Source organism: Lactuca virosa, chromosome 7 (genome assembly GCF_052849685.1).
Source record: "Lactuca virosa cultivar CGN04683 chromosome 7, Lactuca_virosa_CGN04683_v6, whole genome shotgun sequence".
Classification (NCBI taxonomy): Eukaryota; Viridiplantae; Streptophyta; class Magnoliopsida; order Asterales; family Asteraceae; genus Lactuca; species Lactuca virosa.
This window is the reverse complement of record NC_136432.1, coordinates 121,185,047-121,329,225: the sequence shown is the minus strand read 5'-3', so window position 1 is coordinate 121,329,225 and position 144,179 is coordinate 121,185,047. Positions and strand designations below refer to the sequence as shown.

At 35.4% G+C, this 144,179-nt stretch overlaps 2 protein-coding genes and 1 non-coding gene across 3 annotated transcripts; 1 reads left to right on the top strand and 2 right to left on the bottom strand.

Moving 5' to 3' along the window:
* Positions 1–34,203: 34,203 nt before the first annotated feature.
* Positions 34,204–39,935, bottom strand: LOC145125776 (coniferyl alcohol acyltransferase-like). Its single transcript, XM_079061192.1, has 2 exons — positions 39,164–39,935; positions 34,204–35,356 (listed from the first exon to the last, which is right to left on the bottom strand). Exons 1-2 carry the CDS (start codon positions 39,911–39,913, stop codon positions 34,403–34,405), a joined length of 1,704 nt encoding a protein of 567 aa, XP_078917318.1. The 5' UTR covers positions 39,914–39,935; the 3' UTR covers positions 34,204–34,402.
* Positions 39,936–50,422: 10,487 nt separating this feature from the next.
* LOC145128107 (small nucleolar RNA R71) lies at positions 50,423–50,530 on the top strand. The gene has a single exon (XR_013716708.1). It is a non-coding gene; the product is annotated as a small nucleolar RNA R71 (small nucleolar RNA).
* Positions 50,531–59,044: 8,514 nt separating this feature from the next.
* LOC145127094 (uncharacterized) lies at positions 59,045–121,311 on the bottom strand. Its single transcript, XM_079062340.1, has 3 exons — positions 121,004–121,311; positions 120,811–120,883; positions 59,045–59,263 (listed from the first exon to the last, which is right to left on the bottom strand). Exons 1-3 carry the CDS (start codon positions 121,309–121,311, stop codon positions 59,045–59,047), a joined length of 600 nt encoding a protein of 199 aa, XP_078918466.1.
* Positions 121,312–144,179: the final 22,868 nt, after the last annotated feature.

The window sequence follows — 144,179 nt, the reverse complement described above, 5'->3', positions numbered from 1 at the left end:
AATTGCACAACTTGTTGCAGACAGATGAAGCAGGGATGAAGGGTAAAAGTATAGCCTCCACTCCTGCAAGTGCCCCTGTCTTGGCTATTGGACAGGGAAAGGGGAAAAAGAGGAAAGGTCCTCCTAAGCAAAATTGGAAAAGCAAGGCTCAAGCTGGGTCATCTACAAATGGCCCAAAGGCTAAGCCCAATGCTACCATTCCCCATGTTTCTGATCCAAAGGATGTTGATTGCTTTTATTGCAATGACAAAGGGCACTGGAAGAGAAGCTTCCCAAAATATCTGCAGGATATCAAATATGGCAAAGTGAAGCCATCTTCAGCAGGTATTTACACTATTTCTTCTAATCACTCTTTATCTTCTCGTTCATGGGTCCTTGATACAGGATGTGGTTTTCACATCTTTTCTGATTTGCAGGGGCTAAAAGAAAGTGAGGAGATAGAGCGAGGAAGGATAAACTTGATCATGGGAAACAAGAAGTCTTCACCAGTGACCAATATCGGAGTTTATCAACTTTTGCTTAGTAATGATGTTAGATTAGATTTATTGAATTGTTGCTATTCGTCTGACATGACGAGAAACATTATTTCATTTCATGCATTGTTCAGACAAGGTTTTAAATATTCTTTTAATGATTTGAATGGTTCAATTTCTGTTTATAATAATGGTGTTTTCGTGTTGGAAGCTTTACCTTATGATGGTGTGTATAAAACAATGACTTGTGTTAATAGCTTAGGAAATAGTGTGCTTAATATTGACTTGTGTAATAGTGTAGACAAGGCATGCTTGTGGCATTGTCGTCTTGGACACATTAACAAGAAACGCATAGCCCAACTCTAAAAGGATGGAGTGTTGGAATCATTTGACCTAAAATTAGATGATATGTGTGAATCTTGTCTTTTGGGAAAGATGACGAAATCACCATTCACAGGGTCTTGTGAAAGAGGTGAAGGTCTGTTGGACCTCATACATACAGATGTGTGTGGGCCCTTCAGATCAACTACAAGGGATGCTAATCGATGCTATGTGACTTTCACTGATGATTATAGCAAATATGGCTATATCTACTGTCACACCCCCAAACCAGACGGCGGAAACATCTTGGGGTGGAGGACTTGAATTGTAGTGTCACAACACATGCATCATAGTAATCAAAGTACAAACAACCATTGTATTTAAAAAGTATAAGTATTTACATGTGTTCAATCATTGTATATTGAACCAAAATACAGTTATACAAAAGAAGATATGACTCAACAAAGCTCCATCTTCTCAAAAGCTCGGGGAGTACCTGTGTATTATTTCCCTGAGAATACAAGTAATTTGAAAAGAGAATATCAACATAAAATTGAGTGAGTGCATAAGTGTTTATGTTTGAAAGAGTATCTCTGTATCTTGTATATGTAAACTGTTCCAGAAAATCCTATATTTTCTGTTGTATATGAAAAGTAGTTTTATTCCCATAAAACCGTTCTCTTTGTATCAATGTTTTGTATTTGTATTCCTTTATGAAAAATTGTAAGTGAGAGTGTGCCTGGCTCTGCCAGCTGTTGTTGAAAATTGTATTGAACCATTGTAGTTTGTATTCTGAAAACTGGTACTTTGAAGGTGTACTTTCGTTTACTTGTTTATACACTAACGTATTGTTAATATCTTTTTAATGAGTTCTTATAACCATACTATGATGGATGGCCTGAAACAAACGCTTTGTGGGCTTTTAAACTGTTGATAACAATTGCCACTCATCGGCGTGTATGCCTGACTGTAGCTAGCAGCCTGAGTGCAGGGTTGTCAATCCCGATATAGATCTACACACAACTTGTTTCGATCCCCGAGGCTGGAGATTCTGGTTATAATGTTAGGACTTTACCTTGGTTGTCTAAAATGAATTAAACAACCTGAATTGAATGTCTCATAAAAAGCATATAAACGTTACATGTATATTAGTTATGAAAACCCAATCATTCTGAAATGAATGATTGACAGTATGTTCTTGATTTAGTATTTCAAACATGTATTTGATAAATGTAAACCTTGATTTGTTTTGTATCAAAATCCTAGTTTCTTGTAAGACTGTGTATTCTTGTATCATGAATTATTGTTCTATGTATAAATTATACCTATTATAATTTATATGTACTTTCTGAATGTGTATATAACTGTATTTAGCATGTAACCCCTTGCTCAACGTGTTACAAAGGTGTTTGAATGGATGAAATAACTTTTATATTTATATACATACACAATTTCATATACAAGTAAAATTTAAACGACACTCGGACAAATAACCGGAACTATAAGCCCACATCCAAACAAGGAAAAGGACCCAGAACGAGTTATCAGTCCTAAGCCTTTTAAATCTTATTTATATACACATATATATACAAATATGAATTTTGGGGAAAAATATAAGATTATAAAAGAGTTTGATGTTTTGAGTATTTTTGGATAATTTAATGTTATTTTATCATGATTTGAATCATGATTTTATAACACAAAGTTCTTGTGTTATGCTTGTATTCCCCCCCTTAAAACAGTAGAAATTATGAAAATACGGGGGGTATGAACTCACTTGATAGATGGTGAATCGGACAGAGTTTCGCTTCACGAAAAGGAGTTTATTTGTCGAGAAACCGGCTTAAATTGGGCAGAGTTTTGACAGGAGAGAGGTTACTTCTCGGGAATCTTGGGGCTTCGAGGCTTGCTTAGGGTTCGAGACTTGATACCGGGGCTTTAGGGGTTGTATAAGAGTTTATGGGAGTAGAAAATGTGAAAGAGAATGAATTTAGGGGTGAAAAGTGTAAAAAATCCGGAACCCTCGCATGCCTTATATAGGTCGAAGCCTCGGGTCCGAGGCTATGCGAGGCTGCCACGCATCGGACAGATGGCGAAGGAAGGGGGCTTCTTTGGACCGCAGGCTCGCTGCTGGCTGGCTCGGATTGGACCGGACTTCGGTCCAATAGAAGACTGACACGTGCGAAGGCAGCATCCGAGGTGTGTCTCCGGGGTGTCTCATGCGAGGCTGTCCGAGGATGATTGGACCGCGGAGTTGGTCGAATCAGGAGGTTCCACGCATGGCTTCGGTCCACTCAGCAGCTGCCACGTGCGAGGTGACGTGTCACATGCGAAATTGCCCGTTTTCCTATTTTTCTTTATTTTTGTGCCAAAACTTGCGAAAATCATAACTTTCGTATACGAGCTCCGTTTTTGGCGTTCTTTATATGCACGCGTAGGTAAAATCATACTCTATGACTTTCGTTTAGACTTCGTCGGCTAATTTTGAATTTATTTTTAATATTATTATTTTAAACAGACCGGGACGGGAATCCGTTAAAAATTCATAACTTCTTCATCCGACGTCCGTTTTCGTCTGTCTTTTTACCGTTGTACTACTACCGACGAGACCTTCAATTCTCGTTTAGGTTGTGTCGGCTAAAAATCGCTCGATCTTTATTTTGAGTTTTTAGCTGTACACTGCTATACTGGAATTTAGAAAAATCATAACTTCCTCATACGAAGTCAGATTTTTCCGTTCTTTTTATGAAAGTTCTCGGTTTAACATAAACTACAACTTTCATTTAGATTTTTAAGGCTAAAAAGCGTTTTATTGAGAATTCAGTTTTTACACTGAACAGTGTTTTGTCGGTTTTGTCGTGGATTTTCGATTGGTCATAACTTCTTCGTTATAACTCGGATTTTAGTGTTCTTTATGTTTTTGGAAACCTTGTTACAATCTCTATCACTTGGTTCATCCTAATCGAGATTGTTAAATAATTTATTTTTGAGGGTCAATTATGTAAATATGCACATTATGCTAAAATTTCTTTTTATTATTATAAAAAGAAATACACATTGACCTATACTATTACATAGGTTTGAAATAACGATTTGTTACATTATCCCCCGTTAGAGAGAATTTCGTCCCGAAATTAGTATTTCAGGTAGACTAGGGAAAAAGATGTGGATACTTCTGTTTCATTTGATCCTCCCGCTCTCAAGTGAATCCAGGTCCCCGTTTTGCATTCCAGCGAACCTTCACTATCGGGATACGGCTTTGTTTGGTTTTCTTAACTTCCCTGTCTAGAATCTCTACGGGTTCTTCCACAAAGCTGAGGCTCTCGTTTAACTCGATATCCTCGAGTGGGATCACAAGAGTCTCATCAGATAAACACTTTTTCAAGTTTGAAACGTGGAAGGTAGGATGAATGTTATTTAGTTCTTGGGGTAGTCGAAGTTTGTAAGCTACAGGACCAATTCTAGCAAGAATTTCGAAGGGTCCTATGTACCTTGGACTCAATTTGTCACGCTTTCCAAAGCGTATCATGCCCTTCCAGGGTGAGACCTTTAACAAGACGCGGTCACCAACCTGGAATTCCAAGGGTTTTCTTCGTTTGTCAGCGTAGCTTTTCTGTCTATCTCTGGAAGATTTAAGTCGCTCCCGAATTTGTATGATTTTCTCGGTGGTTTCTCGAATGATTTCCGGACCAGTGAGAGCACTGTCAGGAGTTTGACCTCTAGCTAGCTGCGTGTCACCCACTTCAGCCCATCACAGAGGGGATCTGCACTTGCGGCCATAGAGGGCTTCGAATAGGGCAGCCTTTATGCTAGTGTGATAACTGTTGTTATAAGAGAATTCAACAAGGGGTAAGTGAATATCCCATGCTTTTCCAAAGTCTATCACGCAAGCTCGTAACATGTCTTCTAGTGTTTGAATCGTCCTCTCACTTTGTCCGTCGGTTTGTGGATGGTAGGTTGTACTCATGTCCAGCCTGGTTCCCAAAGAGTTTTGTAAAGACTACCAGAAACGAGAGGTGAATCTACTATCTCGGTCCGAAATAATAGATATTGGTACACCATGCAGTCTAACAATATCCTTGAGGTAAGTTCGGGTTAGTTTTTCCATCTTGTCGGTTTCTTTTATTGGCAAGAAGTGTGCGGATTTGGTTAATCTGTCAACGATTACCCAAATAGTATCATAACCACCCGACGTCTTGGGTAATTTGGTTATGAAATCCCTTGTAATCCGCTCCCACTTCCATTCAGGGATTTCAGGTTGTTGTAATAAACCTGAAGGTTTCTGGTACTCTACCTTGACTTTGGCACAAGTAAGGCACTTGCCCACAAAGGTAGCGATTTTGGCCTTCATGTTAGGCCACCAATATAGTTTCTTAAGGTCCAAATTCATCTTGTCTGAACCTGGATGAATGGAGTATCGGGTTTTGTGTGCTTCATTCATAACCACGTCTCTGTAACCACCGAACTTTGGTGTCCAGATCCGGTTCATGAAATAATAGACTCCATCATCCCTGACTTCAAAGTTCTTATCCATTCCTCTCAGAGTTTCACCTGCCACGTTTTCGGGTTTCAAGGCTTCGAGTTGAGCTTCTTTGATCTGTGTGGACATATGTGAATGGATTGTCATGGTCAACGACTTTACTCGGCGACCCGAGTATTCTTTTCTGCTAAGGGCGTCAGCTACTACGTTTGCTTTACCATGGTGATAAAGAATTTCACATTCGTAGTCGTTCAGTAGCTCCACCCATCGTCGTTGTCTCATGTTCAGCTCTTTCTGATTGAAGATATGCTGGAGACTTTTATGGTCCGTGAATATTGTGCATTTCGTGCCATATAGGTAATGTCTCCAGATCTTCAGAGCAAACACCACCGCTCCTAGCTCAAGGTCGTGTGTTGTGTAGTTGACTTCATGCGTCTTAAGTTGTCTGGAGGTGTAGGAGATAACCTTTCCTCTTTGCATAAGTACACACCCAAGCCCTTGATTTGAAGCATCGTAGTACACTACAAAGTCTTCTGTCCCTTCGGGTAGGGACAAGATCGGTGCACTGCACAAGGCTAGTTTGATCGTTTGAAATGCTGCTTCTTGCTTCTCTTCCCAACTAAAAGTTACACCTTTTTGCGTCAGGGTGGTAAGTGGTTTAGCGATTCGGGAGAAATTTTGGATGAATCTGCGATAGTAGCCAGCAAGACCTAAGAATTGACGGATTTCTGTAGGTGTTTTGGGTGCTGGCCAGTTTTCAATTGCTTTGATTTTGGAAGGGTCCACGTGTATTCCTTCTGAACTGACCACGTAACCTAGGAATTCAACCTTCCTAATCCAAAATTCGCACTTTGAAAACTTCGCATAGAGTTTTTCTGTCCTAAGGGTTTGTAATACTAGACGAAGATGTTGGCCATGTTCCTCCTTGCTCCTTGAGTAGATAAGGATGTCGTCGATGAAGACTATGACGAATTTGTCCAGGAATAGACGACATACTCTGTTCATTAGATCCATGAACACAGCAGGTGCATTCGTCAATGCGAATGGCATTACTATAAACTCGTAATGACCGTAACGAGTTCTAAACGCAGTCTTGGGAATGTCTTCCTCCAAAATCCGTAACTGGTGATACCCGGATCTTAAGTCTATTTTCGAGAAGTAGTTCGCACCTTGAAGTTGGTCGAACAGATCGTCAATGCGAGGTAAAGGATATCGATTTTTAATGGTAAGTTTATTTAGCTCGCGGTAGTCTATGCACATGCGGAATGATCCATACTTCTTCTTTACGAACAAAACCGGTGCTCCCCATGGTGAGAAGCTTGGTCTTATGAAACCTTTACTAAGGAGTTCGTTAAGTTGGCTGGATAATTCTTGCATTTCAGAAGGTGCAAGACGATAGGGGTATTTGGCTACAGGGGTAGCTCCAGGGATTAAGTCGATTCGGAATTCAACTTGTCGTTCAGGAGGTACTCCTGGAAGATCATCGGGAAAGATATCGGGAAAGTTGCAAACCTCTGGAATGCTCGCGATATCTTTTACTTCTTGCTTTTTGTCTACGACGTGAGCTAAGAAAGCACAGTACTCTTTGCGAAGGTACTTCTGTGCCTTGATGCAAGAAATGATCCGAAGGTTCGTTTCGGTTTTGTCGCCATAGATAATAATAGTTTCGTTAGTTGGCAAGTTCAAACGAACAGCTCTTTCATAACATAGGATGTCGGCATGGTTGGGGTACAACCAATCCATACCTATTATGATGTCAAAACTTTTGATAGAGACCGGCATAAGGTCTATTGGGAAAGACAAGTCATTCAAGGTAAGGATACATCCTATGTATATATCGTTGTTGGATTCAGATTTCCCGTTAGCCATTTCTACTGTAAATGTTTCATTTAGTGGTTGGGAGTTTTGATTTAGTAGATGTTTAAAATTATGGCTCACGAAGCTCCTCTCAGCACCACAATCAAATAGAATGCATGCATAAGTATTGTTGAGAAGGAACGTACCTGTGACCACAGCAGGGTCTGCCACCGCTTCTTCATGGCCCAGTGCTAAAATTCTCCCAACTCCACCAGCATTACCAGCTTTTAGGCAATATTTCGCGAAGTGCCCCACATCACTGTATTGGTAGCATGCTCGGCTTACTCCAGCGGCATGTGCTTGGTTAAGTGGTTGGGGTGGCATTCTACAGAATCGGGCAGTATGCCCTTTCCTGTTGCAGTTACGACACTGTATGTCTCGGCAATTTCCTTTGTGATGAAAATTACACTTGTTGCATTTAGGGAGGATACCAACATAGGGCTTAACTGGTGCAAGGTTATTAGGGACAACAGCAGGTATAGCAGCGGGTATGGTAGCAGGTACATTAGTAGCATTGACTACCACTACTTGTTGCTTCTTTGCAGGTTCCAGAGGAGATTTGCCCTTCCTCTTGTTCCAAACCCTCTTCTTGCTGTTGTTGTTGTTCTCCTTGGGTTGTTCTGGAGCAGAAACCACAGAGTTTTGACGGGCTCCGTGGTTGATAAGAGATTGTGCCAGCTCTTTGGCACTGTCAAAAGTAATAGGCTTTGAAGCTAAAACACTTGACTGAATTTGGGGCGACATACCCCAAATATATCTCTCAATCTTCTTGCTCTCTATAGGAACCATATCCGGACAAAGAATTCCCAGATCACAGAACCTACTAGCATAGGTTGATATATCAGAACCAACCATTGTGAGAGCCCATAGTTCTTGCTCCAGTTTTTGTATCTCCCCTCGCGGACAGTATTCCCGCATTAACATGGCTTTTAGGCTCTCCCAGCTGATGGAGTTAGCCACTATCAGAGTAAGTGACTTAATGTGGCCATTCCACCACGTTAGAGCCCTATCAGAAAAAGTACAGGCAGCAAATTTAACTTTGCTACCCTCAGGACAGGAGCAAATTTCAAAGATTGCTTCCGTCTTCTCTATCCACTGCCTTAGTGCCATAACTCCCCCAATCCCATTAAAGGTCCTGGGTTTGGCATTAGAAAAATCCTTATAAGTGCATTCTCGCGAATGCCCATGACTTTCGCCATGGTTAGAAGGATGTGCACCGACTCCCGACCCACTAACCTCAGGAGTATGGATGTGAGACAAGGAAGCCGCTACAGCCGCCGTGACCGCCGCTTGAAACATATCAGGGTCGAATTGAGGAGGTGGTGGTGGGGGTGGCGTCGGTGCTTCATTGGTGTTGATAGGTCTTGGATTTCTACGAGGTGGCATCTCTTGCTATATAAGTCAATAGATTAAAAGATAGTGAGATATCAAGAATGAATACGAATTTGATATCTCTGAACTAAACACTTAATTCAACATGAATCTCACAAAGAATTGGAAATAGAAATCCACTGCAAGTACAACTTGCAACAGGTTAATATGAAATTGAATGGTTATTTCTCAAAGGGTATGAATGTACATGTCGACTGTATTGGTATATTAAGTGTATAAGGTACAGAAACTTGACCTTAAAGCAGGATTATAATATACCCCAATACTGACAAAAGTGTCGATACCAAACTGACCTATCGAAAATAACATTTCCGTGGTCATATTGAAAGCATGAAAAATAACACTGGAACATTTCTGTGATCCAAAACTTTGGAATAAGATGTTTATGAGAATTGTACTAACTCTTGTTGAAATATAGTGCTTATTGTTTTATTGATACTTGGTTTTGTACATATCGTGAAAAGTAGTATATATACATTCGATATAGAAAGTAGAAAGTATAAGTAGTGCGAGCACTACTTGCGACGATTTCTACGATGATTGCTAGGTTCCACTTCGTCTTGCGCTTTCCAGCGCCTTTCTTGGGCAGCTTGATGCTCCCTCAGTTCTCTGATCTCTGATTCAGCAGCACTAAGTTGCCTTTGAAGGGCTTCAGTATGGTGTTGGGTGTCATCTTGCATCTCGTCAAGACGAAGGATATCTGCAGTGTTTGCCTGCGCAACTGCATTCACCTCTAGGATCCGATTGATCGACATCCTTGATTGATCGAATTTCCGGGCTATTCGGTTTACTATAACTGGAAGAGCTCTATCAGCGGTTCCTCCTCTAGAGACGTTATAGAAACATCGTGCCATTCCGTAAGGAGGGCGTTGGCCGTCTTGTCGACTCCAATGGTTTATATATTGGCCCCACTCGGGTATGGGTTCTGCTTCCTCTTGCCTCAGGGGACGCTCCCCAGGGTTGCAGACTTGTGGCTCTGTATCCGTACCACTTGACTCACTGTCCTCAAAGGGTTCTTCGTCTGAGTCTGTGATCCAGCCTGCATTCTGTGGATTGTAGGGGTCTCCCGGTAAATTGGGTGCAGCCATAGGTTCTGTATTAGAAGTAAGGTTAGTAAAATACTCTCCGTAGTATTTTAGTTTGTGTTTTCTGTTCTATAGTTCTTCTGTATATGCATGGTAAGTTTTAGACATGTCGCAACACCACTATCACTCCCAAACACATGTTGGTCATATCTCAAATCAATATAGTTGATCAGGCTATATTAATTCCAGATATGATTACATAACTGCTCAGGTTTGACTATAGTGTTCAACATCCAAATACTTTTAAGTTCTTATGATTGTGATATTGTACTTGTAAGTATGAGTGTGTTCTTATGACTGTGATACTGTACTTGTAGGTATGAATGTTAGTATACTTCTTGTAAAAATACTTAAATCTTTAAAAGTATACTTGTAGTCAGAGCTCCTTGCCCCGATGTATTTATAGTTTGTATATCTTTTATGGGTTGATATAGTGAGTTCACTATAAACAATGCTCTGATACCAATCTGTCACACCCCCAAACCAGACGGCGGAAACATCTGGGGGTGGAGGACTTGAATTGTAGTATCACAACACATGCATCATAGTAATCAAAGTACAAACAACCATTGTATTTAAAAAGTATTAAGTATTTACATGTGTTCAATCATTGTATATTGAACCAAAATATAGTTATACAAAAGAAGATATGACTCAACAAAGCTCCATCTTCTCAAAAGCTCGGGGAGTACCTGTGTATTATTTCCCTGAAAATACAAGTAATTTGAAAAGAGAATATCAACATAAAGTTGAGTGAGTGCATAAGTGTTTATGTTTGAAAGAGTATCTCTGTATCTTGTATATGTAAACTGTTCTAGAAAATCCTATATTTTCTGTTGTATATGAAAATTAGTTTTATTCCCATAAAACCGTTCTCTTTGTATCAATGTTTTGTATTTGTATTCCTTTATGAAAACTTGTAACTGAGAGTGTGCCTGGCTCCGCCAGCTGTTATTGAAAACTGTATTGAACCATTGTAGTTTGTATTCTGAAAACTGGTACTTTGAAGGTGTACTTTCGTTTACTTGTTTATACACTAACGTATTGTTAATATATTTTTAATGAGTTCTTATAACCATACTATGACAGATGGCCTGAAACAAACGCTTTGTGGGCGTTTAAACTGTTGATAACAATTGCCACTCATCGGCGTGTATGCCTGACTGTAGCTAGCAGCCTGAGTGCAGGGTTGTCAATCCCGATATAGATCTACACACAACTTGTCTCGATCCCCGAGGCTGGAGATTCTGGTTATAATGTTAGGACTTTACCTTGGTTGTCTAAAATGAATTAAACAACCTGAATTGAATGTCTCATAAAAAGCATATAAACGTTACATGTATTTAGTTATGAAAACCCAATCATTCTGAAATAAATGATTGACAGTATGTTCTCGATTTAGTATTTCAAACATGTATTTGATAAGTGTAAACCTTGATTTGTTCTGTATCAAAACCCTAGTTTCTTGTAAGACTGTGTATTCTTGTATCATGAATTATTGTTCTATGTATAAATTATACCTATTATAATTTATATGTACTTTCTGAATGTGTATATAACTGTATTTAGCATGTAACCCCTTACTCAACGTGTTACAAAAGTGTTTAAATTGATGAAATAACTTTTATATTTATATACATACACAATTTCATATACAAGTAAAATTTAAACGACACTCGGACAAATAACCGGAACTATAAGCCCACATCCAAAGAAGGAAAAGGACCCATAATGAGTTATCAGTCCTAAGCCTTTTAAATCTTATTTATATAGACATATATATACAAATATGAATTTTGGGGAAAAATATAAGATTATAAAAGAGTTTGATGTTTTGAGTATTTTTGGATAATTTAATGTTATTTTATCATGATTTGAATCATGATTTTATAACACAAAGTTCTTGTGTTATGCTTGTATTCCCCCCCTTAAAACAGTAGAAATTATGAAAATACGGGGGGTATGAACTCACTTGATAGATGGTGAATCAGACAGAGTTTCGTTTCACGAAAAGGAGTTTATTTGTCGAGAAACCGGCTTAAATTGGGCAGAGTTTTGACAGGAGAGAGGTTACTTCTCGGGAATCTTGGGGCTTCGAGGCTTGCTTAGGGTTCGAGACTTGATACCGGGGCTTTAGGGGTTGTATAAGAGTTTATGGGAGTAGAAAATGTGAAAGAGAATGAAATTAGGGGTGAAAAGTGTAAAAAATCGGGAACCCTCGCATGCCTTATATAGGCCGAAGCCTCGGGTCCGAGGCTATGCGAGGCTGCCACGCATCGGACAGATGGCGAAGGAAGGGGGCTTCTTTGGACCGCAGGCTCGCTGCTGGCTGGCTCGGATTGGACCGGACTTCGGTCCAATAGAAGACTGACACGTGGGAAGGCAGCATCCGAGGTGTGTCTCCGGGGTGTCTCATGCGAGGCTGTCCGAGGATGATTGGACCGCGGAGTTGGTCGAATCAGGAGGTTCCACGCATGGCTTCGGTCCACTCAGCAGCTGCCACGTGCGAGGTGACGTGTCACATGCGAAATTGCCCGTTTTCCTATTTTTCTTTATTTTTGTGCCAAAACTTGCGAAAATCATAACTTTCGCATACGAGCTCCGTTTTTGGCGTTCTTTATATGCACGCGTAGGTAAAATCATACTCTACAACCTTCGTTTAGACATCGTCGGCTAATTGTGACTTTATTTTTAATATTATTATTTTAAACAGACCGGGACGGGAATCCGTTAAAAATTCATAACTTCTTCATCCGACGTCCGTTTTCGTCTGTCTTTTTACCGTTGTACTACTACCGACGAGACCTTCAATTCTCGTTTAGGTTGTGTCGGCTAAAAATCGCTCGATCTTTATTTCGAGTTTTTAGCTATACACTGCTATACTGGAACTTAGAAAAATCATAACTTCCTCATACGAAGTCATATTTTTCCGTTCTTTTTATGAAAGTTCTCTGTTTAACATAAACTACAATTTTCATTTAGATTGGTAAGGCTAAAAAGCCTTTTATTGAGAATTCAGTTTTTACACTGAACAGTGTTTTGTCGGTTTTGTCGCGGATTTTCGATTGGTCATAACTTCTTCGTTATAACTCGGATTTTGGTGTTCTTTATGTTTTTGGAAACCTTGTTACAATCTCTATCACTTGGTTCATCCTAATCGAGATTGTTAAATACTTTATTTTTGAGGGTCAATTATGTAAATATGCACATTATGCTAAAATTTCTTTTTATTATTATAAAAAGAAATACACATTGACCTATACTATTACATAGGTTTGAAATAACGATTTGTTACATCTACTTAATCAAACATAAGTCAGAAACCTTTGAAAAGTTCAAAGAGTTTAAGCATGAGGTCGAGAATCAATTGGGCAGGAAGATAAAGGTACTTAGATCCGATAGAGGCGGGGAGTATCTTACTATCGAGTTCAACGACTATCTAAAAGAATGTGGGATAGTATCACAATTAACTCCTCCTAGGATACCACAGTTAAATGGTGTAGCTGAGAGGCGTAATCGAACCTTGTTAGACATGGTTCGTTCTATGATGAGTTTTGCTTCGCTTCCTATTCACTTCTGGGGGTATGCCTTAGAGACAGCCGCCCACATCCTCAATCTTGTCCCTACAAAGAAGGTTGCCAAAACACCTCACGAAATGTGGACGAGAAAGTTCCCTCGTTAGCACATATTAAAGTCTGGGGTTGTGAAGCTTTCGTAAGACGAGAGACTCACGACAAGCTAGCAACTAGAAGTGAGAAATGTGTTTTCATTGGTTACCCAAAGCAGTCTTTTGGATATTTATTCTACAGACCTAGTGAAAACGTGGTCTTTGTAGCACGAAGAGGAGTCTTTTTAGAAAGAGAGCTCATATTCAAAGAGGACAGTGGGAGCACCATAGACCTTGAAGAAATTCAAGAGTTGGCCAATGAAGGAGCCTTAGATGACACTAGCACTCAACCAGAGGAAACAGTTCCTGTTGGACCAGTTGATAACTCATTACCTCTTCGAAGATCCACTAGGGTGAGTGTGCCACCTGAGTTGTATGGTTTTCATATTACTTCAGATGGTGACACATTCATAAGTGATTGGACACTGGTAAATTTAGATGAACCAGTTACTTACAAGGAAGCAATGGCAGGCCCAGAGGCTTCCAAGTGGAAAGAGGCAATGGACAGCGAGATCAAGTCCATGTACGACAACCAAGTTTGGAATTTGGTTGATGGTGCACCAGGTCGTAAGACGGTTGGGTGCAAATAGATCTTCAAGAAGAAGACAGACATGGATGGAAATGTGCACACGTTCAAGGCTCGACTGGTTACAAAAGGTTTCACTCAAAACCCAGGGGTTGACTATGATGAGACCTTTTCGCCAGTAGCTAAGATTAAATCTATTAGGATATTGCTCGCCATAGCTGCCTTTCATGAATATGAAATCTGGCAGATGGATGTCAAGACTGCTTTCCTTAACGGGAAGTTGGCTGAGGATGTTTACATGAATTAGCCAGAGGGTTTTGTTGATGCAAAGTTTCCCAATAGAGTGTGCAAGCTTGAGAAATCCATTTATGGATTGAAACAAGCATCTCGCAGCTGGAATCTTTGCTTCCATGAGAAAGTTAAAGAGTTTGGTTTCTCTAGAAGTGAAGATGAGTTTTGTGTGTAGATCAAGGCTAGTGGGAGTATAGTAAATTTTCTGGTGTTATATGTCGATGACATATTACTCATTGGTAATGACGTTCCAACCTTGAAAGATGTTAAGTCTTGGTTTGGAAAGTGTTTTGCCATGAAAGACCTTGGAGAAGCTGCCTATATTCTTGGGATTAGAATATTAAGAGATAGAAAGAAGATACTAATTGGACTTAGTCAGAGCACATACTTGGATAAGGTACTAAAGAGGTTTAGAATGGAAAATTCCAAGATGGGAGAGCTACCTATCCAAAGCAATACCAAATTGAGTAAGACTCAATGCCCGAGTACAGATGAGGAAATAGCTGACATGAGTCGCGTACCTTATGCTTCCGCTGTCGGATCGATCGTGTACGCTATGACATGTACTCGCCCTGATGTGGCATTTGCTTTGAGCATGGTCAGTCGCTATCAGGGAAACCCGGGTAGAGTTCATTGGATAGCGGTTAAGAATATACTCAAGTATTTGCGAAGGACAAAGGACTGGGTCCTTGTGCTTGGTGGCAATGATACTTTGAGAGTAGATGGTTACAGTGATGCCAACTTTCAAACGGATAGAGATTACTTCCGTTCTCAATCAGGCTGGGTATTTTTACTGAATGGAGGAGCAGTTACTTGGAAAAGTTCCAAGCAAGATATGGTGGCTGATTCTACTTGTGAATCAGAGTACATAGCAGTGAGTGAAGCGTCGAAAGAAGCAGCTTGGTTGAGGAACTTCATCGGAGATCTCGGAGTTGTTCCAACCATCCAGGAGCCTATGGAACTGTTCTGCGATAATGAGGGAGCGGTTGCCTTAACTAAGGAACCCAGAGATCATGGTAAAACCAGACATATCGACAGAAAGTACCATTTCATCAGGCATAGAGTAGAAGAAGGCCATCTTGTAGTAAAGAGGGTGTCATCTGAAGATAACCCAGCAGACCCCCTCACAAAGGGTCTGAGTAGGGCTAAGCATATTCAGCATGCTCGGAGCATAGGACTGAAAGATGATATTAGTTTTAATAGTTAGATTAGTCTAGTTCAGAAACTTGTTACAAAGTAAATGTAATTGACTTTTAGTGATTAAATAATAAAGTATTATTTATGAGTTTGTTTACTGCTTTTTGTCAATTGTTTATTATTGTGTTTCATTTTTGCATGTTTTTACTTCCCGAATAATATGATTATTCAAACTCCACAATCGCTCGTACTTTTGGAAGTAAGTAGTGAATTAAGATTGTCGTGAATTGGATTGCAGATTGTCTAAGGATAGACATGGCAATAGAATTGCTGCAATGTTCATGAGTACTCAGAAATTGAGATTTGAGTATTAGATAAACCCTCGCTCAGAGTATCACTTCATGGAATTCATCACGAGTAATACTGAGACAATAATATCTTATAATCTTGAAACGAAGATATATGAGTTGTAATTTATAATGTCGGTTATACATTGGTGATACGAAAGCGCATCAGTAACTTGGTGTTATAAAACGTATTGTCATGTATAATTTGATGAGTAAAAGATACAAGCATATGAGTCAACGTTTATTCGTTCCTTTTGCCCTAATCAGAAAAGCGATATCTGTGGGCCCCTCGATGATTTTGTGTTGACTTATGTGCTGGGCCCAGCCAGGACTAAATTGATGTGTTCAATTAGAAGTCCTACATCATCACAAATCAGAAATCGGGAAACATAGATTCTGGACAAAGAGATTGATTACATTCCATGTCTTATGTCTGGGGATATCTTGCAGAACGAAGGATTATATGATCACTTATCTAAGGACACGTAACTGACTGGGTCAGAGTTCAACAGCATCTTTTGGAAGCTACAATTTGCTGGTCAAATTTAGAAGGCATACTAGCAATTATAGTTACAGACTTATCCAAGTGGGAGACTGTTGGATTAGGTGTCTAAGCCCATAACTATAATTGGTATGTACTTGAATTGATAGCAGCACGGTCCTTTTGGGTTGCCCTCAAACCTAGCAACAGGACAAGGAAATTATGAAATGAAAGATATTGATTTATTACAAGATTAATAAATTAATATAAATGATTTATTAATATGTTAAAAGATTAATATATTAATTAGAAATCATAAGGTTTAATTAATAGTTAGCCAGAAATTAATTAGAATTAATTTTGGGGTTAATTGTATTAATTATAAAGTGCAGGGACTAGTTTGCAATTATCAAATAGTTGAGTTGAAGGCTCCAGAACCTCCTTGGAAGGAGGTGGACGAAATCTATAGGGGAAACCCTAATGATTTCGTCCAAGGGGCTTGGATAAGGCCTTTGGGTTAGCTTAGGCCCCAAGCAAAGGAGTATTAGGGTTTTCCCTAAACCCTAGATCCCTCAGCTATATAAGGAGCCTCCCAGCTCCTAAATTCGGCCACTCCTTCTCTTGTGAAACCCTAGGGCCGAATTTTGCATACCCTACTCTCTCTCCTTCAATTTTCCTTCTTGCTAGCTTTTGGGTGTGACTCCATTAGAGGCATTACATTTGTGGTGCTAGGCTTCCAAGAAGATCAAGTTCAAGAGGATTAACAACTGTTTGCTATAACAATTGAAAGGTATGTAACTCTTAAACCCTAGTTATTTATTTTCGAAAATAGCCTCTCTCCTATAGGGTTCCTGTTTTGCAATTCAAAGTTATATGTTCAATAGTTAAAACATAGGTCCAAAGTAGGTTGCATGTGAACTTAGGAATGGTTTTCTAGTTTATTTGTTTCACCTAAAACCCATCATGTCCTACCTCCTCCCAGCAGCCTCGGGCTTTGTCTTTCAGAAGACAGGAACCAAGTCTGAAATTTACCTCATTGGGACAACTGCTGGTGCGGAATGCGTAAGCAAAATCTGCTAACCATCGCCTACTCGCTATCGGGTCCTTCTCCCCGTAGTAGTCCGGAGCCCCACATGCCCGGAACTCCCTGAAGGTCAATGAACGTACCCTTATAAAGGCCACCATCTCAGAACGGAAAGATCCCAGATGCTCCTCCAACTGCTCCACAAAACCCTCCTTGATCATACCGAAGATCACATGAGTCTGCTCGAGAATGCAACGCGTAATATCAAAAGAAATGAACTCCCTCGTCTGATCAACCAACTTCCCGACTCCAGAACCTGAGCCCGAGCCCTCACCAGCACCAGAACTACCAACCGGTCTGCCTCGAAGAGTCACCATACTGAAAATATACCATATAAACCATCAGAATACACATCATAATATGTATATATATATATATATATATATATATATATATATATATATATATATATATATATATATCGAGGGATATCATAGTCTACAAGCTTCTTGGTTTTATTGCAGCTCTTCTTGACTCGAGTACGGATCCTCTGCTTCCAGTAGTACGGGCCCATACTACCTTTCACATATATTCGTACTTTCCTCAAGAATTGCCTTGAATGTGCCAAGTCGCTATTATCCATTCATTTAACCTCATCAAGATAAGGCTCCCAACACTAAATCTCTTCCTAGGGCAACCATCACACCACTCTCCGCCATCAGTTGCAGAAGGAACTCCTACCGACACCCTCTAACTAGCTCACAAATACAATTACATATCACTAACACCAGATAATTCTTCAAATAAAAGGTCTCACTATACAACGGTTGGACTTAGAAAAGAGTTGCGCAATAGAGTTAAAACCTAACCTTCTAAAATTATTTAGTTTCCACAATATGTAACTTAACATATTCTCTTACTAGTTAGCTGATGTTAGTGAGAACTCCTAAAAAAGCACATAACAAGCAACATTCGAGCATCGAGTAATCAGAACCAAACATAACCTAATCATGCCATCCTATCACTGACTGATCACTACTAGCATTCAAGTCTACAAGCGCATACAACAGGTATACAAAGGCATCTCTCCTAGCATTCTATCATGAAAATACTGAGCAGATCCTTAGCCCTATCTAGCATGCGATTCACAAATTCACAAATAAAATCATATTAAATAACATGTATGGGTATTTTGGGAAAACTTACTTTAGCTCGGTCGATTGCATACACCACACCCATTCTTGTATTAGAACCCTTATCTTTAAAAACATTTCCTTTTTTGAAAATTTTAACCAAACCCTCAGTTTGAGTTCAGACACACCCGAGAGTATGTCCGAATCCCTCAAACTAAGGCTCTGATACCAACTTGTAATGTCCCAAAAATAAGACCCAAAAATTTCATTTTTAATTTAATAAATCGGTAATCCAAAACATTTTCATACAACCAAGATAGACCAAAGTATATTACTACATCAGAAAATATCAGAGTAAGTCACAAAATGCAGAATAAGATGGTGTGTGCTCTGCAATCATCCCAGACTCTTCTCTTTCGAACCAGAAGTAAGTGAAACATAAACTAAAAACCGTAAGCACAAAGCTTAGTGAGTTCCCCAAAATTCCCTATACCATACATAATAAACATATACTAGGCCCCCGCCCGACATCGTGTCCCACCCAGCCTCGGGCCCTGGTCGGCATCGAGCCCCGCTCGATTTATAGATCTGTCAATCACCAGGCCCCACCTGACATCGGGCCCGACCCGATACACATATAAGAATATAAACATATAATCATACTAACACATGTAATAATCACAAAGATAATAGAATACAATACAGTCATCGGGCCTCGCCCGACATCGAGCCCCGCTCGGTATACATACCAATGCATACACATGCAAGAGTCACACATACATCTAGCATCCTAACATAATAAAGCATGGGATAACATTGGTACCTTCGACCCGCTAAGCACAGTGAGAAAACTCACCTCAGACTACTGAATCTCACATACAAATCTCTGGCTGCTGGTCCGGAAATCTCCGCACTATTATCATAAAATAACATCCAATTAATAATTGGATCTCAACTCACACTAAAAGTCTAAACTAGGGTTAAAGACCATTTTACCCTTTACCTAACTTGGCCCAAGGCCAAAGACCAAACCAAATACTTAAAAAGGCCTAATTCTAAAAATGGTCACCTAAAGCACAAATATGGCCCCATCTTCCAAATTGGGCCCAAACCGCATCTTCAACGAAATCAATCCAGCATAATGACATCAGCCTAAAATAGAAATCTGATGGCCCAACAAGGCCCTAATCTCCTAATGTCCAAATATGGGCCCAAAACCGAGAAGCCCAAAATCTGAAGCCCACCTGTTGGGTACGCGGGGCGTACTTAGCTCGTACGCTTAGCGTACTCCCTCTGGGCCTAGTATGCGTAGCGTACCAGCTTGGTATGCACATCGTACTCCCCAGTTAAACACCCCACTTCATTAAACACTTAATCCATTGAGACTTCAAGCCAAACTCTCAGATCTGATTCCTTGGGATGGCTTTTCATGTAAAGTTGCAAACGTTACATACATGCATGTCTTAATGGGGCTCAAGAGCTCAAAAAGGACTTAACCAATGTCTTAACACATGCATGGTCCAAGATTCATCATAAAACTTGCATTTTTATGAATAAGGGGACCAAAAGAAGCCTAGATCTAACACCATAACTTCTGGAGTGAGTCAAGAAGCTCATTAACCACTCCAATGACTCAAAAAGCATAAAATAGCAACATAACTAGATCTAGAATCATGGATCATCAATATGTGAGCTTTTTACCTCAAAAAGCTTGTAAATGATGAGCTAACCCCGAATAATCAAGCTCTAGACACTTCTCCAAATGGCCCTCTTCTTCTTCTCCTTCTCCTTCATAAGTCACCAACAAACACTCTTTAAGGCTCAAAACTCACAAACACACATTAGGGTTTTGATTTCTGGAAAAGGAGGGTGGAGGTTGGCTAAACATGACCAAATGAGGCTATCATAAGGTTTATATAGGGTGTAAACCCTAAAAATTAGGGTTTCGTTAATCTTCGCGTACGCCATGCATACTCCTGTACGCCGAGCGTACGTGGCTTGAATCTGCGATCAACTACGAGCTAGTACGCTAAACGTACCACCATGTACCCCCCGCGTACTAGCTTAAGGACCAAAATGAAAAGTTTGATAAAAAGGGGCTAAATGCGAACTTACCAAATTCAAGTGTTACAAATCATGCATTGACCAAGTGTAGAAGTATGGCCTTCTAAACATAAAGCTACTAGGGATGAACATTGATATAGAGGACCAAATATTTTCAAACATGTATGGATTATGTTAAAAGAAAATGATTTACTTTTCTTACAATTTAAGCGTTATGTGAACAAAAAATCATCTAATTTGTGTAGTCTGTCATTTACAATCATATATTGTATGACAATAAGATTTATAAGCTAATATAAGCTTCAGACCATATGCAACATCCTGTTTCTAATCATTTCTTAATTTGGAGTCATGGACCAGGTTTTAGTTCGAGAAGTTTTCAGTCCAACATATCTTGATAACATTGTGGGGCTCTTCAATACCTTTGTGTGCATATAAAGAACGCTAAAATCAGAGTTGAAACGAAGAAGTTGCAAAAAGTTAAATTTTGTGTGGATGTTGAAGCATAGTAGTACACTAGGCATACTCTAGGTACGCTGGGCGTAATAGTTGACCAAAAATTCGCCTTTGGAAGCGTACACTGGGCGTACCGTATTAGAACCCACACCCTAATTTATGGGCTTTGAGCCCTATTTAAGCTCATTAACTTCCCCAAACCCTTTCCATTCTCACTCCCGTCTCTTTAACATCCTCCCTTGAAACCCTAACCCTAGTTTGAGCCTTGTGAGCTAAAGAAGGTGTTTTTGAGTGCCTTTGAAGGAAGAAGAAGGTGGTGATTGTTCTTAGAAGCTTGAAGGAACCTTGGATCTGGAAGTTCTCCTCCCTCATTCTTCTCCAGAAGGTATAAAGTTTATACCTTTATGCGTCCATTGATAGATCTAGTTTAGAGGTCAAGTTATGTCCTTTTTGCCCCTCAAATCGGTCCATTGGAGTGTGAGTTGTTCTAGAGATTGTGAGGTGCATTTTTAGGTGTATTGAAGAATGTTAAGTCATAAAAATGCATCCTTATGTATAGTATGTTGTTGTGTTGTAGTGATCTGCTAGATCTATGTATATATCCTTATATGATACGATGTCATCATGGTGGTATGTCGGTTAGAGTGCCAGTAAACTGGTTATCATCTAATGGAGTGCCCTAGGGGCTGTATGTAGTCAAATAGGATGGCCTGAGAAATCTAGATCTAGGATTTCTTTCATATTCCTTGTTTGGTGGTGGCTCTAGAGTTGGCACATCTGTTCAGGTGGCTATCTCACCTCTGGTTACTTATGGTTACACATTCCATGGAGGTTAGCTGGTAGTGGAGCAGTGTGCTATGAGAGATCCAGTAGGCAGTAGCGAACTATATGAATGATATTGCATGTATTATGTATGTCGACATACATCGTTGGTCGAGGTTGAGGCGGTCCTGCTGTGTGCTTGTAACTGTTGGGTTATGAGCATTCTAACACTCCTAAGTGTACATGCAACCATAAATACCTTGGATCTATGTTTTCTCTATTATACATACAATTATGAACATCCAAGGTATTATCCTAATCTAGCATACAAAATAATAAATATAACAAGATAGAATACATACCTCTTTGATGTAGAATGTCTTCATGAAGCTTGAGATCCTAGTGCCCCAAGTGTGACACCCCAAATGGTTCACACAACACCAAATACACTTGGAATAACTTGAGAGAAACTTGAACACTCCTTGAAATCGTCTAGCCCTCACACTCACACATTAGTGCACGATTTCTTGAGCCATGGGATTCTTTTATATGGTGGCTATTAGGGTTACACCATGTAACTCATAACTTTACCCATTCCTTATGCTCCATGGATTTTAACCTCCATGGAGTATCCATGGGTCACCCCATGGACTTAGTCCAACATAAGGAATCTTGGATCACAAGCCCACATATATAAGAATGAATGATTTACACAATCAACCCATATATTTAATTAGTCTCCTTTTGATCACTTAATTAATTCCAAATTAATTCTTGATCAATACTAATTAAATAACCTTATTAATATATTAGAACTTATAATATATTAACCAACCTTAAGTGTTATTTCTCTCATTATAGTCTATCCAAATGCATGATGCCATGCAACCCAAATGGACCATGCCGGGTCGGGTCAAGTCTTACCAATTATAGTTATGGACTTAGACATTAATCCAACAGTCTCCCACTTGGATAAGTCTAAAACTATTATTGCGTATGACTTCAGGAACCGATCAGCAATCGTAGCTCTCAAAAGCTTCTGTCGAACTCTGACCTTGTCGATGAACTCTGACCTTTGTCAATGACTTGTCCATTAGATAAGGGATCATATATTCCTCCATTCTAGATATCATATGGACTGAGACATGGATTATCAATCATTCTCTCTGTCCATTTGTTGTTTCCCAATTTCCGATTCATGATGACTGACTGATTGAACAAATCAAATCAGTCCTGGCTTGGCCAAGCACTCGCATGTATCATCTTTAAATCATCGAGGGGCCCACAGATATCGCTTTTATCCCGAAGGTAAAAGGAATGGATAAACTTCGACTCATATGGCTTGTTCTACTACTTGTTGAATCATACACAAAGGCACGTTTTATAAAATCGAGTTACCAATGCGTTTTCGTGCAATCAATGTATAACCAACTCATAGTAACAACTCATATCTCTAGGTTTGAAGAATATAAGATATTATCGTCTCATGATCACTCGTGATAAAATCCATGAAGTGATTCAAATGAGCGCGGGTTGAATCCAATACTCAGAACTTATGAGCACTCATGAGTGTTGTAGCACCACTTTGTCCACCAACTTGGACCTCTACAAACCAACCCATGACAGTCTTGATTCATATCTACTTCCAACATATGACCGACTGTGGATGGTTTGAATAATTTAATCATTCAGGAAGAGCGACTTAGTTATTCTGGAAGTCAAAACATGCAAAGTGAAACACAAGAATAAATGAATCAAATATGGTATCAAACCCTATGAATATAAATAAACACTTTTATTTATCACCATACTGATTACTCATTATTCATTGTTTCGGTTTTATCAACTTTATACTTGAATTTAAAACAATAGTTGTCCCATGCTCCAAGCATGTACACTATGTTTTCTAAACACTAGTCATGCCATACACCAAGTATGCATACTATGTTTTTCTATGATCTTTACTTTGTAAAATAGATCAATTGAACATCACTCCAATGATCCTCTTTTCACAGTCCCAAATCCTTACTGCAAATGCAAGAATTCCAAATTCATGCCATTTACTGAAATCTGTTAGATTCTAAACTTATATGCATTGATCCTCTTAATGATTATGCACAAAGTCAGAAAGACTTGACAGCAATCATTACAGAGCATTCCAAAGGAGATCAGCTCCTTGGAAACATCCTTCTTTCATTAAGTTTCCTAATCTTACACAGATTGAATAATTTCTAACTCTGAAACATTTCCATATTCCATTTTGACTATCACTTCTGAACAAGAGTTGCCTCCTTACAGATTATGTCAATATGGTCCTTCCAGAATTAACATTATACTTCCAACTGTCCTTGAGCAACCAATGCTACAGACTTATACTTAAACTTTCTGCCATACTTTGATTCTTCTTATTCGTTGTGTCTCACATTGAAACTTCTCCAATGCTACAGACTTATACTTAAACTTATAAGTATAACCATATTTACTGAACTTAAGTAAATCATGACGAATAGTCTTCTTGATCTTTTGTGGTGGACTTGACCAGTGCACAAGAATGTGTACTCGATCCCTTAGTCCTGTCCTTATCACATAAGGAATTAGTCTTAATTTTCCAAGCTGAAAGTTCTCATTCATCATACTATACAACTTGCATGATTCCAAGTTTCGGTCCAATTGAACCTTGGGTGATGAGAATCTTTCCTTATTTGGTAATATTAGACACTACCACAACCGAAAGAATCAAATCCATTTTTCCAATATTGCTATCAATGGAATCTTATAAGCAACAACTTTTCACAAATGTCATTGTAAGGATACTTAAAATAAATAAAATCAAAACCTTTTTCTTTAATTTTAAAACTTTGCGGAAAAACTTATCCTTACAATCCATATGAAAACCTTGTTGTTATCTATTCCTAAGCAATATAAATATCATAACTCTTAAGTAATAGCCCAAAATTCTGATCACCGAACCATGCGATTGAAATCCATCTTCGCTATCAGAATCAGCATGTACTTAATAGAGTTAGACAATGGACTTTACCTGAAGTAGAGCCAAACTTATTGACTTTAACATCCTTAGGTAAATTTGGCAGCTTTGTAACCAATGCCCCTTCCTTTGGCAATAGTTACCTATGGACCCTTGATAATGGGACTATCTCAGACTTCGCCTCTCTCTTTACCATTGGGTCAACCGAGTTGACTATGGCCGATCCCTTTCCATTGGGAAGAGAGAGCTTTACTGGATATCCAATGTCATCATTGTCAATGTCCATAGAGTTTTAGGAAGTTGATCTTAGCAAATAGATAAGATCATTAAGGGTCTTGTCTTAGTCTGTTTCATAGGATTCCCAAAAGAACTTACTATGTGACTTAGAGAGTAGTTGAGCCACCAACTTTCTCAAGACTTTGACACCCAACTCTCCCGGCTTGTCAATATGTGACTACATCTCCAAGATGTGATCACACCAAGACCTTGCCTTGCCAATAGGGCTTGAGTGACCTTAAACTTTTTAGGAACTTGTGGGTTAGGGAGAATAATTGGAGGAGGTGAAAGAAGTATGATATCCATGGGACATCATCTTCATTTAGGAAATCTTGTTTCAAGAGATTTGGGAAGATCATAAATGTCTAGACCAGACATCTTTTTGGGAGATATTCAAGATAGTTGATTTAAAGTCCTTAATATGACACCCAATATGAAATATTAAGGCTAGGACCCAACAAACTATTTTATAACTTAGAAGAGGGATGCCGTAATCCAAGCTATAAAATATTTGAAGGTAGGTGAATGACGATTCACCAATTTCCACCATGAAAAACGAAATAATTTATTAGGTTTTAATTGGATTTGAAAGTCCTAGATCTTTGAGATTCATTGAACTGTTCAAAGGCATGTTTCAATCTCGAGTGTGCCCTTCAGGTTTTGTGACTGGGATGCCGAGGATCACAAAACAAGGTGTGAATAACCATGCAAATATACTTGGTACCCTTAATATTTACCCCTTAATCAGTGTGCCGGTTAACCACACACGCTCCACCGATACTATGATAAATATTAAGTTACCCTTTGCCTACCTTGTTAAGTCCAGGTTAGTGTGCCGGTTAACCACACACGCTCCAGTAACGACTTAAGCAAAGTGCAAAGTGTAATTTCATGGGTTAGCACCAAATTCACATTTTCCTAAGTAACTAAGATTGGGTATTAATAAGAGTTTAGTTATTTAGTATTTATCATTAATACTTTTAATGAAAGGAGAATTATAGTCCTTGTCCTACCTGTTCGGCTAACAACCCTCCACCAGTCAAGGAAGCGGTGGGTGAGAGTGGACACCCATTAAACTGCCATTTTATAGGCAGTAACCTTATACCCCCCTTATAGACCGGCTTCGTGAATGAGGCCTACTAACGGTAAGACTGACTTTACTCTTATACATATATATAAATATTATTAACTTATAATATTATAAAGTATAAGGGTTGAATTTTAACTTTTAAAATTATAAGGGCTAACTTGGAATTAAAGTATTCATAAGTGAAAACTTTTCAAATTCCAAAACTTGAGGGAAAGTTTTGAAACTATTCAAAACTAATTAATTTCATAACTTATGAGTTTAAAGTAGTTTTAATTAAAAAAAAAAAAAACTCTTCAAGTTCCATAACTTGAGGACAAGTTATGGAAGACTTTAAACTAATTAATAAAAAAAATAACTTTTTTTTTATTGTAACTTATGGAAGTAATTAAGGTTAGACTTTTTTTTTTAATTTAATGAAGAGACTCTTGAACCTCCATAACTTGAGGACAAGTTATGGAGTCATAAAACCATTTAATTAGAACTAGACTCTTCATTTTGTAACCTTTGCCAACTTTTATGAGTTTTATGATTCTTAAATGTGACTTTTCATATAACTTGAGGACAAGTTACAAAAACACACTTTGGAATCAACTCTTAGATTAAAATGGATTGAAAACAACTATTTCACACAACTTTTCTATTAATCTAAGAACCTCATAAGAACAAGATAATTCAAATCATCAATCTTCAAGAAATTAGCATGATCATACAAACTAATACAAATCTTGAAATTATGACAATTATCTTAGAAATTGGATTAGCATGAACATTACCACATCAAAAACATCTTAGGGTAATGTTCCTAGTCCAATTCCAACCAAAACAATCGAATATATGCATCCAACTCGATTTTTCAGCTACTTTTGCAAGTATAACAAGAAAACAAACCTGGCTCTGATACTACTGTCGGGTTATGAGCATTCTAACACTCCTAAGTGTACATGCAACCATAAATACCTTGGATCTATGTTTTCTCTATTATACATACAATTATGAACATCCAAGGTATTATCCTAATCTAGCATACAAAATAATAAATATAACAAGATAGAATACATACCTCTTTGATGTAGAATGTCTTCATGAAGCTTGAGTGCCTAGTGCCCCAAGTGTGACACCTCAAATGGTTCACACAACACCAAATACACTTGGAATAACTTGAGAGAAACTTGAACACTCCTTGAAATCGTCTAGCCCTCACACTCACACATTAGTGCACGATTTCTTGAGCCATGGGATTCTTTTATATGGTGGCTATTAGGGTTACACCATGTAACTCATAACTTTACCCATTCCTTATGCTCCATGGATTTTAACCTCCATGGAGTATCCATGGGTCACCCCATGGACTTAGTCCAACATAAGGAATCTTGGATCACAAGCCCACATATATAAGAATGAATGATTTACACAATCAACCCATATATTTAATTAGTCTCCTTTTGATCACTTAATTAATTCCAAATTAATTCTTGATCAATACTAATTAAATAACCTTATTAATATATTAGAACTTATAATATATTAACCAACCTTAAGTGTTATTTCTCTCATTATAGTCTATCCAAATGCATGATGCCATGCAACCCAAATGGACCATGCCGGGTCGGGTCAAGTCTTACCAATTATAGTTATGGACTTAGACATTAATCCAACAGTAACATCCCAAAAAATCATGACCAAAAATTTCATTTTTATTTATTAAATAAACCAAAGTTATCAAAACCATTCCATCCAAAAACATAAGTTATAGTATCAAATCAGAGTATCATATATAAACATCAGAGTAAACATCCCAAGATAAACATCGTGGTGTGTGCAATGCAGTCATCCCGAGCCCTTCTCTTTGCAACTGGAAGTACCTGAAACCAAAACTGAAAACTGTAAGCACGAAGCTTAGTGAGTCTCCCCAAACTACCACATACCATACACATAAGCACATATACTGGGCCCCCACCCCTTCATCGGTCCCCGCCCGGCATCAGGCCCCACCTGGCATCGAGCCCGCTCGGTATACAGATCTGTTTCTTCCAGGCCCCGCCTGTCTTTGGGCCTCGCCCGCTATATACAACAATATCATATAATCATACTAGCACATAAAGACTCATACACAATATTATATGCTCTAATCCTAAGGCATCGCCTATCATGGGCCCCGCCCCTACTCTGCTAATGATGAGAGATGGAACCCCATCCACACTCAGCTAGTGATGAGATACGGGACCCCGCCCACACTCACCTCCCTACTAGGCACATACAAGTATCACACAGACAACAAGTATAATCTAACATGCACACACTCATCATGTATCACCCGACTTCAAATCGTCCGGAAACCTACATATAAACATTCATCGGGCCCCGACCGACATCGGGCCTTAGCCCATAAAACATACAATCATACATATACGGGCCGGAATTGGTGCCTTCGACCCGTTCCTATAGGAGAAAACTCACCTTGAAGCTGAATCTCATGGTAAGAAATCTCTAGCGGCTTCTCTGACGAATCCCCGAGCTATCCATGCCAAATATTACCCAATTAACAATTAGGTTCCACACCATAATCCATAATCCTTACTTGGGGTGAAATGACCATTTCACCCCGGGTCCAACAAGACTCATAATCGAGGCCCAAGTCCAAAACCATAAAATCCATAAAAGCCCATCAATGGCCCAATTTTCCAAATTGGGCCCAACCCATACATGGAACAACCCTTTTGAATCCATTCCATACTTCATAGCCCTCCCATGGTCAACCTCGGTCAAGGTCAAGTCAACGTCCAGGTCAAGTCAAAGTCAATGCTCCAAGTTGACTCAACTCGTCGAGTTCCCGAATATCACAAAATCGCGATATTTCGCCTCAACTCGTCGAGTTTCCCCCAAACTCGTCGAGTTCTTCTATCTCAACAGAATCAGGACATTTCGAGTCAACTCGTCGAGTTCCTATATGAACTCGCCGAGTTCTTTCCTTTTTAGTAGAATCGGGTCATACTCACATCAACTCACAAGTTCCTTTCTGAACTCGTCGAGTTCTTCAGTCTGTTCACTCCTTCTTAATGCATTAAGCCTTTATTCTTCAGATCTAATCCCTATATTTCAGATCTCAACTGAAAATGCCTCTGTAAGGGTAAAGTTTCCAACTTTACCCATTAATACCCCTCCTAAGGAGATTAAGCTCAACCCCAAGCCCCCCAAAAGGCTTAAATCTAAATCCAAAGGCCATCAACTTCAAGGTAGGACATAAGAACATAAATATGGACCTTAGAGACTAGATAATCACGTAAAGTCTCCAACTTTCTCTATATGCATGGCCATTACAAGTTCAAAAGGCCAAAATGATGGCTTAATGGTTGCATGGGACTTCCATGGCCATAAAGTTGGCACATTTATGTCATGAAAGTCCTTCAAGACTCTAGATCTGAAGTGATTTCCATTTTGGACGTCCAACTCTCAAGGACCATATCATTTGGACCAAAAACAAGCAAAAGGTGTTAACAAGGAGATCTAATCAACCATTAAGCAAGTTTGAGACTTGATTACCAGAAAGTGACGAAAATGGAGTGAGGTTTCTGGATCTAGCAACTCTTCCTTGTTCCTTCAAACTTTCCTTCCTTCCAAGAGCTTCAAACAGCCACAAGAACACTCAAAAAGGCTCACAATCACTCACAATAGAATTAGGGTTTCGAGAACTAGGGTTAGGACAGTGGAGGCTGGAAATGAGGCCAAACCCTAAAGCATAAGGTGTTTAAATGGGGTGCAAAATCCCGAATCTAGGGTTTCCCAAACCCTGTCCAACTCGTCAAGTTGATCCTCCCCAACTCGTCGAGTTGGTCTTTTAAAATGCGCGTCCTAACTTTCCAACAAGTTGATCTTTTTCCTTAAACTCGACGAGTTGGCCTTTAGAAATAAGGTTTTATTTCCATAATTAACCTTTTAAATTTCTGGGTGTTACAGTGCTGTAGGCCAAGATTCCTGGTGCGGGCCGGCTGCAAGCCGTAGGCACGGAGGCTCGGGAAGAGCGGTTGGGTTGAGGCCGCGGGCTAATAAACCATGGGTATTCCAGTCCGATGACTGATTGGACCCGTTGCATGTTGGCATTCCAGTTTGACGACTGATTGGGCCAAGGTAATTCAATTCGATGATTGTGGACCTAATTTGCATGCTAGTATATTTGTTTTATGGGGTATTTTGGAGGATGACTTAATAATCTTTGTTCTTACCCAGTTGTTTGTGTTTCAAGTTCTATTGGTGATCGTGGGAAGGCGAATGCGGGACTGTACACATGCATTAACAACATTGAAGATTCCGCGCTATTTATATTACTCTGATTTTCGATAATTGTAATTCGGAATAAATGCTTTTTCTTAAAATGGTTTTATAATTGGAAAGTTTTACCTTAACAAAAAAAAAATTTGATTCTGAAAGTGGGACGTTTCACCATATAATACATAAGGTATGTACTTTGGAAATGGAATTTAAAATTAAGAATGCAATACATCTTAATACTTTAGGAAAATATTCCATTCAACTACAATATAAGAGACAAAATTGCAAAAGCCAATCATGAGATATGTTAGAAAATGGCCAAGTTTAAGAAAGCAGAAAAACTTATAGATGAACATTGTACAATCCCAAAGTTATGATCACATGCAACATTAGAGCATACCGGTCTAGGTTATGATACATCTACATATCAAATATAAATATAAATGTCATGATGGGAATATGTTTCTTTATCATAATTCATCAAACTTGAAAATTCTGAAAGCACATATGTTATAAATTACTTGTTTACATATTTGAATTATGATACAAATGAATAAATTCACTTTATGTATAATCAATGTATTTCTCAAAAAGTCACCACCATTAATTTTTTTTCTAAAGATACTAACATTTAAGATTGATTTCACTGACTATGATGATCAATATACGATGTATTCCAATCAAGATCAAGGTCTAATAATTGTTAGTATGAAGCAACTAACCAACTATGTTAGTCATCAAAATCTAGTGTTAATATATGGAGGAAATTCAATAAATACTAGTTTTTTCGAAGCGAAAATGTCTGAAGTCTGCAAACCACCTCTGCAACCCTCTGTAGATGAGAATCAAACGGCTGCATCATGTAATAAAAGACCTATTTGTTTTTTAACCTCTACAGACTGCTGCAATAAGTTAATGTAAGGTGTGAAGATGTTTGAAGAAGAGGGTCTAGTGCTGCGCTACGCAGCACACACACAATAGTTTTTAAGTCAGAAGTCTTTTGAAAAATAAACAGCTGCGAAGGGCCAAGTGCTGTGCGGCACAACAATAAGTGGTCAGAATGGTTTTTTAGAAAAAACAAACAACACCTAAATGACTTACCAATATAATTAGAAGTCGGGGACAATAGTTGCAATGATTAACTTGATAAGATGTATTAAACTATAAGTATAGAAACTTTTTAAAAGAATTTGAAGTGATAATGAAACTATGTTTAAAAACATCACTTTGTATGATTTCTTAGTTACCACAAGAATATAAAATTTTCTAATCTCGTTATACACAACATCAAATGGTGTGGTTGAAAGAAGAAACATAACCCTAACAAAATGATTATTTTAATGTTGACATTTACCAATTAACCTCAATATTTTTTGGTTGAAGCCATAACTACTATTTTTTTTACTAAAATAGATATCTACTAAACATGAAATTAGATGTTACTCCGTATGAAGCAATGAAAAAAAGAAATCCAAATGTTAAAATATTCCACTTCTTTGATTTCCGTTCTTTTAAAAAGAATAACAAGGACCAATTAAGCAAATTTGAACCAAGATTAGATAAAGGAGATCTTCATGGTAATTCTTTTAAATCAATTGCTAATATAGTTTTAACTTTTAAATTAACGAATTGGAGTCATTGAAAAGAGTAATGATGTGCATTTTGATGAGTTCTATTTAAGGAAATTAGATCCTGAACATTTATTTTCATTCATGTATAACTACCAATACAATATATTCTTTTATTCACACACATTAGATCATATGTTTATTACAAAACGTGTATTAATGTATTTTTTAAAAATTAAATTCAATCTATGTAAATATTCCATATACTTAAATATTAATGTTTTTTGAGTGATCATTGTATCAACAAATCTCTTCTCTATCACTTGTGACTTACTCATAAGTTTGGTTTAAGATTAATGAATTGGTGCTCACTCTAATAAGTGTTTGGTCTCTAGCGTCTAACTTGAATGGAATTGGAACATCAAAAGATCATTAGGCCCGTGTTGAGTGATTTCAGCACTACATTTCCGACTAGTATACACAACTGCAAATGACAACCACATTTCATGTATATTTTGGTTAAATCTTTTAGACCGATGATTTAGAATGAAGTTATAATAATTGACCTGGTGTGTTGGTGATTTGCATCATCAACGTGTATTTAAGTGTAATGGATTGGCTTGTTGATCAAAATCAATCTTGATGAATATTAAACAAGTAAGGAAGGTGCGTGCGGAGTGTACACTTGTTTAAGTTTATTCAAGATTTAAAGTAGATTGTCATTTAGGGGCGAAACCCCTGAAGGAATGGGGGTCATGGGGCAGTGCCCCTGGGAGCGGGGTCTAAGGGCGGTAGCCCCTGGCAGGGTCCAAGAGGAAGAACCCCTGGGTGGGGTCGACTTTGACCCTGGCTGTGGTCGACTTTGGGTTATATTGCTATATTAAGAATGCATCAAAAATCTGAATTCTTGGAAATAAACCCGATTTTGATTTTGTTTTGACCCTTATAGAAAAAACCTGAATAAGTGACAATTTTTTAAACTGCTTTAGTGACAATTTTTCAGACATAAAAATGTCTTGTGACAGTTTTCTTATGGAAAAGGTATGTAAGCAATTTTGTTCTTCATTTTACGGGACTTATGAAAATCATATCAATTCATTCTCTATTCTGTTCTCTCATTTATGAGTCTTATCCGTTTGAAGACCGGAAGTATCACCTAAATACTTCAATCTGAAAGTGATATTCACGATTCTTAGATTCCCAAGTGTTATTATACCCCAAATTTCTAACATTGGATGGGTCGGTTAAAAATTAAATAATTATGTTTCTAGAAAAGCCAATATTTTGCGTTAGCAAATTCTAAGTGGGAACTTTCCCACCATGACAAAAAATATCGATAAATGCATCCATATTGCTCCATCATGGTCCACATTGTGTAACATTGCAAAAGAAAATGAGGCTCATATATTTTTCTTGTGTATTTTCTCTTTAGAAAGTTTGGATTTGGATTTTTTAAATGGTGATATTTTAATCTCATCACTCATGGAGACCTATGTAGTTATCGCAGTCAAAATTTTAACAGCGGTCACATGCCGCTATTTGAAATCGCGGTTATCGCGGTGGTATAATGGTTTTTTAATATTACGTATAATTTTTAATTTTATATTATATTTATATAGAATTTATATATTTGAGTATTAATACTATAAGTCTATAGAATTAATATGATTAAACCTAAAAAGTTATATAAAAACAAAACATAATATTATATTATAGTAATATGAAAACTAGGTCGTGTAACGTGTCAAATAGAGTTTAATCGCATTGCACGGGTTCAATATCCTATTAGTAGGTCGTGGTTGATTTAAGGAGTTAAGTCTCAAGTCGTAGCCTCATAGGTGTAGGTCGATTTACAAAAAATATTAATGGAGTACCGACCATAGCAGCTCAAGTCATCGTGAGTATAGAAAGAGATAAGAAAGAGAGTTGTTAGTAGACGTAGTTGTTTTGAATGCATTTAATTATGTTTGTTGTTCGGGGGTTTTAAAATGAAAGTGTAGTGAGATCATTAAAACCAGTTTTTCATTGACAAAGTAACCAATTAGCCCAAAATGTGAACGAAAATGGAATAGTGCTCGTAGCGCCGCTTTAGCGGTTATTGAAATAGCGGTGAATAGCGCCACAAATAGCAGTAACGCAAAACGAAAACGCTAAACTGAAAATAGCGGTTCTTGACCACCGCAAAACGCTATAGCACCGCTATAGCGCGCGATTGATAGCTTAGATGGAGACTCAATGGTAAAGGGACAAAAACTTATTTCGAACTAAAAAAAAACATTAAGGGCGTTAATATTTATTATTATTTATTTATTTATTTATTTATTTATTTATTGTTGTTTTCCATTGGATGTATGGGTGGTTTTGTGGTAGTCTTTTTGGTTTTTTTTTTTTTGTCTATTCTTTTTGATAAAAGTATAATTGTTCAAAAAATAATTTGAATGTTTGTGAATAGAAGAATCATATTCTTTGCTTTAACATTTAGTCCTTTATGGTTTTTGATGTTGAGTCTAGATGTACTAGATTTAAAAATATAAAAAGAAAATTTTATTTAAACCAAGTATAATACATTAAACGCACAGTTTGCAATCTTATCATCTTGTCTTAAGATTATCCTTTATACACGTAAATTTCAGGTAAAAAAGCACACATAAAAGAAGTAAGAAAAATTGAAAGGGGACATATATACAAAACATATACAAAAACATTAAATTTCAGGTGCATTAACGAATATCTAAATAAGAATTAGTCAAGGGCTTGAAGATGTGAGATGCCTTACTGTTGATCAAATCCAAATGTTCTTGTTTGAGATGCACGTAAAGAACCCAATCTCCATTATTCTTCGCACTAGGCATTGTAGTTATATATCCAGTTACACCACCCCAAGGGAAATGATACGATCCAAACTTTGGCTCTCCCCATCCAAACTGCATATTCTTAATTGGTAAACCTTGTCCAGATGAAACAACTATTGCGTCCCCATCATTCTCTTGTAGCTTGAAATATACCCTTGCAACTCCTGGCTCTGGACGATGCAACTCTACCCAATCAACTAATCCTCTAAAATGTTCTTCGTTTGCTGTCTTGTTTACAAACTCATGAACCTTGTTTGCGACTTCATGAAGTGTCATTTCGTGGAGATGATGATTTTTTTCCTTGCCATATGGGATAGAGAGTATGTTTCCATAATGATTTTTTAACAAAGACGCTTCTTCCTTGCTATTTCCAGTTAGGAGATTTCGTCCGCTAACAATGACACCCACCCTAGATGTTTTGTTCACATCATCATCACCTTCTTCAGCTAATAATTTCCATATATATGCTGTAAATGACTGGAGTTTGCTTCTTCTAGTTTCTTTTGTACTTGCTTGCAACTGAAGGCGGTTAATTGATTCAACACTAATATAGTAGATACGACTAAAAAGTATGTCCTCATAGGACGATGGTGGGGGAGGGATTGATGATATTGGAATGTACATATCGCCAAAGGTTGTGTCATGACACGGTGGGCGTCTTGGGCTAAGAATTGAAGAGCGAAAAGATGGAATAGTTGAAATTTTATTGAATTGGGCAATGTCAGCCCATGCAGCCAAGAACACATTGCAAGATTGAGCATCTGTTAAACGGTGGTCAAAAGCAACTGATAGTATTATTGCTCCACAATTTAACTCTGTCACCTGTTTAATTTAAAAAGCACATTTTTAGCCTTAATATTTAAAAGTTACTTTTTTGATGTGCAAATAGATCATGATATTTGATCGATCTTTCTAGCTGTCTACATCTACGAAAATTTGTTATCCAATATCTTTTTTTTGCTTGTGGGTGACACTTAACTAACAATACACGATTTATATTTTCATTACAATAGAATCACTCCACTTAACCCTTCGTTGACTAATCTAATATATCAAAAATAATTCTATATATCGCCACCTGTTCTCAAAATTTTCCAATATATTTTTATTTTGTATTCAATGAGATCCTCACGTAATATATATATATATATATATATATATATATATATATATATATATATATATATATATATATATATATATATATATATATATATTAGTTTATAACCCGTGAGAACCACGGTTACAAAATTAATTAAACTTTTATAGTAAAAACTCAAACTTATTAATCAATTAATTTAAATAAATTATTAATTAAGAGATATTTTTAGTTATATAAATTTGTAATCATTGATTTAAATAAATATGTGAAATTATATCACTTTATAATTTGTATTAATTTTATTAAAAATTTTATTCTAATATTATTAATTTAATGTAATTAAAGTGGGAAATTTAAAATTTGAAATGGAGAAACAATAGGTTGACAAATGACATTCATTAATTATGAAGCATAATAGGGTGATACATGACAAAAAAATAATAAAATATGCATTAATTAGGAGGTCTAATAGGATAAAATATGTCAAAAGGAGAATAAAACTATTATTTTATTAGAATATATATATATATATATATATATATATATATATATATATATATATATATATATATATATATATATATCAACATCTTAGACAATTAACTCTAAGACGTTTAAAAAAAATAATATGAAGAAAAAGTTTTAAAAAAATGTGATAAGTAGAAACTCAAAGATGCATTATTTTTTAATTTTTGTTTTAGAGCTTATCTCATATAAAAAAAAACTAAAAGTATCTAAATTCATTATTTATTAACCTCCTTTTATATTGATATTCGAGAAAAAAAGATTTTTTTTTTCTTTTTACGTAAAATGTGTAACATATGCACATATACACTAATGAAAATATGCATATGTGTACATCTGCATATGTACATATTAACACACAGATGGAAAATAACTCAAAACAAATGGTTTTTACTAATATGCATATGGTGTACATTTTAAGTTATATGCAATTTTTTTTCTTCGAATATTAATATAGGTAGAAGTTAAAAAAATTTACATATATTTATTTTTTCAATATAAGATAAGTTATAAAACAATTGTTGAAAAAATGATCATAATGATCCTAAAACATTTAATTATATATATATATATATATATATATATATATATATATATATATATATATATATATATATATATATATATATATATATATATAAAAGATTATTAACAGTAAAAACTGATCATTTACAACTGAATGATCATGTATTTTTTTTCTTATATTTATTTTATTTATTGTATAAAATTTATCATAATTTACAATATTTTTATATATTTTTTAACAAGATTTCTAGTTTAATGATAATCTTTGTTAATTAAACTGTGGATATGTGATAGTACATGGTTTATGTTTTAGCCAAATTAATTATTTAATTATTGTGTTAATATATACCATTTTATTCGAATATATATATATATATATATATATATATATATATATATATATATATATTCATAAGAATCTTGAGGTTTAGTTGTCTTGCGCGCCGTTTTCTTTGCCTAAACACTCGTGTTCTTGTCTTGTTGCTGTTATTTCTCCAAAGATAAGTTTTTATTCAAAGTTACATTTTAATGCTGCTTCATACTTTACAATCTACCCTTCTTTTCATTTCTTAGTTTCTTTTATTAAATCAACTTTCATATATACCTTACGTATTTATCCCAACTATTATAGATATGTATCTGTACATTTTAATTCACTTTTTAGTTTTTTTCCACCAAAACTCACCTCTTTAAATTATTTTTACGAAGCATTTTTTTTATTATTAATTCACAAAAGGCCTTCAAAATCTACATATTGGCCTTGATGTTTAATATGTTTAAAACAAGTAATCAAGACGAGGACAACGAGAAAACCTGAAAGGTTTTGTAATGTTTCACGACATAAGATAACGACATAAGATATGATTAATTATACTGATTATTAGTCTATATTTGATGAGTAACTAAAAAGCTAGTTTAGCAAAAAAGCTAATTGTAATCTAATAAATAATAAGATAACTGATAAAAAATATATATAAATATTTGATAAAACTAGTTGATAAATTAATTAAAATATGTAAAACAAAATAAAAAGTCATGTAGAAGTTTAAGTTTTTTCTATAAATAATAAAATATTAATAAACTCATTAAAATGTTAGTTGTATAGTTTTTAAAATTTAACAAAACTAGCTTATAAATTATTATTTGGTTTTGCCAAAATGACAAATCAAAAAAGCTTAAAAAAGCTAATTATTACGTGTCAAGATGAATTTCATTTTCATGAAATTTTATAATCGCGAATGCCAAAAATAAAGCTTAGATTAATTTTTAGATAAGTGATAGATAAAAAGTAATGAAGTTTATCTTTTCGTCACAATAAAAAAATGGATACAAGCATATATTCTTTCTTCATATCTAAGCATGAAGAAACACATATACATCTAGTTTTATGGGAACTATAAATAGATACGACTTCAACTCTCGTGTTAATGGTTGTTGACATGTTATATATGATATGATCAACTAAAGATATTAAAATATATTCAAATAATTAAGTAGACTAGTCAACTAATAACATAGCAATATTTTTAAAATTTTGAAGGTTAGAAATCAACGGCAAGCTATAAAATAAGGAGAAACATTAGCCTTGAAGGAAATCAATAAGCTTTACCTCTTTCAGTACGTTAGATGCGTACATTTTGACCAAATTATACTATTTAATTTAACTACCAGCTGTATTATTAATTTAAATCTTAAAGGATATTATTAAAAATTAAGTTATTGGCCTAAAGTCGTCAACTACTAATCAATAACGGTTCGATAATAGTTTTGTTCCAGTCACCTTTTAAGCAAGTCCAGGTAAATGAGTTAATTACTATAAGGTTTCAAGTTTCGTACAGATTTTACAACATATGAAATAGCGTAGTCTTAGTGTCTTACGAGTTTATTTATGTATTTATTTTTTTCGAAATCACTATTCGCAAAGCAAATAAGTGTCTATACGTTTCCAAATGATTCAAGGTGTTTTGTAGTTGACTTATTTGAGATGCTTTGTCTATATTTCTTTTACTGTTTACAATGGTTTTATGTCAAATTTCCTGATCCGGTAGGCCGAACCTAGTACTCATTTAATTCATTAATTTTGTAAAATTTTTACATAAATAAATAAAAACTTTATCTCCATTTGCATAAACTTTTATAAAATTAGATTGTCATAATAACCCAAGTATATATGAACGTAATTTTAATTAAATTAACTATGATAATTTCCAATGGTTTGGAAACACTTTTTTTTTTTGCATGGGCAATAACAAATATTGTTTTAGTTTATTTTACATACTTTTTTTTTCACTTTATGGTATACATTAAATTTCCGAATGAAATTAAGGTATGTTAACTAAACTGAACAAAATAAATATATTACCGAAAATAACGATTATATGAGATAACTAGATAAGTTCGTATTAATTCTATATATATTTCTATTCACTTATTAAACTTATGATTAAATAACAATATTTAATGGGGCTTGCTTTTACCTGAACAGAAATCACACCACGATTTAACTTAGGGACCAACTTCCCCTTGACGGTTTCATCAGGGTGGTGTAAATCTAGGTTTTGCAGGTCCACGTCAGCGTGAGCATGTATAAACTCAACACCATTGTTGTTGCAGAGTACCTCCGGCTCCCCAAGCCTGTTTGGCACTATCTCTCCGGCGAGGGGATAAAATGTGGAAAGCACACTCGCCAAAGATTTCTTTAAGGTTTTCACAACCGTTTCCGTTGACATGGCACTACTGTCATCATTTTTCTTGTAGCAAAAGAAAACTCCGGCGGTAAGTGGCGGTAGGAGTAAGTCTAAGTTGGATAGCGGGATCCAGAATTCGTGAGTTGGTGCATGAGCTGCGGAAATGAATTCGCTATCCTTCACTGTCACTTTGTAATCGAGTGGGTTGTCAGCCATATGGTTGGCGAGCTCTAACGTGTGGAGGGTGGAGAGTTGAGCATGGTGATGATTAAGGTTAAGATTAGAAAAGGTTGCTCGAGAGTAATTGTGAGAAGTAGTACTACCCACATAGTATCGGTTTCTTGAGACGTTAAAAGAGGAAAAGAGTAGGGGTCCATCTTGTGATGCTGGTGGCGGTGGTGATTGAGGATGGTGGCGGAGATGGTGTGATCTGATGAAACCAATTCCTTGAGCCCATCTATTAGTTGAGATAGATTGACCTCTGGATCTTCCAAGGAAAAGAAGATGATAACATTTTCTCATGTTCGTAAACGAGAGCATAGAGTTGGCTTAGAAGGTTGATGAGTTGACACGATCGAATCCTTGCTTGATTTATAGTGATTATAATGCATTATTTTAAGGACCAGAAGATCAAAATAATAATAATAATAATAATAATAATAATAATAATAATAATAAATAAATAAATAAATAAAAATCTTGCATAGGCATAACGATATTTTCAAGATTTTGAACCGCTTATATATTTATGTAGAGCACTTCTACGCTGAAGTTTGATAAAAAAAAAAATAGAATTTTCGTATATATTAACTTTTAATTTACATGAAAATATGATTGTACATCATGATTTTGTTTTCTTGATTTTATTTTTTAATTTTTGGAACGTTTTACATAAGATTTTAAAAAACCATTTTTGTTTTGTTTTGGTCTTTACACACACCGAGCTCAAAAAATACATGTTTAATACCAATGTAAATTGTAACTTAGTATTACCGTTCATCTTCAATTCATAGCGTAGATGAGGACATTATTGTCCACATAGATACACACTTGGCAGCTGACTCACTAGTTTCATAAATAAGCTACATATTCATTCCCTAAATGAAGACCGCAACTACAATGTCATTTCCCTTTTATAACCTTTCTTTGTCGCTCTTGAACCCTTAAAAAATTATTTATCTTCGATTGCTTTTTCATATGGATCACAAAGCTTGGAGAACCAAACGGTTGTTGTTCGTACGCATCGAGGCTCGTAGTGTGATTGTCGTCATCCAATGCGAAGCATTGAAAGCATGTCGTGGTTTGACAAGAATTCATCTCGCATATTTCACACATGTGTCGAGTCGATGGTAATCATCATCTTCTTCAAATGTGTAGTCGATAATGCGGATTTACGGTTATGAAATACTGGCAATAATGTCAAATTTAAGGTTTACTAATGTCGATAATGTCGTTTTTTTCACCCAAAATCAAGAATCTTCATTGATGTGAAAATGAGGTTTATGTGCTCCGTGTAACCTGATATCCTGTTTGGTATGTTTCTTTGTAGATGAAGATGGCAACTGAAAAGTGTAAGTTCTTCAGGTGGATCGGTGTTGAGTTGACACCACATTACAAGAATGTCTTTAACGCTCTTAAATATTAGTTGCAACTAATGAAAGATAACAGTTACCCTGGAAGACCGGAGACTAGGATTTTTATGCTTGAGATGTTGCATGATGTAACTACTGCTGCTAAAGCCAGTCGTGATGTTGAGTTCGCCATGGAAGTTGAAGAAAACAAACGTTTGGTAGACGAACTGAAGTAGGTAAGGAAGAAGTTAAGGTTTATTGTGGTTTTGTTTATGTTTGTTGTTGTTGTATTGATGATGCAAATACAAAAGTATATGGATAATGATAGTAAGGTAATGGGTGGTATCCATTTGCCACAACATAATTACATAACATATTTTTCAGTTGCTTTGGACTTTCAAATTTCATCTGAAGAACAAGTACTTTCCTCTTCCATTGCAAGTCCGGATTGAAAATGGAACGAGTTTCTACATCTTCATTTTCAACTTCATGGTTACCATTTTCTCCTTCAGGAGGACATATCTTACTTAGAAACTCATCAACAGTGGTCTTGTTCAAGAGTCTTTTGTCATGGTCAATGACTTCATCTTTAAGACCTTCAGTGGAAGGGGCTCCATTAGCGGTAGAGGCTCCTTTATTTGTAGTTGCACCTACATATTCAAGACTACTTTCATCTTCACTAACAACAAGATTCATTTCATCATCTCACCATTCATCCAAACCGTTCCCATTTTGATCAACTACTATAAGAATTTTGACTTGGCCACATTTTTTAATGGCTAGAAAAATGTAACCATATCCTACCATCACAATTTTTTGTTTTCGTAAAAAATGTGATCATATGTCATGAGAACGTAGGTATCTTACGACCATATTGAAATTCAACATTTAAGTATGACTGTAGCCTACCTTTTAGTCACATATAAAGTGAGTCGAGTTTAGTTTTAATCATGGTTAGTTTATATTTGATACGACTATTGCTTACCCTTTAGTCACATTAATTTATGTTAAAGTGTGACATATGATAACATTTGGTCACATTAATTTAGGTTAAAACGTCACATATGAAATCATTTAGTCACGTAAAGAAAACTCATAAAGAAAAAATATGACCGTTGGTTGGGTATTAATGATACATAATTGTTAAAACCATCACAAAATATTACTTATAGAAACATATGTTTTCTAAATGATGTTGTCATTTGTTACTTTTAAGTGATATTCATTTACGATAAAGCGTGATATATGAAATCATTTAGTCACTTAAACAAGAACAAAATGTGGCAATTGTTTGTTTTTTGTAATACATACCTATTAAAACCATCGTTGAATAGTATGTATAGCAACACATTTTTTTTTAAATTATATGGCTATTTGTTACCCTTTAGTGAAGTTTATTTATGTTAAATTATGACATACGATATCATTTAGTCACATAAAGATAACTCAAAAGAAAAGAATGTGACCATTCTATGTTTTTGGTGATACATAATTGTTAAAACCATCACTGAATATTACATATAGCAACACATTTTTTGTAATTGATGTGGCATTTTTTTACCTTTTAGTGACATTTTTATATGTGAAACTGTGACATATGATATCATTTAGTCACATAAAGATAACTCATACAGAAAAGAATGTGACAATTGTGTGCTTTTTGTGATAAATAATTGTTAAAACTATCGTTGTATATTACTTATAGCAACACATTGTTTCTAAATGATGTGGCTATTTGTTACCGTTTTATTACATTCCTTCACGTAAAAGTGTGACATATGATATCATTTAGTCACATAAAGAAGACTCATAAAGAAAAAATGTGGCCATTTTTTGCCTTTGGTTATACATAATTGTTAAAACCATCGCATTTTATCTAACTGGTGTGGTTATTTTTTACCCTTTAGCCACATTTAATTTTGTGATCATGGTCCTAATTAACATTCGGTCACATTTAGGAATAGGCGACGACAATATTAAAATGTTGCAAATATATATGATATCAGTAAACAAGAATAAAAGACAAAAAATATTAATCATAAATCCAACTAAAATAATATACAAAAATGTAATAATCAAAATATACCTATCATGTATACAAACATAATATGAAATATAAGTCATAAATTGAAGTCTACATTAATTCTTCAACTTATTAACCCAACTCCTTGTCATCAGTGCCACAGATGACATGTAACCTATTTTGTGCTTTTTAGAGTTGTCAATATTATCGTCATTAGTTGAAGTTGCAGTAGGTACATGTGAAAACACAGTTTTTATGTATCGTCAAACATTAAAAAAAAGATTAAAATAAAAAAAATACTCAAAAGATATAACAGAATAAACAAACATGTCCCTGTAGTACGACAACCTCTTTTGTACAAGCAACAAAATTGTAAGTTATTCTCTACATAGTTTGTCTTAGGTAGTTCGATTTGGTAAATATTCATTCTCCTTTAAGACTTCTTCAATAGACACCTTAGAGCAGTCATCTTTGAGTGGAATTCCATGAACATATTGCATTTCTGTTGACAAGTAATCTTCACCAAAGGCAACAAGGATTCTTGTTGTTGGTTCTATTATGCATAGATCACACTTTATTTCCCCAACCTCACCTAACACCCAACTATACAACAACCATATGCCCACATACATTACATATATACGAAGTGTATATATGCACGATGGATCCCATACCCTTACAACAAGATCAACCCACCCATCCCTAACCCTAGCCCCTACCTTACCCAATACCCATCCACAAACCAACCATATGCCCACATACATTACATCTACATGGAATGTATATATGCATGATAAATCCTAAACCCTGAAAACAAGATCAACCCACCCAACACTAAACATATCCCTATCCCCAACCTTAACCAACACCCAACCACACAACAACCATATGCCTACATACATTACATCTATATGCAGTATATATATGCATGATGGATCTTATACCTTGACAACAAGATCAACCCAACCAGCCTAAACCTAGCCCCAACCTTACACAACATCCAACCACACAACAACCATATGCCCACATAAATTACATCTATATGGAGTGCATATATGCATAATAGATCCTATACCATGACAATAAGATCAAACCACCCAACCCTAAACCTAGCCACACCCTTACGTAACACCCACCACACAATAACCATATGCCCATATAGATTACATCTATATGGAGTGTATATATGCATAATGGATCCTATACCTTGACAATAAGATCAAACCACCCATCCCTAACCCTAGACCTAACCATACCCAACACCCTACTACACAATAACCATATGCCCACAAATATTATATCTATATGGAGTGTATATATATGCACGATGGACCCTATACTCTGATAACAAGATCAACCCAACTGATGTGCACAATAATACCTACTTGTTTTAAATTTATAACCTATCTAACGTAACTAATTATACACCTATAGGTAGTGTACATAGTCAGATTATAAAATAGCTTGGGGAAGTCGGGTGTCGAACACGGGGAACAGAATTCAATTAATTAATCTAACGACTTCTAATTAAACTAAAAAAGCATATTTTGATTGGGGGGTTTTTACTGATTTTGTAAGATCAGAAGAACTTAATTCAATTAATAGGAAAAGAAAATAAATAAACTTCAAGAATTAAATATTACTTCTGCTTAGATCCAATTTCACCTTCTCCTATGATTGATTTCTAATGGATAAAATATATTGATCACCAATTTGTTAACTAGCTATTATGATAAAATATCTGGACTTATGAATTTATGAATTACCATGCAACGATCAAGCACAAGTTAAACACTAAATCGATAATGAACACAAATTGGACTATGAATGATAGTAGTTACTTTCCTATAACCAATTTAAGCAACCAAGCACAACTTAATATCAGTTATGATCTATAACAAAGTTAAAGTTACTGGCTTTAAATACTTTATCTAAGATGTGATTAATCCTAGCTATAATTATTTAACGATCATAAACAATTAGGTAACAAATTCATGCAATTAGAATGATCAACAATCAGACAGAATCTTATTAATAAGCAATATAAGCTAGAACTAAAACATGCTAGGGTTTAAGTATCAAACACAAGTAAAATCAGCATCTATCATCCAATAAATGAAATCAAAACATAAGGATTAGTTTCATCTTCACAAAATAGAAGTAAAATGTTTCTAGCCTCTCATAGTAGCAGATAAACACACAAAAGTTATGTAATTAAGACTAGACAGGATTAAATCTATGTATAATTCTTCTAATCTTCTTCAATTCTTAAGCTCCACTTGCTTCTTGATCTTCTACTGAGTTTCCAGAGGTTTTTAATCTCAATTCTCCTCAGAAAACTGGTTGAAAGTCTCCCCATTCGACCTAATAATCGGATACTTATGGTTACCATAAAACGGGTCACCGCGACATGGTCAACCGCCACCTCGTCGTGATCTTCGTCAAAATCTGTTTTCTCCAAGTCAACGTTAATGATCGAGATTCTTCCATTCGCCACGTCGTGGTGGACGATCACCATGTTGTGGTCCTCTATCTTCAAGTCTTCTTTTTCTTTATTCCTGTTTTAGCTCATCCATTCATGCTTCTAGCTCCTCATTTACTTCCTTTTTGTCCAAAACGGAATTCAAAGATAGTAAGCACCTTTATCCCAAATTAAGCATAATTATAGCTAAAAGTATTAAGAAATATGCATGAATTATATGACTAAATATGCACATATCAAAATAACCCTACTTGGCTTTTGCTTTCCCTCAAGCAAAACTGATTTTATTATTATTATATCAAAACCCTAGCCATTAACATCGCACAAGTCAATCCATTTTGAGCCTCTCGATTACATCAAGACAGCAATGCATGTATTTGTGTATAATTTTTCAAAAGAACTTCCCCCATCCTAAATACTCACAATCTTCATAAACACTTCCCCATTTGTTTTGAACAACACTCATTTTATGCATCCCTCCAAATATATCCTCATATATCTTTCTTAGCATCATGGTAATTTTTGGTTAAGCCCCCAAGCATACATATAGTAAAATAACCTAGAAATAAAAATTACAATAAAAATAACTTGGCAAATTGTCTTATTCTCAAGTCTTCGATTTAGAATTTTTCTTCATGATATTTTTTGATCTTTATAGCTTTGTAGACTCTTAGGGTGCGTTTAGTTGCGGAAAAATGGACCGTTTTCCGGAAAAATTTTCCAAGAAAAATGAGAATTTTGAAAACGCGTTTAGTTCGTCCATTTTTCTAAAATTTTCACGAAAAATGAAAATTTTCCGTTATCTAAAATTACAAAGAAGTTGGAAATTTTTGGAAAACCAGTAATCATTGTTTTCCACATTTTTCTAATTCCAAAATTTTTTCTAAAATATAAACACCCACTCACTCCCACCTCTACCTACCCCCACCTTTACACCTCAAACCCACCACACCCCTACCTACCCACACTCACCCACTCCCAAGCCCACCCCCACAAACACACACACACACACAAATACACACCTACCCAACCCCCCTCCACACACACACACACACACCCACAAACACAAAGCACCCCCACCCTCATCCCCACAAACACACACACATAAACAGACACCCACCTACACCCCACAAACAAACATGCACACACACATACCCACCCCAACCCTCACTCACACCTACACCCACACACACACAAACACACCCCACCCCACCCCTATAAACACACACACACACCCCTACCCCCACCCCTATAAACACACACACCTAACACCACTACCACAATCACACACATACACTCACCCCCACCTCACCCCTATAAACACAGACACACATACACACACACACACAAACACCCCCACCCTACCACCACAACTGTTTTCTAAAAATGAAAACCAATAGAAAAATACACATCTAAACACGTTTTCTAATTTTCTAAAACTGAAAATGAAAAATGAATAAGTTTTAACTAAACGCGTTTTCTAAAATTTTCAATGAAAAATGAAAACTGAAAATGAAAACTGAAAAGGGAAAACGAAAAATAGAAAATGAAAATTGTTTTTCAATAACTAAACGCAACCTTATTCTCTCAAACTTTTGCAACTTTTTTTTTTCTTTTCAATTTTTTCTTCTTTTTTTCTTTTTTTCACTTTTTTTCTTTTCTCATTTTTTTCACTCAAAGCCAAAAATCTCTTAAAAAAAGCATATGCTTAAGCAAAGAATCTTAACTTCAACTCTGATTGGTTAAAGGTATTAGTTTAAGGTGAAATGACTACATAAGCTCTCGTGGATACATTTTTTGTAGACAATGCTAACGATATTATGACCGTCAAACTAAGCAAGGTCATGTTTTTGTTCCATGATTCCACTAGGATAGGGAAGCCACAATTACACTAGAGCATATGCTGGGTCAAATAAACATCAAAACTCTCATCGGATCGTCCCACACAACACTAGCAATCTAGGTCTCAACATAATTTTTTTAACTAGATTTAATTTTTAGATTATTATTTCAAATCTTTCTAATAACAACATTTTTAAATCCTAGTCAATTTTCATTTTTTTTTCTTTTCAGTATGCTTGTTGTCCTTTTTCGATCCCATACCCGACACTTAAATAATGAATGTCCACATTGCATGCTAAAACAATAAAATAACATAAAGTTAAAGAGGAGAAAGTGGAACAGACTCCCCTATGGTAGTAGTGGCGATATCAAATTCTGAAACTTGTGTGGTGGAAAAGCTTGGACTTCTTGGATAATGACTGGAAACAGTACTTTTGAGCTCTGTTCTTGTGAATATAAATGAGCCGGATAGAAATGAACTAAAGAACCATTCTTCAAAAAGTGTGTTGAACATCACCCACGACGTGGTAAAGAAACGTCACGTCGTGGTGTCGAGTTTGAAGTCGTAATGGTCGTGAAATATAAGATTGCAATGGCGTGGTCTAGTGATGTCATGTCGTGGTGACAGGTCATATGCAGTCGTGATAATATCAAATGCCACAATGTGGATATGATGGCCACGTCGTGGTCTCTTTTCGAAATGCCTTAAAAATCCAAAATAATGCATTGTTCTATCTTAATGACTTAGGATCATTCCCGACCTTTTCTTTCTGTATAATTTTTTAAAATTGTTCTCTTCATCAAGTGGGAACCCCACACTTATTTAAAAACATGGTCTTCAATTATAATCTTCTAAGAATCTGCCGGATTCTTCATCAAATAAGCGCCTTCACTGCTTCACTTCCTTTCAACACTACAAAATAAAATCAAAAGACTAGAGAAACACATGATTACCCGGTTAAAATAAAAATAAAACTAAAAATAAAAACTAAAAAGAAGTAAAAAAGGAAAAGAAAATGCAAACTCTTAAACATCGGATTGCCTTCCAAAAAGCGCTTCTTTTTGAGGAGTCGTAAGCCAGACTCCTTCCTACTGTACATTGTTGTGGTTGGGAGTGAGATCTCCCTTTTCACCTTTTGCTCTTTCCACTTCCGCTTGTATTCTTGAACCCATCTTATATACGCCTTCTTTGAGTTTTATTTCTTCTTTGGATTAGCACTTTCTTCATGTTTATGCTTCATCCATTTGCCTTGCTTTTTAACCCTTGTATTATTCTTCTCATCTAGTTCCATCTTGACCATTGTTGGCTTCTCTAATTCCCTACCCATATCTTCTTATCTTGAATCAACTTCTCTTTCATCACTTGCCTCTTCCACTTGAGCCTTGGGTGTAATGAACAAGATCACCTCAAATGTCATAGGAATTGAGGCTCTTGGTTTAGAACATTTGACATTTGCAACATGAGGTTTATCCCAAACTTCGAACTATTCTTCCATCATCTTTTCCATCTCTTCTAGCTCACTAATATGTTCTTCTTCCAAAATATTCATCCTTAGTAATTCATCTCTTGGAAATTCATAACTCACTTTTTGACTCATTTCGAAAGTAATTTCTTCATCTTCTACAAGAAGTGTGAGCTTAGAGTCATGGATGTCAACAAGTGCTCTTGCGGTACTCAAGAATGGTCTTCCTAAAATTATAGGAAGTTCTTCGTATTCCATCATTTCCAATACCAAAAAGTCAACTGGAAAAATAAATTTCCCCAGTTTTAGCAACAAATCTCCAATGATTCCATGTGGGTTAGTGATCGAGTGATCCACCATTTTAAGTGTCATCTTCTTGTCTTGGAGCCTTGGTAGACCAAGCTTCTTGTAGAAAAAATATGGCATAAGATTCATGCTTGCCCCGAATCAGCTAAAGCATTTACAAAAGTAAAATTGTCAAATTTACAAGGCAAAGTTAATTGTCCCAGATCTCCCATTTTGATTGGCAAACCATTGATGATTGCAGCTGAACATAACTCATTAAGCACTATGGTTGATGATTTTTCCAAATCCTTGCAATTAGTTATCACATCCTTGGCAAACTTAGGAAGCTTGGCCATGGATTGTAGCAATGGAGCATTTATCGAAAGTGATAGCACTTGTTCTATGAACCTCTTCTACTTTGGCTCCAGATTATGCTTAAGGGCTTGAGACGGGAATGGTAAAGGAGGCTGATATGAATTTAGAATAGAAATTTTTCATTCGCCAATGACCACGATGTGGTAAGATCACCACGTCGTGATGAATCATTAGAAGACGATCCATATTTTGCTTTTTTAGCTTCGGGATTCTCTTCTTAAAAAATACTAATCAGACTTTTTAGTGGTTGTTTCATGGATCATAAACGGCTCAGAATGAACTTCTTCTTCAATGGAAATCGCCATTACATGAGGTTGTGATTTCGGGTCAGGATTTATAGGTGGTAACCTCTCATTAACAAGTATTTTTAGTTTCCCAACTTGAGTCTCTATGTTCTTGATGGAAGCGTGATGATTCCTCACATTAGCATCAGTAGCATCATGACTGTTTTATGAGGCTTCCATAAACATATGAGGTACTGACTAAAAATCCATCTTCTTCTTGGGTGGTGGTTGTTCTTTTTTGGTAATAGCCTCAACCTGTTTGTCTAAATATCTCTTCATTTTGCTTCTTGTACTCTTCATAAGGCAACCACTCCTTTTTGGCCATTCTCCAATCTTCATCAAATCGATCACCACTCGAGTAAAAATCTTGTGCTTTCCAGTTACCATTCTCATCTAGATCACAATCCTTGGTCAAATGTGGTCCGATACAATTATCACACCGACACGAATTGCATGGATGGATTGATCCATCTTTGTCGTCGTCCAATCCATATTCTCTAATTTTTCCAAAAACAAAGCTAAATTCTTGTTCCCTCCATCTCCTTTACCTCTAGTAACATATTCTCTTGGGTTATGATACTCACATGAGTGCTTCGCGAATTCTTCAATCAATTCCTTAATCATGGTCGGGTCTTTCTTCGTCATTGGTCCTTGAGAGTCAAGAAGTTGCCTTGTTGTGACATTCACCCCATCATAGAAAATGGACACTTCTTTTTGAAAATTGAGATCATGTTGAGGACAACTTCTAAGAAAGCCTTTGTATCTTTCCCACACTTCATACAACGATTGTCTGACTTCTTGTTGAAAATTAGCAAATTTCTTCTTTAACTTTGAGATTTTCGAAGGTGGACTAAATAGATCAATAAAAGTGTCACAAAGATTAGCCCAAGTAATAATGGATACGAGCGCAAGCGATTTCAACCAAACCTTAGCTTAACCGAAAGCATCCTAAGTAAAAATGATTCTCGTGGCACATTTGGAACAGTGAAGTAGTTTGCAATGTCCTTTACTTCATCTATGTGCTTTAATGTGTCTTCATATTCTTTTTCAGAAAAAGGTATGTCCTTTAGAATTGATGGAATATACCCCTTGAGCTCAACACTTCTTTCAGCTGGAATCTCGGGTGTTACAAGACCTGGTCCATTATCCTCACGTATCCTCTTCTTGTATTCCCCATGCTCATTCTCGTGATATCTGCCATCTCTTCAACCTCGCTATTTATCTCTTCGTCTGAAGTTCCATCGATAGATGTTTCTAGCTCGTATCCTATTTCCCTCTTGCTTGGAGTCTTCTCAAAAAGCTCGAATTTGTCGGATTAGAAAGTGCTACTTGATTCATTTACCCACTTGTCTTTCTTCTTGTGGAAAGCTGATTCTAGATTTTGAAGTGGTGGAATTATTGGAGTTTTTAATCCTCGGGTCATAATTCACTACAACAAAAGCAAAATAAAAATGCATAAAAGAAATAAAAATTACTAAACTAAAATTTGACTGAGAAGTAACCGCGACGTGGCAAAGATAACCACGACGTGGTTGATTCTCGGAAAGAAAAATAAAATAAAATTAATGTAGAAAATTAACTTGTTTACGGTTTTTACCCCACAAAAAAGGATCGAGTAACTAAAAGCAATTAAACTATAAATCAAATAATTCTTTCCTCGACAACGGCACAAAAAACTTGATCTGTACAATAGTACCTACTGTTCTTAAATTTATAACTTAACTGACTTAACTAAATATGAACCTATAGGTTGTGTACCTGGTCAGATTATAAATAGATTGGGTAAATCGGGTGTTGAACATAGGGAACAAAATTCAATTAATTAATCTAACTACTTCTAATTAAACTAAAAAAACAAACTTTGATTGGGTGATTTTACTGATTTTCTAAGATCAGAAGAATTTAAATCAGCTAATATCAACTAACAAGCAAAGGAAACAAATAAACTTCAAGAATTAAAGAGTACTTCTGCTTAGATCCGATTTCACCTTCTCCTATGATTGATTTCTAATGGATAAAATATATTGATTACCAATTTGTTAACTAACTATTATGATCAAATATCTAGACTTCTCAATTTGTGAATTACCATGCAATGATCAAGCACAAATTAAACAACAAAATCGATAATCAACACAAATTGGACAATGAATGATTGTAGTTACTTTCCTATGATCAAGGTAAGTAACCAAGCACAAGTTAATATTAATTATGCTCTCTAACACAGTTAAAGTAACTGGCTTTAATTAGTTTATCTAATATGTTAGTAATCCTAGCTCTAATTATTTAATGATCATAAACAATTATATAACAAATTCATGCAATTAGAATGATCAACTATTACACAAAATCTGATTAAAAAGCAAAATAAGCTAGAACTAGAACATGCTAGGGTTTAAATATCCAAAAAAACTAAAATCAACATATATCATCCAATAAACGAAATAAACACATAAGGATTAGGTTCATCTTCACCAAACAGAAGTAAAAGGTTTCTAGCCTCTCATAGTAGCATAAAAACAGATAAAAGTTATGTAATTAAGACTAGTCATGAGCAAATCGATTAAATCTATGTATAATTCTTCTAATCTTCTTCAATTCATAATCTCCACTTGCTTCTCGATCTTCTCCTGAGCTACAGAGGTTTTTAATCGTAATTCTCCTCAGAAAACCGGTTGGAAGTCTCCCTATTCGATCTAATAATTGGATACTTATAGTTTTCATAAAAATGGTCACCGCGACGTGGTCAACTGCCACGAAGTCATGGTCTTCATTAAAATCTCCTATTCTCCAAGTCAACGTTAATGATTGGGAATCTTCCATTCTCCACGTCGTGGTTGACAATCACCATGCCGTGGTCCTTTATCTTCAGGTCTTCTTTTTCTTCATTCATGCTTTAACACATCCATTCGTGCTTCTAGCTCCTCGTTTGCTTCCTTTTTGTCCAAAACAAATTTCAAACATAAGAAGCACCTTTTTTCCCAAATTAAGCATAATTATAGCTAAATATGCACATATCACCACCCAACCCTAACCCTAACCCCAACCTTACCCAACACCCAAGCACACAACATGCATATACCCATGTACATTAGATCTATATGGAGTGTATATATGCACGAGAGATCATGGGACATATCATATACGTTGACAAAAATATCAACACTCCCTGCCCTAACCCTATCCCCAACCTTACCCAACACCGAAACACACAAAAACCATATGCCCACATACATTACATCTGTATGTAGTATATATATATATATATATATATATATATATATATATATATATATGCACGATGCATTATGGGTCATATCATATACCCTGACAACAGCCGTGCATTTTTCATAATTATAATTGGATGTAACAAAAATTGTACTACTATTTAACATTTTGATCCTAAGTATTTAACATAAACTAATTTCTTTAACATATATCAATTTTACTCAAACATCATTCCCTATTTCCTTGATCCTAAATCTAAATAAGGTAACCCTAAATTTGTGGGATGTCAAGTTCATCAAGAAAATTACACTCTTTTACTTGCAAATAAAACATAATATAATAGTAAAAAGAGGATCTATCCACTTGGAAATGGTTGTATTCAATCATTAATGCAATCCAATTGATCAAGCAGAATAAACTAACTAACTAGAATTAAACTAAAGGGGGGGGGGGGGTGAATTGTTTGAAAACTAAAAGGATAAAATAACGAAAGAGTTTGCAATTAAGCAAGATGGTGAGATACTCAAACACTAGAGATAATTGGTCAACCAAGACAATTCAACACCATGAATATTTATTTGTCTATGTACTTTTGTTGAAGGACTGCTGAACTTTCTCAAAGTAATTTTGTTGAAAAATACATAATTGCCCTGATCTTCTGTCTCTTTGAATATTCATCCCCAGTATCTTCTTTGCTGCTCCCAAATCCTTCCTCTCAACATATAGCAACATGTATATGCAGGAATCTGGTAACAATTCATTTGAGTAAACACATTTGTCAAACTAGTTCCAAGTGTAGCCATTCGAGATCATGAATGAATCAAAACTCTTGTACCATTGTCTTGGAGACTGCTTTAACCCATACAAGGATTTCTTCAGCAAACATACATGTTCCTTCTTAAATTCAAGGAATCCATATGGATGGGACATATACATCTTCTCTTCTAAGTTCCCATGAAGAAATGAAGCTTTCACATCAAGCTGCTCAAGCTCCAGATCCAATGCACTCACCATGGCCAAAACAACCTGAATTGTTTTGTGCTTCTTGACCGGTGAGAACAGCTTGTGATAAGCATGTCCTTCTTTCTAAGAAAACCCTTTCACCGCCAACCTTGCCTTGAACCTAGCTTGTTCAACTCATGGTATCCCTACCTTATTCTTAAACATCCATTTGCATCCCACTGGCTTTGCTCCTTTTGGTAATGGATCAAGATATCATGTTTCATTATTCTCCAATGATTGCATTTCTTCATTCATGGCCATCAACCAGTCATTTGCTTCTTTACTCACCACAACCTCTTTATACGATTTAGGATCCTCAATGTCAAAATCTTCTATAGTTGCTAAAGCAAAAGCAATGGAGTCAAGTTCACTTGAATTCACACATCCCACATATCTATCAGGTTGTCGAATGACCTTATTTGATCTTCTCTTTGCTATAGATTCAAACATATCATCCTTCCCGACATCAGCAACACTGGACGAAGATCCCATAGGTTTCTCTTGGGTTTCATCTTATCCAGGCTGTTTACTACCGCCTTGCTCTATGTCACTTATCACAAATCTGTCTGTAGTTTGAGTTGTAAACTCCACCTTTTGGCTAGCACCCTGATTTTTGTTCCCTGCTTGACTTGTATCACCTCCTCCCTGGTTACCCATGGAAGATTCATCAAAGGTCACATCTATGCTCATGATAACTTTAGGAGTTCTTCCTTCTTCTATACACCACAGTTGATAACCTTTTACTCCTGTTGCATATCCTAGAAATATGCACTTCATTGCCCTTGGCTCAAGTTTACCATCATTCACATGAGCATATGTGGGGCATGAAAATATATGTAAACCATAATAGTCAGAGGGTTTCCCCGACCATACCTCTTGAGGGTCTTCAAGTCTATTGCAGTTGATGGTGATCTATTCACCAGATAGCAAGCAGTGTTAACTACTTTTGCCCAGAATTGCTTGGATAAGGTAGAAAATATTCGCATGCACCTTGCACGTTGCATGAGAGTTTGGTTCATCCGTTCTGCCACTCCATTTTGCTATGGTGTGTGTCGTGTAGTGTGGTGCCTCGCTATACCTTCTTCATTGCAGAAATTGTCAAATGGAGTATTGTAGAATTCCAACCCATTGTCAGCCCACATAGTTTTGACCTGTTTTCCAGTCCTTTTCCCAACCATGGTCTTCCACTCCTTAAACTTCCCAAACACCTCATCTTTGGTCTTTAAAAAGTAAAACCAAACCTTCCATGAATAATCATCAATGAACGTCACAAAGTATAAGCATCCTCATTGAGAATTGACTGGTGCAGGGCCCCACAGATCTGAGTGAACATACTCCAAGATTTCTTTGCTTTTGTTTTGACCGATACCGAACTTCACTTTGCGATGCTTTCCCTTCACACAAGCTTCACAAAGCTTTATCTTTCCAGTAGCCTCTCCACCAATCAGTCCTTGTTTACTTAGAACTGACATGCCATTCTCACTTATGTGCCCCATCCTACGATGCCATAACTTTGTCTGATCATCACCTTCATTCAAGGATTGGGAGATAGCCACCGTTCCCATAACCATACCGCCTTCTAGTTTATAAATCCCTCCACGATTCATCTTCCCTTGCATTATAACAAGAGAACCTTTGGTCACTTTGACCCAGTCACCTTCACCAGCATACCTCATCCCATTCTTAGCCAATGTGCCAAGAGAAATTAAATTCTTTCGAAGTTCTGGAACATACCAACAATCTAACTTCCTGACCATGCCATCGTGCATCTTGATCTGCACCGTGCCACTACCTTTGATATTGCTCACCCAATCATCACCCATTTTGACTGTCCCATCACACTCTTTGAAGGAGCCGAACCAGTCACGATTATACGTCATGTGATAGGATGCTCCAGAATCCAAGACCCAAGCATCAGCAGAACTTGATGTACATACAATGGGTACATCACCATCGTCCCCTTCATCAAAACATTCCTGAACCACAACAACAGTGTTATTGCTACTTCATTCACTCTAGAAATTCTCATTCTTCAGTTGTGGACAATTTCGCTTGAAGTGCCTCTTCTCCTTACAGTTATAACACTTGGAATTCGATGAACCTTTAGACTTTGATTTAGAACATGATCTCGTTCTTTTTCCCCTTTCCTCTCTTCTGTCCTCCCTCTCCTTGTGAACAAACTAGAACTGGACACCTCCTCTCCAACTGAAACTTTTCTTTTCAGATCCTTGGACATCAGAGAGTCCTTCAGATCATTCACAGTGATTGCTGTCCTACCATAGAGCATGGTTTCAATGAAATTCTCATATGAGTTAGGAAGACAACATAAGAGAATGAGCACATGGTCTTCATCTTCAATCTTCACATCAACCCCTTATAGATCCAAGATGATGCGATTAAAGTTATCCAGATGATCTTTCACTTGGGTACTTTCAGACATTTTGAGAGTGTACAACATTTGCTTCTGATACAACCTGTTCGTCAGTGAGTTGTTTTGGTACTTGTAACAAGGTTTATCCCATAACCCATAAGCAGTTGTTTGATCCACGACCTCCCTTAATACTTCATTTGTTAAGCTCAACAGAATGGCACTATGTGTCTTCGTCATAATGTCCACCTTCTTATTAGCCGCCATGTCCTTTGGCAGTTTTGTCTCTCCTTTTAGTCTCGACCGCACATCCTTGTTGAACTAGAAGAGCTCTCATCTTCACCTTCCACAAAGTTAAGTCATTTGAGCCATTAAACTTCTCTAAATCAAACTTGTGAGTAAACATCTTCAATCATAGGAATGCAAACCCCAACTATGATACCACTTGTTAGGAAGTAAAGCGGATAACTAGCAAAATTATAAGCACAAAAGACACAGTATTTACGTGGTTCGGTCAAGGTCACCTACGTCCACGGGCAGGAGGCGAGTATTCTTTTATTTCAGAGCTCTCAAATAGATGTTAGAAGTACAATTACACAGAGATTTTCCTATCACTCTAGAATTCAAGATACAAAATGGCCTAGCATGCATCCCTATTTATACTTGAGTGATCAGACCTAAAACCCTAATGGGCCAAGCCCATTGCCAATAGGCCCATGAATGGAGGCAACCAATCATATTCTGCCATGCAGCATCTTCTACAACATTCTTGAGCATCATAGAGGACTCCATATCATACTTGGCTCATCAAGTACCAAGATGGTCCAACTTACACCATGATGGCGCAACAAGTGTATGGATGGCGCAACAGGCTTCAAGTATGGCAAAAGTACATCAAGATTGGAGCAACAACACCACCTTTGCGCAACAGGAACATACATGGCATAACAAGTCCATGCATGGCGCAAGAGCATACTCTATGGCTCAACAGGAGTATCCCATTACGCAAGAGGGATCCTCATGGATCAAGAGGAACCCCTCATGGAGCAAGAGGGAGCATAATGGCGCAACAAGGAATAACCTTGGCGCAATAACATCCTTCTTGAATCATCCCTTCAACATATAGTGCAACAAGGTTCCCTTGTTTCTCCATATCACTCACAAGTGCTCCAAACATCTTCCAGGTGCTCCAAACCCCCTTCTATATGATCCATTCCTTTGGCACTTGATCCGTTCCTTTTTAGACTATCCATTTCTTTCTTAGATGATCCGTTCCTTTGTCACATGCTCTAAGAACCCTAAGTGCTCCATTAAGTTCCAAGTGCTCCAAATGCTCCATGAACATGATCCAAATGCTCCATTGAACATAAGTCAAATGCTCGAGTCACATTTAACATTGGCATTAAGACGTTTGTTACCAAAAACTAAGACATTTGTTTCAGAAAATGTGATTTCACATTTGTCTTTTAAAATGATACATTCATCTTGAGACATTACAAGCTATCTTTCTAGTGATTAGATATTAAGCTTTCTATCTGCAAAGCATAATCTAAGGCAAGTCATTTCACTTTCCATCTTCTCACTTACTTCTATGGCAGACTCATAGGCTTTATGGATGATGGTCATATCTGATTAGATATGGGTTAGATATGGTTCAAAAAGTGATAAATCAAAATTATTTTCAATGATCATACATCTTACCTGCTAAACGATGCTTCTGCCTGGTGGATCATTGGTTGCCATATAGAAAAAGTTCGGCTCATCATCTTCATCTTGTTCTTCTTAACCTGATGACCAGTAGCCTTCATCACATTTGATTGACTGTCTTGACATAAGACACATATTCCTTTAAGTACTCACTTCATCCTCATCTCCAGAAGACTAGTACCCTTCAACATCTCTTCACACAGTAGTAACAAAAGATTTCTCACTTGCTGCCAGCTCTTGGGCTCTGCGGGCATAGTATGCAGAATCTTTAACTTTTAGGCTCTGAGAGGTTTCACCCAAACTGTCTTTGGCAAAATGGTTACCATGTCCACACTTATCTGACTTCGGAATTCCATAGGATTCCAAGGGGTGACTTGATGAGGAGATGTTGAGTTTGTAAGCAGGTAGGTTCTCTGAAGGTTTAGGAATTGGTAGATGATTATTTTGATGAGGTGTTTGGAATCGATTTTGATAAGTTTTATGATTAGGATTCCATGGGCGCTTGTATTTCATGGACAATATTTCAAACTCCTGTTGGAAGTGAAATTCGAACTCAGCTGGATTGAGATCATGATTTTCTGAATCGTTTGGAACAGGTGGGATAGTTTCGATGGGATCTGACGCAGGTGGTTTCGGAATAAGCGGGTTAACACAACTAACCAAGGCAAGAGGACCTCCAAAAAGTTCTCTTAACGTTTGTGCAACATTAGATTTGTGGCCTTCTAATTCGTGAAAGAGTTGATAAAGCTTCAACTTCTTCAAAGATCCATTACTCTGAAGACATGACTTGAAATTTACCCAGCCTTTTCTGAGGCTATTGATAAACCTCAGATTATACTCAAGAGGAGTTATGATTATTCCGTGTGCATTCATGTTGTTTACAACAATTTGATGCCTATTTGAAGCCAAGGCTACAGATTCACCTGGAGTAGTGGTGAAGGTATCAAAATCGTTAACAGCCGAAGTCAGACGTTTGTCTTTTATATTCTTGGAACCTTCGAACAGGTCTTGAAGAGTGTCCCAAATCTCTTTTGCGGACTTTCACAACTTAATGTGCTCAAATAGAGACGAAGGAACACCAAACACCATCTCGGAAAATGCAATCTGATCAGCATGCAACTTTTTGATGTCTGCAGCAGTAAAAGGTGTCGGGCGTTGATCTTCTTGGCCCATGAGAGTTGCAACATCATCTTTCACCGTTTGTCTCACCAAAACATGAGGAACATCTTTCACAGACCTCCATATTTCTTCACCTTTTTCCTTACCAAGTAAAAATATTTTCATCCTGACTTTCCAATGATCATATTCTTCAAAAACTAGCAATGGGGCACGAGAATGGAAACCCACACTATTTGCTATTTGCATCGAATACATTTGTTGAGTTTGATTAGGAGAAACTAGTGAAGTGAAAGTATTAGAGCAGAAGAGGTATATAGAAGAACTTTTATCCTAAACATAGAAATGATTGAGATATCAAGGTAATCTCATATCAACTATAATATGTTCTTATGGATTCAAATGACAACCACTTAAGCTCTGATACCAATTGTGAGAACAAGATTCAATACGCGGACATGGTTTGAAAACTCAAACCTTGAATTAACCTTTAAGATCAATGTCTGCTTCTAATAAGTTGGTCCAGTCAAGTCTGGTAAAGTAGTCGAGACTTGAAGATAATATTCAACAAAGTATTCAAGTTAAAGTGAAGTAAGATTGAGTATAATCAAAGTAAAGACGATTTTAGTACAAGTAGAATGTAAGAAATTTGACTTGCAAAATAGTTTGAAATGATGTGAAGAGAATATTGATTGATTGCTATTCTTGGTGTATAATTTATGAAAGCGTCTACTCCTTAAATAGTAAAGGAGAGACATGGTACAAACCGAGAAACATTCTAAGGACTAGTTAATGCTAAGTATTTGACAAATCTGACACTTAAAAGATTTGTTGAAATTGTCCTAAGAATTGTTACATCAACTAAAGAGAAAAAGCATTAAATGCTTGTACAGACTCAAACTTCGGAATATCTTCATCTCGGATTCAAAAGGACTTTGGAGCTTCTTCACATCTCGGACTTGAGTGACTTCAGATTTGCTTTGGTTTGGATTGCTTGAGGTTCACTTATCAACCTTGCCCCCATCACCTTCTACCACCTCAAATCCTTTTCATTAATATTCTTCTTATTTGATTATGCAGTTCTCTCTCTGCACCCAAAAAAAGTCCCTGTTCCTTCACTTACTGTTTGCTCCATTGGAGGTTGAAGATGAATTTTTGTGCTATATTACCCATAGTCATAACCACAGCCACGAAGAACGATAGACCTGAACTACAGGGTTGATTCGTCGTCGTGTTTCACCTTCTGTTTGTCTTTTTTAGGAGGTTGCCTTCTGTTCGTATTACACCGACTCAAATACTTTCAATCATTTGCCAGGTTGGCACATGTTTGTGGTTTTGCTTATTCATATCTTTCTGTCAAGCATAAAATCGATAAACACATAGAGAAGATTCTTTGTGTTTATAACATACTACATAAAAGCTCTTTTCTACAACCTATACCCTCTTCAAATCAGAAAAACTACTATAAAAATAGAAAGTGATTCAGAGGGCAGTCGATTCTTCTCAGGTCTGTCCAAGTGTAAAAAGTTTGGGGTTTTGGTTCTCTTAACGATTATACTGGAATGTTTGTGTGATTGGTATGATCTAATTTGTTATTGTACAGAAAGATGGTGCCACAAATACCGACATAGTTGGTATATGGGATGATAAAGGTTTATCTCTTACTTATTGCTGCTTTTGCTCAGGTTTGGAATGCATGTACAAGGTCATATCTAATTGAAAGGCTTCCACGTTAGTAATATTTGGTTCAAGTCATAGGGTTATTTCTGGAACTGTACAATTAAGTGATGGTTATAATGTGTAATTAATTTAATGTTGACTGATTAGGACAATAGATTGATGTTGGTGCAAAATTGAAAGGGGGTGACATACCTAACTATTCTGGATCCAACCAGAAACACAAGTAAGCATGCTAACATGATGCAGTATGATAAGGAACCCCTTTTTTCTCCCTCCCCCAATCACCGACAAACACATAATGAATAAGTTATTTTTTTCAAAAAAGATTGTTCTGGCAACTTTGGCAACGAAACTTAAGGTTTTACCATCAACGAGCTTAATATGGTGCCAAACTTAAACTATACCTTGGAAGAAAGAGTTTTGTGTAGACAACTTACTTTCCTTTGGTGATATGATTACAAGTTACAATGAAAATGTATGTTGCTATTGTTTTCTTTTTATATCATCATTTAAGAAATTATTATTATTAAGGCCATAAATGTTAAATTTTGGGTGGATAATAAGACTAATAGAACTAGAGGTGAGTTATTCCTAAATAACTAATTTCATAAAATCATGGTATGTTACTGTTTTTCATCTTTTTTTAGTTTCTTCTATTTTCCAAGTCTTTTCTAGGGAAGAAAAAATAAAAAAATAAAGATTTTTTTTGTTTTGGTTTTTATAGTGTCAAGGTGAAGAGTGGTTTTATTACTCTTATGGTTTTTATATATTTATTGATTCCTATCTCTTTTTCCAATTGCATATTGTTAAATGATTTGCAGTTTGACTGCCGAATTCAGGTGGATTAATCATAATGCATATTTTTGATATTGTTGCAATTTTTAGATATTTAAATTTTATGCTTACTTTATACATCTTGCCTATATATTGAAATTCATATTTCTCGATTCTAATTGTTCCGATTCTTAATTTTCAGTGAGTTTGAGGACATTTTCGACATTGATAGTTTCATACTTTCATTACATCGTCGAGAGATGAAGCCTGTTTGCTGAAAAAGAGGGTCGATCCAAAGCTAAGGTTAATATAGTCATTTACTTGGCACACTTAGATGAATGGTAATATAGTCATTTTCGTGATGGTCAACGTAAAATAATTAATTTACCTTTTTTTTCTTTTTTGTATTTATGTGTTATCAAAATACAAATCAAGCGTATTATCGTAAAGTTTTTCAAAACTGGAAAGTCTTTCTTAACAGCAACTTACTTTGATAATTTGTGAAAAACATTTGATAGTTTTCCAAATTTGGTTGCTATTTTCCACTTCAAATCATGAAAATTGTTTTTCGATGACATTGTAATAATTAAGTAAGATTCGCCAAAGTATAATGTTGTAAAAGAAGAAATTGGAAAAATGTCTGCATTTTTGTTTATTGTAATTCGACGCCATGGGAAGTCACAAGTGAATTAGATCCATGTAAAACTGTTTGGATTGGCATATGAAAGCCTTGCTCCTCAAGAAGCCAACTTCTATAAAATGTGTTTGCTGATTCAAGATGCTTTGGAATTGGAAGACACTGTTGTAATTCATTTCTAATTGCTGTTATTTTCAGTTATTTGTCTATTATAGAACCATACTTTCAACTTTTTTTATTAGAGTATTGTATTTCAAAGTATCTGTCCAGTTATAGCAATAAAATAAAAAAAATGAAAAAAAATGCTTTCCAACCCATACCCACTAGTTGTTAAATTAATTTTCTTTGTTTTACATTGAAGATTTAAGAGAGAAGCCTCTCCTTGACAATTAATGTTGTACGAACATCATGTAATATAGGATGTTTTTTAAGTAGAAAAAAGGAAGTTTTTATTCATTTATTTATTTATTTATCAAATGAGATTATAAAAGATCAAACCTTTATAGGGCAGAAAGCATATGAAACACATATATTTTCTAATTTTTTTTGTTAATATTCTATTATTTGAAAATATCAATTTATATTTCGTTATTCATTTATTTATTTATTTATCAAATGAGATTATAAAAGATCAAACCTTTATAGGGCAGAAAGCATATGAAACACATATATTTTCCAATTTTTTTTGTTAATATTCTATTATTTGAAAATATCAATTTATATTTCGTTATATATTCATGATGTTTGTAAAGTTGATAGAATTGATCATTCGTCATCATCCAATGTATGTTGCGTTATCTAGAGTTTAAAGTATGAAAAGTGTTTAGAAATTTATAAAAAATAGTACAATTTTTTAACATCTTTTATTTTTATTGATAATATATATTTATTCATCATTTTGATTTGTCATTTATTTTATCATTTTGTGTCTATATATGTTTCACATGTTTCACATGTTTTCCATTTTTTTTTCTAATATTAATATTCTCTTATCTGAAAATATCAATTTATATTTCGTTATATATCCATGACGTTATGAAGTTGATGAAATTGATCATTCATCATCAACCAATATATCTTGCGTTATCTACAGTTCAAAGTATTAGAAGTATTTAGAAATTTATAAAAAAAGTAAAAAATTTTTATAACATCTTTTAGTTTTATTGATAATATATTTTTATTATCATTTTGATTTTTCATTTAATTTATCATTTTGTGTTCAGTTTCATATATTACCTTAGTTTTTAATTTTAAATAAACAATGTAATCTTACTGATTACTTGTTTATGTTTTTTTTTCACTTTTTTTTAATTTTATATTTCACCCTACTACATGATCATTTTATCATTAATTAAAATATAAATAACGTTGCTCATATCTTCAAACCTTTTCCATATTAATTTAAAGTAATGATTATAAAGTTACAGACAAAATACTTAAATATCTTTAAATATTATTGCTTGCAAATCTATGATTATGTTAAGTTTTTTAAAAACTTCAATGTTTTTTGTTTTATAAACCGTAAAGTACACGAGTTATAAGTTAGTATTTCATTAATGCTCGCTAAAGTTTATGGGTTCTATCATTCTTCTTGTAAAGGTTAAAAATACATTTTTACATTGGACTTAATAAAAAAAATTCTAATCATATCCGACAAAAATACCAACCATGATGTATGTTGAAATCAAGAAGACCATCCATATCAATTTTTCAATATAAATAAAAAATACTGTATGTAATAAGCACAAGGACCAAAACTGATAGTTATTCTTGTTTATTTTTATTTTTAAATATAAAAACATGCAAAATTTAAACTAATACAAAATTACCAAATTTGTAAAACACATATGAACAAATACTAATATTTATATTCACTTATTGAAAACTTATTTTTATGTATACTGTTTCAATATATAAATTAAACTAAGAAGTAGTTAAATATGTGTTGGTCAATTCTAGAAAAATTAGTAGTTGATATGTGAAAAAACAGAGATCAAAGAAACTCACCTACGGGGAAAAAATAAGATTGTATTTTTTTCAAATCTTTTTTAATGGTTATGTATGGCAAGTCAATAAGTAGTTTATAATCTAGATTTTTTTTTTTTTAAAAAAAAAGCAGTTATACTAGCTTAAAATTAGTTTTTTTTTTTAATATTCCAAATATACCTTTAAATAGTTATAGAAAATTCATTATCCTAAATATCATTTTATGTTGTTTTTTTTGTAACGTTTATCAGCTAGTTTTACCAAACTTTATAATTCACCAGCTGCTTTATAATCTAACTAGGTGAATGCCCCCGCGTTGCGCAAAACACCTATATAGTTGAAATCTTTACAAATACTGAATATATGTTTTCTTAAATATAGCAATAATGTTGTTGTTAAATTTCATATAATAATTCGTATACTAAGTTCATATCATATGTTGATTATTTGGAATTATATCATAATATAACATCTATTAAAACTGCATAATCTCAATCGTTTGAATGACTTCTACCCGCGGGTTATTCATAAATGAAAATAAAAAATAATATATGGTTTATTGTTATTTATAGTTGTTGTTATTATTAATTAATTTTTTTAAATTTATTTTCTTAACGTTTTAATTTCTATTATTGTAATTATTTAAAAATCAAACATTGTTTTTTATTTTTAATGGTAACAATATAATCGTTTATATAGAGTTATTTTTAACTATTTTTATTGCAAGTTATTTTAAGTTATTTATTTGAGAACTTTTAATGAGTATAAAAATATATTTACGAAGTATTTTAGTTAAATTGAGATTACAATTTAGTTTTTACATTTAGCACTACAATTTATCTCTTTTAATTATTCACAAAATATTCTTTGAGTTTTTTAAATGAGATTTGAATTTATATTTAAGTTGACCATGTAATGTTATATTTAAATTAACAATTTAAGTATTTTATCCAAACTGTTCAAAAGTTATAGCTTTAAATTGATAATGGTTTACATACAACAACATATTAAATCTAATAAATCAAGTATAATATGTTAAAAGCTAAAGACATAACTTTATAAGTAGAAGTAAATGTATTATTTTAATATTAAAATTTAGTTTATTTATGATTACACTTTAGGTTTGATATTTATTTAACCTTCTAACCAACTTATAATCATTATTAGAAAAACACTATAATTTATTACTTTTAACCATTTAAAAAATATTCTTTGGGTTGTTTAAGTAGAACTAAAATTTATATTTAAGTTGACACTATAATTTTATATTTAAATTAACAATTTATGTATTTTATCCAAACTGTTAAAAAGTTGTAGCTTTAAAATGATAATGATTTACATACAACAACATTTTAAAATTAATAAATTAAGTATAATATATTAAAAGTTAAAGACATAACTTTATAAATAAATGTAAAGATATTATTCTATTATTGAATATTAGTTTATATATGATTACACTTTAGGTTTGATATTTATTTAATCTTAAAAACCAACTTATAATCATTATTAGAAAGAAATTGAAAAGTCATGGGATTTTCAAATGAATGTGGCAAAAGGAAAAATGTTTCATTTATAAGTATACTAGGCGAATACTCGCGTGTTGCGCAAAATACAACAATATATTTGAAATCTTTACATATATATATATATTTTAAATATATCAATGACGTTGTTGTTAACTCTTATATAATAAATCTTAAAATAAGAGATTGTTTGTATTAAATTACATATGATAATGTAGACGTCTTTTAAAATTCTATTATCTCAATTGTCTCAATGACCTCTACCTGCAGGTTACTCATAAATAAATTTAAATATAACATATGGTTTAATGATATTTATAGTTATTTTTATGATTAATTAGTTTTAAAAAGTTTATTTGCTTAAAATTTTAATTTATATCATTGTAATTATTTAAAAAAATCAAATATTGTTTTTATTTTTAAAGATAACAGTATAATTTTTGTATATAATGTTACTTTTAACTATTGTTGTTGTAAGTTATTTAAAATAATGTATGTGAAAACTCTTAATTATTTTAAGTTGGTTTTAGAAATTTAACTTTCTTAAAATTTATTGGATGAATATTATTAGTTTTTTTATTGTAATTATTTAAAATAAGAAACATTGTTTTTGTTTTAAAGATAACATTATAACTTTTTATATAATATTAATTTTAATTATTCTTATTGTAAGTTACTTTTAAGCTACTTATTTGAAAATTCTTAATAATTAAAAAAATAGTTTTATGGCTTTTTTTATTATTAATTTAGGATTACAATTTAGGTTTAACACAATAATTTATAACTTTTAACTATTTATAAAATAGTCTCTCGGTATTTTAACTGAAATTTTGATTTAAGTTAACCATTTAACATTATATTGACATTAATAATTTAACTATTTGCATAAAATCATAAAGGGAAATCTCCGGAAAAGTCCCAATATTTTACCCTAATTTACGAAAAAGTCCCAAACTAAAATTTGTTTATGAAAAAGTCCCAATTACCGGTAAAAACGACGATTTAGCCCTATTTTCCTGATTTACCGGTTTCATTAATTATCGAGTTTTAATAAAGTCTCATTATTTTACCATATTTTACGAATAAGTCCCAAATTATGGTAAAATAATGGGACTTTAATGAAAATTTTGGTAAAATAATGGAATTTTAATGAAACCGGGTAAGTATTGAAACCGATAAACCGGAAAAAAAAGGGTCAAATTGTCATTTTTTTCGGTAATCGGGACTTTTTCGTAAATTTGCTTGATATATCAATCAGATCCCAAATTTGCTTGATATATCAATCAGATCCAATTGATGGTGCGGAATCCCAATCAATTGGATGATGCAAGAAAAAAATGAAGAAGAAGGAGAAGAAGAATAAGACGAATCTTCAATGTATTGATGATAAGAGTTATGATCCAACACAAGATTCTCACACACACTCTTCTTCTCTCTAACTTTCTCTCTCTACAATATGCTCCTCTCTTATGACTCCTTGTTGCTCTAGACTCATCACCCTTATATATATATATATATATATATATATATATATATATATATGGACCGCAAACCCAAGGCCCAAACAAGCAACCGCAGATGGGTTCATGACAGCAAACGAGTTCACGGCCGTGAACACCACCTGAGCGCAAACACACCAGTCGTAAATCCAAGGTTGTTTTTGGTCCAAGGCTGAAAATTACAATTGCCTAGAAAAGTAAAGTATAAACCAATATTTTAGACCCAACAATCTCCCCTTGGTTTATATGTAACATCCCGAGTTCAGGTATACCTCGTAACCCTTGGTCTTTGAGTGGTTGTCCCTTTTAGTCCCTTTATGAGATAAGATGGTGAATGAGTACGCGGGGCGTACGTGAGTGTACGCTCGGCGTACTCATATGTGTGCTATTGACGCGGAAGCCACCTAGTACGTTGGGCGTACTACGCCTAGAGTGAAAACCCTAATTTAGGGTGAGTCCCATATATAAAGGATATGATGGCCTCATTTCTGGCCACCATTCTCAGACCAAAAACCCTAAGTGTGCCCGAACCCTCGTTTTAGAGCTTGTAAGTGCATTTGTGAGCCTTTGAGAGTTCTTGTGTGTTCTTGAAGAGAAGAGAAAGCTTTAGAGAAGAAGGAATGAGAGTCCAAGCTCTTGGATCGGAGCATATCTAAGTTGGGAGCTTCATGTAGAGGTATAAAGATTCAAACTTTACCACTCTTTTGTTATGTGCATCATAGTAGAGACTTTTAGGGTTTTGTCCCAAAAAGGTGGAGAATTTATGAGATCTTGAGTTCCATAGACTAGGACCAACCCCTTTTGAGTATAATAGTGGTGTAATGTCATAAAAATCCAATCTTGGTCGTTGGAATCAATCCATGCATGAGTTATGAGCTTCTTGAGTCAAAAGAATGAATATTTTGTTTGTTGGTGACCATTTCAACCATGCAAAGGCTTAAAGTCACTGACTTTATGGGTTAAGAGCTATTAGGGAGTCTAGATATGTAATATGAGCCAAGGTCTTAACTGATTAAGACCAAACGAGTGAGAAGGGTGAAACTGGAGCGTACGCCGGGCGTAACTCCAGTACGCACATCGTAGGGGTCGCGCATCCCCGATGCCTGCATGGTAGCCGAGTACTCCCAACGTAGAGAGCTGGTACGCGCAGCGTACTCTCTGCCGTTGACTTTTGATTGACTTTCAGGGTTTGGTCAATTTATGGACATTTATGGCCATTGAGGGGTAAAATGGTCTTTTTCCCTTCTGTGAATTAGTGTAGCCTCTTGAGAGTCGTGGTTAATTAGGGATAATTATGGTGTATGTTAGGCGGAGGCTAGACCGATGATTTGAGTTTGAGATTTGTTGACTTCTTGCAAGGTGAGTCTTCTCACTATACTTACCTTGAGTGGTACCTTTGTGTGATTGAGTTGTTTATTGTGCTTATATGTGTATTTGATATTCTGCATTATGTCTTTGTGATTTATGCTGAGTATTTTTATTATGGGCTTACTGAGTTGGGACCGGAGGGTCCCACTGAGACACATTGACCGGAGGGTCTTATTGAGTTATAGCCTAGAGTGGCTAATGAGTTGTGTGTGGTATCTTGGGGAACTCACTAAACTTCGTGCTTACCGTGTTATGTGTTATGTGTTTCAGGTACTTCCGATGATCGCGAGAAGGCCCCGACTTGATTGTACACACACTCGCATTGGAGATATGTTTTGGAGGATCTTGGTTTTTGTGATAAACAACTTTTGATAAATAAAATGTATTAATGTTGATACTTGAGATTTTCGGGAAATATGACATGTGTTTATTGTGTTTGAAAATGAAATTTTTGGTTTGAAATTTTTTGGTGTTACAAGTTGGTATCAGAGCCTTGGTTTGAGGGATTCGGATGCAACTTCGGGTATTTCTGAACTCAAACTGAGGATTTGAGGAAAAGGTTTCAAAAGAAATGATTTTTCTAGAACCGAACAAGAGTTTTTAAGAGAAAACGAGTTGAAGCGGTGTGTACGATCAGCCAGAGCCCGAACGGTGATTTCCCAAATACCCTTATTTAATTGTGTTATGAGATATTTATGACATATTAGTAATTCATGCTAGAGGATAGGCTATGTATTTCATATTTTAGGGCTAGAGTTGCCTGATTTGTGATACCTTAGATAGGAGTCGTTGCTATCTGTTATATGCTTTGAGTATGCACTGAGTGAGAGTATCTAACAGGATCGCTTAGAGAGAGAAAGTCTTGAGTCAAAAAATAATCTAGGGGAGATATCTAGATGAGTATATGAGGGATCCTCTGAGAGGGTAGTCTGTTATTCATGAGAGATAGAGAAATAGTGAGCTGGGGTCCTAGGAGGAGGACTTGGGATGACTACTGGTTGGTGTGGAAGGTAGTATTGGGCCCGTACTACTGAAAGCACCAGATCTGTATGCAACCCAAGTAAGAATCCTTAATATGTTAAGGAACGAGTAGGGATGAGTGATCGAGTGTGTGTATACTCGAGCGAGTCTCTGATGATTTTGTGTTGTGTTTTAGATACATCATGGTGGGTACACACCACAACCCCGAGAGCAGTGGGACTAGTGATGATGAGATTCGCAGGATGATTCACGAGGAGGTGGCCGCAGCTATTCAAGCGGAGATTCCTGAGATGTTTGGGTCTATTAAGACCACTTTGATTGAGACTTTTGATGAGCGGTATGCCGTTGTTACTGAGGCCGCTGTTGCTGCAGCCACCGCAACTCTCGTTGCTGCCAGACCACAAGAAGGTGACTCGTTGCTGTACCGAGAATTCAGCAACACGAAGCCACCAGAGTTTGATGGGGCTCAGGATCTGATTGCTGTGATGAGGTGGATCTCTGATATCGAGGGATGTTTATATACTTGTTCATGCCCAGAGCATTTGAGGGTGCGGTTCACGCTGAACCAGCTTCGCTTGGGAGCGAAGGACTGGTGGAAGTTTGCGACGACCAGCTTTACTCCTGCAGAGCATACTACCGTGACTTGGGAGAGATTTGTGGTGATGTTCCGAGATAAGTATGTTCCCCCGGTGGAGAGGGAACGGTTGACCCAAGAGTTTCTGTCTCTCAGGTAGAAGACATAGTCGGTGACTGTGATTACACGGATGTTTCACGAGAGGACGTTGTTCTGCCCTGAGCATGTGTCGACTGAGCAGGCATGCATGAGATGTTATTTGAGCATTCTGAGGAGGGATATTCGAGAGTTCATGGCAAACTCATCTTATCGGACATTTACTGAGCTTCAGGAAAATGACAGGAGGAGGGAGATTGATTTGGAGACCCAGACCAGGGAGGATGCGGAGTCTCAGGGGAGAGACCGGCGGCCGGTGTAGTCGCAGCCGACAGCCAAGCAGGCTAAGCCTGCTGATTCGAGATTAGGAGGCCAGAAGGGCCGCACTTGTGTCAAGTGTGGAAAGAGTCATGAGGGATCTTGTCGGGCGGGGATTTGCTACAAATGTGGCAAGGAGGGGCATATGGCGAAGGATTGCCCCAAGGGATTTGCAGACTGTTTTCACTGCAATCAGACCGGCGATCGGAAGGCTAAGTGCCCTCAGCTTGTTCAGGGATCATCACAGGGTTCCGCTCCTGCTGCTTTGCGTGCTGCTGATGTTCGGCCGGTGAAGGCCGAGGTTCTGAAGGCTCGTGGGAGAGCTTTTCAGCTAAGAGCGGAAGAGGTCTGCGCAGCACCTGATGTCGTGGCTGGTACGTATTTCTTTATTGTTCATTATGAGATTTATTGTGCTTATTCAGTGCTATATTTAGGTACATTTCTTGTGAATTTTGTTCCTACTTTAGTTTTATTTGATTCAGGTGCGAGTTGAACCTTCGTGTCTTTAGCTTTTAGTCGTCACATCAGTATCCGACGTGAAGAGTTGAGTCGACCTCTGAGGGTTTCTATAGCCGATGAGCATGCAGTTTTTGCTACTGATGTATTCCGAGGATGTGTGCTGGAGATTTTTGGTGTCGAGTTTCCGATTGACCTGGTACCGATCGCGATGGGGGATGTCTGTGTCATTGTGGGCATGGATTGGTTGAGCCGTTTTGGAAGAGCGACAATTGGTGACTATACGAGACCCTAGTGAGGGAGTGCTTACAGTGTATGTCGAGGGTACCAGATATGGGTCAGCTTTTTGCTCCGCTGCCAAGGCGAGGCAAAGTTTGCAGCAGGGTTGTATGGGTTTCTTGGCGTACGTGATGGATATACGAATTGTTTCAGAGAGGCGGATTTCTATCTCTGATATTCCGATAGTGTGCAAGTTTCCTGATGTTTTCCCCGAGGAGTTGTCGGGTGTGCCTCCCGAGAGGCAAGTGGAGTTTCAGATTGATTTGGTTCTGGGAGCGGCGCCTATTGCCAAGGCACCTTATCGCCTTGCGCCGCCAGAGATGCATGAGTTATCCTAATAGCTTCAGGAGCTGCTGAGGAAGGGATTTATTCGACCAAGTAGCTCGCCGTGGGGAGCGCCGATCCTCTTTGTCAAGAAAAATGATGGTTCACACCGGATGTGCATTGATTACTGGGAGTTGAACAAGCTAACGGTCAAGAACCGTTATCCACTTCTGTGGATCGACGATTTGTTCGATCAGTTGCAGGGGGCATCTTGGTTTTCCAAGATTGATTTAAGATCTAGGTATCACCAGATGAGAGTACGCGAGGATGATATTCATAAGATGGCCTTTAGGACTCATTATGGGCATTACGAGTTTGTGGTGATGCCTTTCAGGCTCACCAACGCACCAACGGCGTTCATGGATCTCATGAACCGGGTGTGCAGGCCTATGTTGGACCGGTCAGTGATCATGTTCATCGATGATATCTTGGTGTATTCAAGGTCCAGAGAGCAGCATGAGGAGCATCTGCGTGAGGTTCTTGGGGTATTAAGGACAGAGAGGCTTTATGCCAAATTCTCCAAGTGTGATTTCTGGTTACGAGAGGTCCAGTTGCTAGGACACCTCGTTAATCAGAATGGGATTTTGGTCGATCCGACCAAGATTGAGGTAGTTATGCAATGGGAGGTGCCGAGATCCCCATCCGAGATCAGGAGTTTTCTGGGATTGGCAGGCTACTATCGGAGATTTATATGGGATTTCTCCAAGATTGCGGTTCGTCTCACCAGATTGACCCGGAAGGGTGTTACTTTTGTTTGGAGGCCTGAGTAGCAGTCATCATTTGAGACCCTTCGCCAGAGATTGTGCGAAGCTCCAGTGTTGGCTCTTCCGGAGGGAGTGGAGGACTTCGTAGTTTATTGTGATGCGTCCATTTTAGGGATGGGTGCAGTGTTGATGCAGAGGGGTCATGTGATAGCATATGCGTCGATGCAGCTGAAGCCTCATGAGTCGAGGTATCCCACCCATGATTTGGAGTTAGGGCCAGTGGTGTTCGCCCTCAAGATTTGGCGCCACTATCTTTATGGTGTTTGGTGTATCATATACACGGACCATAAGAGCCTGAAGTATCTGATGGATCAACCCAATCTAAATATGACTAGGGGTGTAAACGAGCCGAGCCGAGCCTGAGCCTGACCAAGCTCGAGCTCGGCTCGTTTAATTTTGAATAAGCTCGAGCTCGAGCTCGAGCTCGATTCGAGCCTTAAAATGAAGCTCGGGCTCAGCTCGTGAACAATTTGGTGAGCTCGCGAGCCTAAACGAGCTTAAACGAGCCTATATATATATATATATATATATATATATATATAGAGAGAGAGAGAGAGAGAGAGAGACATACATACACACACACACACACACACACACACATATATATATATATATATATATATATATATATATATATATATATAGGCTCGTTTAAGCTCATTTAGGCTCGTGAGCCCACTAATTGAAGCTCGGCTCGAGCTCGTTTAATAAACGAGCCTCATATTTTGGCTCGAGCTCACCTCGGGCTCGTTTAATTCGATCTCGAGTCGAGCTTTTAACGAGTCGATCCCGAGTAGCTCACAAGTAGCTCGGCTCACTTACACCCCTAAATATGAAACAGAGGAGATAGTTAGATGTAGTGAACGACTATGACTGTGAGATCTTATATCACCCAGGCAAGGCTAATGTGGTAGCCGATGCCTTGAGCCGCAGAGCAGAGAGTGCCCCGATCTGAGATGTGTGTATGCGGATGATAGTGATGACTCCAATCTTAAATACCATCCGAGAGGCCCAGGTGGAGGCTATGAAGTCGGAAAACCGTAAGAGAGAGCGTGTGATTGGGCAGGTGTCCGAGTTTGTGACGGATAGTCATGGGCTTGTGACCTTCCACGGGCGGATTTGGGTGTCCTATACAGGTGGAGCTCGCCGTATTCTGATGGAGGAGTCGCATAGATCAAGATTCTCGATCCATCCAGGAGCCACTAAGATGTACTTGGACCTGAAGAGAGATTATTGGTGGCCCTGTATGAAGAGGGATGTGGCTTGGGTAGTCGAGAGGTGCTTGACCTATCGTCGGGTTAAGGCCGAGCACCAGCGTCCTCATGCCAAGTTGCAGCCACTAGAGGTTCCCCAGTGTAAGTGGGAACAGATTTCCATGGATTTTATCACCAAATAGTCGAGGACCGCGCGAGGTGTCGACGCGATTTGGGTGATTGTGGACTGGGTGACGAAGAGTGCTCACTTCCTTGGTATTAGTGAGAGTTCTTCTGCAGAGACACTGGTTGAGATTTATGTGAGAGAGGTGGTAGCTCGTCATGGAGTTCCAACCTCGATAGTGTCAGATCGAGACGTGCGCTTTACTTCCAGATTCTGGAAGAAATTTCATGAGGAATTGGGTACACGGTTGCACTTCAACACCGCATACCATCTGCAGACAGACGGGCTGAGCGAGCGGACGATTCAGATGCTTGAGGATATGTTGCGAGCATGTGTGATGGACTTCGGAGGAAGTTGGGACACTTATTTTCCCTTGGCTGAGTTTTCTTACAACAACAGCCACCATTCTAGCATCGGTATGCCCCCCTTTGAGCTTCTATATGGGAGGATGTGTCAGACCCTCATTTTTTGGGGAGAAGTGGGGCAAAGAGTGATGGGTGGCACTGAGATAGTGTTGAAGACGACTGAGCAGATTCAGCAGGTCAGACAGAGGTTACTGACAGCCCAGAGTCGCCAAAAGAGTTATGCAGACAGGTGACGATCCGAGCTTGAGTTTCAGGTTGGAGATTTTGTCCTCCTAAAGGTATCCCCATGGAAAAGGGTGATTCGATTCAGGAAACAGGGCAAGTTGGGGCCCCGATACATTGGTCCTTTCAGAGTGACCTCCAGAGTGGGTAAGGTCGCATACCGGTTGGAGCTACCTGCAGAGTTGAGTCAGATTCATAACACCTTCCACATGTCCCAGTTGAGGAAGTGTGTAGCCGATAAGACGGCAGTGGTACCCCTAGAGGACATTCAGGTGGATGCGAAGTGTGTAGCCGATAAGACGGCAGTGGTACCCCTAGAGGACATTCAGGTGGATGCGAGCCTGAATTACATCGAGAGGCCGATCACGATTTTGGATCGAAAGGTGAAGGTTTTGAGGAACAAATAGGTGCCCCTGGTTCAGGTTCAGTGGCAACATTGGAGAGGGTCCGAGTTAACTTGGGAACCGGAGTCTGAGATGCGAGAGCAGTATCCAGAGTTATTTGTTGAGCATGACGTCGAGGGCGAAGTCTGATTCTAGTGGGGGAGAATTGTAACATACTGAGTTCAGGTATACCTCGTAACCCATGGTCTTTCAGTGGTTGTCCCTTTTAGTCCCTTTATGAGATACGGTGGTGAATGAGTACGCGGGGCGTACGTGAGTGTACGCTCGGCGTACTCATATGCGTGCTATTGACGCGGAAGCCACCTAGTACGATGGGCGTACCAGAGGGTACGCTGGGCGTATTAGGCCTAGAGTGAAAACCCTAATTTAGGGTGAGTACCCTATATAAAGGATATGATGGCCTTATTTCTGGCCACCATTCTCAGACAACAAACCCTAACTGTGCCCTAGCCCTCATTTTAAAGCTTGTGAGTGCATTTGTGAGCCTTTGAGAGTGCTTGTGTGTTCTTGAAGAGAAGAGAAAGCTTTAAAGAAGAAGGAGTGGGAGTCCAAGCTCTTGGATCTAAGCATATCTGAGTTGGGAGGTTCATATAGAGGTATAAAGCTTCAAACTTCACCACTCTTTTGTTATGTGCATCATAGTAGATACTTTTAGGGTTTTTTCCTAAAAAGGTGGAGACTTTATGAGATCTTGAGTTCCAGAGACTAGGACCTATTGGGTTATGAGCATTCTAACACTCCTAAGTGTACATGCAACCCTAAATACCTTGGATCTATGTTTTCTCTATTATACATACAATTATGAACATCCAAGGTATTATCCTAATCTAGCATACAAAATAATAAATATAACAAGATAGAATACATACCTCTTTGATGTAGAATGTCTTCATGAAGCTTGAGTGCCTAGTGCCCCAAGTGTGACACCTCAAATGGTTCACACAACACCAAATACACTTGGAATAACTTGAGAGAAACTTGAACACTCCTTAATTATCGTCTAGCCCTCACACTCACACATTAGTGCACGATTTCTTGAGCCATGGGATTCTTTTATATGGTGGCTATTAGGGTTTCACCATGTAACTCATAACTTTACCCATTCCTTATGCTCCATGGATTTTAACCTCCATGGAGTATCCATGGGTCACCCCATGGACTTAGTCCAACATAAGGAATCTTGGATCACAAGCCCACATATATAAGAATGAATGATTTACACAATCAATCCATATATTTAATTAGTCTCCTTTTGATCACTTAATTAATTCCAAATTAATTCTTGATCAATACTAATTAAATAACCTTATTAATATATTAGAACTTATAATATATTAACCAACCTTAAGTGTTATTTCTCTCATTATAGTCTATCCAAATGCATGATGCCATGCAACCCAAATGGACCATGTCGGGTCGGGTCAAGTCTTACCAATTATAGTTATGGACTTAGACATTAATCCAACAGTCTCCCACTTGGATAAGTCTAAAACTATTATTGCGTATGACTTCAGGAACCGATCAGCAATCGTAGCTCTCAAAAGCTTCTGTCGAACTCTGACCTTGTCGATGAACTCTGACCTTTGTCAATGACTTGTCCATTAGATAAGGGATCATATATTCCTCCATTCTAGATATCATATGGACTGAGACATGGATTATCAATCATTCTCTCTGTCCATTTGTTGTTTCCCGATTTCCGATTCATGATGACTGACTGATTGAACAAATCAAATCAGTCCTGGCTTGGCCAAGCACTCACATGTATCATCTTTAAATCATCGAGGGGCCCACAGATATCGCTTTTATCCCGAAGGTAAAAGGAATGGATAAACTTCGACTCATATGGCTTGTTCTACTACTTGTTGAATCATACACAAAGGCACGTTTTATAACATCGAGTTACCAATGCGTTTTCGTGCAATCAATGTATAACCAACTCATAGTAACAACTCATATCTCTAGGTTTGAAGAATATAAGATATTATCGTCTCATGATCACTCGTGATAAAATCCATGAAGTGATTCAAATGAGCGCGGGTTGAATCCAATACTCAGAACTTATGAGCACTCATGAGTGTTGTAGCACCACTTTGTCCACCAACTTGGACCTCTACAAACCAACCCATGACAGTCTTTATTCATATCTACTTCCAACATATGACCGACTGTGGATGGTTTGAATAACTTAATCATTCAGGAAGAGCGACTTAGTTATTCTGGAAGTCAAAACATGCAAAGTGAAACACAAGAATAAATGAATCAAATATGGTATCAAACCCTATGAATATAAATAAACACTTTTATTTATCACCATACTGATTACTCATTATTCATTGTTTCGGTTTTATCAACTTTATACTTGAATTTAAAACAATAGTTGTCCCATGCTCCAAGCATGTACACTATGTTTTCTAAACACTAGTCATGTCATACACCAAGTATGCATACTATGTTTATCTATGATCTTTACTTTGTAAAATAGATCAATTGAACATCACTCCAATGATCCTCTTTTCACAGTCCCAAATCCTTACTGCAAATGCAAGAATTCCAAATTCATGCCATTTACTGAAATCTGTTAGATTCTAAACTTATATGCATTGATCCTCTTAATGATTATGCACGAAGTCAGAAAGACTTGACAACAATCATTACAGAGCATTCCAAAGGAGATCAGCTCCTTGGAAACATCCTTCTTTCATTAAGTTTCCTAATCTTACACAGATTGAATAATTTCTAACTTTGAAACATTTCCATATTCCATTTTGACTATCACTTCTGAACAAGAGTTGCCTCCTTACAGATTATGTCAATATGGTCCTTCCAGAATTAACATTATACTTCCAACTGTCCTTGAGCAACCAATCTTTGGTAAACCTTAGATTGTCCTCGACAATTGCTTAATCATTTTAGTCATATCCAATTCTAGACCTTTTCCCTTCATAATGCCCCAGGCATTTGGAAAATTTTAGAAAGGATGAATATAGCACATGTAATCGATCCTATATCCGAAGCATATGGGACACGATTCATGATGTCTCACATAAAGACTAAACCAGTCTTTTGCTATAATATTTCCATTTCAATTTGCCAAGTTCTCAAAATTCAGATTATGAAAAGGGATGCCGTAATCATAATTGTATTTTAGAACGCAAATAATGGACCCATATATAGAATTTCCTTATGTTGAGCCATTCCAACATGAAATTCATATATATATCCTTGATTAAATACGATTAAAATCTCAATATAAGCTTTTAGAATTGAAATGAAGTATAATTTCCTCTCCCTTATTTATAGCAAAACAACTTTTTCATAGTCTCAATTGTTTAGACCTTTGCCACTTCTCACAAGTCCATGTTAGTGTGCCGGTAAACCACACACGCTCCACTAACGACTTTGAGAATGCAAATATCACAATTGCTATCTAGCTAAAATCTACTTAGTGAAAGTGTTTCCTCACCATCATTTTCATGAATCGGAGAGAAACCTTATGACACTTAGATTTAATAGTGTATGTGTTCTTATCCATGTGAATTTGTCAAAACCATAATCACAAGACAAGGTTAGTGACAAATCCAAACTCATATTGATTAAACTTGTGCAATCTTAAATTCTTGCCATTTGGCAGCTCAGGTGCCTGTCATTGCTTCCAAGTAGTTGTGCAACCAATTGAGAACTCTCAGAACTCCTATGAAAAGCCAACTTGAATAGGCACAAAAATTTCAACACGATAGGTTATAAACCTCAAGTCGTGTGCTAGTGAAGGACTTTAGGTTTTATTCTTGATTAAGTCTTGAAACTTTCAAGAGCTTTAAGACTCCCACTGTCCTCTTGACATATAAGACTCCCTTGTCAAATATTCAAGAGATAGTGTAGATTCTTTATCAAGACTAACACTTTACACAATTGGCCTAAGTTGGTCTCTGTTTTATCCAAAACATCACAACTTACCAATTTCAAATGTACAAGAGTAGATAACCTTTTACTCTTACATTTGACTAGTGTTAACAAACCCTCTTTAAGATATGTCACTCAAGTTACAATCTTGGAGTATGACTCTAAGAATTGTTTTGGAACAAAGTATGACTCATCTTTTTGATTTAACCATTTCAACAATTCATGACTCCTCTTCTTAGTCATAAGAATGCACTAAGATGACTTTAGAGGACCAATTGTGATATGGTATCTTAATCATTAAGATGATCATAAACATGATACTAAAGTACTCTCCCATCTTTTCAGATTTGAGAAACTTTTATCTTTCTGCCATACTTTGATTCTTCTTATTCGTTCTGTCTCACATTAAAACTTCTCCAATGCTACAGACTTATACTTAAACTTATAAGTATAACCATATTTACTGAACTTAAGTAAATCATGACGAATAGTCTTCTTGATCTTTTGTGGTGGACTTGACCAGTGCACAAGAATGTGTACTCGATCCCTTAGTCCTTTCCTTATTCACATAAGGAATTAGTCTTAATTTTCCAAGCTGAAAGTTCTCATTCATCATACTATACAACTTGCATGATTCCAAGTTTCGGTCTAATTGAACCTTGGGTGATGAGAATCTTTCCTTATTTGGTAACATTAGACACTACCACAACCGAAAGAATCAAATCCATTTTTCCAATATTGCTATCAATGGAATCTTATAAGCAACAACTTTTCACAAATGCCATTGTAAGGATACTTAAAATAAATAAAATCAAAACCTTTTTCTTTTATTTTAAAACTTTGCGGAAAAACTTATCCTTACAATCCATATGAAAACCTTGTTGTTATCTATTCCTAAGCAATATATCATAACTCTTAAGTAACAGCCCAAAATTCTGATCACCGAACCATGCGATTGAAATCCATCTTCGCGATCAGAATCAACATGTACTTAATAGAGTTAGACAATGGACTTTACCTGAAGTAGAGCCAAACTTATTGACTTTAACATCCTTAGGTAAATTTGGCAGCTTCGTAACCAATGCCCCTTTCATTGGCAATAGTTACCTATGGACCCTTGATAATGGGACTATCTCAGACTTCGCCTCTCTCTTTACCATTGGGTCAACCGAGTTGACTATGGCCGATCCCTTTCCATTGGGAAGAGAGAGCTTTACTGGATATCCAATGTCATCATTGTCAATGTCCATAGCGTTTTAGGAAGTTGATCTTAGCAAATAGATAAGATCATTAAGGGTCTTGTCTTAGTCTGTTTCATAGGATTCCCAAAAGAACTCACTATGTGACTTAGAAAGTAGTTGAGCCACCAACTTTCTCAAGACTTTGACACCCAACTCTCCCGGCTTGTCAATATGTGACTACATCTCCAAGATGTGATCACACCTAGACCTTGCCTTGCCAATAGGGCTTGAGTGACCTTAAACTTTTTAGGAACTTGTAGGTTAGGGAGAATAATTGGAGGAGGTGAAAGAAGTATGATATCCATGGGACATCATCTTCATTTAGGAAAGCTTGTTTCAAGAGATTTGGGAAGATCATAAATGTCTAGACCATACATCTTTTTGGGAGATATTCAAGATAATTGATTTAAAGTCCTTAATATGACACCCAATATGAAATATTAAGACTAGGACCCAACAAACTATTTTATAACTTAGAAGAGGGATGCCGTAATCCAAGCTATAAAATATTTGAAGGTAGGTGAATGACGATTCACCAATTTCCACCATGAAAAACGAAATAATTTATTAGGTTTTAATTGGATTTGAAAGTCCTAGATCTTTGAGATTCATTGAACTGTTCAAAGGCATGTTTCAATCTCGAGTGTGTCCTTCAGGTTTTGTGACTGGGATGCCGAGGATCACAAGACAAGGTGTGAATAACCATGCAAATATATTTGGTACCCTTAATATTTACCCCTTAATCAGTGTGCCGGTTAACCACACACGCTCCACCGATACTATGATAAATATTAAGTTACCCTTTGCCTACCTTGTTAAGTCCAGGTTAGTGTGCCGGTTAACCACACACGCTCCACTAACGACTTAAGCAAAGTGCAAAGTGTAATTTCATGGGTTAGCACCAAATTCACATTTTCCTAAGGAACTAAGATTGGGTATTAATAAGAGTTTAGTTACTTAGTATTTATCATTAATACTTTTAATGAAAGGAGAATTATAGTCCTTCTCCTACCCGTTCGGCTAACGACCCTCCACCAGTCAAGGAAGCGGTGGGTGAGAGTGGACACCCATTAAACTGCCATTTTATAGGCAGTAACCTTATACCCCCCTTATAGACCGGCTTCGTGAATGAGGCCTACTAACGGTAAGACTGACTTTACTCTTATACATATATATAAATATTATTAACTTATAATATTATAAAGTATAAGGGTTGAATTTTAACTTTTAAAATTCTATGGGCTAACTTGGAATTAAAGTATTCATAAGTGAAAACTTTTCAAATTCCAAAACTTGAGGGCAAGTTTTGAAACTATTCAAAACTAATTAATTCCATAACTTATGAGTTTAAAGTAGTTTTAATTAAAAAAAAACTCTTCAAGTTCCATATCTTGAGGACAAGTTATGGAAGACTTTAAACTAATTAATAAAAAAAATAACTTTTTTTTATTGTAACTTATGGAACTAATTAAGGTTACACTTTTTTTTTAATTTAATGAAGAGACTCTTGAACCTCCATAACTTGAGGACAAGTTATGGAGTCATAAAACCATTTAATTAGAACTAGACTCTTCATTTTGTAACCTTTGCCAACTTTTATGAGTTTTATGATTCTTAAATGTGACTTTTCATATAACTTGAGGACAAGTTACAAAAACACACTTTGGAATCAACTCTTAGATTAAAATGGATTGAAAACAACTATTTCACACAACTTTTCTATTAATCTAAGAACCTCATAAGAACAAGATAATTCAAATCATCAATCTTCAAGAAATTAGCATGAACATACAAACTAATACAAATCTTGAAATTATGACAATTATCTTAGAAATTGGATTAGCATGAACATTACCTCATCAAAAACAAGTTTATAAGTCCAAAAACATCTTAGGGTAATGTTCCTAGTCCAATTCCAGCCAAAACAATCGAATATATGCATCCAACTCGATTTTTCAGCTACTTTTGCAAGTATAACAAGAAAACAAGCCTAGGCTCTGATACCACTATTGGGTTATGAGCATTCTAACACTCCTAAGTGTACATGCAACCCTAAATACCTTGGATCTATGTTTTCTCTATTATACATACAATTATGAACATCCAAGGTATTATCCTAATCTAGCATACAAAATAATAAATATAACAAGATAGAATACATACCTCTTTGATGTAGAATGTCTTCATGAAGCTTGAGTGCCTAGTGCCCCAAGTGTGACACCTCAAATGGTTCACACAACACCAAATACACTTGGAATAACTTGAGAGAAACTTGAACACTCCTTAATTATCGTCTAGCCCTCACACTCACACATTAGTGCACGATTTCTTGAGCCATGGGATTCTTTTATATGGTGGCTATTAGGGTTACACCATGTAACTCATAACTTTACCCATTCCTTATGCTCCATGGATTTTAACCTCTATGGAGTATCCATGGGTCACCCCATGGACTTAGTCCAACATAAGGAATCTTGGATCACAAGCCCAGATATATAAGAATGAATGATTTACACAATCAACCCATATATTTAATTAGTCTCCTTTTGATCTCTTAATTAATTCCAAATTAATTCTTGATCAATACTAATTAAATAACCTTATTAATATATTAGAACTTATAATATATTAACCAACCTTAAGTGTTATTTCTCTCATTATAGTCTATCCAAATGCATGATTCCATGCAACCCAAATGGACCATGCCGGGTCGGGTCAAGTCTTACCAATTATAGTTATGGACTTAGACATTAATCCAACAGGACCAACCCCTTTTGAGTATAATAGTGGTGTAATGTCTTAAAAATCTAATCTTGGTCGTTGGAATCAATCCATGCATGAGTTATGAGCTTCTTGAGTCAAAAGAGTGAATATTTTGTATGTTGGTGACCATTTCAGCCATGCAAAGGCTTAAAGTCACTGACTTTATGGGTTAAGAGCTATTAGGGAGTCTAGATTTGTAATATGAGCCAAGATCTTAACTGATTAAGACCAAACGAGTGAGAAGGGTGAAACTAGAGCGTACGCCAGGCGTAATTCCAGTACGCGCAGCATAGGGGTCGCGCATCCCCGATGCCTGCATGGCAGCCGAGTACGCCCAGCGTAGAGAGCTGGTACGCGCAGCGTACTCCCTGCCGTTGACGTTTGGTTGACTTTTAGGGTTTGGTGAATTTATGGACATTTATGGCCATTGAGGGGTAAAATGGTCTTTTGCCCTTCTGTGAGTTAGTGTAGCCCCTTAAGAGCCGTGATTAATTAGGGATAATTGTGGTGTATGTTAGGCGGAGGCTAGACCGGTGATTTGAGTTCGAGATTTGCTGACTTCTTGCAAGGTGAGTCTTCTCACTATACTTACCTTGAGTGGTACCTTTGTGTGATTGAGATGTTTATTATGCGTATATGTGTATTTGATATTCTGCATTATGTATTTGTGATTTATGATGAGTATTGTTATTATGAGCTTACTGTGTTGGGACCGGAGGGTCCCACTGAGACACATTGACCGGAAGGTCTTATTGAGTTATAGCCTAGAGTGGCTAATGAGCCGTGTGTGGTATCTTGGGGAACTCACTAAGCTTTGTGCTTACCGTGTTATGTGTTATGTGTTTCAGGTACTTCCGATGATCGCGGGAAGGCCCCGGCTTGATTATACACAAACTCACATTGGAGATATGTTTTGGAGGATCCTGGTTTTTGTGATAAACAACTTTTGATAAATAAAATGTATCAATGTTGATACTTGAGATTTTCGAGAAATATGACATGTGTTTATTGTGTTTGAAAATGAAAAATTTGGTTTGAAAATTTTCGGTGTTATATTATCGCTTTCTTTTCTTTTGACCCAACAAACTCCCCCTAAAAATGTCGCTGGCTTTTCTTGTCAATCTTCATTTGGAGTTTGGCTCCAGCGTTTGTCTTCGATTTCTTCACAGCTTCAAGATGAACATATGAATCTTCTATGTGAGTGACTTCATCTTGAACAGTTGGGTTTCTCTTCAAAATTTAACTTTGAAGGCACGTTGGGTGAGGAGGATTCATGTAGAGATTCTTGAAAATTGGCGCTTTCAGCTTGAGAATCTTCAGAGAGAATAGAGAACGAAACTTCTGGATCACTACAGCAGGTACATAGATTGCAGCAAATTGATTGAGGAGGCTTCAATGCAATCTGTCACATAATCTTCAAGTACAACTTCACCTTGCTTCTGGGGTTAAAAGATTGAATGTTGAAAGAATAATCATCATTTCTTGTTCCTTCGAATGATAATTCTTCAATGATCACGGATGAAGCTTTGGCTCAGAAAATCTTGATACAGTCGCCATGAGTCTCATCTACATCTGAATTCACTTTTCATGACATAACTAAAAACAAACACAACACACAATATTTTTGTATTTTTTATATGTTCTGAAAAAACAGAAACAAAAATATTTTTAGATTTTTGAATTTTTAGATTTTTGTTTGATTTTTTAAATTTTTTAATTTTTGTTTGATTTTTTTAAAATTTTAATTCTTCCCATAAATTTGTGCATAGAGGAAAACTATGAACAAATTTAACCAAAACAAAAATAATAACTAAATTCCAAAACTAATTTGGGATCAAAGTAGTCAAACATTTCAATATCGTTTATCTGCACACACCTGCATGGTTAGATCTGGTCAAGCACCAGTATTGTGGTCCACTTAAACACGAAGGATGTTGACAAAATGGACAGGTTATAAGTGACAAGACAGTTGTAAGTATATAATTAAATAGACATTTAGCTGACGACGACCAAGGATATTGTTGTCTACTTAAATTCAACAGCGAGAACTACAGACAACCTATCAAATGGTTCAGTTTTAGATGCACTAGAACGTGTTCCCCACTTCCCGATATACCCCGGTAATCAAGAACTTCCAAAGAACTCTTTACTTTAGGTGAGTAAACAATCATTAAGAAAGAAGTCAAATATAGAGATGCATATGTTGTATCCCAGGTCGGATGTCTTCCAATCACACGGAGGGAACAACATATGACTAACATAGATAGAGGGATAGAGGAGTAGAAGGGTGCATATGATGTGTCCCAGGTCATATTTTTCGATCACGCAGAGGGGACAGCATATGACTAACAGATAGAAAAAATTTCATAGATACGGAGGTGCATAGAAATAGAGTTGTATATGTTGCATTCCAGGTCGTATATGTTCCAATCACGCAGAGGAGGAAAAATATGACTAACAGATAGAAAGCAAGAAAATGAATTCCTACAGACCTACTTTATCAGAACCCCCCCCCCCTGGTCGCTCTATCAACACCAGAATTAAGGACATAAGTCCGTACATCGAGGAAATGTTGAGCCACAGTTCTAGATAATTAAATTTTAGTGTATCTCGCAGGTTCCCATGTTTATCTCACTGCTCAATCTACCCAAGCGTCGTATTGTCAAACCAAACAGAACTATCTAAGTCAAAATTTGTCAAGTCTTTTCACAGTCCATCTATGCCTAGTCTAGTCCATTTAAATCCTTTGTGCCTACCAGCACATTGAGCACAGAGTCTAAACAATTTAGCTTTAGTGTATTATAGGAATCTCATAAATTGCCTTTTAGCACTAGACTTCATATCACTTCCCAAACAATACCTACTAACAAAAGACTATAAAAAAATAAAAGATTATCTTCAAAACGAAACAGGTTAAGATAAACTCAGGAGTATTGAGAAGAAAACTGAAACCGTAAGTCACCGATTGAATTTGCATCCAGAAGGTCTGAGAACAACACGCATAATCTCAGAACCGATCCGAAAATTCTTCACATTGTTAAGCACAAAACCCCATGTGTGATCCTCTCATTTCTTCATTTCTTTTCCCGCAAAGGACACATGCTCTCACTTAAAGTTCTGAGTGTTGTACATTTGAGAGATGTATCCAGTCATGTGCCAGGAACAGCCACTATCAACAAACTGAAGTCTAATGATATGCCTCCATAGCTGCTCCAGCACAGTGCGGGATCAGTTGATCTTTGGAACCCAATCCATTTTGAAACTAGGTCGACCTTTTTCATCCATGCAAGGTACTTTCTCCATGACATATCCTGCTTATCACAAACAGAAGATGAAGATATGTTAGAATCATTACGTGATTTGGGAGATTGAACCTTTGGTACTCATCTGTAGTCGGGTTTACCTCATTTCTTGTTCGAGCGGATGGGTGCCTCGGCACTTGATTTTGAACTCGAAGTCGGCTGCCCAGTTGACTTTGACCTAACTGGTCTTTGTTTCAATGGAGCATCTCTTGGATTGGACTTCTTGGCCGGCATTCCCTTCTTGACTTTAGGATTTTGATTCTTGACCTTCTGCGCGTTCCAGTCACCATTGCTTGAACGTGGCCTCGAAGGATTTCTTTTGAAAGATCTCCCTCTTGGCGCGTTCTGCCATCCTTGTGCATAGTAGGGAACGTATGCGCGATTTGGACAGTTTTTGGCAATGTGTCCAGGTGTTCCACAGTGAAAACATGTTTGTTTCTTCACGTAGGAGTTGTTTCTTCCTGCCCCTGGTGGCGTACCCTTGCCTCGTTTCTGATTGTTCAAACAAGCACACTTGCAATAGGCACTTTGTTTAGCTTGAATTGGTGGCCTGTATTTACCAACAGTAGGTTTAGAAGTAACTGAGTTAGAAGAAATAGACTCAGAGTTCAAGGAAACATTGGTTTGACAGTCAACGAAATCAACAGAATTAGGATTAGTTCTGTTCTCCTTGTCCTCATCCTCTACTACTTTACCTGCACATGAAGTAGAAGCAGCAGAAACATCCACCTTAATATTTTCAGTTGGCCTAGATTGTTCAGTATTAACTGAAGTTGGGACAGGGATTTGGCCACACTGAGTAGGTGTCTTTTCCTCATTGGTTTCAAGGGGTGGGTTATAGTTGTCATTAAAGGGAGGTGGAACATTGTGATACCCTAACCCCTTAGATTGATTATCTTTGAATGTTAATTGTTTTTCAATCATCGATGCAACTACCTCACTCGACACATCAAATTTCTTAAAGTTGAATTTAGCATCTTTATATTTAGCTTTTAATGCATTAAGTTCGGCAGTTAATTCGGCAAGTTGTCTCTTAACATAGTTATAGTTTTCACATTTATTACTATATTCCTCTTGAAGTTTTCGGAAGTCCTTTATTTTGGCGTCTAGTTGTTCTTTTAAAGGTTTTTGACCTTTCCTAAGAGTATATCCTTCATATTTAAGGCCCTCATTTACCCTTTTTAGTAAATCATTTTGTTCACGAAGAAATTTAATGGTAGCTTCACAAGATGGAGTACATGAAACTTCATTGATTGGGATGCTTGAAGAACTCATTGTTTACCAAAAATGCCCTTTGACTAAAAACTCAAAAGTCAACCTTAAAAGTCAAATTTAAAAAGTCAAACTTAAAAAGTCAAACTTAAAAGTCAAACAGAAAAGCTAAATTTGAAAGTTAAACAAGAAAGTCAAAGTTTAAAGTCAAAGGTCAAACTTTAAAAGTCAAAGTCAATTTTAAGGTCAAAAGTCAAAAATGATAGTCAAAAAATAAAAGTCAAAACTTTTGGTTGAAGATGAAGTTTGAAAAATTGATTTTTTGGGCAAAAAGTGTTAAAATTACGAAAATTGGATCGAAATAGCGAAGCCTTTTGAATTAAATACGGAAGGAGGGTAACATCTAGCAAACTAGATGAGTTGGAAGGGACGCTGGTTGATTACACAAGGGACCCGGGTTCGATCCTCTTTAACACCCGAATTTTTTTGAAAATAAACTGCCTGCGAGGACTACACGTGCGATAACCGATCACGTGCTGGAGCTTGCTGGCCGAGAACTGTGCTGACCGGGAACACGAAGCGAGGACTGTGAACGTGCGAGACCGTGAACAAGCGAAGACCACAAACGTGCGAGGCTGGCCGTGAAAGCTTCTTCGGAGGACCCTAAAAGCTGCTTCGGAGGACCAAGAACCCTTCTTCGGTGGCCGAGAACCCATCTTCAGTTAGGCCGAGAACCCTTCTGCGGAGGCCGTGAACCCCCACTATTTTGCCAAGAACTATCCAAAAAAGCAAAATCCTTCAAGAAAAAGATCAAAAACGCTACAGATCTGCCAAATTGATTAATACAATCCAAGCTCTGATACCTAGTGTAAGTCCCAAATTTGCTTGATATATCAATAATATCCAATTGATGGTGCGGAATCCCAATCAATTGGATGATGAAAGATCAAAATGAAGAAGAAGGAGAAGAAGAATAAGATGAATCTTCAATGTATTGATGATAAGAGTTATGATCCAACACAAGATTCTCACACACACTCTTCTTCTCTCTAACTTTCTCTCTCTACAATATGCTCCTCTCTTATGACTCCTTGTTGCTCTAGACTCCTCACCCTTACATCTATATATATATATATATATATATATATATATATATATATATATATATATATATATATATATATATATATATGGACCGCAAACCCAATGCCCAAACAAGCAACTACAAGTGGGTTCACGACCGCAAACCAGTTCACGGCCGTGAACACCACCTGAGCCGCAAACACACTAGCCGTAAATCCAAGGCTGTTTTTGGTCCAAGACTGAAAATTACAATTGCCTAGAAAAGTAAAGTATAAACCAATATTTTTGACCCAACAATAACAATAATGTTGTTGTTAATTTGATATAATAATTTGTATACTAAGTTGATATATTATATTGATTATTTTGAATTATATGATAATATATATACATCTCAAAACTGGATAATCTCCATCGTTTGAATGACCTCTACCCACGGGTTACTCATGAATGAAAATAAAAATTAATATATGGTTGAATGTTATTTATAGTTGTTGTTATTGTTAATTAATTTTTTAAAATTTATTAGCTTAACGTTTTACTTTCTATCATTACAATTATTTAAAACATCAAGCATTCTTTTTTGTTTTTAAAAGTAACAATATAATCATTTATATAATGTTATTTTTAACTATTGTTATTGTAAGCTATTTATTTGAAAACTTTTAATGATTATTAAAATAACTTTAAGAAATATTTTAGTTAAATTGAGATTATAATTTAGTTTTTTCGTTTAGCACTACAATTTATCACTTTTAGCTTTTCACAAAATAATTTTTGGGTTTTTTTAGTGGAACTGAAATTTATATTTAAGTTAACCATGTAATATTATATTTAAATTAACAATTTAAGTATTTTATCCAAACTGTTCAAAAGTTGTAGCTTTAAATTGATATTGGTTTATATACAACAACATATTAAATCAATTAAATTAAGCATAATATGTTAAAAGTTAAAGATATAACTTTATAAGTAGAAGTAAATATATTATTTTAATATTGAAATTTGGTTTATTTATGATTACACTTTTGGTTTGGTATTTATTTAATCTTATTAACCAACTTATAATTATTAATAGAAAGACACTACAATTTATAACTTTTAACTATTTACAAAGTATTTTTTGAGTTGTTTAAGTTGAACTAAAATTAATATTTAAGTTGACCCTATAATATTATATTTAAATTAACAATTTAAGTATTTTATCAAAACTGTTCAAAAAATTGTAACTTTAAAATGATAATGGTTTACATACAACGACAATTGAAAACTAATAAATTAAGTATAATATGCTAAAAGTTAAAGACATAACTTCATAAGTAAAAGTAAACATATTATTTTAATATTGAAATTTAGTTTATATATGATCACGCTTTAGGTTAGATATTTATTTAACCTTATTAACCAACTTATAATTATTATTAGAAAAAAATTGAAAAGTTATGGGAGTTTCAAATGAATGTGGTGAAAGGAAAAAATGTTTCTTTTATAATTATAGTAGGCGAATTTCCTTGCGTTGCGCAGAAACACCTATATAGTTGAAATTTTTACAATATATGTTTTCTTAAATATAACAATAACGTTATTGTAAAATTTGATATAATAATTCGTATACTAAGTTGATATAATATGTTGAATATTTTGAATTACATGATAATATATACATCTATAGAAAATGCATAATATTAATCTTTTGAATGACATCTACCTGCGGGTTACTCATGAATATAATTAAATATAATATATGGTTTAATGTTATTTATAGTAAAAATAAATATATTATTTTAATATTGAAATTTAGTTTATATATGAATACACTTTAGGTTTGAAACTTAGTTTATATGTAACTACACTTTAAGTTAAACATAACTTATAATCATTATTAGAAAGAAATTGAAAAGTCATGAGAGTTTCAAATGAATGTGGTGAAAGAAAAAAAAATGTTTCATTTATAAGTATACTAGGCGAATACCGCACGTTGCACATAATACAATAATATATTTGAATCTTTACAAATATATGTTTTTTTTAAATATATCAATGACATTGTTGTTAACTCTTATATAATAAATCTTATAAAAAGTTAGTATAAACATTGTTTGTTCTGAACTATATGATAATGTAGAGATCTGTTAAAATTCTATAATCTCAAGTGTCTCAATGGCCTCTACTTGTAGGTTACTCATGAATAAAAATAAATATAATATATGGTTTAATGATATTTATAGTTGTTGTTATGATTAATTAATTTTAAAAAGTTTATTTGCTTAAGATTTTAATTTCTATCAGTGTAATTACTTAAAACATCAAACATTGTTTTTTGTTTTTAAAGGTAATAATATAATTTTTGTATATAATGTTACTTTTATACATTGTTATTGTAAGTTATTTAAAATAATATATTTGAAAACTCTTAATTATTTAAATTTGCTTTCAAAAATTTAACTTTTTTAAAATTTATTTGATTAATATTGTTAGTTTCTTTGATTGTAATAATTTAAAAAAACAAACATTGTTTTTGTTTTTAAAGATAACATTATAATTTTTTATATAATATTAATTTTAGCGATTCTTATTGTAAGTTATTTTGAAGCTACATTTTGAAAATTATTATTGATTATTAAAAATAGTTTCATGGTTTTTTTTGTTAATTTAGGATTATAATTTAGATTTAATACTATAATTTATAACTTTTAACTATTTATAAAATAGTCTCTCGATTTTTTTCAAGTTTAACTAAATTTTGATTTAAGTTAACCGGTTAACATTATTTTAAAATTAATAATTTAACTATTTTGTATGAAATCATGAATTATACAAAAGTTGTGACTTTAAAATGACAATTGCTCACATACGACAACATATTTAAACTAATAAGTTAACTACAATATTTTAAAAAGTTAAAGTCATGATTTTATACATAGAAGTAAAATATGATATTTTAATATTGTAGTTTAGTTAATTTATGATTAGAAATTTAATTTTTACATTAATTTAACATTATTTACCAATTTATAGTAATTATTAGAAAGAAATTGAAAAGTCAATGAGGTTTCAAATGCATATGGTGCAAGTAAAAAATGCATCTTTTATAAGTATACAAAGCGAATCTCCGCGCGAGAATAGAATTATATAGTTAAAATAATAACTTTTACCAAATTGTTATTTAATATTTCTACTTTGAAACAAAATGTTAGTAGTAAAGTAAACATATAGTTAATATATTAGTATTATTAAACATTATAGTTTAATTTTTAAGTCATTATGATATATACAATTATTTGGTAATTTTTTAAACCGTTTAAAATTGTATAAATTATATATCAAATGAATGATAATATAACGGGTAACAAAACGTATGAAAAAAAATATGAACTGCAACTTTTAGTAACATAAAAATAGAAACACATCTATTATAACATTTGTATTAAAAAAGATATATATACAACGAATAATAAAAAATATGAAAAATAAACACTATAACTTTTAATAACATAAAAACACTAAAACATCTATTATAATATTTATATTAAGTCTTCATATTTAAATCACAAATCTCTTCAAATACATTAATGTTTTTAATGAGCAAAACTTTACAACCTTATAAAAGAAAGGAAAATAAAAAGTTATTAGTGATTACTAATTAATAATCATAAGTTAAAAACTCTTGAGTTGTAACTAATAAATATACATAAATTAGAAAACTCTTGAGTTGTAGTGTGAGTTTCAAATGAATGCGGTACTTGGAAATGTATATTTATTATTGTTATTATTATTATTATTATTATTATTATTATTATTATATTCGTCTAAATAATTAGTTTTGATGCATCATTTTAATCCCTTCAATTATTAAACATAAAGATATTTAATTATAAATTTATAACATACATAGGTGCATATACATGTTAAACAAATCACATAATATATATATATATATATATATATATATATATATATATATATATATATATATATTCGTAAATGTCATATGTAATTCTTGTCGTACTAATATGGATAATTTACTTTCATATGAAGAACATATCATGATAAGTCTATCATAATTACATATCAAATGTTCAAAATTATGTTATCTTTTAAATATTGTCTTTTAAATATGTTGTGTAGGATAACCTAACAAAAAAATAATAGAAAATAACATAATCAAAATAGAAAAACTACAATCAAATAAATAAGAGCATTGGGTGGTTGAATATATAAATAAAGATGTTACATAAACATACATTTAAATCAAAAGAAAAAACTAACATTCGTCAACTTTGCTCAAACAAAAAAACCTATATCCATTTTATGAATCTTCTTTCTTCATTTAACACCATTCAACCATAGAAACTTGATGACAATTCTTCACTAACCTGCAATCAAATATTTTTCTTGAAAAAGAAGAATCAGAAAGATATTCCAAGAAAAACATTGATGTTTGGAGAGTCACATTCAAGATTGAGTAATACACACAAATCACATATAAATATTAAATGAGGAACTGAATATAAAGAAAGAATAGAAAAGCTTCATTTGTTTTGGTTGAAAGAAAAAATCATATTACAATTATCATCGATGCGACATAACCCATTTCTTCAAATCATCATATTTGGATCGTGAATGATTCAACTATATGAAAACTTTTGAATCACAATATCTTCAACCAAATGACGACTTTTTGTAATAAAAATGTACTAATATAACTACATATATAATAAGAGAATGAAAAAAAAATTATTGGAAATTTATAAATACTATAAATGGTTTTAATTAAAGAATATAAAAAGTTATGTAGGTTTCAAATCAATATGGTTTGAGAAAACAAAATATCTCTAAACATATGATTTTGAATGGTATGGTTTGAGAAAACAAAATATTTCTAAACATATGATTTTGAATGGTCTTATTTATATTACTGGAAAAAAAATATAACACGATCAAATTATGAGTAAAAAATGATACATTCATCCACAACCTTGACTTGTAGAGCTCTTTTAGGGACTCCATCACTACAAATATGTTCTAAAAGAATTGTGCCTATTGAAAATTTTTCTTTTCATTTGCTTATGACATCCTTCTTACATGTAAGATTTTACATAACACAAAAGACAAAAAAGATTGGTCTTTTTATAGTAAACTTTTCACTAAATGCTAATTAAACATAATATAAGTTATAAAACTTTTGAGTGTTAAATCATAATTAAGAAAACTTTTGAGTTGCATTAGTTAAAAAAGGGGGTTTCAAATGAATGTGGTTTGAGGAAGTTAAAAAAGGGGGTTTCAAATGCATGAGATTCAAGAAAAAATGCTAACTTTATAAGTATGTATGATGTATGACTAGGCGAATACCCGCGTGTTGCGCAGAATACAACAATATATTTGAAATCTTTACAAATATATGTTTTTTTAAATATATCAATGACGTTATTGTTAGCTCTTATATACTAAATCTTATAATAAGTTAGAATAAACATTGTTTGTTTTGATTTATGTGATAACGTAGATATCTTTTAAAATTCTATAATCTCAATTGTCTCAATGGCCTCTACCTAAAGGTTACTTATGAATAAATTTAAATATAATATATAGTTTAATGATTTTTATAGTTGTTATGATTAATTAATTTTAAAAAGTTTATTTGCTTTAGATTTTAATTTCTATCATTGTAATTATATAAAAAATCAAACATTGTTTTTGTTTTTAAAGGTAACAATATAATTTTCATATATAATGTTATTTTTAACTATAGTTATAATAAATTATTTAAAATAATGTTTTTGAAAATTCTTAATTCACTAGTACAAAAATAGGTTATGGCCACACCAAAAAAATTGTGACCATATGCCTATAGTCACACTTTTTTTTTCATCGAAAGTGTCACCGAAGGTCGTGCCATTTTAGGCACCATACGACCACTTTTAAATTTAGTGGCTATATCATATGAAAAACTGTGACCATAGCATAAAAGTGTGGCTATAAGGTGAAGTTTTTTGTTGTTGTAATATATCATTTTATCCAATATTGTGACTGTAAACCCTTTCTAGACACACATTCTAGTTATTTTGGTGACCATCTTTCATGGAATGGTCACATGAAGTTATTTTCACTATGGCGTATTGATAATAATTCGTCACACAAAAAAATTGTTCATTATGACTGTTGACTATCATTTAGAGAGACAAAATTAAGCGAAGCATGACCATATTCAACAAATGGCCACATGAATTTATTTTCACTATGGCGTTTTGCTGATAATTTGTCACACAAAATTTATTTTTTATGACTATTAACAATCTTTTAGACACACATAATTAAATAAATCATGACCATGTTCCTAAAATGGTCACATAAATTTATAATTTCAATGACCAAAAGTATTTTAAAGACACATACTATTTTTTAACTATGTTTATCCTATAGCTTACAGCCACATATGTATAATTTATCATGACCGTTGCTATGATTTACACATATAAAAAGTTGTAAGTGTAGCTATTTTATATCTTTTCGACATAGAAAATCAATTAAACATGACTGTAATTGATCTATAGACATAAAAATATATATAACAGTGGCTAATATTCATCTTATGAACATAACAATTTGTTTTAAGTATGATCGATTTTATCATTTAGACATTAAAAAATTGCAGACTGTGACTATTGTTTTTATTATAGTCACATATACATACTTAAACCATAGTTGTAAATGCCGTATAGTTACATAATGTTTTTTATAGCAATGACTATTGTAGAACATACAGTCACACGAATGTAGAAATAAGTGACATATGTTAAGATTTTGACACAAATTTATCTACATTGACAATACTATTTAGTTTTTAGTCACGTATATTAAATTAAAGCATGACTATAAAATCATTGTAGATACACAACTAATGTTTATTGTCCTTATTGTTTAGTATTTAGCCACACAATTTTTTCATAACCATAACATTTGTTATCCTTTAGACACACCTATAGTTTTCAATGTAGCTATTGATCATAATTTAGATACCGCGAATCAATGCAATCATAACCATTAGTGTTGTATCGACACACAATTTCATTCAACGTGACTACATTTACCCTATTGTGATATTACTTATAGTCATATGATTATTAAATAAAGTGACATGTGTATCTTTTCCGAGACACAAAAATTTTCAATGTTGTATTTATTTTACTTTTAGTCACATATGTTTAATTAAAAGTGACCATAAAACACTTGTAGACACATATTGAGTTTCTATGATGACTATTGTTAACCCTTTAGTGACACGACACATTTTTTTGTAAAGTAATTACTATATACATTTTAGTGACATGGCATCCATCCCAGGATCAAGCTTCACATCTCCATCTTTAATTTGTTTTTCATGTTCCACCTGTACACAAAACGATATCAAAATTACATCAACATTTATTAAACAAGTCACATTTATTACAGTAATCAAACAACAAAGGAGAAAGTTTCAATAACTTACTAGTTTTTCTGCCATAAGTTTTACATTAGCATCTTCTATTTCGCCTGCTTTGTTTTCTCGTCCTTTATTAATGACCGGGGTGGCATTTCATCTTTGGCAAGTACTTTATTATTTACCTAGTAATCATAGTTGTCAACTCATAAAAGTCACGATATATATATATATATATATATATATATATATATATATATATATATATATATTACAGAATCCAATAACAATATGTTAATGTTCCTATTCTAAGTTATGTAGTTATTCAGAGAGATAGAGGCGCTTCCTTTTTATTTTTTTTCCCTGTAGCTTACTTTCCTATGTCAGATTATTACCATTTTCATGTCCTCCTTCAGCTAAACAAAAACTATTACCCGATGAATAACTCGATTACCCACATGACATATGGATCTGACCGGATGAATAACCCGGCTACCCATAAGACACATGGCTCGTCCGACACACAATGAATGAAATAAGAAGCAACATTTTAATAAAAAGGTCCTTTAGTCCATTAACTCTTTGGTAAATGTTTCATTTCCAAAGAAAAAAAGTTTGGTAAATTTTTGGTCTTTCTTGACCATTTGATGTAAATCTGAAGTGGTGGTACGAGTCGGAAATCATACCAGAAGCAGGTTTTGTACACAGTCTGGTTTATTATTGATTACTTCTTGAAAAATTAAGAAATTTTTTTTGAAATTTCAAAGTTGAATAGTGGATTGTTTGACCCTAAACATCATATGAAACACTCCAAAATTGGTGTTAATTTATTTTCTATGTGATAACATGCTAATTTTGTTAATATGATAACTACATCGAATTTAATTACATAAAAATAATTTATTTTTGTTATTATTGTCTAATATTCTTATTATATTATCTTTAAAGGTAGTGTAATAAAAAAAAGTTGTGTATCAAATCTGTAAAAAGCTAATAAATATAAGGGTATTATTTAACATTCATATAATTTAGAAAAAGAAGAATATACTTGAAATGTTATTTTTGGTATTAGACTTTGTGACAACAACAAAGCAACATGACAGAAAACAGGGGAGAGGAAAGGACGAACAGAAGACAGAAGAACTTCTAGAAAATTGACTTGTTCACCGGGTCTTTTAAGTGAAACTAAAACCGGATGCACAAATAGAACAATTTCAAGTCTTTGTTCTTCAAAACTTCATACGGAAACATGATCAGGTGATGTAAAAGAACAGGGGACAAAACAAAACTTTTCAAACTTATTAAACATGAACTTCAATTAAAAAACAATTAAGATATTACTCCTATTTATACTAAACAACTAAGATATTACTCCTATTTAGTACAATACATCTACTGGAAAAAAACTTAAACAAATACCAAAACTTAAAATAAGTAAACTTTTCCCAAAATACCCCTGGCATTAAAATTGTCCCGGTTTTTAATTACTCCAACAGTGGTGGCATATAACATTCACTTTTTAGTAAAGAATGTACTTCAAAACTTGAAAGTACAATGCTCTAATTGGTAGTCCCACTTTCATAGTTTTGACCAACCAAAGGGTTAATTTTGTGCAAATAGAAAACCAAACAAATGGCGTATGCCAGTTCAATGCTCTAATATGAACATATAGGTGTAGTATGTAACTTTATAAAAACAAACACATATAGACATACATAATTGAATAAAATATAGAACTTACCAGTTTCTCTCTTAGAGCCGTATATCCTCCCCGTCCCATCCGGTGATTATAATTCGACTTAGAACGCGCTTTTATCGTCTTTGTCGAAATATCCTTCCAAAAAATAAATTAACGGATCTTATAAGTATTTTTTTTACCTTCAGAAACTATAAAATAAAAGTGATAATGAAAAAAAAAGGAATTTAACCTTGAATTGTTCAGACTGTGTGTGTTCAACGAACTTGTTCCAATGATCTTGGCTAAGGATTATTGTACGATATCGTTTAGGAATTCTTTTAAGCTTGATGGTATTCCCTAAGTTGGGCTTTATGTACTTTGCGTACAATTTTCTTCTAAAATTCCGTAGAAGGATACCAAGCTGATTCATTATATATTTTCTTCGACTATCTTCAATTTCATAAAAATCCAAAAATACGAATAACTAGTATGTTAGGCATTGAATGAAATTGCATTGGAGAATAACAATAACATATGAACTACATATAAAAAAAAATTATTTACCGTTATCTCTTCCCATAAGTTTTTCCTTGACTTCTTTTGTTACCTTCTTCCAGTTGAAAACACTTACTCCTACCCTCTCCCGTACTAAGTCTCCCAGATAACTAGGTAGCTGTGATCTATACTTCCCTGTGAACCTTCCAAATTCATCAAACTTTACACGTTTTTTTCTTCCACCAGAATTTGTATGTTCGGTCCGTAACTTTGACAAGCGAGTCAATCCCATCTTCCTTGTTTTCTTTGTAGTCTCTATGTTGCTATCGGAATCACTAGAAGTGTAATCAGATCCGTCTTAATGTTCTGAATCATCCAGATCAGATCCATCATCTTGGTCCTCCTCCTCCATTTCCAATGTAGACACATCTTCAATCAGTACGTTTTCTCCCTCCATAATGCTTAATTAAACATGAAAAATAAGATACAAGTTAGATTAGTATTTCATTAAACAATATGATACCAAACAATAATATTTAACATAAATTCTTGATTTAAGCTTTTCATCGAACAGTTGGTGTGCAATAAGCACACCTAGTGTTCAAAAAAATAAATTTCGTTATGACATAACTTGAAAGAATATGCTATCAGTAACATTTTTAATCAACTGAAAGAGAAGCTTAATGTTAACATTCATCGAGACTTATAACAGAATAAAGAACGATTTTGGTAGAAGAACACTTGTAGTACAGCTGATTTGTTTTCAAACTAGAGAATACGATAAAAATGATTGAATAAATCAATCTTCTTTATAAAGATGCAATTAATCGGTTCCTCTATACAAGGATGATACCTAATATCTCGACATTACCTTTCTTGAATCGATTTGATATGGTTTTGGCGGTGAGAAAGATGAAGACTTCCCACCTGATTTTAGAGAGTAAACACATTCTTGAAAATTTCTGAACCCTAAAACGATTTTGGAGCCGAAAAAGAGTATTTGATATTAGTTTCTAATTGTTCCTAGATTTCATTGTATCCTCCCTCAAACGATTTGAAACTATATCGTATCCTCCCTCAAACGATTTGAAACTATATCAATACTGACATTTACCAAATTTAATGAAAATTACATTTTGGTCCTTGTAGATAATTAGTTTATATTTTTGATTTTTTTGTCACACAAAATTTGCATTCATATTTTATGGGAACATTTTTTTGACGCGTTAATAGAAAAATATTAACTACCTTTTTTTTCTTTTTGTTAAAAGTTTTTGCTAAAGAATATTATATTCATTATTTAGTTAGGCTAAGTATATATAGCTTTTATTATATATAAAATATAAAGATATAATTTATTTAATATATAATATAATAGTACGGTTTGGCTCGGTTTTTGCGGTTGATGTATATATAAAAACCGCACGGTATCGAAAACTTTCGGTTTTTGCAAAAGTATAAGCATAAAGCCATAATCCCAAATGACCGATAAATAATAAGTCATTTGCCTTAAGTTGTAGGTCATAATCTCATGTGCCCTAAAGTTACATGCCATTAGCTTTTAACGAATATCTTAATTATTTGTATTAATCTAATAGCCATAATCCCAAATGGCCCATAAATAATAAGTAATTAGCATTAAGTCTTACTCATAATCTTGTAGCCATAATTCCCCATACCCTAAAGGCATTAGTCATTAGCATTTAGTGAGTGTTTAATTATTATCATATAGCCATAATCCCCTATGGTCATTCGCAGTATGCTCTAAATGATCTCGGCTTATGATTCAATTGCGATGTTGTTAATGAGCATGCATATATCCATAACACAATTTTTCCTTAAGTAATGGTGTTTGTTAGTAGTCATATATCCATAACTCCCATTTGGCCTTATGCAGTAGTGTCTATTAATAATCATAAATACAAAAACTATTTGCAAAACTAATAAAATCCTTTTAAACCAAATGTAAAATAAGCATAAAGCCATAATCCTAAAAAGTCCCATAAATAATAACTCATTAGCCTTAAGTGGTATGTCATAATCCCTTAACCATAATCCAATATGCCCTAAATACACAAACCATTAGCTTTCAATGGTTACTCATAATCTTGTATCCATAATTCCCCATAGCCTAAGGTGTTGTTTGGTTCATATAATGTTTTTAAAGAAAATGGAATTGGAATTGGAAAAGGAATTTGTCAGGACTTTGAATCCAATTTCGTATACTGTTTGGTTGGTATGTTTGGTTGGCTATAAATGAAATTGTAATCGATGACGGTGGTAGGTGGTGGTGGTGGTGGGTGATAGTGGCGATGTGTGTAGCTCATGATAGTAGTGGTGGTGGTTGTGGTGGTGGTAGTGGCGGTAAGTGGTGGCGGTTGTAGATGGCGGTGCCATTAGGTGGTGACGGTTGTAGGTGGTGGTGGCGGTAGTTGTGGCAGTGGCAGTAGTGGTCACGGCGGTGGCAGGTGCTGCTGCTGGTGGTGGTGGTAGGTGGTAGTGGTGGTAAAGGTGGTAAGTGGGTGGTAGTGGCGGTGGTAGGCAGTAAGTGGTAGTAGCGATAGGTGGTAGTTGAGGTTATAGGTGTTGAGTGGTGGTGGTGGTAATGTTAGGTGGTGGGGGTGGAGATAGGTGGTCGCGGTTGTAGATGGTGGTGGCAGTAGGTGGTGGTGGCGGTAGTTGTGGAAGTGGTGATAGTGGTCACGGCGGTGGCATGTGGTGGTGATAGGTGGTTGTGGTGGCGATGGTGGTAAGTGGATGGTTGTAGATGGTGGTGGCGGTTGTAGGTGGTGGTGGCGGTAGTTGTGGCGGTGGTGGTAGTGGTCACGATGGTGGCAGGTGGTGGTGGTGTTGGTGGTAGGTGGTAGTGGTGGCGATGGTGGTAAGGGGGTGGTAGTGGCGATGGTAAGTGGTAGGTGGTTGTAGCGGTAGTTAGTAGTTGAGGTGATAGGTGTTAGGTGGTGGTGGCAGTAACATTAGGTGATGGCGGTGGTGGTAGGTGGTGGTGGTGGCGATGGCGATGGTAGTTGGTGGTGGTGGTGGTGACGGTGGAAACGGTAGCGGTGGTAGGTGGTGGTGGTGGTGGTGGTGGCAGTGGGCTTCAATATCAATTGAATTTTATTTTAATTAAATCGAAAAATATATATTTCATATAGTGGAGATAAGATGACAGGGATGCTTTGTTTGATGCTCTGGGAAGATAAGAAATTGGGAAGGCATAAATTATGGCAAAGTAAAATTAAATTGCTTTACCAATACTATTTTAAAAAAATCTATGTATTCTTATTTTTTACTTTTTTAAATACACCACTTCGGTCAAAAAGTCAACTTAGTATACTAATTAACACTTTGAAATTTGACCCACGCACGACTGTAATTTCACTATCGCATTAACCCTACAAATTAAAGAATTTCAATATCTTCATTGGGTCATTTTATTGAGCTTAATCATATAGAACTTATACTTTAGGTAATCAACATTATCACACTACAAGTCCAAATTAAGTTGTTTGGACCTTGTTGGTCATTTTGACTACTTAACTCTTTTGGACATTTTGTTCAAAATGATCATTTGTCCAATTTTGGTAGGTTTATATGGTAAAACATGAAATATTTAGTATTTAAGATATTTGAAACTTTGGCATTACATGTATCAAGTTTAGCTTTTGGACCATTTAGGTTATTTTGTCTTAGGTCCATTTTTGGCATGTTGGTCAAAATGACCAAAATGGACAATTTGCACATTATATTCGGCTTAGTAAAAACAAAATCAGAATTTTGTTTTTTTTTTAACTTTCCGATTCTAGTAGAAAGTTTCTTTTTCGGACCAATTTTGTTATTTTGACTATTTAGGCAAATTTTTGGCATGTTTATCAACATGACCATTGGGGTTATTTTTCTCGGTATGATCAGCCGGTAAAACATAAATAAAAAATAGTAGTTTGCTTATTCGCAGGTGAATATTTTGTTGGATATAGTGTCTAAGTCCATAACTTTATTTGGTATGTACTTGACCCGACCCGGCATGGTCCATTTGGGTTGCATGGCATTGCAATACTTGGATAGACTAGATGAGAGAATAAGGCACTTATGATTGTTAATATATTATAAGTTCTAATATATTAATAATAGTATTATTTAATTAGTATTGATCAAGTATTAATCTAGTATTAATTTGGTGATCAAAGTGAGACTAATTAAATATATAGGGTTGATTATGACAATCATCAATTCTTTTATGGTGGATTAATGATCCATGCTTTATGGGTTTGGTTATAACCATATGGAGCTCCATGGATAGTCCATGGGAGTTACAAACCCATGGGTCATGAGAAATCAAGAGTCATGACAATTAAGGGCATTCATGTGTAAACCCTAATTGTGACAACACTATAAAAGGAACCCTATGGCTAGCAAAATCGTGACCTAGTGTTACTAGAGAGGGCATAACCGATTTTGAGGCTAAGTGACATTCTCTCAAGTTATTCCAAGTCTTGTGGTGTTGTGTGAAGCATTTGAGGCACAACATTTGGGGTGCTAGGCTCACAAAGTCTTGAAGGAATCCAAGCAACAACAAGGTATGTATTTCTACTAGTTTTATGTTCTATGTAATCCCCATGCCATGCTAGTTAGGAAATAACCTTGAAAAAGAAATTTGCATGTATATAGAGAAAACATAGATTCAAGGTTATTAGGGTTGCATGTACACTTAGGAAGTGTTAGAATGCTCAAAACCCATCAGTGGTATCAGAGCCTAGGATTGTTTTATGTATACTTGATGCAAAACTGCTTAAAAATCGAAAATTCTGCATTCTGACGACTGGACTCGCCGACTCCATGGGGAGGACTCGCCGAGTCCATGAACAAATTCATCCTACTCGACGAGTAGAATAATGCACTCGGCGAGTAGGAGCGTGCTGGGCAGTTTTTTTCGAGTTTTGTTGCTGAGAATGGATTAAGATCATTATCCCAATCTGTTTTGGACTTGTAAAATCTGTTTTTCAAATGATAATGATTATGTTAACCAATTTTACATGACTTTTATCAATTTTCAAGTATTGTATATGTTTATATGATTTTCTTGAAATTGCTTGACATGAATTTGTGTTCATATGAGTTTAGAAGATCATAGGAATTATGTGTAACCTCCATGTGTGTTTAATTCATGATCTTAATGGCAATGATGGTGTCCATAACTTGTCCTCAAGTTATGGATAACCAAAAGTCACTTCTTTAAATTGTGATTAAAGAACTAAAGAGGTTTCATAAAATGAAGAGTCTTCATTTTTCTGAACCATTAAAACTCATAAGTTACAAATTGAAGAGACTTGGAATAGTTTCAAATCTTGCCCTCAAGTTTTGGAATTTGAAAAGTCTTACACTTTAATACTTTAATTCCAAATTAAACCTTAGATTTTTAAAAAGTTTAAAAATCAACACTTATACTATTATTATAATTTTATTATATAGATATGTATAAGAATATGTCATTCTTACCGTTAGTAGGCCTCATTCACGAAGCCGGTCTATAAGGGGGGTATAAGGTTGTTGCCTATAAAATGGTGACTTAATGGGTGTCCACTCTCACCCACCGCTTCCTTGATCGGTGGAGGGTCGTTAGCCGAACGGGTAGGATACGACTTTAAATACTCGTTAAAAGTATAATGAATTATAAAGTAACTATACATTATAAATTCCCAATCTTAGTTACTTTAGGAAAATGTGAAATTGGTGCTAGCCCATAAAATTAGACTTTGTACCTTACCAAGTCGTTAGTGGAGCGTGTATGGTTAACCGGCACACTAACATGGACTAGTAAGAGTGGCAAAGGGTAACTTAACTTTATTATAGATCGGTGGAGCGTGTGTGGTTAACCGGCACATCGATTAGGTAATATTGTTGAGGGTACCAAGTCAATTTGTATGGTTATTCACACCTTGTTTGTGATCCTCGGCATCCCAGTCACAAACTTGAGAGGGCACAATCGAGATTCAAACATGCCATTGAAAAGTTCAATGTATCTCAAAAGATCTAGGAGTTTCAAAAACCAATAAAACCTAATAATAAAATATTTCGTTCTTATGGTGGAAATTGGTAAATCGTCATTTACCTACCTTCAAATATTTTATAGTATGGATTACGGCATCCCTCTTCCAACTATAAATAGTTTGTTGGATCCTAGCCTTAATATTTCATTTGGGTGAATTATTAAGGATTCCTAATCTAATGAAACTTGTCTTTCTTTCCTTTCAGATGTCTTCCAACAATGTTTCTGGCTCAAACCCAACAGGCTCCTTTTCCCTTATGAACTTGTGTGGTAAGGTCATCTTTGATGGATCCAATTTCAATGAGTGGATCAGAAACATCAGAATGATTACCCGCTATGAGGACAAAGAATATGTCCTCGATAGGGAGCTTAAGGTTGTGAGTGAAGCCACTGCTACTCCTGAAGAGTTTGCGGAGTTTGTTGCACATGAAAAGGATGCTACTAAAGTAGCATGCATCATGATGGCCACCATGACTCCTGAACTTCAAAAATCCTATGAAGATTTCTACCCCTATGAGATGCACCTGTATCTGATGGAAAGGTACCATCAGAGCGCGCGTCAAGAGAGGTATGAAATCATCTCCTCCATGATAACCGCAAGGATGAAGGATGGTGAACCCATCACCGGTCACTTGCAGAAGATGCAAAGGTTCGTTGACCGGTTGCTGAAGCTAAATGTTGACTTTCCTGAGGAAATGGCGATTGACATCATTCTCCATTCCTTACCTCCAAGTTATGATCAGTTACGTATGACTTATCATATGAACAAGGAGGAAGTCACACTTAGCAAACTTCAAGGACTCTTAAGGACAGCTGAAAATGGCCTTAAGGGTAAAGCGGTTGCTACTTCTACTCCTTCAACAGCCCCTGTTCTGGCTATTGGGCAGGGAAAGGGTAAGAAGAGGAAAAGCCCTTCGAAGGGTACCAAGGGTAAGACTCTTGATGGTTCCTCTTCAAGTGGGACAAAGAAAGGTCTCATTACTCCTTCTTCAAACCCAAAGGAAGCACAGTGCTTCTATTGCCAGGATAAGGGACACTTCAAGCGAAGCTGCCCTAAATATCTGCAAGATGTAAAGGATGGGAAGGTTAAACCCACCCATGCAGGTATTTACACAATATTGTCTAATAACTCATCTAATGCTAATTCTTGGGTGCTTGATACAGGTTGTGGTATTCACATTTGTACTGATTTGCAGGCACTAAGAAGAAGTGAGCTAGTGGAGCACGGGAAGATAAACTTAGTCATGGGCAACAGGAAAGGATCACCTGTTACCAAGATAGGAGTTTATTCTTTATTGCTTAATAATGGGTTAATGTTAGATTTGAATAAGTGTTGTTACTCGCCCGAAATGGCGAGAAATATTATTTCTTTTCATGGCTTGTACAAACAAGGTTTTTCATTTTCATTTGATAATAAAAATGGTGCTATTAATGTTTATTACAATGATGTATTTTACTTTAAAGCATTACCTTGTGATGGTGTATATGAAGCCGTGAATGTTGTAGACAATCTAGGAAATAATGTGTTGTATATTGATTCTTCAGATAGCTTGGATAAAGCATCCTTGTGGCATTGTCGTCTTGGACATGTCAACAAGAAGCGCATAGGCCAACTCCAAAAGGCTGGAGTCTTGGAATCATTTGACCTCAAGTCAGATGATAGTTGCGAGTCTTGTTTACTTGGAAAAATGACAAAGTCACCCTTCACAGGTACTTGTGATAGGGGTGAAGGTTTGTTGGACATTGTACACACGGATGTGTGTGGGCCCTTCAGAGTTGCTACAAGGGATGCTAATCGCTATTATGTGACTTTTACTGATGATTACAGTAGATATGGATATATTTACTTAATCAAGCATAAGTCAGAAACCTTTGAAAAATTCAAAGAGTTTAAGCAGGAAGTCGAGAATCAATTGGGCAGGAACATCAAGATGCTCCGATCCGATCGGGGAGGAGAGTATCTTAGCATTGAGTTCCTTGACTATCTTAAGGAATGTGAGATTGTCTCACAATTGACACCTCCCAGAACACCACAGTTGAATGGTGTAGCTGAGAGGCGCAATCGAACCTTGCTGGATATGGTTCGTTCCATGATGAGTCGAGCTTCGTTACCAATCTCTTTCTGGGGGTATGCCTTAGAGACTGCCGCCCATATCCTTAATCTAGTCCCTACTAAAAAGGTTGCCAAAACACCTCACGAGATGTGGACTGGGAAAGTTCCCAATTTGGACCACATCAAGATTTGGGGTTGTGAAGCTTTCGTGAGGCGTGAGACTCATGATAAGCTTGAACCTCGAAGTGAGAGGTGTATTTTCATCGGCTACCCACATAGATCCTTTGGTTACCTCTTCTACAGACCCAGTGATAATGTGGTCTTTGTAGCAAGAAGAGGAGTCTTTCGTGAGAGAGAATTCATAAGCCAAGGGGACAGTGGGAGGCAAATTGACCTTGAAGAGCTTCAAGAGTCAAGTGGTGAAGGAACCTCAAATGCTATCGACCAACCTGAGGAGGAAACTCCTGTTGATCCGATAGATGAGTCTGTACCTCCAAGACGTTCCACTAGGGTGAGGAACACACCTGATTTTTATTATGGTTATCACATCACCACTGAAGGTGATACATTTATTAGTGATAGTACACTAATAGATTTGGATGAACCTAATAATTACAGGGAAGCCATGGCAGGCCCTGAGTCTGCTAAATGGAAGGAGGCTATGGACAGCGAGATTCAGTCCATGTATGACAATCAAGTTTGGAACTTGGTTGAAAATGTACCAGGTCGAAAGACAGTTGGGTGCAAATGGATCTACAAGAAGAAGACCGACATGGATGGGAAGGTACATACTTACAAAGCGCGACTGGTTGCGAAGGGCTTTACTCAAACTCCGGGAGTTGACTATGATGAGACCTTCTCACCAGTAGCTAAGATTAAGTCTATTAGAGTATTGTTAGCCATAGCTACATTTCATGATTATGAAATATGGCAAATGGATGTCAAAACCGCTTTCCTTAATGGAAAGTTGGCTGAGGATGTTTACATGGCTCAACCAGAGGGTTTTGTCGATACAAGATACCCTAATAGAGTGTGTAAGCTTGATAAATCCATTTATGGATTGAAACAAGCATCTCACAGATGGAATCTTTGCTTTGATGAGAAAGTCAAAGAGTTTGGCTTTTCTAGGAGTGAGGATGAGTCTTGTGTGTATGTCAGGGCTAGTGGGAGCATAGTTAGCTTCTTGGTGTTGTATGTGGATGACATACTTCTCATAGGAAACGACGTCCCAACCTTGCAGGAGGTTAAGTCCTGGCTTGGGAAGTGTTTCGCTATGAAGGACCTTGGGGAAGCTGCCTATATCCTAGGGATAAGGATATTGAGAGATAGGAGTAAGAGACTAATTGGACTTAGTCAAAGTACTTACTTGGATAAGGTGCTGAAGAGGTTCAGTATGCAAGATTCCAAGAAAGGAGAATTACCAATCCAGAGTAATGCCAAGCTGAGTAAAACTCAGAGTCCGAGTACAGAGGCTGAGATAGCTGAAATGAGTCATATACCATATGCTTCCGCTGTGGTCTCGATCATGTATGCTATGACTTGTACTCGCCCTGATGTGGCCTTTGCTTTGAGCATGGTCAGTAGATATCAAGGGAACCCTGGCAAGGCACACTGGACAGCGGTAAAGAACATTCTCAAGTATCTGCGGAGGACTAAGGATTGGGTCCTTACCCTCGGAGGCAGTGATGACTTGAGAGTGGAAGGATATAGCGATGCTAGCTTCCAGACTGATAGGGAAAAATTCCAAGCAGGAGACAGTAGCTGATTGTACTTGTGAATCAGAGTACATAGCAGCAAGTGAAGCAGCTAAGGAGGCGATATGGCTAAAGAACTTCATCGGAGACCTTGGAGTTGTACCAGCTATAAAGGAGCCAATGGAAATTTTCTGTGACAGCGAAAGTGCGGTTGCTTTGGCTAAGGAACCAAGAGATCACGGGAGATCTAGGCACATTGACAGAAAATACCATTTCATCAGAAATCGAATAGAAGAAGGACTCCTCGTGGCTAAGAGGGTATCATCAGATGAGAACCCGACAGATCCCCTCACGAAGGGACTGAGCAGGGTTAAGCATTTACAGCATGCGAGGCGCATTGGGCTGAAGGATGATATTAGTTTCAATAATTAGATTCCTGAAACTTGTAAAATGTAATTGACGTTTGATGATAAATAAAAGTTGTTATTTATTTATGAGTAAGGTGTTACTATCTTGTGTTGATTGTTTACTATGTTTCAATTTTGCATGTTTTTACTTCCAGAATAATTATGTTATTATTCAAACCATCCACAGTCAGTCAAACTTTGGAAGTAAGTATTGATTTAAGACTGTCATGAATTTGGCTTGTATGATTTGTCTAAAAGTGCTTTGGACAATGCAATGGTTGCTACAACATTCATGAGTACTCATAAGGGCTGAGTATTGGATCCAACCCACGCTCACTTGCATCACTTCATGGAATTTATCTCGAGTGATCGTGAGACGGTAATATCATATAAATCTTCAAACCTAGAGATATGAGTTGTTGACTATGAGTTGGTTATTCATTGATTGCACGAAAACGCATTGGTAACTCGATGTTATAAAACGTGCCTTTGTGAATAAATCAACAAGTAGTTAGTACAAGCATATCAGTCGAAGTTTATCTGTTCCTTCTAGAAATAGAAGCGATATCTGGGCCCCTCGATGATTTGGTTTTGACCTATGTACCGGGCCCGGTCAGAACCTAATTGATGTGTTCAATTTAGTTCTATGTCGAAACAAATCAGAGATCGAGAAACAAATGCTGGATAATAAGTAAGACCATGTTCCATGTGTTTGTCCGGCTGATATCATGAGAACAGAGGATTATATGATCACTTATCTTAAATGGCGTATCATCATCATCTCTGTTCCGAGAGACTTTGAAAGAGCTACGATTGCTAGTCGGATTTTGAAGTCATATTTGCAAATATAGTTATTAGACTTATCCAAGTGGGAGACTGTTGGATATAGTGTCTAAGTCCATAACTTTATTTGGTATGTACTTGACCCGACCCGTCATGGTCCATTTAGGTTGCATGGCATTGCAATACTTGGATAGACTAGATGAGAGAATAAGGCACTTATGATTGTTAATATATTATAAGTTCTAATATATTAATAATAGTATTATTTAATTAGTATTGATCAAGTATTAATCTAGTATTAATTTGGTGATCAAAGTGAGACTAATTAAATATATAGGGTTGATTATGACAATCATCAATTCTTTTATGGCGGATTAATGATCCATGTTTATGGGTTTGGTTATAACCATATGGAGCTCCATGGATAGTCCATGGGAGTTACAAACCCATGGGTCATGAGAAATCAAGAGTCATGACAATTAAGGGCATTCATGTGTAAACCCTAATTGTGACAACACTATAAAAGGAACCCTATGGCTAGCAAAATCGTCACCTAGTGTTACTAGAGAGGACATAACCGATTTTGAGGCTAAGTGACATTCTCTCAAGTTATTCCAAGTCTTGTGGTGTTGTGTGAAGCATTTGAGGCACAACATTTGGGGTGCTAGGCTCACAAAGTCTTGAAGGAATCCAAGCAACAACAAGGTATGTATTTCTACTAGTTTTATGTTCTATGTAATCCCCATGCCATGCTAGTTAGGAAATAACCTTGAAAAAGAAATTTGCATGTATATAGAGAAAACATAGATTCAAGGTTATTAGGGTTGCATGTACACTTAGGAAGTGTTAGAATGCTCAAAACCCATCATATTTTTATTTGGAGATTGCAGTCTAGAAGTCTTCCGACTAGAGAAAATCTTTCGCTCCGTGGGATTACTATGGATTCCATTCTTTGTCCCGTCTGCTCCAATACTGTTGAATCTATTGATCACCTTTTTCTCCAGTGCAATCAGTTGATCGACTTATGGACCCGGTTAGCTGTTTGGTGGGATGTTTAGCTTCCTCAGCTTTCCTCTATTGATTCTCTCCTCTCGTGGTCCGATTCTCTTTCCCTTAAAAGAGGGCAACGGCAAGCCTTTGACACTGTTATCATCACTACCTTATGGTGTCTGTGGAATTTTCGTAACTCTACCATTTTTGGATCAGCTCAACCCGAAGTCTCTCATTTTAGACGATGTGATTGCTAGATCTTTTTTTTTGGATTTCCAGTAGGTATAGAAAAGCTAAAACTAGTTGGACCTCTCGGCTTCATAATCCCCTCTTAGCTTGTAATTTGTTGTGATGTCTTTTTTTCCTCTAGCTTCTTGCTAGTTTTTTAATAAAATCTCTGTCGTTCCAAAAAAAAAAATTAAACCATCACTATATTTACTTTTACTATTTTTGCAAAAGATGTTTAGAGTTCAACTATTAAAAATTGAGTATCAGTGGCAAAAAAATACTTATGGTCACATGTTTTTTTCTGTTATCATAACAAAATATTCACTTTTCGACGCCCTATGGAGTAGAACATGGCGGTATAATAATACTTATATGCAAAAGTTTTAAATTCTTTTATCATGAAAATTCTTCATTTTCGACACACATAAGAATTAAACTGTAACCATGAAATACTAATAGTCATATGTTTCTTCTTTTTTCATGACGATTGTTTACTTTTAGTCGCACGTAAAAACTAAACCGTAACCATACAACACTTGTCGTTCAAGGTTCTTTTTTCATTAGACCGTAACCATATAATACTTATAGTCATTATTATTTTCCCTTAAAACATGGCAGTAGAATACTAAAAGTCACATGTTTTTTTTATGATTATTAATATTTTTTACTTATAACCATACGTATGAAATGAATAAATGTCCACAAAATAATAACAGTCATATGAAATGACTATTGTTAGCTATTAAACACGCATAGGAGATTAAATCATGATTATGTGTTCTAAAAATTGGCAATAAAATAGTCATAGTCACATGTTTTATATTTAATCATAGTTTTTTGTTTTTTTTTCCTTTTACACACCTAATAATTTAATCAGTGACCATTTGAATACTTACAATCAATTTTTTTTCTTTAATGATGATTATCTTTTACTTTTATACATACACAAAATTGTAAAAAGTAACAATAAATTACTTATAGTTACAAGTATTTCCTTTATTCATGAACATGATTTACCTTTTAGCCACACATAACATGTTTAACTATGACTATAACATACTTATAGTTATACATTTTTTTCTTTTATCATGACAAATGTTCATTTTTAGATACATATAATACACTAAACATGACCGTAAAATACTTATAGTTACTTGTTTGGTTGCTCTTAATCAGTGTGTATTAAATGCTACCGTATGGACACACAAATAATTAATGTGACCATATATTGCCTTTTAGTTACGTTGCATTCAAATGTCAATATTTGTTCCATGATACAGCCACATAAACATTTGCTTCATGTGACCATATAATAATCTATTGTCTCTTATAAAAACCATCACAAAGTTTTTCCATATATCTAACAAACATGTGGCGGATGGTGACATTTGGCCTCATTGTTCCAGTGTGGCTAATAATTGTCACATTTGTTATGTTTAAACGTGTCTAAAGGTTTCAACTATATTACTAATGGTCATGAAATACAACATAAAATGTCACTAAAACAATGGCAGAGCTTTAGCAATAACCTTTAGACACAGTTTTAGTCAAAAGTGTGGCTGGGCGGTTTTGGCAAAAGTGTGACCAAAGGTCATTTTTGGCAAAAGTGTGACCATAGGTCATTTTTGTACTAGTGATTATTTTAATTTGGTTTAGAAATTGAAATTTTTTAAAATTTATTTGATTAATAATGTTAGTTTCTTTGATTGTAATTATTTAAAATAACAAACCTTGTTTTTGTTTTAAAGATATCATTATAATTTTTTCTGTAGTATTATTTTTAAGTATTCTTATTATAAGTCATTTAAGTTACTTATTTGAAAATTCTTAATGATTATATAAAATAGTTTCATGTTTTTTTTTTGTTAATTTAGGATTACAATTTAGGTTTAACACTATAATTTATAACTTTTAATTATTTATAAATTAGTCTCTCGATTATTTTTCAATTTTAACTGAAATTTTGATTTAAGTTAACCGTTTAACATTATATTGAAATTAATAATTTAACTATTTTGCATAAAATCATAAATTATATAAAAGTTGTGACTTTAAAATGACAATGTCACTCACATACGACAACATATTTAAACTAATAAGTTAATTATAATATATTAAAAAGTTAAAGTCATAATTTTATAAATATAAGTAAAATATGATATTTTAATATTGTAGTTTAGTTAATTTATGATTAAAATTTAGTTTTTACATTAAGTTAACATTATTAACCAATTTAAAATAATTATTAGAAATAAATTGAAAAGTAATGGGGGTTTCAAATTCATATGGTGCAAGTAAAAATGTTTCTTTTATAAGTATACTAGACAAATTCTCGCGCGTTGCGCGACGCAGGTTAAAAATATATTGTTAGAATATTGAAAAAATATATATTTATAATGGTTATGTTATTGACATTAACTTTGACATAATATATATATATATATATATATATATATATATATATATATATATATATATATATATATATATATATATATATAGAGAGAGAGAGAGAGAGAGAGGGTTCAACTGAGAAAAAAAGGGTTAAGATTGAGGGAATCATTCTCAGCCACACATTTATTTTGCCGTAAAACACTTAGGGTGCATTTAGTTGCGGAAAAATTGGTCGTTTTCCGGAAAAATTTTCCAAGAAAATTGAGAATTTTGAAAACGCGTTTAGTTCGTCTATTTTTCTAAATTTTTCACGGAAAATGAAAATTTTCAATTTTCTAAAATTACAAAGAAGTTGGAAAATTTTGGAAAACCGATAATCATTGTTGTCTATATTTTTCTAATTCCAATTTTGTTCTAAAATATAAACACACACCCACTCCCACCCCATCCACCTCTACCTACCATCACCTTAACACTCTCAACCCCCCACACCCCTACCTATCCACACTCACTCCCAAGCGCACCCCCACCCCCACAAACACACACACACACACCAACCCCCGCAAACACACATAGATACACACCCCCATAAGAACAGACACACCAACTCCCACAAACACATACACACACACATACAAACATACACACACACCCCAATCCCCACAAACACCCACATACACACACACCCACAAACACATACCCCCCACCCACACCTCCCCACACACACACACACACACAAACTCATACCTACACCCACACCCACCCACCCTCACAAACACAAACACACATACACACACACACACCCAACACCACTACCACAATCACCGACCTACCATCACCATCACCATCACCATCACCACCACCACTACCCCATCACCAGCACCACCTCCGCCATCACCACCACTGCCATAATTGCCACCACCATCACCACCGTCTGTCATCACCACCACCGCCGCCACCCCGGCGCCACCACCACCGCCACCACCACCACCACCGTCACCATCATCGACACCACCACTACCCCCCGCCGCTGCCCTCACTACCGCCACTGTCCCCACGCCCACCCTACCACCGCTACCGTTTTCTAAAAATGAAAACCGATAGAAAAATACACATCTAACATGTTTTCTAATTTTCTAAAACTGAAAATTAAAAACAAATAAGCTTTAACTAAACGCATTTTCTAAATTTTCCAATGAAAACTGAAAACGGAAAATGAAAACTGAAAAGGGAAAACAAAAAACGCAAAATGAAAACTATTTTTCCGTAACTAAACACAACCTTAGGCGTACCGGCGGAATGGGTAACGGATACACATGTGTTTTTCTAACCAAAGATGTTTCCTTAAAGTATGTTAATCATAACTTAAAATAAACAAAAACATATTTTTTTTATTTTATTTTTTAGAATGCTATTTTTATCGAAAATTTATTTTATTTATATCAAAATTCATAATTTTTTATTCTCTATGAATAGACATCCATATTGATATAGTTTTAAAATAAAGTAATTTTTTTTTAAGTTTCAGCTATCGTTATTCATAAGTGACTAAAAATGCATCAGATTTTTACTATAGTACATTCGTTATTCACTTATGAATAAAATGCATGCTTAACTTTCTTACAGTTTAAGTATCATTTATATATGAATATAACACGTTATAAAGTTTTTTTACCTGAAATATTTTTTTTACATCATCTCTCGTCACGGGTTATATTTATATATGAATAAAACATGTATTAATTGTCGTCATATGTTATATTCATAAATTAATAAAACATTTCTAAGATTTTTGTAACAATTCATTTGTTATTGATATATAAATAAGTATGTAACATCCCAAAATTGAAGACCAAAATTTTTATTTTTTAATTAAGTATAAAACCAGTAGTCTGAAACATCCATAGTGTTAACACATTTCATACTCAAAAACCAGTATTTCAAATAGCTAAAACATGTCATAGAAAAGTATTATTAGAGTACAACTCCCAAAGATCTCATGTGCGGAAAATCATAGTGTGATGCGCTGCGATCATGTCGGCTTCGTTCCTTTTGAAAAAGAAGTACATGAAACCAAAACTGAAAACCATAAGCACGAAGCTTCGTGAGTTTCCCCATCATACCACATAATCACATACTGTTAGGTATATTTGGGTGCCCAGCCTACCCTGTCAGGAATATCTGGGTACCCGACCTACACTGCTGAGCATACCTTGGTGCTCAACCTACCCATGTTAGGCATATCGGGGTGCCCAACCTACCCCTGTCAGACATACCGGGGTGTCTGACCTACCCATGTCAGACATATCTGGGTGCCCGACCTCCCCTCCGGTTTATCTCAACCGGTTACGGGGACTATTTCACTCCTACCACTACCACATAATATCATATCGTAAACATACTGTTAGGCATATCTGGGTGCCCGACCTACCCTCCGGTTTATCGCAACCGGTTACGGGGTCTAACCACCCCTCCTACCACTATCACATATAATATAACATATAAATCACATCAGATAGCGGAAAACCAGACAATTATCACAAAGAAAATCATCTCTACTCTATACCCCTACTAGCGGGCCGAAATTGGTGCCTTAGACCCACTCCTATAGGAATGTAAGTCACCTCACACTGCTGAAGTCCCGCAGACAAAACTCTAGCTACCGGATGACAGGTTCCCGAACTGTCAACATCAAAATAACACCCAATTAATAATTGGGTTCCAACACATAACCATAAGTCCATGCTTGGGGTAAAATACTACTTTACCCCCAACTTAGCTTGATTCAAGCCCAAGCCCCAATCCAAAGGCCCAAAAGTCAAACATTGAACCAAAGCCCAACATATGGCCCAATTTTCCAAATTGGGCCCAAACCTTTACATGGTCTTACCCTAAGGCCCAACCATTTATTCTAGTCCAAACATTTGGCATTCCAATGGTCCAACATCTCATAATCCTCAAATAAACATCTATGACCCAACTTTCCAAATTGGGCCCAAGCCTTTCCAATGGGCCTTATCCTAAAGTCCATCCAAACATTCTAGTCCATATACTTGTTCTTGGATGGCCCATTAATAGCCCAATCACCAAAGCCCAATAGAAAGGCCCAACTCTAGGCCCAAGCAAAATTAGGGTTTTCACATAAAATGACGATTAGGGTTAAGTGTTCTTACTTAACCCATTAAGGACTTAATCCATTAAGTCCATCACTCTACTAGGTCAAGCATACAATGTGGTCGGGATTAATTCATAATCCCAATCCAATGGTCCAAACATGCGGCTCCTGACAATTCCAAATTAATATATCCAAAAATTAGGGTTTTCTAAACCCTAATTAGGGTTTCCAACCCAATTGCGATCCAATTAGTCTATTTGTTAAGCTTTTAGGTTAATTAATTGTTAATTAAGTCGGGCACCACCCACTACCACCTCGGGTAGTGGTGGTCAATGGCGGCTCACGGCGGCGGCCACCACCTAGCGGTGGTGGTTATGATTCTAAACCAAAACATGTTCAAGCATCTAAATAGCAATCCAATCACACAATGCACACCGCCACCCAACATGGCGGCTAGTGGCGGCAGAAGGCGGCAGCCACCACCACACGGTGGTGGTGGTGGGTTTTTCCTTGAATAATCCGGCCAAGAATTACATTATACAACATAAATCCAAAAGAGACACACACATATAATCATTATTAGAAAGAAATTCAAAAGTCATGGGAGTTTCAAATGAATGTGGTGAAAGGAAAAATGCATGGGAGTTTCAAATGAATGTGGTGAAAGGAAAAATGCTTCCTTTATAAGTATATATAGATATAGATAGATATAGACTAGACGAATTCTCGCGCGTTGCGCAACGCAGGTTAAAAATATATTGTTAAAATATTGAAAAATATATGTTTAAAATGGTTATGTTATTGACATTAACTTTGAAATAATATTTTTATAGTAATTTATATATATATATATATATATATATATATATATATATATATATATATATATATATAGATATATATATAATCTCAATAATTTTGAAAAATAATATTCATTAACATCAACCTACATTCTTCATTAATAGAATTAAATATAATTATCTAATTTGTATTATTTTTAACAATTATTATGATTGATTAATTATATTGTTACTCATGCGATCGTTTTTTAATTTCAATAATGATGTTCATTTAAAATACAATTTATTTGTAGGTAAATGTAATTTATAATTTGATGTTATTTTCACTTAAAATTATTATTCATTACTTTTAAACCACTTATTATTAATAATAAGTTAAAGAAGACTTTTAAGAAACACTTAATATTATTATTAAAATGTGAAACATACACTAAATAATAAAGTGATAAGATAGACAATTTGCATTTCAAAACAGACTTTCATAAATAATATGACATATCCATGATTTTTATAAGTTGATTTTATTATTTATAATTATTGTTCATTAATTTTAAAACCACTTATTATTATTAATAACTGAAAGACACTTTTAAAAAACACTTATTATTATAATTAAAATATTATTCATATACTAAAATAGAAAGTGATAAGATAGACAATTTGCATTTTAAAAGAGACTTATATGAATAATATGACATATCCATGATTTTTTATTAATTATTGCTGTGAAACAACACGCACATACAAACATGTATACAATAGTTAATTAAATATTATATATATATATATATATATATATATATATATATATATATATATATATATCACCTTCCATAACATATGATCGATAACCTGAATCTAATCCAATTTACATTAAAAGTTCAACCACAACATACAATGATATTCTTAAAAGAATACTTAAACCAATAAAATATAAAAAAGAATTAGTATATAGCAAATTTACAAATTAAAAACTTCAACATAATAACATGGCTTGAAAAATGGTCCAAAGCTCTCAAACCAACACAAAAACCTTTAAACTTGTTTTCTTTGTGAAATTTATATGTGATTTGTATTTGTGTGTCTAATCAAAGAGATTAGCCTTTTATAGTAGACTATCCATTAATTGTTTATTAAATATATTATATAAGTTATAAAACCTTTGAATTATTAATCATTATTAAGAGACTTTTGAGCGGTAATCATTAAAATAGGAGGTTTCAAATGAGTGAGGTGTTTGCAAATTTTGTGGGGATTTCAAATGCATGAGGTTCAAGGAAAAATACCTCCTTTATAAGTATAGAATGATTAGGCGAATGTCTGCGCGTTGCGCAGAAACATCTACACAGTTGAAATCGTTACAAATATATGTTTTCATAAATATAACAATAACGTTGTTGTTAAATTTGATATAGTAATTCGTATACTAAGTTGATATAATATATTGATTGTTTTGAATTATATTATAATATATATATATATATATATATATATATATATATATATATATATATATATACTCTCAATCGTTTGAATGACCTCTATCAGCGGGTTACATACGAATGAAAATAAAAAATAATATATGGTTTAATGTTATTTATAGTTGTTGTTATTGGTAATTAATTTTTTTTAAAAATTTATTAGCTTAATATTTTAATTTCTATCATTGTAATTATTTAAAACATCAAACATTGTTTTTTGTTTTTAAATGTAACAATATAATCATTTATATAGAGTTATTTTTAACTATTGTTATTGCAAGTTATTTTAAGCTAGTTATTTGAGAATTTTTAATGATTATAAAAATATATTTAGGCAATATTTTAGTTAAATTGAGATTACTATTTAGTTTTTACATTTAGCACTACAATTTATCACTTTTAACTATTCACAAAATATTATTTGAGTTTTTTAAGTGGAACTGAAATTTATATTTAAGTTGATCATGTACTGTTATATTTAAATTAACAATTTAAGTATTTTATCCTAACTGTTAAAAAGTTGTAGCTTTAAATTGATAATGGTTTACATACAACAACATATTAAATCTAATAAATTAAGTATAATATGTTAAAAGTTACAAACATAACTTTATAAGTAGAATTAAATATATTATTTTAATATTGGAATTTAGTTTATTTATGATTACACTTTTTGTTTGATATTTATTTAACCATATTAACCAACTTATAATTGTTATTAGAAAGACACTACAATTTAACATTTTTAACTATTTGCAAAATATTCTTTGGGTTGTTTAAGTTGAACTAAAATTTATTTTTTAACTTGATCCTGTAATGTTATATTTAAATTAACAATTTAAGTATTTTATCCAAACTGTTCAAAAGTTGTAATTTTAAAATGATAATGGTTACATACAACAACATTTTAAAACTAATAAATTAAGTATAATATGTTAAAAGTTAAAGACAACTTTATAAGTAAAAATAAAGATATTATTTTAATATTGAAATTTAGTTTATAGATGTTTACACTTTAGGTTAGATATTTATTTAACCTTATTAACCAACTTATAATCATTATTAGAAAGAAATTGAAAAGTCATGGAAGTTTCAAATGAATGTGGTGAAAGGAAAAATGCTTCCTTTATAGGTATACTAGACGAATTCCCGCGTGTTGCGCAGCGTAGGTTAAAAATATATATATTTAAAATATTGAAAAATATATGTTTAAAATTGTTATGTTATTGACATTAACTTTGACATAATATTTTGAACACTATTATTCATTGGCATCAACCCACCTTCCTCATTAATAAAATTAAATATAATTATCTATTTAATATTATTTTTAACAATTGTAATGATTGATTAATTTAAATTTTTTACTTATGCGGTTATTTTCTAATTTCAATAATGATGTGCATTTAAAATATAATTTATTTGTTGTTAATGTTATGTAATTTAGAAATTGATGTTATTATCATTTAAAATTATTGTTCTTTAGTTTTAAACCACTTATTTTTATTAATAAGTTAAAAAAGACTTTTAAGAAACACTTAATATTACTATTAAAATGTGAAACATACACTAACTAATAAACATATAAGATAGACAACTTACATTTCAAAAGAGACTTACATGGATAATATGACATATCCATAAGTTTTATAATTTGATTTTATTATTTATAATTGTTGTTCATTAGTTTTAAAACCACTTATTATTATTAATAATAAAAACTTTTAAAAGACACTTATTATTATAATTAAAATGTTAAACATATACTAAAATATAAAGTGATAAGACAGACAATTTTCATTTTAAAAGAGGCTTACATGGATACTATGGATAATATTTCATATCCATGATTTTTAATTAATTATTACTTTGAAGCAACACAAACATACAAACATATATACAATATTTAATTAAATATTATCTATATTATTTTTCATAACATATGATCGATAACATGAATCTAATCTAATTTACATTAAAGTTTCAACCACAACATACAATGTTTGTCTTAAAAGAATACTTAAACCAAGAAAAATATAAAAAAAGAATTAGTATATAACAAACTTACAAATTAAAAACTTTAACATAATAACATGGCTCGAAAAATGGTCCAAAGCCCTCAAACCAACACAAAACCTTTAAACTTGTTTTCTTTGTGAATTTTGTATGTGATTTGTATTTGTGTGTCTACTAAAAAAGAATGACATTTTTATAGTAGACTATCCATTAAATGCTTATTAAACATATTATATAAGTTATAAAACCTTTCATGATGTGTGATTAATTACTTTCAAAGTGAAAAGGTGTGGGGGTTTTCAAATGCATGAGTTCCTTGGAAATTTGTGTGGGGGTTTTAAATGCATAAGGTGATAGGAAAAACGTCTCCTTTATAAGTATAGTATGATATGATATAGAAATAAATATAGATAGATATAGGTAAATAGATAGATAGCTAACTTTTCAACTATCTATTAAATTTTTAGCTAATATGTAGCTTTTCAGCTAGTACGTAAACTATAATCTATATACTTAAGATCATTGGAATTGTCACAAATTTACAATCTTAGGCTGGTAGGTGTGATATCATGCTTACCATATTTTGGCAGGACCACATCATTTTTTGCCTCACCCCAAAAACTGGTGGGTGTTGTACCATATTGTTTTTTTAATTGAATAAATGTAATTAATTAAAAATAATAAAAGGAAAATATTTCATTAATTAAATAAAATACATGCTAAATTAAAAAAACATAATCGAAAACATAGTTGAATAATATGTGAGGTCTAATCATCGTCGTTGGGCACATCATCAAAATCCCCGTCCGAATCTCCTTCAAACATTTCTGATTCGGTGTCTTTATCGTCAAACAAGTCGTCTTAAACAAAATCGTCGAAAAGGGGATTCGTTCGGGCATTGAAGATGTGTTCCACCAAATGAGCGCGGAGGTTGTGGTGTCCAACGTGATTGTATACTTCCGCTTTGTTCGCGATGTATGTCTCCAAACCAATACCAACTCCTTCGACATTTGGTAAATTCTCATTCTCACTGTAGCAGAAAATCGTTCTCCCCTCATATTCTAAAATCATATTATGCAATATGATACATGCGTACCTCAGGTTACTTATTCGTCTAGCAGATTCTTATGCTGACTTAAACTTTAATTACTTGTCATCGTTTGGACATATGAATGATTTCACAAATACTGCTAACTCAGGATATATTCCATCAGTCAGGTAATACCCACGCTTGTATGACGTCTCATATGCTACAAATGGCACATCATACAATTTCCCAAGGTAGTTGTCGTTGAATATCGACGATTGGCCAAGAACATTGATGTCGTTGTTGGCACCTGATAGACCAAAAAATTCATGCCAAATCCAAGGGTCATACGATGCCACTGCTTCTAAAATTATTGTTGGATGCTTTTGATCACCTCGCATAAACTGACCGCACCACACATTAGGGCACATTGCTCACCCCCAATGCATATAATCAATACTGCCAAACATTCCAGGGAACCCATACTTGTTTTCATGTTTTGTATATAGTTGATGGATGTCGCTAATTGTAAGCTTGCGTAAATAGTGATTACAATAAAGGATAGTCACAACTTTAGCAAACTTGTAGAGGCAATCCCCCGTCATACGCTCTAACATCCTCAAATGCTCATCCACTGAGTCTGGTATCATGCCATATGCTAGATGACGAATTACAGCTGTACGTTTTTGGATTGTAGAGAAACCTTTTTTACCTCTTCCATAAACCCGTTTCCAAAAATATGGAAAACGATTTTGTATATTATCAACAATAAGTAAAAATAATACCTTACGCATCCAGAACCGACACCTGAATTTTTTCGCGTACACTGCATCATCAGAAATGTAGTCGATCACCAGTTGGTTGTGTCCGACTTCACGATCTCTCTGTAGAGGAGGATTTCTTGTTTTTTGACGTGAACGTTTGTCTTCATTTTCTTGCAAATAAGCAAGTGCACATGACGTCCTTGATAAACCATGCTTCCCACAACGCCAACGTATCGGACGAAGTCGACGAAGAAGAAGACATTTTGAAATAAAATTTTTGAAAAAAATCTAAAGATAGTTTTGTGTTTCTTGGTGATTTTAAAATGAGAAGTAAAGTTTAATTTACAGAAAAATTTAAAAAAAATAAGAAAAGGCAACGACTAGTTTTCGAACGGGCAAAAGGAAAACTATATGGCAAAATCATGACTCACACACCACATACCACACTTTTCTTGATTGGTTTGGTGTGATGTTTACCTCATACCACATCTTACCATCGTATCTGGTAAGAGGTGCACCCTCCAGTCTTAAGGACTTGGGCTAATGTGGAAACTCCATCTATTACATCTATTAGGTGGCGGGTGGTTGTGGTGTGGAGTTGGAAAATCCTCAAAAAGAGATGAAACTCTCTTATATCTTATATTTTATGTATTTAAAAGTAGTAGGTGGAATGAACAGTAACTTTTAGATTTATTGCAGGGTTAGGAGGGTAATAAGGTTTTAACTTTGTCCACATTAGACCCTTAAGGTTATTTTTTTGTACATATTACACCAATATGGTTGTATATAACCGTTTCAAAAAAGGTAATAAGGTTTTAATTTTGTCCACATTAGGTCCCCAATGTCTTTTTTTGTACATATTACACCAACATGGTTGTTATAACCGTTTAAAGAGGGGTAATAAAGTTTTAATGTTGTCCACATTTGGTCCCTATTTTGAATATTTTTATCATTTCATCTAACTCTTACAATTTATATTAGTATCTAGTTAGATGGCTTCATCATTTTATCTTCTCATTTTAGTCGCCTATTCACCACAACCACGGTGTCAATTGAAAGCTTACATAATAATTTTTTTTTGTCATTTTTACAAAAAAAAAACTAATAATAATCAAAGTCTTAATGATTAAGATTAAGGCTATGTTTGGTGCGCCACAACTAGCTGATAAGCTAGTTTATTTTTCGATCTTTTTTAAGTTGTCATATTTGGCAAACTAAAAAGTAGCTTATAAGTTAGCGTTTTAAAAAACTACATAGAAAAGTTTTTTTTTTAAATTTCCAAATATACCCCTTAGTTAATTAAGAAAACATATTTTTTAAATGACCTTTTATATCATTATATAAATTTCAGATAGCTTATAAGCCAGTGGAGAAGCCAGGGTCAAAGTAAAAGAGTATCTCCGAAAAGTAATGGTTCCGCCAATGGGGTATCCCCAATACGCCATTACTTATCGGGGATACCGCATTACTTTTCGGGGATACTCTTTTACTTTGACCATGACTCTGTCATTGGCTTATAAGCTATCTGAAATTTATATAATAACATAAAATGTCATTTAAAAATATGTTTTCTTAATTAATTAAGGGATATAAATGGAAACAAATTAAAAAAAAAAACATATTTAAAAAGAAAACATATATTTAGACTAGTTTTTTAAAAGTTTTTTTTAAATTTTTTTTCCAAATATACCCCTTAATTAATTAAGAAAACATATTTTTTAGATGCCATTTTATGTCATTATATAAATTTCAGATAACTTATAAGCCAATGACAGAGCCGTGGTCAAAATAAAAGAGTATCCCCGAAAAGTAATGTGGTATCCCCGATAAGTAATGGCGTATCGGGGATACCCCATTGGCGGAACCATTACATTTCGAAGATACTCTTTTACTTTGACACTGGCTTATAAGCTATCAAAAATTTATATAATGACATAAAAGGTCATTTAAAAATATGTTTTCTTAATTAATTAAGGGGTATATTTGGAAATTAAAAAAAACTTTTCTAAGTAGTTTTTTTAAAACGCTAACTTATAAGCTACTTTTTAGTTTGCCAAATATGACAACTTAAAAAATATCGAAAAATAAACTAGCTTATCAGCTAGCTGTAGCGCACCAAACATAGTCTTAATCATTAAGACTTTGATTATTATTATTATTATTATTATTATTATTATTATTATTATTATTTATTTTATTTTTTTGTAAAAATGACAAAAAAATTGTTATGTAACCTTTCAATTGAAACCGTGGTTGTGGTGAATAGGCGACTAAAATGAGAAAATGAAATTATGAAGTCATCTAACTACATACTAATATAAATTGTAAAAGAGTTAGATGAAATGATAAAAATATTAAAAATAAGGGCTTAATTCGGAGAAAATTAAAACTTTATTACCCCTCTTTAAACGGTTATAACAACCATGTTGGTGTAATATGTAAAAAAAAAAATACCTTAGGACCTAATGTGGATAAAATTAAAACCTTATTACATTTTTTAAACGGTTATATACAACCATATTGGTGTAATATGTACCAAAAAAACATTAAGAACCTTATATAGACAAAGTTAAAACCTTATTACCCTCCTCAGGGTCGGTCCTGAGTTATCTTAGGCCCGGTGCAAACATGAAAAAAAGGCCCCCTAAAAATAAATTTATATAAAAAACTATGTGTGTGTGTGTGTGTGTATATATATATATATATATATATATATATATATATATATATATATATATATATATATATATATATATATATATAACAATCGCCGATATGCTCATATTGGTGACGTTATTGTTGCTGTGATCAAAGACGCAGTTCCAAACATGCCTCTAGAAAGATCAGAAATTGTCAAAACTGTAATTGTCTGTACTTGTAAAAAACTTAAACGTAAAAACGGTATGATAATACGATATAATGACAATGCCACAATTTTGATTGATCATAAAGGAAATCCAAAAGGAACGCGAGTTTTTGGTGCGATTGCCCGAGAATTGAGACAGTTCAATATATATATATATATATATATATATATATATATATATATATATATATATATATATATATATATAGGTTTTGATGAATTGTACGAGTAAGAACGAAAAACAAAATTGTTTAATTACTCAAAATGTGAAATTATAAAAGTTAGGAAGGCCAAAGTTGTAACTTATGAAAGTTGATTTATTAAATGGAATTAACTACTAAATTTGAGGGGTTGTTATGTAACTTCTATTTATTAAAAAGAAAAACATTTATTTAATTAAAAGGGTGAATTTTGGTGGGGATCCAACCCACATCAAACATGAATGAGGGCGCATAAGTAATAGGATTTTGCCGGCTAGCAAAGTGACACTTATGATTTATTTTTGAAGAAACAAATATATATATAAACATTATAAGTATATATTTTTGTTAAATTCGGGCCTTATTTTTTCCGGAGCCGTCCGGGGCCCTGTGCGGCTGCACATCCTGCACACCTTTTGGGCCGGCCCTGACTCTCCTATGTCATTATACCTTTATTGCATGATAATGAAGTCTTAGATTTGTAGCATGATATTGTACCAAATGTTTAATTTTTATTAAAATCTAATTTTCGAATGTGTACTGTTGTTAAAAACATGTGTAGTTTTTTTTAAGAGAATTTAAATTTCAATTGTTTAAAAAGTCTATATCAAAAATTTAAACCATGTCCGCGATCAGCCACAGCTCTTAAGAACTGTAATATATGAGATTATTTTATTGGCCACCTTGCTTTAAATAATAAGTCAAATATAAGGTATCTTCAAGCTTATCTAATCAATGTGACTATGTGAGGAGCAAGTCGTAATTGTATAAAACAAATTTTAAGAATATCAATGTGAGGTGCAAGTCGTAATTGTATAAATTTTTTTTAAGAATTAATCAATTTAAATATATTATTATATCCGAGTTTTTTAGTATCATCATTAAAGACGATCCTCTTCTTTTTATAACCTTAATATTAGGAAAATTGCTATGGTCGATAGGCAAACCGTTTACAAACAACATATTTAGTCACATAAATTTTTTTGTGTGCTAGGCATACCATTGAACTTGGTGAAATTATCGAAAAAAATACTAATATAACTGGGTATAGTGGGTTTGGCCGGTGTCCGATGATTTTTCCTGCTATATTTGTGTTTTTTGGTCATCTTCTTCGGACTGACATGACTTCCCTGACGCCTTTTACAATTCATTTGTTCGTAAATCGAAACCCTTTGTCCTTTGCAGTTTATTTTTCCCGAATTCCTAAAGTCATTTTCAAATGATTGAGGGTTTCTTATTCCAGATTTAAAGTTTAAGTTCTCCAATTCTTGAAATCGATGGTTTAAGTTTCCTAATTCGTGTAAATCGAGGTTTGAGTCTAAGAATGGATCTGGGGATTGAGTGCCTGGAACTGATATGAGTTCTAGGGATTTTCAAGATCTTAGTTATTGTTATAGGGTTCTTCAAGAACATTATTTTCAAGAACTCGGTTCCAAGAACTGAAACAAATGATTTTTTTGGTCTAACATGGGTTCAGGAAAACCCTAAGATGAAGATGAACACACGAAGATGAAGATGAACACATAAACAAAAGGAATCCCTAGCTTCATATTTCGATTCTAAATCTAGTTTAATTTTCAGGAACCAATTTAGGGATGTTCATCATAATCAACGGTTTTTCAAGAACTCGAAAACACCTGAACACGCACACACCCTTTGTTCTAGATTTGATTTACAAATCTGTTGTGTGTATGTGTTTGTTTTTTTGTTGAGTTCTTGTTTTTCTTTTGGTGTTTGGTTCCTGCAACGAAACCCAAATTTGAGGTGTTTATTCACCTCACTAGAAACTAAATGACATTTAGTGGCATACACTTTTAACAGCATATACTTTTTGTGCCATTATATCATGTTTTTAGTGACATATTTGATATGTGTTAACGTATCCCTCAGGGAGAACGTCAAAAAGGAGGAGTCAAACTAACGCCGAGCTTGGCTTGGGTAGAACCTGAACATGCCCAGTCTAAGGCCAAGGCCGGGCCTTCGCCAACGAGGAGTCACTGGTATGGCGGTTAAGGGGCAGAACTGCACCTTGCCCTCTTCTCTTAGAAATAACACCCCAGCAAACGTGGGACCAATCAGAGAGTTCCACTTGTCCATCTGACGACAGCCACGATGATCATAATATCAAAGATTCTCCTCTAGCCAATGAGGGGACAAGGTAAAAAGGTGTGACGGGAGATCCTTCAATACGGATCCGCCACGTTGCACCTATCGAGGGAATGCTCAACAGAATCAGTTATGAGGCACACGCCTTAGAACCAGGTATAAAAGGACCCTTCTTCTTCAGGAGGAAGGGGACAAAACTCTTTTTCCTAAGTTTGACCTTTATTTATCTCATAATCAATACTAACTTGATCGTCGAAGCTTCGTCCTGGGAACCCCTCCCGGACGTCGACTAACGATCATCTTTCTCTTTTGTACTGTGATATCAGGAGAATAAACCAGCACAATTCTCACCCTGAACTCCAATTCAACCCTCTCTAACATACCACAAAATTTGGTGCCATCCGGACGTACCTCTAGAACGATACATCCACGAAGAAAACCTAAAGAGCAACGATGGCAGGCGAGGTTCCAGCGGCGTCAACAGTACCAGAAACGAGCCTAGTACTTCCAATGCAGCCGTTGGACGGAGGGCAAGTTCTCACCCAGGAAGAACACGCTTCAAATCACCTGTCAGTTTCACAGACACCATCCAGCTCTGTAGCTAAAACGGTGACAACCTACATAGCCCGTCTATGGCGCCCAACAAAACCACTGTTGGGTTTTGAGCACTATAACACTCCTATGGTGCACATGCAACCCTAAATGCTTTGGATCTATGTTTTCTCTATTATACATGCATATTTTCAATTTTTCCAAAGCATTGTCCTAACTAGCATACAAATTGCTAATTGAATAAAATCATTTAGATAGATGACATACCTTTTGAAGGACTTGTAGTTCTTGACCCTTGAAAGCTTGAGCACCTCAAGTGTGATGCCTCTAATGGTTCACAAACACCAATATGCAAGAGGATGGTTCAAGAGAATATACTACTTATCTCAATAGCAAGGTGCAACCGATTTTGGTCTATAGAGGGCTCTATTTATAGTGTTGGACATGCCAGGGTTACACTCCGTAAACCCATAATAACCCATGACTTTCCACATTCTCATGCTCCATGGGTTTATCCTCCATGGATTAGTTTAACCCATAATCATGGATCATTAGCCCACACTACAAGAATGATTGATTTACATAATCAATCCCCATATATTTAATTAGTCTCCTTTGATCACAAAATTAATAAATTAATTCTTGATCAACACTAATTAAATAATTCCATATTAATATATTATACTTGTAATATATTAATAAACCATAAATAACCTTATTCTCAAAATCCATCCTATCAAATTGCACTAGTGAAGGCAACCCAAAAGGACCATGCTACAATCGGGTCAAGTACATACCAGTTATAGTTATGGGCTTAGACACCAAATCCAACAGTCTCCCACTTGGATAAGTCTAATAACTATTACTGCTAATGTACTTCAGGATCTGACTTAGCAATCGTAAGCTTTCAAAAGTCGCTGTCGAACTCTGACCTAGTCATTGACGCGTCCTTCAGATAAGTGATCATATATTCCTTTGTTCTCAAGATATCAGCTAGACAAATACATGGAACAATGTCATACTTATTGTCCAGCAGTTTGTTTCCTGATTTCTGATTCGTCTGACATAGAACATAACTGAACACATCAATTTAGTTCTGACCGTGCCCGACACATAAGTCAAAGCAGAATCATCGAGGGGCCCAAGATATCGCTTTTAATCCAATCACACACAACGACAGGTTTTATAACATCAAGTTACTGATGCGTTTTCATGCCATCAATGCATAACCAACTTGTAGTCAACAACTCATATATCTTGGTTTAAAGATTATATGATATTATCGTCTCACAATTACCCGTGATAAATTCCATGATGTAATTCAGGTGACCCCGGGTTGAATCCAATACTCAAATCTTATTTCAGGAGCACTCATGAATGGTGTAGCAAACCTGTTGCTATGCCTAACTCCTTAGACAATCTTACAAGCCAACTCATGACAGTCTTATTTCATACTTACTTCCAACGTATGATCGACTGTGGATAGTTTGAATAATACTAATAATCATAATTTTATTATTCTGGAAGTCAAAACATGCAAAGTGAAACAATAGTAAATAATTGACAAAAGACAGTAACTTTACTTATAAATAAAACAACTTTTATTCATCATTAAATGTCAATTACAATTTAGCTATTACAAGTTTCGGTTTATCTAATTACTAAAACGAATATCGTCCTTTAGCCCAATGCTCCTCGCATGATGCAAGTGCTTAACCCTAGTCAGTCCCTTTGTAAGAGGATCTGCTGGGTTGTCCTCTGACAATATCCCCTTTACCACGAGGTTGCCTTCTTCTACTTGATGTCTTATGAAGTGGTATTTTCTGTCGATATGCCTGGATCTACCATGATCTATCGGTTCCTTGGTTAAGGCAACTGCGCCTTCATTATCACAGAAAATCTCCATAGGCTCCTTTATGGATGGAATGACTCCAAGGTCTCCGATGAAGTTTTTCAACCATATTGCCTCCTTCGATGCTTCGCTTGCTGCTATGTACTCTGATTCGCACGTTGAATCAGCTACAGTCTCCTGCTTGGAACTTTTCCATGTCACTGATAATCCATTTAGGGTAAACACTCAGCCCGACTGAGAGCGGAAATTATCTCTGTCGGTTTGAAAGCTGGCGTCGCTATACCCTGTCACTCTCAAGTCATCACTCCCACCGAGGGTAAGGATCCAGTTCTTAGTCCTCCGCAGGTACTTAAGAATGTTCTTAACTGCAGTCCAATGAGCTTTGCCAGGATTCCCTTGATATCTGCTGACCATGCTCAAAGCAAAGGCCACATCAGGGCGAGTACAAGTCATAACATACGTGCTCGAACCAACTGCGGAAGCATATGGTATATGACTCATCTCTGCTATTTCAGCCTCTGTACTCGGAGTCTGAGTCTTACTCAATTTGGCATTGCATTGGATAGGTAAGTCACCTTTCTTGGAGTTCTCCATGCTGAAACGTTTAAACACCTTGTCCAAGTAGGTACTTTGACTAAGTCCTATTAGCCTTTTACTTCTGTCTCTCAATATCCTTATCCCTAGGATATAAGCAGCTTCTCCGAGGTCCTTCATAGCGAAACACTTCCCAAGCCAGGACTTAACCTCGTACAAGGTTGGGATGTCGTTTCCTATGAGTAGTATGTCATCTACATACAATACCAGAAAGCTCACTATACTCCCACTAGCTTTGACATATACACATGACTCATCATCGCTTCTCGAAAATCCAAACTCTTTGATTTTCTCATCAAAACAAAGATTCCATCTGCGAGATGCTTGTTTTAATCCATAAATGGATTTCTCAAGCTTACACACTCTATTAGGGTGCTTTGTATTGATAAAACCCTCTGGCCGACTCATGTAAACATCTTCAGCCAACTTTCCATTAAGGAAAGCGGTTTTGACATCCATTTTCCATATTTCATAATCATGAAATGCAGCAATGGCCAACATAACCCTTATAGATTTAATCTTCGCTACTGGTGAGAAGGTCTCATCATAGTCAACTCCCAGAGTTTGAGTAAAGCCCTTCGCAACCAGTTGTGCTTTATATGTGTGTACTTTCCCATCCATGTCGGTCTTCTTCTTGAAGATCCATTTGCACCCGACTGCCTTACGACCCGGTGCATTATCAACCAAGTTCCAAACTTGATTGTCATACATGGACTAAATCTCGCTGTCCATAGCCTCTTTTAGTTTTGCAAATTCGGGGCCTGCCATGGCTTCCTTGTAGTTGTTAGGTTCATCCAAATTTTCCAGTGTGCTATCACTGATAAATGTATCACCTTCAATAGTAATATGGAAACCATAAAACTCAGGTGTATTTCTAACTCTACCGGAACGCCTCAGAGGTAAGGAATCGTCAACTTGATCAATTGGTGTTTCCTCCACAGGTTGATTGCTAGTGTTTGAGGTTCCTTCACCGCTTGACTCTTGAAGTTCTTCAAGGTCAATTTGCCTCCCACTGTTTCGTTAGCTTGTGAGTTCTCGCTCGCGAAAGACTCCTCTCCTCGTAACGAAGACAACATTGTCACTCGGCCTGTAGAAGAGATATCCAAAGGATTTCTGTGGGTAGCCGATGTAAATACATCGCTCACTCCGAGGTTCGAAAAAGCCTTGCAACCCCAAACTTTGATGTGGTCTAAAGTGGGAGCTTTCCCAGTCCAAATCTCGTGAGGTGTTTTGGAAACCTTTTTGGTAGGGACTAGATTAAGGATATGGGCGACAGTCTCTAAGGCATACCCCCAGAAATGATGGGTATTGAGCATTCTAACACTTCCTAAGTGTACATGCAACCCTAATAACTTTGAATCTATGTTTTCTCTATATACATGCAAATTTCTTTTTCAAGGTTATTTCCTAACTAGCATGGCATGGGGATTACATAGAACATAAAACTAGTAGAAATACATACCTTGTTGTTGCTTGGATTCCTTCAAGACTTTGTGAGCCTAGCACCCCAAATGTTGTAACTCAAATGCTTCACACAACACCACAAGACTTGGAATAACTTGAGAGAATGTCACTTAGCCTCAAAATCGGTTATGCCCTCTCTAGTAACACTAGGTCACGATTTTGCTAGCCATAGGGTTCCTTTTATAGTGTTGTCACAATTAGGGTTTACACATGAATGCCCTTAATTGTCATGACTCTTGATTTCTCATGACCCATGGGTTTGTAACTCCCATGGACTATCCATGGAGCTCCATATGGTTATAACCAAACCCATAAACCATGGATCATTAATCCACCATAAAAGAATTGATGATTGTCATAATCAACCCTATATATTTAATTAGTCTCACTTTGATCACCAAATTAATACTAGATTAATACTTGATCAATACTAATTAAATAATACTATTATTAATATATTAGAACTTATAATATATTAACAATCATAAGTGCCTTATTCTCTCATCTAGTCTATCCAAGTATTGCAATGCCATGCAACCCAAATGGACCATGCCGGGTCGGGTCAAGTACATACCAAATAAAGTTATGGACTTAGACACTATATCCAACAGTCTCCCACTTGGATAAGTCTAATAACTATATTTGCAAATATGACTTCAAAATCTGACTAGCAATCGTAGCTCTTTCAAAGTCTCTCGGAACTGAGATGATGATGATACGCCATTTAAGATAAGTGATCATATAATCCTCTGTTCTCATGATATCAGCCAGACAAACACATGGAACATGGTCTTACTTATTGTCCAGCATTTGTTTCTCGATCTCTGATTTGTTTCGACATAGAACTAAATTGAACACATCAATTAGGTTCTGACCGGGCCCAGTACATATGTCAAAACCAAATCATCGAGGGACCCAGATATCGCTTCTATTTCTAGAAGGAACAGATAAACTTCGACTGATATGCTTGTACTAACTACTTGTTGATTTATTCACAAAGGCACGTTTTATAACATCGAGTTACCAATGCGTTTTCGTGCAATCAATGAATAACCAACTCATAGTCAACAACTCATATCTCTAGCTTTGAAGATTTATATGATATTACCGTCTCACGATCACTCGAGATAAATTCCATGAAGTGATGTAAGTGAGCGTGGGTTGGATCCAATACTCAGCCCTTATGAGTACTCATGAATGTTGTAGCAACCATTGCATTGTCCAAAGCACTTTTAGACAAATCATACAAGCCAAATTCATGACAGACTTAAATCAATACTTACTTCCAAAGTTTGACTGACTGTGGATGGTTTGAATAATAACATAATTATTCTGGAAGTAAAAACATGCAAAATTGAAACATAGTAAACAATCAATACAAGATAGTAACACCTTACTCATAAATAAATAACAACTTTTATTTATCATCAAATGTCAATTACATTTTACAAGTTTCAGGAATCTAATTATTGAAACTAATATCATCCTTCAGCCCAATGTGCCTCGCATGCTGTAAATGCTTAACCCTGCTCAGTCCCTTCGTGAGGGGATCTGCCGGGTTCTCATCTGATGATACCCTCTTAGCCACGAGGAGTCATTCTTCTATTCGATGTCTGATGAAATGGTATTTTCTGTCAATGTGCCTATATCTCCCGTGATCTCTTGGTTCCTTAGCCAAAGCAACCGCACTTTCGCTGTCACAGAAAATTTCCATTGGCTCCTTCATAGCTGGTACAACTCCAAGGTCTCCGATGAAGTTCTTTAGCCATATCGCCTCCTTAGCTGCTTCACTTGCTGCTATGTACTCTGATTCACAAGTAGAATCAGCTACTGTCTCCTGCTTGGAACTTTTCCAAGTAATTGCCCCTCCATTTAGGATAAAGACCCAGCCTGACTGAGAGCGGAAATTATCCCTATCAGTCTGGAAGCTAGCATCGCTATTTCCTTCCACTCTCAAGTCATCACTGCCTCCGAGGGTAAGGACCCAATCCTTAGTCCTCCGCAGATACTTGAGAATGTTCTTTACCGCTGTCCAGTGTGCCTTGCCAGGGTTCCCTTGATATCTACTGACCATGCTCAAAGCAAAGGCCACATCAGGGCGAGTACAAGTCATAGCATACATGATCGAGCCCACAGCGGAAGCATATGGTATATGACTCATTTCAGCTATCTCAGCCTCTATACTCGGACTCTGAGTTTTACTCAGCTTGGCATTACTCTGGATTGGTATTTCTCCTTTCTTGGAATCTTGCATACTGAACCTCTTCAGCACCTTATCCAAGTAAGTACTTTGACTAAGTCCAATTAGTCTCTTACTCCTATCTCTCAATATCCTTATCCCTAGGATATAGGCAGCTTCCCCAAGGTCCTTCATAGCGAAACACTTCCCAAGCCAGGACTTAACCTCCTGCAAGGTTGGGACGTCGTTTCCTATGAGAAGTATGTCATCCACATACAACACCAAGAAGCTAACTATGCTCCCACTAGCCCTGACATACACACAAGACTCATCCTCACTCCTAGAAAAGCCAAACTCTTTGACTTTCTCATCAAAGCAAAGATTCCATCTGTGAGATGCTTGTTTCAATCCATAAATGGATTTATCAAGCTTACACACTCTATTAGGGTATCTTGTATCGACAAAACCCTCTGGTTGAGCCATGTAAACATCCTCAGCCAACTTTCCATTAAGGAAAGCGGTTTTGACATCCATTTGCCATATTTCATAATCATGAAATGTAGCTATGGCTAACAATACTCTAATAGACTTAATCTTAGCTACTGGTGAGAAGGTCTCATCATAGTCAACTCCCGGAGTTTGAGTAAAGCCCTTCGCAACCAGTCGCGCTTTGTAAGTATGTACCTTCCCATCCATGTCGGTCTTCTTCTTGTAGATCCATTTGCACCCAACTGTCTTTCGACCTGGTACATTTTCAACCAAGTTCCAAACTTGATTGTCATACATGGACTGAATCTCGCTGTCCATAGCCTCCTTCCATTTAGCAGACTCAGGGCCTGCCATGGCTTCCCTGTAATTATTAGGTTCATCCAAATCTATTAGTGTACTATCACTAATAAATGTATCACCTTCAGTGGTGATGTGATAACCATAATAAAAATCAGGTGTGTTCCTCACCCTAGTGGAACGTCTTGGAGGTACAGACTCATCTATCGGATCAACAGGAGTTTCCTCCTCAGGTTGGTCGATAGCATTTGAGGTTCCTTCACCACTTGACTCTTGAAGCTCTTCAAGGTCAATTTGCCTCCCACTGTCCCCTTGGCTTATGAATTCTCTCTCACGAAAGACTCCTCTTCTTGCTACAAAGACCACATTATCACTGGGTCTGTAGAAGAGGTAACCAAAGGATCTATGTGGGTAGCCGATGAAAATACACCTCTCACTTCAAGGTTCAAGCTTATCATGAGTCTCACGCCTCACGAAAGCTTCACAACCCCAAATCTTGATGTGGTCCAAATTGGGAACTTTCCCAGTCCACATCTCGTGAGGTGTTTTGGCAACCTTTTTAGTAGGGACTAGATTAAGGATATGGGCGGCAGTCTCTAAGGCATACCCCCAGAAAGAGATTGGTAACGAAGCTCGACTCATCATGGAACGAACCATATCCAGCAAGTTCGATTGCACCTCTCAGCTACACCATTCAACTGTGGTGTTCTGGGAGGTGTCAATTGTGAGACAATCCCACATTCCTTAAGATAGTCAAGGAACTCAATGCTAAGATACTCTCCTCCCCGATCGGATCGGAGCATCTTGATGTTCCTGCCCAATTGATTCTCGACTTCCTGCTTAAACTCTTTGAATTTTTCAAAGGTTTCTGACTTATGCTTGATTAAGTAAATATATCCATATCTACTGTAATCATTAGTAAAAGTCACATAATAGCGATTAGCATCCCTTATAGCAACTCTGAAGGGCCCACACACATCCGTGTGTACAATGTCCAACAAACCTTCACCCCTATCACAAGTACCTGTGAAGGGTGACTTTGTCATTTTTCCAAGTAAACAAGACTCGCAACTATCATCTGACTTGAGGTCAAATGATTCCAAGACTCCAGCCTTTTGGAGTTGGCCTATGCGCTTCTTGTTGACATGTCCAAGACGACAATGCCACAAGGATGCTTTATCCAAGCTATCTGAAGAATCAATATACAACACATTATTTCCTAGATTGTCTACAACATTCACGGCTTCATATACACCATCACAAGGTAATGCTTTAAAGTAAAATACATCATTGTAATAAACATTAATAGCACCATTTTTATTATCAAATGAAAATGAAAAACCTTGTTTGTACAAGCCATGAAAAGAAATAATATTTCTCGCCATTTCGGGCGAGTAACAACACTTATTCAAATCTAACATTAACCCATTATTAAGCAATAAAGAATAAACTCCTATCTTGGTAACAGGTGATGCTTTCCTGTTGCCCATGACTAAGTTTATCTTCCCGTGCTCCACTTGCTCACTTCTTCTTAGTGCCTGAAAATCAGTACAAATGTGAATACCACAACCTGTATCAAGCACCCAAGAATTAGCATTAGATGAGTTATTAGACAATATTGTGTAAATACCTGCATGGGTGGGTTTAACCTTCCCATCCTTTACATCTTGCAGATATTTAGGGCAGCTTCGCTTGAAGTGTCCCTTATCCTGGCAATAGAAGCACTGTGCTTCCTTTGGGTTTGAAGAAGGAGTAATGGACCTTTCTTTGTCCCACTTGAAGAGGAACCATCAAGAGTCTTACCCTTGGTACCCTTCGAAGGGCTTTTCCTCTTCTTACCCTTTCCCTGCCCAATAGCCAGAACAGGGGCTGTTGAAGGAGTAGAAGTAGCAACCGCTTTACCCTTAAGGCCATTTTCAGCTGTCCTTAAGAGTCCTTGAAGTTTGCTAAGTGTGACTTCCTCCTTGTTCATATGATAAGTCATACGTAACTGATCATAACTTGGAGGTAAGGAATGGAGAATGATGTCAATCGCCATTTCCTCAGGAAAGTCAACATTTAGCTTCAGCAACCAGTCAACGAACCTTTGCATCTTCTGTAAGTGACCGGTGATGGGTTCACCATCCTTCATCCTTGCGGTTATCATGGAGGAGATGATTTCATACCTCTCTTGACGCGCGCTCTGATGGTACCTTTCCATCAGATCCAGGTGCATCTCATAGGGGTAGAAATCTTCATAGGATTTTTGAAGTTCAGGAGTCATGGTGGCCATCATGATGCATGCTACTTTAGTAGCATCCTTTTCATGTGCAACAAACTCCGCAAACTCTTCAGGAGTAGCAGTGGCTTCACTCACAACCTTAAGCTCCCTATCGAGGACATATTCTTTGTCCTCATAGCGGGTAATCATTCTGATGTTTCTGATCCACTCATTGAAATTGGATCCATCAAAGATGACCTTACCACACAAGTTCATAAGGGAAAAGGAGCCTGTTGGGTTTGAGCCAGAAACATTGTTGGAAGACATCTGAAAGGAAAGAAAGACAAGTTTCATTAGATTAGGAATCCTTAATAATTCACCCAAATGAAATATTAAGGCTAGGATCCAACAAACTATTTATAGTTGGAAGAGGGATGCCGTAATCCATACTATAAAATATTTGAAGGTAGGTAAATGACGATTTACCAATTTCCACCATAAGAACGAAATATTTTATTATTAGGTTTTATTGGTTTTTGAAACTCCTAGATCTTTTGAGATACATTGAACTTTTCAATGGCATGTTTGAATCTCGATTGTGCCCTCTCAAGTTTGTGACTGGGATGCCGAGGATCACAAACAAGGTGTGAATAACCATACAAATTGACTTGGTACCCTCAACAATATTACCTAATCGATGTGCCGGTTAACCACACACGCTCCACCGATCTATAATAAAGTTAAGTTACCCTTTGCCACTCTTACTAGTCCATGTTAGTGTGCCGGTTAACCACACACGCTCCACTAACGACTTGGTAAGGTACAAAGTCTAATTTTATGGGCTAGCACCAATTTCACATTTTCCTAAAGTAACTAAGATTGGGAATTTATAATGTATAGTTACTTTATAATTCATTATACTTTTAACGAGTATTTAAAGTCGTATCCTACCCGTTCGGCTAACGACCCTCCACCGATCAAGGAAGCGGTGGGTGAGAGTGGACACCCATTAAGTCACCATTTTATAGGCAACAACCTTATACCCCCCTTATAGACCGGCTTCGTGAATGAGGCCTACTAACGGTAAGAATGACATATTCTTATACATATCTATATAATAAAATTATAATAATAGTATAAGTGTTGATTTTTAAACTTTTTAAAAATCTAAGGTTTAATTTGGAATTAAAGTATTAAAGTGTAAGACTTTTCAAATTCCAAAACTTGAGGGCAAGATTTGAAACTATTCCAAGTCTCTTCAATTTGTAACTTATGAGTTTTAATGGTTCATAAAAATGAAGACTCTTCATTTTATGAAACCTCTTTAGTTCTTTAATCACAATTTAAAGAAGTGACTTTTGGTTATCCATAACTTGAGGACAAGTTATGGACACCATCATTGCCATTAAGATCATGAATTAAACACACATGGAGGTTACACATAATTCCTATGATCTTCTAAACTCATATGAACACAAATTCATGTCAAGCAATTTCAAGAAAATCATATAAACATATACAATACTTGAAAATTGATAAAAGTCATGTAAAATGGGTTAACATAATCATTATCATTTTGAAAAACAGATTTTACAAGTCCAAAACAGATTGGGATAATGATCTTAATCCATTCTCAGCAACAAAACTCGAAAAAAACTGCCCAACATGCTCCTACTCGCCGAGTGCATTATTCTACTCGTCGAGTAGGATGAATTTGTTCATGGACTCGGCGAGTCCTCCCCATGGACTCGGCGAGTCCAGTCGTCAGAATGCAGAATTTTCGATTTTTAAGCAGTTTTGCATCAAGTATACAGAAAACAATCCTAGGCTCTGATACCACTGATGGGTATTGAGCATTCTAACACTTCCTAAGTGTACATGCAACCCTAATAACTTTGAATCTATGTTTTCTCTATATACATGCAAATTTCTTTTTCAAGGTTATTTCCTAACTAGCATGGCATGGGGATTACATAGAACATAAAACTAGTAGAAATACATACCTTGTTGTTGCTTGGATTCCTTCAAGACTTTGTGAGCCTAGCACCCCAAATGTTGTGCCTCAAATGCTTCACACAACACCACAAGACTTGGAATAACTTGAGTGAATGTCACTTAGCCTCAAAATCGGTTATGCCCTCTCTAGTAACACTAGGTCACGATTTTGCTAGCCATAGGGTTCCTTTTATAGTGTTGTCACAATTAGGGTTTACACATGAATGCCCTTAATTGTCATGACTCTTGATTTCTCATGACCCATGGGTTTGTAACTCCCATGGACTATCCATGGAGCTCCATATGGTTATAACCAAACCCATAAACCATGGATCATTAATCCACCATAAAAGAATTGATGATTGTCATAATCAACCCTATATATTTAATTAGTCTCACTTTGATCACCAAATTAATACTAGATTAATACTTGATCAATACTAATTAAATAATACTATTATTAATATATTAGAACTTATAATATATTAACAATCATAAGTGCCTTATTCTCTCATCTAGTCTATCCAAGTATTGCAATGCCATGCAACCCAAATGGACCATGCCGGGTCGGGTCAAGTACATACCAAATAAAGTTATGGACTTAGACACTATATCCAACAAGAAAGAGATAGGCAACGAAGCTCGACTCATCATGGAACGGACCATGTCTAGCAAGGTTCTATTGCGCCTCTCAGCCACACCATTAAGCTGTGGTGTCCTAGGTGGCGTAAATTGTGAAACCATTCCACATTCCTTAAGACAGTCAAGGAACTCGATACTAAGATACTCTCCTCCACGATCGGAGCGCACCATCTTTATCTTCCTGCCCAATTGATTCTCTACTTCTTGCTTAAACTCTTTGAACTTTTCAAAGGTTTATTACTTATGCTTGATTAAGTAAATATACCCATATCTACTATAATCATCAGTAAAAGTCACATAGAAGCGGTTAACATCCCTTGTGTCGGTTCTGAATGGTCCACACACATCAGTGTGTATGAGATCCAATAGACCTTCACCCCTTTCACAAGTACCAGTGAAGGGTGACTTGGTCATCTTTCCAAGTAAACAAGATTCGCAAGTGTCATCCGACTTTAAGTCGAACGACTCCAAAACTCCATCCTTTTGGAGTTGGGCTATGCGACTCTTGTTGACATGTCCAAGAGGACAATGCCACAATCATGCTTTATCGAAATCATTGGAAGAATCAATATTCAACACATTATTTCCTAAGTTATCTACAATCATCACAGTTTCATATATACCATTGCAAGGTAATGCTTCAAAATAAAATACACCATTACAATAAGAATAAATACCACCATTTTCATTATTAAAAGAAAAGGTAAAACCTTGTTTATACAAACTGTGAAAGGAAATAACATTTCTCGCCATATCGGCCGAGTAAAAACAATTATTCAAATCTAAATTTAAACCATTACTAAGCAATAAAGAATAAACTCCAATCTTGGTCACAGGCGACACTTTCCTATTTCCCATGATTAAGTTTATCTTCCCGTGCTCCACATCCATACTTCTTTTTAGTCCCTGCAAATCAGAACAAATATGAATACCACAACCTGTATCAAGGACCCAAGAATTAGCATGTGATGAGTTATTAGATTGAATAGTGTAAATACCTGCAAAGGAGGTTTTGATCTTCCCATCCTTAATGTCTTGCAAGTACTTGGGACAGCTTCGTTTCCAGTGCCCTTTATCATGACAGTGGAAGCACTCTGCTTCCTTCGGATTGGAAGAGGGATTAACAGAACCGGCTTTGGACCCACTTGAAGAGGATCCATCAAAAGGCTTTCCCTTGCGGCTCTTGTAGGGAGCCTTCCTCTTCATTCCCTTCCCATGTCCGATTGCTAGAACAGGGGCAGAAGTAGTAGTAGGAGTAGACACAACCGACTTGCCTTTAAGGTTGCTCTCTGCAGTCCTAAGAAGGCCTTGAAGCTTGCTAAGAGTGACCTCCTCCTTGTTCATATGATAAGTCATACGAAACTGATCATAACAAGAAGGTAAATAGTGTAGAATAATATTTATGGCCAACTCTTCATCAAAATTGACATTCAATTTAAGCAAGCGGCCCACAAATCTCTGCATTTTCTGCAAGTGGGCCGTGATGGGTTCACAATCCTTCATTTTGGTTGTGATCATGGAGGCAATGATCTCATACCTCTCATGCCGAGCACTTTGATGGTATCTTTCCATCAAATCATGATACATTTCATCAGGATAATAGTCCTCATAGGACTTCTGCAGCTCAGCAGTCATGGTTGCAATCATTAGACACGACACCTTTGTCGCATACCTCTCATGAGTAATGTGTTCAGCGATTTGTTCAGGAGTAGCAGTGGTGACATCAATATCTTTGAGCTCTTAATCAAGAACATATTCTTTTTCCTCATAGCGAATAGCCATCCTGATGTTTCGAATCCAGTCATTGAAATTCGAGCCATCGAAAATGACCCTCCTACATAGATTCATTAGGGAGAAAGAGCCTGAAGGGATTGGGTTGGAAGCATTGTTTGGGATAGACATCTGTAAAAGAAGAAGAACAAAGTTTAGATTAGATGATAATCCTTAATATTACACCCAATATGAAATATTAAGGCTAGGACCCAACACAATATTCTACAATTGCGAAGAAGGATGCCGTAATCAAATTGTAAAATATTTGAAGGTAGGCAAACGCTGATTTACCAATTTCCACCATGAAAAACGAAATAGATTATTAAGTTTTAATTGGATTTGAAATTCCTAGATCTTTGAGATTCATTGAACTTTTTCAATGGCATGTTTAAATCTCAACTGTGCCCTTCAAGTTTGTGACTGGGATGCCGAGGATCACAAACAAGGAGTGAATAACCATTCAAATTAGCTTGCTACACCCAATGTTACAAATCACCTAATTAATGTGCCGGTTAACCACACACGCTCCATTGATCTATGATTAACACCAAGTTACCCTTTGCCACACATTGTCAGTCCCAGATTAGTGTGCCGGTTAACCACATACGCTCCACTAACGACTTAACAAGGTGTAAAGTGTAATTTCATGGATTAGCACCATTTCCCATTTTTCCGAAAGTAACTAAGATTGGGAATTTTAATAAAAGTTTAGTTACTTTATATTTTTATCATTTTACTTTTAATGAGGGAGAATTAATGTCCTATCCTACCCGTTCGACTAACGACCCTCCACTAGTCAAGGAAGCGGTGGGTAAGAGTGGACACCCATTAAACTACCATTTTATAGGCAGTATCCTTATACCCCCCCTTATAGACCGGCTTCGTGAATGAGGCCTACTAACGGTAAGACCGACTTTATCTTATATATATATATATATATATATATATATATATATATATATATATATATATATATATATATTTTATGAAACTTATAATATTATAAAGTGTAAGGGTTGAATTTTAACTTTTAAAACTCTAGGGTTCGGAATTAAAGTTTCACTTAATGAGACTTTGCAAATTCCAAAACTTGAGGGCAAGTTTTGAAACTTGTCAAAACTCTTCACATTCATAACCTATGAGTTTAATTTGATTTTAATGAAGAGACCTTTCATTTTCCAAAACTTGAGGACAAGTTATGAAGGTCATTAAAATGCATTTAGATCACTATTATAACAACTAAATTATCACATAATTCTTGATCTAACTAAACTCATATGCAAGACAATTTCAAATCAACAATTTATAAGCAATTTTGTTTACCATTTAAAAACAACAATTATTTTAAAACTTTGACAATTATATTGTGGTTGGATGAGTACAAGCACTACCATATCATACAAAACATTTCCAATGATCCAAAACAGTTTGTGGTAGTGTTCCAAATCCAAACCAGGCCAAGAAACTCGAATTTCTGCACACAGAGCCTTCAACTCGTTGAGTACATCAGTCAGAGGCAAAAAATTCGACTTTTTCAACTTTGAAAAACAGTAAGCATCAAATATAATGGAAAAAAATCCTAGACTCTGATACCACTGTTGGGTTTTGAGCACTATAACACTCCTATGGTGCACATGCAACCCTAAATGCTTTGGATCTATGTTTTCTCTATTATACATGCATATTTTCAATTTTTCCAAAGCATTGTCCTAACTAGCATACAAATTGCTAATTGAATAAAATCATTTAGATAGATGACATACCTTTTGAAGGACTTGTAGTTCTTGACCCTTGAAAGCTTGAGCACCTCAAGTGTGATGCCTCTAATGGTTCACAAACACCAATATGCAAGAGGATGGTTCAAGAGAATATACTACTTATCTCAATAGCAAGGTGCAACCGATTTTGGTCTATAGAGGGCTCTCTTTATAGTGTTGGACATGCTAGGGTTACACTCGGTAAACCCATAACAACCCATGAGTTTCCACATTCTCATGCTCCATGGGTTTATCCTCCATGGACTATCCATGGATTAGTTTAACCCATAATCATGGATCATTAGCCCACACTACAAGAATGATTGATTTACATAATCAATCCCCATATATTTAATTAGTCTCTTTTGATCACAAAATTAATAAATTAATTCTTGATCAACACTAATTAAATAATTCCATATTAATATATTATACTTGTAATATATTAATAGACCATAAATTACCTTATTCTCAAAATCCATCCTATCAAATTGCACTGGTGAAGGCAACCCAAAAGGACCATGCTACAATCGGGTCAAGTATATGCTAGTTATAGTTATGGGCTTAGACACCAAATCCAACACTAACCCACCTCCAAAAGTAGCAATTGTAACCACAACTCCACAGATTATTGCAACACAACAAACAGAGATACTTGTTTCGTAGCAACGATCGCTTCCACACACTTCGGGCACCGGAACCTGGATCCCTCACAATATTCAACCGCAGTCGCAATATTCATCGATGGTCTATCCACACGCCACTATGGCAGGCTTGCCCCACGTGCCACTGTTCTTACAACAACCATCGATCTTCAACCCCTTCGCTCAATAGGCCCCAGGTTCAGTCCCAGAAGTGTCTCAACTGCAAGTCACATGAGTACAAACCTCGATCAATCAGGGATCCAACTCCTATGGGCTTGGTGTTCATCTCTCAGTAACACTCGAATTCAACCCCTTCATAACGGTTGCTCAACCATTCAATCCGTCCACGGAGCAGTATACAGAAGCAAACTCGTACATGGTTCACCCGACAGGACAATACGCATTCCAACAATTTTGATTGCAGCCAAACTTACAACAATATCAAGCATACATCTCGCCGGCGGCCATGCACACCCAGATGTACGCGATCCCCTACTAGACGCCGCAACATATGGCCTATGGCGGTATGTCGTACTCGTACATGGACAACCCCATGCGAAGCGCAAGCTCCAATTTCAGCCATGAGCTGCTCCAATACGAGATTACGCACACTGCGATGATACCAAACATGCCAAAGTATGACTGTACCACTGACCCAGATGACCACATTAACAACTATGAGTGGACGATGACATCTCTTAAGATGGATCGTCGCTTCACCTGCACCTAAACCCCTGCACCCTAACGGGAAACACAGGCTAGTGGTTCAAGTCTCTGAGGCCAGGCAGTATCTCGAGTTTTGAGAAGCTGAAAAACCTTTTCCTCAACAACTTCAAGCAGTTGAGGAAAGGAAAAGGGGACGCCAACTCTATGATGGCGTGTAAACAAAAAGAAGGAGAGTCGATTCGCGACTATTACGATCGAT

What these genes read in the sequence shown, in the direction of transcription:
- LOC145127094 (XM_079062340.1), bottom strand. Translation starts at nt 121,311, where the DNA reads ATGTGCCCTAATGTGTGGTGCGGTCAGTTTATGCGAGGTGATCAAAAG. An exon ending in ATATGTCCAAACGATGACAA is followed by an intron (nt 120,884 to 121,003) that starts GTAATTAAAGTT and finishes TTTCTGCTACAG; the next exon opens with TGAGAATGAGAATTTACCAA. An exon ending in ACATCGCGAACAAAGCGGAA is followed by an intron (nt 59,264 to 120,810) that starts GTATACAATCAC and finishes TTACTTGGTAAG; the next exon opens with GAAAAAGGTGAAGAAATATG.
- LOC145125776 (XM_079061192.1), bottom strand. Translation starts at nt 39,913, where the DNA reads ATGCTCTCGTTTACGAACATGAGAAAATGTTATCATCTTCTTTTCCTT. An exon ending in GTGGTGTGATTTCTGTTCAG is followed by an intron (nt 35,357 to 39,163) that starts GTAAAAGCAAGC and finishes TAAATTAAACAG; the next exon opens with GTGACAGAGTTAAATTGTGG.